Raw genomic sequence first — 140,351 nt, forward strand, 5'->3', positions numbered from 1 at the left:
CAGCCCCAGTGGGCCGTTTAAGTTGTAGTACCATTTGGGGCGCCTGGGTGGCTCAGTCGTTAAGTGTCTGCCTCTGGCTCAGGTCATGATCCCAGGGTCCTGGGATGGAGCCCCACTTCGGGCTCCCTGCTCAGCGGGAAGCCTGCTTCTCCCTCTCCCACTCCCCCTGCTTGTGTTCCCTCTCTTGCTGTGTCTCCCTCTGTCAGATAAATGAATAAAATCTTTAAAAAAAAAATAAGTTGTAGTATCATTGTAACACCAGAGTCAAAAGAAAAAAAGAATTTAACTATTTTAAATGTATACATTATGAGCTCTTAAAAAGCTAAAAATTATTTGTTATAGCTCTTCAAACTGGAAATGAAAAAAAGCCACAAGAAGCATCTCACAGAGTAAGTCATCCAATTGCATTAACTGAAAGATTAATAAAGCTTTGTCCAGTTGACGTTGCTGAATCCACCCACTGAATGAAAAGGTAGTAAAAGAAATAACACTGCCCCTTCCCAATTGTACAGCAGCTTGCCAAATGCAAGATTTACTGCAACATGAAGACTGAGTTGATCGCTCATTGGCAGAACTGTATTTCGCCTTACAATGCATGAATGTATAGATGTGGCTGGTATATTTTGCTCGTTAAGTTGTCCAGGATCAGCACTAACTAATCATTGAAGAAGATCTTTTATGTGAATGCTTGGCCACAAACACACGTGGTGCAGAAGTATTCAAAGTGTTGAAGAACTTTTTTGAACCTTATGGTTTACCCTGGAACAACTGTGTTGACATTTGCATTGATGATACAAAAGCAGCGGTGGGTAAAACCACCGAGGTCTTAGCACCCAGACAGGAGCAAACTGCACTCACAGCCATCATGAGCTTTGCTGCCACACACTGCCAATTAAAAGGAAAAATTAAATCGCCAGTTTCACTTTACGATGTGCTTGATGAAGCAGCACGTTATTAATTTAGTAAATCTTAATTCTTATGCATGGCTTTTTTTTTTTAGCATGACTTCTTAATACCCAAGCAATGAAATGAAAAGCACACATAAAGCATAAAAGCCTAAAGCACATCTAATGCACCAAAGAACATGGTTATCTAGAGAAAAAGCGCTTGTAGAGTTGAGTTGCAGACTAAACTAGCCACTTTTTTTCCTGAGAACATTATTTTTATGTGAAAGAACAATTGGCAAATGATAGTTATTCAAACCTGGGCGTTTGGCAAAAAGTTTCTTGAAAATGAACAAAGGGAGCCTGTCATTTCAAGGAAAACAATGGACAGTGTTTGTGGTCAATAATTAAATCGAAGCTTTCAAACAAAAATTAGGAATTTGGGGAAACGTGAACTTGGCAGTTTCCCAATAAAGACTTTCCGGTGGTGATATCGATAAATGTGATTTTTTTTATTTGATGTTATAGAACAAAATGTGTCAACATTTGGAAGATAGGCATACTCAGTGACCTACATTTTCCAAATGATCATGGGTGGGTAGAAGATCTAACCAAAGAGCAAGATATACCAATAGATTTTATTGTAACAGGGTATGAAAAGTCCATCGATCTCGTTTCAGATATCACATTGTACCTAAACTTTAAAAAAATTATCTCTTGGTGAGTTTTGATGTAGTAACAAAGAAAAATATCCCCAATTATCTGAAAGAGCTATTAAAATACTCATTTAAAAAAAATTTTTCCCCTAGCTTCATTGAGATAGGATTTCCAAATAAACATTATAAAACTTAGGTGGTATAACATATTTTGATATAGGTATACATTGTGAAGTGATTACCACAATCAAGCTAATTAACATACCCATCAACTCACATAGCTATTCTGTGTGTGTGGGTGTATGTGTGGTAAGAATGCTTGAGACCTACTCTCTTAACAGTTTTAGCTATATGGTACATAAATACTCTCTTTTACAACTAGATATTCCCACAGAACATTAAAAAATACTCATTTCTCATAAAAAATACATTATTTGTGCTAACATGTGCCGTGTCTACCGTTGTTATTTTTTAATAAATAAGTTAAAAATTTTTAATTGTCAGATTTAATTTCTGATATGGTAATAGGGATCAATATGACACATAAACAAAAGCTCCTTAGGGGGGGGGGGGCCTCAATTTTTAAACGTCCTGAAATGAAAAGTTTGAGAATAGATGGCTTAAATCCAATCAGGATGCACCCTTTGGGATTCAGGGGAGGGGGTGCAGCCTCTCCCCAAATCCACGGCTGTCTCCATGGGAAAGGGGCCTGAAAACCTTCAAGGTTCTGCAAAGAAGGAGGAACGCATTTGGGTAGGTGACCAAGCAGTCTGCTCCCGTGGCTGCTAAGTGAATCCTGACCTGGACCAGGGGCTCCTGGGACAACTCTGGCTAACAGCGGCTGCATAAGCCCGGTACGCGCTGTGGCAGACCGTTGGAGTGAGAGACAGGGAACCTTTCTCCTGAAGGACAAGGAGGCTTTGTGAGGCATGTGGATTCTGCTCTGCAGTGTGCCACGACCTCTTCTGCGAATGGGCAACCCACTGGATGTTGAGACCCTTCTCTGTGAAGCGCAACTATTTTGGCTCTCCTCACGACACCCTGCCATCCCATTTTCCACCATATTTGCAAAGTGAAAAGCCACAGCCAACAATTTCGCCCTCCTGCCTAAACATACAACTGTATCACTCACCTATTCAAAACTCTGAAAAATCCAGCATGTGCAGCATAAAGCCCACATTTTTAACACACGCTTAAAGATGTCCACACTGTGGCCCCAGCCTGTCTTTCCAGACTTCTGGAATAAGTTTGACTCGGTGGTTAAGAGCATGTACTCAGGAGCCAGGCCGTCAGTGTGCAAGACCCAGTCCTACCAGCCACTTAGCAACCGGGTGACCTGACAGTGGTATGCTAGTCGGTGTTCAACAACTCGCCCTCAGGGTGGACTTGACACCCTGACTTGTAGCATTTGTCAATTTCCATGGTATTAATACTTCCACTATGACCGACTTCAAGCTACCCATGTGACGTCACTAAATCTAGACCTGGCAAGAGATGCTCATAATTTGCTCTCAAGTGTGTCTAGCTATGGCATTGTTGTAAGAATCAAATTGTGTAGTATAATGATTCTAAAATGTTAGCATGCCTCAGCGTCATCTGGAGGGATCGTTGAAACACACATTGCTGGGCGCCACTCCCAGAGTTTTTGATTCAGCGAGTCTGGACAAGGCTCTCGGATTTGCATTTCTAGTAACTTCCCAGGGATGACATTTGGGGAACCCCTAGCATAGGGACTGTAACTCAGTGAGTCTCACAGAGATGCCCCACACATGTTAGCTCTCAGTTGTATGATACAGCCCCATGCGTCCCTTGACCCCATGCAATACCCTCCCGTCTCTGTACCTTTGTTTGCCCCTTCTCCCCGCACCTAAATGTCCTTCTCTCCATACCATCCATCCTTCCCACTGAAATCTTAATTCATCTCCAACACCACCTCTAAACTCAAGCCCTCCTTGAATCTTCTGCGGAAAAATAACTGTTCCTAGAGTATTCTCTCTCACTCTGCTCTTCAGTGTTTTCCTCCTATGGAAATGACTGCCTCAATGAGCCCAACTCACTCAATTGTAAGTCCCACTCAACTCTAAGTCCCTGGTGTGCAGACTATTGCCATATACGTCCCTGTCACCCTAGCCCCACACCTTATATGTGGGAGGAACTCCATCAGTGACGATTACTTTCGAACTTGTTTCCCGTGCACAAGCGTCTCCCCAGCAAAGGAAGGTGCTCTGTTCAGGGATGTACGACCCATCCCCAAGCTGCATGCTTCTTCATGTTTGGCGGGTTTGTACCAAGGGTGCTCCCAGGTACCTTCTGCTGTTGGAATTAATGATACATACGTAGAAAATATAGCAATCAAATAGAAATATTATTAAGTCTAGGGAAAACAAAAGGTTCTATAAGAAAATACATGACTGTACCACATGGCTCAGCTATGAAGCACATTTCCATATTCAGAGTCATGCTGTATACTGACTTGTCAAAATTTTGACGTAACTTTATTGGGAAGAGGAAGGGAACAAAAAGTGTGCACAGACTAGAAGGTGGTGGTGAAAAAAAATGAAATCCTCATTTCCAACACAATAAGAAGTCAATAGATGATGCTTAAAATTTTAAAGCCAAGAAGTATGTGCATATTATTTAAGTATATGAAGATGAATTCCAAATGAAAAGTATAAAAGACTTGAAGTGGTTGCCTCAGGGGAGCAAAAAAAAAAAAAAAAAAACGGAGAGGGAGAAGGGTCTGATTTGGGCAAAAGAATAATAAGCCTCATAGAATAATTGCCTCTTTAAATTGCATTTGCTAGGGGCACCTGGGTGGCTCAGTCGTTAAGCGTCTGCCTTCGGCTCAGGTCATGATCCCAGGGTCCTGGGATCGAGCCCCACATCGGGCTCCCTGCTCAGCAGGGAGTCTGCTTCTCCCTCTCCCACTCCCCCTACTTGTGTTCCCTCTCTTGCTATGTCTCTCTCTGTCAAATAAATAAATAAAATCTTTAAAATAAATACACAAATAAATAAATTGCATTTGCTGACAAACACATGCACACATCTGCAAACAAAAACAAAAACTAAATGTATTTTTAAAAGAACAAGGAGGAACTAATTGCAAAGCTACAGTAATCAGAACAGTGTAGTGCTGTCGTAAAGATAGACATATAGACAAATGGAATAGAATAAAGAGCCCAGACATAAACCCTTGAAGAGATGGTCAAATGATTTTCAACTAGGGTGTTAAGATCATTCAACGGAGAAAGGTTAGTCTCTTTAAAAAATGGTATTGGGAAAACTGGATATCCATGTGCAAAAGAATGAAGATGGACTCTATGCCATGTCAAAACACATCAGACACCTAGAACTATAAAACTTGTAGAAGAAAACATAGGGAAAAAAGTGTCATGACGCTGGGTTTGGCAAGGATTTCCTGGATATGATGCCAAAACCATGGGCGACAAAAGTGAAAATAAACAAATTAGACATCAAAATTTAGAATTTGTGTGCATCCAAGGACACAATAAACAGAGCAAAAGATGACCTAGGGAATAGGAGAAAATAGCTGTAAATCATGTACTGATCAGAGGTTGATAATCCTCTGATCAACCCAGAATATAGGGGTGCCTGGCTGTCTCAGTTGGTTAAGCATCTGCCTTCAGCTCAGATCATGATCCCAGGGTCCTGGAATCAAGCTCCACATCGGGCTCCCTGCTCAGGGGGAATCTGCTTCTCCCTCTGCCTCCCTCTACTTGTGCTCATGCTTTCTCTCTCTCTCTCAAATAAGTAAATAAAATCTTTTAAAAAAATAATCCAGCATATATAAAGAACTCTTCAAATTCAACTACCAAAACCAAATAACCCAACAGTTAAAAATGTGCAAAGAATTAAAGTAGACATTTCTTCCAAGAAGATATACCAATGGCAGACAAGAGTAAGAAAAGATGCTTAACATCACTGATCATTAGGAAAATGCAAATCAAAACCACAAGGAGCTGTCACCTCACACCCATTAGGACAATGACCATAAACAAAACAAAACCCAGAATGGATGTGAAGAAGGATGTGAAGAAATCGGGACACTGGTATACTCCTGTTGGGGTTATAAAATGGAGCAACTACTTTGGAAAATAGTACAGAATTTCCTCGAAAAATTGAAAATAGAACCACTCTATGATCCAGCAATTCTCCTTCTGGGTCTACATCTAAAAGAATTGAAAGCGAGATCTCAAAGAGATATATGCAACACCCATGTTCATAGCAGCATTATTCACAATAGTCAAGAGGTAGAAGCAACCCAAATGTCCTTCAGTGGATGAGTGGATCAACAAAATGGGGTATGTACATACAATGGAATATTATTCAGCCTTAAAAAGGAGAGAAATCCCATCACGTGCTACCACATGGCTGAAGCCTGGGGACATGATGTTCAGTAAAAATAAGCCAGTCACAAAAAGATAAATACTGTAGTATTTCACTTCTGTGAGATATCTAGAGACTCAAACTCATGGAACAGAAAGCAGAATGGTGGTTACCAGGGAATATGGGAGAGGGGGGTAGGGAACAGTTGTCTAATGAAGCACAGAGTTTCAATTTTGCAACATGAAAAATTTCTGGAAACTGGTTGCATGACAATGTAAATATAATTAATATTACTGAACTGTGTTCTTAGAAAATTTCAACCATTTAAGGTCAATTTTATTTTATACATTTTTTACCTCAATTATTCATTTATTTATTATTATTTTTTTAAAGATTTTATTTATTTATTTGAGAGAGAGAGACAGAGGGAGCACAGGCAGGGCAGAGGGAGAGGGAAAAGCAGACTCCCCACCAAGCGGGAAGCCTGGCATACAGCCCATTCCCAGGACCCTGGGATCATGACCTGAGCAGAAGGCAGACGCTTAACCGACTGAGCCGTCCAAGCGCCCCGCCATGTTTTTTTTGAAAGAAGGCAATGAACAGGCTCTCCTGAGCCGCTGTCAGCACCCCTGCCTGCCCCCACCAGTCATCCCCAACCCTAGAAATCACGGCAGCATGCTAATGGGCCAAAACACAGAGCCAAACAACTCCTGTGCCCTCTGCACCCTGAGGGAGTATATTTTGCACCCAAAAGATGATCTTAGAACGAAACAGTGAAAGAGTATCAGTCTAGGCTGGAGTAGAAATTTAAAGATAGGTAGTATCTCTAAAATTTTAATTACAAATGCAACAGAGGGTGGCATGTTTCATCCAGGGAGGCAAATCTATCAAAGGTAACAGTGTGCTGCAGGGACACTGGACAATTCTAGAGAACCAAAAACAGCCTCCCCTCTCCTCACCAGAATTGCAGAGGCTCTAGCCCAGGCCAGAAAGAAAATCAGGCAAAACTGAGCTTGGTGAATGCTTCTGGGGCCTGAGTAGCCTCCCTATTCAGCTGGGTTTGCACACTGCGAGCAGGAAGGCTGGATGTTCCCAGAAGCACTGATCAGGTGAAGGAGGGCAGGGTAGAAAGGCCAAATGGCTTCAGGTGTGGTGTGAAACTGGGCATGAGGGCCAGTGCATTCTACTAGGAGAACAACCCAGACGGCAAACAAACAGGGCAGGGTGGAGTGAGACCAAGTTAGGCGGACAGCTCAGCGGTCACAGAACTCCAACAGAGACAACAGAGCTGCCTCTTCTGTGCACCTCCTGAAACCAAAACTTTCCACTAGGGATAGCATTTGGAGACAGCATGACGTGGCTGTCCCAAAACAAAGCCAGAAAGTCCCCGTAAAGAACGTGACCTGCAGTCTTAACCCCAAGAAGGAGCTTCATGTTTGGATGCTAACCGGCATGGAGGTGTGGCCAGGCCTCAGGGTGTCCTTGTAGGACAAAGAGAGGGCCCCCCGCGTTCCCAAACTGTAGCATTCCCAGAGGTACCCAAGACCACCAGATTCACCCACTCATCTCACAAGGTTCTGTTGCCCTCCATCTGCATCCCACACGTGGGGCTGCACTGGTCTGAGCTCATTTCTTCCTTTACCAAACCTTGTTCGCTCAGAGCCTAGCAGAAGGGTCAGTAGTGATATGTCCAATGAACACATGAATGAAAAAGACAGGATGTACCCACTGTTCTTAGGCAAAGAATCAACAGCTCTCAGCTCTTAGTCAAGCTTTTTTCTGGGGGCCTTACTCCATACCTGCTAAGTCAGGCCCTTTAAAAGTGGAGCTCTGGCATTCATATTCCTAATTAGGAACCACTGCCCTACAAGAGAAGGGTCTCCTACTGTAGTGGGCATAAGAATCATCAGAGGTGCTCAGTAAAAATGCAGATTTGAGCCACAAACCATCTGGAAAAGGAAATCTAAAAAGTAATATCACCCAGTAGCATTTAAAAACATGATTCAACCACGGATGAATGGATAAACAAACTACATGTTGATTTCCAACATAGATGCCAAGGTAATTCAATGGGAAAACTAATCTTTTCAACAAATGGGACTAGAAAGCTGAATATCTGTAAGAAAAAAAAAATAACCTCGACTCTTATCTCATACCCCCCCACACACACACAAATAGCTAAAGATGTATCCCAGACCTAAAATAAAACATTAAGACTATAGAACTTCTAGAAGAAAAGATGAGAAACATTTTTGTGACCTTGATAGGCAAAGATTTGTTAGGTGGGACACAAAAGACAGTAAATATAAAGAGGGAACAATTAGAAAACTGGACTTTCTCAAAATTAAAGACTTCTGCTCTTTGAAATTCACTGTTAAAGAAATGGAAGGGAAAGCCACAGACTGGGAGAAAAATATTTGCAATATTTACATTAAACAAAGGACTCGTATCCAGAATATATAAAGAATTTTGTAAGCTCAGAAAAAAGTTGAACAATACCCCCTACACACACGGTGGGCAAAAGATTTGAACAGACTTTTTTCAAAAAGAAGATACACAGATGGCCAATAAACACACCAAAAAAATGCTCAGTGTTGTAGTCATTAATGCAAATTAAAGCCACAGTGAGGTACCTCTATATATTCACTTAAATAACTCATGTTTAGAAGACTGACAATGCACACATTCTAAAATCAGAATGGCAGATGGGGAGCCTGGGTGTGCAGTCAGTTGGGCGCCCGACTCTTGGTTTCGGCTCAGGTCATGATCTCAGGGTCATGAGATTGGGTCCCGTGGCAGGCTCTGTGGGGCTCTGTGCTCAGCACAGAGTCTTCTTGAGACTCTCTCTGCCCCTCCCTGCACCACCCACCCCAGCGCTCTCTCTCTCTCTCAAATAAATAAATAAAATCTTTAAAATAAAATTGGAATGACAGAGATCGGCAAATCTGCGTGCAAATCTGAGAAACAGTCCACATTTTTAAATGACAAGACAGGCTTGGTAGGAATTATGAAAGAACATTCGAAGGCTCAGTTTGGTTTTTAACACTTAAAAGTCAAGAAAATTAAGATGGAAGATTTCAGTAAGTCTACAACTTTACATTTGACTAAATACACTGCACACTAATTATCATATGGCTTGTATTTAGAAATTTCTAGAAATCAAACTACTCGTGTCTTCTGATCTTTCACTAATATTACAGTATCATCTTTGTGCATCAATTATCATGAACTTTTTAACTTTTCCTTTGGGGAAAAAAACATTTTTAAAATAACATTTCTTTCTTTCTTTTTTTTTTAAGATTTTTAAAATTTTTTTATTTGACAGAGAGAGACACAGCGAGAGAGGGAACGCAAGCAGGGGAGTGGGAGAGGGAGAAGCAACTTTCTGCTGAGCAGGGGAGCCCGACGCGGGGCTCGATCCCAGGACCCTGGGATCATGACCTGAGCCGAAGGCAGACGCTTAACCATCTGAGCCACCCAGGCGCCCCAGGAACATTTCTTTATATGTAAATGTCTTTTCAATTAAAGTGTGTGTGTACATATATATATGTTCAACACAGACTTGAACTATGTGGGTCTACTTATACACAGACTTTTTTCAATAAATACAGTCCAGTACTGTAAATCTATTTTCTCTTTCTTATAATTTTCTTAATAACATTTTCTTTCTCTAGCTTACTCTATTGTAAGAATATAGTATGTAATACTTAACCAAAATAAGTGTTAATCCACTGTTTATGTTATGGATAAGGCTTTCAGTCAACAGTGAGCTATTAGTAAAGTTTCTGGGGAGTCAAAAATTATATGCAAATTTTCAATGACATGGAGGGGGCATGGTCCGTGCCCCAATTCCAGCATTGTTCAAGGTCCACTGTCTATATAAATCTATTATATATCATATATTCCAATTAAAGTGGAAATATATATTTCTATTTATATATATATACATTATATATATTACATAATAAATAAAAGACTGACAAAATCAAGTGTTGGTGAGGATGTGAAGTAACTGGAACTCACATACATTGCTCTTGGGAAATCAAAATAGGACAACCACTTTGAAAAAGTATTTGAGAATTTCTTATCAAATTGAACATACACGTATTGTATAATTCAACAATTCCACTCCTTGATATTTATCCAAGAGAAATAAAACGTATTATATACACGTACAAAATTGTTCATAACAGCTTTACTCATGATAGCCTGAATCTAGGAAAAATTAAATTCTCATCAGTAGGTGCAATGGAGAAACAACTGTCATCTATCCGTACAATGAACTACTCCTCAGTAATATAAAAACATGAACTATGGATTCAAGCAACATGAAGGAAGATTAAAAGTAGGCTGAGCAAAAGAAATCGAGTGAAGACAATTACATACCACAGTAATCATTTCCTAGGAGTGCTGTAACAAATGATCACAACCTTGGTAAAAACAACAGAAATTTATTCTCTCAGAGTTCTGGACACGAGAAGTCCAAAATCAAGGTGTCCCCAGCAGGGCTGCCCTCTGCAGGCTCTGGGGGAGAATCCATTCCTTGCCTCTTCCAGCTTCTGGTAGCTGCTAGTATTCCTTGGCTTATGGCCACCTCACTCCAATCTCTGAGTCCATTTTACATCCCCTTTTCCCCTCTGTGTGTGTGGTGTTGGGTCTCCCTCTATTACTCTCTTATAAGGACACTCGTGATGGCATTTAGGGCCCACTTAGATAATCCAGAAATATCTCCTCATCTCAAAATCCTCAACGGAATCCCATCTGCAAAGGCACTTTTCCCAAATAAGGTAACATTTACAGGTTACAGGGATTAAGACATCATATCTTTGGGGCCACCATTCAAACCACCACATGGAATGATTCCATTTATATGAAATTCTAGAAGGAATAAAAATAATCTATAGTAACAAAAAGAAGTGGTTGTCTGGAGCCAAGGGGAGTGATGAATTGGACTGCAGAGGGGGCTGGAGGAACATTCTAGTGGAAGGAAATATTATATACCATGACTGAGATGGTGGTGACATGGCTGTGTAAATTTATCAAGACTCATCACACTTGACCCTTCAATGGTTACATTTCATTACACATAAATTTGCCTCAGCAAAATTAATTTTAAAAGAAAGCAGAAAAGCGTAGACTTGGGGGACCAATCTTGGCCAGTCAGATTTGGCAAGTCTGGGTGTGTTTGAAACAAACAGCCCAGATGCCTGGAAAGCAGGTGGCCCGGAACCCCAGTGGAGAAACAACACTCTGGAAGTCCCGGAAAGAAACTCCTCCCTCATCCTGCTGCCTTCCCTTTGGCTACTCAGATACCTGATAGCCAGGTGCTGAGCTGGGGGTGCCCTGCAGTGAAGTCCTCTCCACAGTGAGATCAAGGTGTTAGGACAGACACCCATAACTAAGTCCAGCACAGGGAGGTACGACAAAAATCGATAGCTACAGAATTACAGAAGAAGATGAATTTTGATCCCAGATTAAGATAAAACTCTGTGCACAGGGTAGCCTCTGAGCTGGGCCCCGACAATGGGGCAGGATTTTGACATGTAGAAACATTAATGCCAGTGTCTTCCTGCTCATGTCCCCTGCGTGCACTCTGGGTCCTCTGTGCCACCCTCTCCATGCATGTCAAGCTTGTTCATGATGGCATCTCCAGACATTCTGTTCTGCCTCCTGTCTTTTGCCCAAGCTGGGTCATGTACCAGTCATGCCAGTCCCTTCTCTGGATTCTTCATCAACAAATCCCCAGCAACAAGACGTGGCCTTCAAGAAGCATGCTGGGGAGGCCCCCCTGTAGAGAACCAACCTTGTCCCTTCTCTTGACTGTTCTACCCCCAGGTTCCAGGTTCAGGCCTTCATGTTCAAGGGTTCGACCTCTTTGACCTGACTCCTTGGCCTCTTCCTGCATCTGCTCTAACTCTGGTTTCTCATGAAGCCTTTATTTGATTTCCAGGTGGTCCCTGCCCTGCAGAACAGAGGGGCTCCATGGATGGGGAGCTCTTCTCCTATGACCTGGCTTCTGATCCCTACCTCCATCTCCCATCCCTGACTCTTCCTAAGCCTCCATCCTTCAGCTCCTAGACTCTCAGGAATGGACTTGGACCAAGGCCTCAGGGTCTCTCTGGAACCAAAATGAAGCAATTTGAAGCATCTCAGACCCTAGTCCCAGCACAATCCCTAGATTTGATCCTTTGTGCTTCCCTAAAGAAAACAGCTTGGAATCTCTCAGCCTGCATCGTCCCCAGCTCCCAATAAGCTGGGAAGTTTCTCCCCTAGTCCTCTCTGCTTTGCTAAGTGAGGAAGGGCAGGCTTCCCTGAGCCAGTCCAAGCCACAAGTGGAAAATCTGAACCCCGTGGGCTCCGGGTATGCCTCCCTGCGTCCTTGCTCTCGCCACATGAGATGCTCCATTCTCTGCTTGTACAATCTTTATGGAGTGAGCAGGGGACCCAAGATGGGAAATGTGTAGCCTGTGGGGCCACGGTCAGCTCCAGTGATGCCTCCGCAAGCTCTGTGGCCTTTAAGAGCAGGCCCCAGGAGATAAGGAGTGAAGTCATGGGGCCTTCTGAGGAGCTCACAAGAGGAGGCCTCACCCTGGCAAGCACCATGAACCCACCACCTTGGATCAGAGACTTGGACCCAGAACATGTCTTAAGTGGGAGCTTTGAGTCCTGAATGCCCTGGTGAGGAACAGCTGTAGGGAGGAGGCTGCCCTCCTCTCTTTCCAGAAGAGTAGACCTTGGGCAAACTGAACACCAAATGGGGCTCCAACAAATGTCCAAGACCTCCATCAAGGTTTGAGGGGTTGTTCTGGCAATGGGTACCCAGTCATGGGGCCATCAGGGTCCCCAGTGCATCATTACCATCCCCACCTACACTGGGAAGCATCCTGATCCCTAAGGTAAGGATCTTAGTGACTAAAATAGCCAGGTGGAACCCAAACCTTACTCTATCACTGAGAGACTGACTAGAGATAGTAATATTGGCTGTTCACAATATTCCAGCTTTTCATCCTCCTGGCACATAGGATTATACTTGCCCTCCCACTTCAGTTGAATGGGGTCACAGGGCTAGTTCTAGCCAGTGAGTTGTAACCAGAAGTGACTTGTGTCAACTCTGGGTTGGAGCACTCAGTTGCTACTACGTGATGCTCCAGAGCTCTCTCTCCCCTCTGCCATGGCAACTAGCTCCAGACGGTGGCTGCTCCACCTGCCTGCCCTGGAGTGATGACAGTGATGACCTGGTGCAAAGCTCCCAACCTACCCCTGGTGGATATGAGTAGGGGTGAGAATTGCAACTTAGTTATTTCAAGTCACTGAGATTTGGGGAGATGTTATCACTGCCGCAGAACCCAGCCTATGCTGACTGCCCATGATCGATATCACCCACTCCCAGTGACCCACACAGCCTTGATTCCTAAAAACCCACTTTGAACTTTGGGTCCAAGCCACCAGCTCAGTCCTAACAGAACACAAGGGTAAGGATGCCAGAGTCTTGTCCAGCCTGAAGATTCTGAGGCAATGATCTTTTCCTCTGAGACTGAGATGTTAGTGCTTCAGGATCTGGTGGATTCCAGTGCAGGGTTAGGGTGGGGTTGGGCGGCTGCAAGTGGCAAAGCTCAGGGCCTCAACGAAATGCCAGGAGTTGAACTGTGGCATGTGAACTGATGTCTGGTATCAGACTCCAGAGCTCCAACACTTGAATAAACAAATAGACTTTTCCTATTCCCTGACTTCTTTTCAGCCAAAGAGAACTCCCTTGACTTACCCTGTCACCCCTTTCTCTCTCATCATTTAAACAGCTCCAACCCCACCATCCCCGGGAAGGCCTCCTGCCTGAGAGAAGCTGCCTGGTCAGTACTGAGGCCTCACCCTACCCACCCCTGATTCTTATTCCTGATTATGCACCTGACTGCATCTTTACTGTCTTATAAAGATCCAATTTTACCCTTTCAATCAAGTGGGTGGCGTGGGGAATAAATGAATGTTTATGAACCTCTACAATGAGCTAGTTGTTCTTTACTCATGCCTTCATTCAAGCAGGATGGTGAGAGGTTAAAGGCACAAGCTCTGAAACTTCACTGTCTGGCATCCAGTCTGCTCTACCATTCACTAGCTGTGTGATTTAGGGCATGGTGCTTGACCTCTCTGGGCCTGTTTCTTCTCTTTCTCTTTTTCTTTTCTTTCCTTTTCTTTTCTTTTCCTTTCCTTTTTTTTTTTTTTTTTTTTTTTTTTGGTTTTGTTTCTTTCTTTCTTTTGTAAAACAGGAATAATTCTGACTACTAAATGAGTTGACAGAAAGGGCTTAGGGAACAATATCTAACACAGAGGGCTCCATGCGCGTGAGTGGCTGTGACTCACTTATAGGGTATCTCAATGTGCCAGACACAGCAGATACAGAGGAGAACAAAATAGACCTATTCGTTCATTCGACAAATATTGACTGAGAAGCTGCAAGCACCACACACTGTGGTGGGAGCCAGGGCTATGTGTCTCCACCCTCACGAGGCTCACAGTCCAGTAAGAGAGGCTATAGCAGACGCTGTACAAGTAAACAGATCAAAATATACACCAGCGAACTGTGGTTTGGGCTAATAAGGGAGGGCCCAAGGGAGGCAGAGAAGCTGGGGTGGTCAACAAAGGCCTCCCTGATATTGAAAGCACAATCCGGAGAGGAGATGGGGCCAGGATGTAAGGGAGCCCATGGGAGTGAGGAGGTGAGGTGGGAGAGGCAGGGCCGAGTCCTCAAGCTTTCCTGGCCATGGCGCCCTGAGTGCGACCAGAAGCCACTGGATGGTTGTGGGCAGAGAAGTAGCAGGATCCCATCCTTCCTGTTTATCTGGGGGATGCTGCAGTTCCTCTTGTACTGAGGAGGGGACTGAGACCAGTGAGCACATCGCTGGTAAATGACGGACCTAGAACTAGAGCAGGCCCCCTAAGCCCCAGCTCAGGGAACTGGCCAATTCACCTTGCGCTCCTCGCTCACCCCCATTGCATACGGCAGGGGCCAACCACACAAGCAATACCTTGTTACCTCCAAAAGCCCTTCACTTGCTCATGGGGTCACGGTGCCTGTCTTGATTTAAACTCCCACCGCACCCGGGGCTCCGCCATGTGCAAGTGGGTGTCTCGTGATGGTTTTCATGCCAATGGCTTCTGGAAATGAACTGCCTCCCCGCACTTCTTTCCCACCACGTTTTCCATCGCCCACAACCGTGCCAATAACCACGAGTAAACGTGTTTCTCCCTGGGACACACAGTTAAACACACAACCACAGAGATGTGTCTTGGGCCCAGAATGGAAGGGGCCAAGGTGCCAGGGATGACAAATCCCCCGAGAATCCAGCTTGAAGCTCCCCCGAGAGACACCCCTCCCCAAAATAGGCAGAGAGGGTCAGGAACACCCAGGCAAACAGTTGATCCACAAAACCCCCACTGTGCCCACGACTCTCCCCACCTCGGCCCTTTCTATTTTTATCAGGAGAGTGAGAGGGGGTTGCCAGGCGGGGCCATGCCGCTGTTTATGTCTGAAATTTGAAAAGATGCACAGTGTACTCGGGAGAAGGTGTTTGCAGTTAAAGGAATTTCGGAGGAGAATTTCAAACCCAGCAGGGTGAATAGGTGCCTTGTGTTCTGGCTTTTGACTCTGGAAAAGCCACGTTTCCAACCAAGGCACGCAGAGGGGCCAAGGGTGGGGAGAGAGACGCACGGGTGTGAGATTTGGGCAGGCAGTGGCACCCAGCTCACCTGGGCACAGGGAACAACTGGTTTTCAAGCTGGGGGGGCTTGGGGGAAGGCCTTCTGCCCCCTCCAGTGCAATTTCTGTTTATTTGCCCCCCTAATTAATTCATAGCGTTTCCTGGCCCTCCCACCCTTCCCTGGTTGACCCACTCAGGATCTGTCCTCAATCTCTTCTTGATCACAGTGAGTTTTACTCAGTATTGATTTTCTCACATATTCATATTTGTTTGTCAAGGCTCTAAATTGCTCTAACTTGTCAATTTCCTGTTTCCTGATTAAATTGTAAGTGTCCCTTTGGTAGCTGCATGGCTGCTATTTTTTTTTTTTTTTTTTTTTTTTTTTGACGCACACACCTCTTAGGACCTGATCGAATGCTTTACTCTGGAGGCACGACAGTGGGACTCAGTGGTCCTGATCCATCCACTGTGGGAAATGGGAGGCCAGCAATAACAATAAAATGATACCCCCCCCCACATACACAAGCTGAATGAAGTTCACCCTCTCTTCTCTTCTTCGTCCTTCAAAGATTAAACTGGCTCTGATACAGCTCTGCAGAGAACTTCCGGCCCAAACTAGACAGAGCCCTTATAAAGCCAGGGATCCTCAGAAAGGCTGGGGTGGCTTTTGGGGGACTGGACTTCTGACTTGATCTGAAACTAAAGGTGAGCTCAGTGCATAAGACCTGGCCAGTATACATAAGAGGATCAGAACTGTCTATCTCATTTTTATGTGTGTGCCTAGGAATAAGTGCCAAGAAGCACTAGCCTCATTTATGACCCAGCTGCAAAAAAAAAAAAAAAAAAAAAAAATGCAACAGTTTTGAAAATTCATTAGCCATAAAGTCTTAATAGGCACAAGATGAAACTGTCATCCAGCTAGACTCTAGCTTTGTCTACAGTTCATGAAAATTCATCGTTTGACTCTTGTCTATATTTCTGTTGCTCTAGAACCCCTTTATATGCATCAATTTCCCTTGAGTGTGTCCAGGCCTCTGGCATTCCCTCTGTACACGTCTGGGGCTGGGGCTGTTTCTCTCAGTACCCTTGCCTTTCTATCCAACAATCTTTCATCCTCCATCTTTTCTGTGCTTCTCTCTCCCTTAATTGGTTACAGTGTGCAATTAAAATCTATTTTAGTATTTATTGGGTAGAATTCAATGTTCCCTGCTTTTCCATGTGTGGACTCTCCCCAGGCTGAGCATTTTCCCAAGTCCCAGGCTCACATTTCTCTCAGCCTGCTGGCTACCTCCCCCGAACATCCCTCCAGCTCTGTCTGAACACACAACTGTCTACCACGGTACTTGCTGTCTTTCTCCCCAAGCCAGCTACTCTCCCTGACCTCCCCTGTTGCTGTCACAGGGACTCCCTGCCTCCCGGCAGACGGGTTCAAAAGTCGGAGGCTCTTCTTGCTTCTTGCTTCTCTCTCTCCCCCCAAGATCCAGTGTCTTTGATATTTCCTTTCAAACATCCCTCCTTGTGCATTCTCACTGCCCTCACCATAGCATGTTCCCACCACTCATAGATGCGTTTTGCGGATCCTTCAACGTTTTGACACACACCATATTTTAACGTTTAAGTTAGTCATCATCTAATCTTATGTAAAAATCCAGAAATTTGGCTTCTCAAGGAAAACAACAACAATAAGTACCAACACCATCACCACTATCAATACTAATAACAATACTAATATTAATACTATGTGATCCAGCAAAAATGAGCTGAATTCCTGAACGGTGACATTAAGCTGGAGCAGGGTAGTGGCTGTTCCCTTGGATGGAACATACACTCTCCAGGCTGCCTCGAGCTTGAGCCGAAGAAGCCAGACAAAACGGAGTATTCATAGTATAATAACATTTCTATCAAGTTTAAGAATAGACAAAACTGGTAAGGTTTTGTCAGTAAGGTCAGAATAGTGGTCTCCCTGGGTGGGATGTACCATCTAGAAGGGGCACCAGGGAACCTTCTAGGGAGCTGGAAATCTCTACATCTTGATTGCATTGTGATTACAATGGTGTTTGTATATGCTAAAAATTCCTCGAGGTGTACACTTAAGATGCACTTTATTCTATGTAAATTAAATAGCAAAAGAAAGGAAGGGAAGGAGGAAAAAAATGTAGGTACAATGCCTACACTAGTACCTGGCACACAGTAGGTGCTCAATAAATGGCCACTATTAAAAGTTTTTTGTTTTAACTACGAGGGCTCCAAAACCAGGTGTCCTGGGTGAGATGCCTGGTTCTATTCGGCAAGTACGTGAACTGTGGCGGCTTACCAAGCCTCCCTGCCCTCAGTTTCTTCATCAGTGAGATGGAGTTTATGAGACTTCACAGGGTCATTGTGAGGTTTAAGGAAGCACCCAGCACAGGGCCTGGCACATAGTAAGAGCTCAATACATGTTGCTCTAAAATAGAGAAGTGCTACCATGTGTACAAAGACATTATGCTAAGTGAATAAGCCAGTCAATACAGCACATAAATACTGTATGATCCCACTTACATGAACTATCTAGAGTAGTTACATTCATAGAGCCAGAAAGTCAAATGGTGGTTGCCAGAGGCTCAGGGGACATGGGGGAGTTAGTGTTTCATGGGTACGGAGTTTCAGTTTGGGGAGATGAGAAAGCTCTGGAGAGGGTGGTGATGGTTGTAGAACACTGTGAATGTGTTTAATGCCACTGAACTTTATGCTTCAAATGGTTAAAGTGATCAAGTTTGTGTTATGCATGTTTTACCACAATAACAAAGAAGGAGAAAGGAAGGAGGGAAGGAAGGAAGGAAGGAAGGAAGGAAGGAAGGAAGGAAGGAAGGAAAGAAGGGAGGGAGGGAGGGAGAGAGGAAGGAAAGAAGGAAGGAAGGGAGGGAGGGAGGAAGGAAGGAAGGAAGGGAGGGAGGGAGGAAGGAAGGAAGGAAGGAAGGAAGGGAGGGGGGAGGGAGGGAGGGAGGGAGGGGGGAGGGAAGAAGGAAAGAAGGAAGGAAGGGAGGGAGGGAGGAAGGAAGGAAGGAAGGAAGGGAGGGAGGGAGGAGGGAGGGAGGGAGGAAGGAACGAAGGACCGGAGGGATGGAGGGCGGGCGGGAGGGCGGAAGGAAGGAAGGAAGGAGGGCGGGAGGGAGGGAGGAAGGAAAGAAGGAAGGAAGGGGGGAGGGAGGGAGGGAGGGAGGGAGGGAGGAAGGGAGGGAGGAGGGAGGGAGGAAGGAAAGAAGGAAGGAAGGGAGGGAGGGAGGAAGGAAAGAAGGAAGGGAGGGAGGGAGGGAGGGGGAGGAAGGAGGGAGGGAGGAAGGAAAGAAGGGGGAGAGGGGAGGGAGGAAGGAAAGAAGGAAGGGAGGGGGAGGAAGGAAAGAAGGAAGGAAGGGAGGGAGGGAGGAAGGAAAGAAGGAAGGAAGGGGGAGGGAGGGAGGGAGGAAAGAAGGAAGGAAGGAAGGGAGGGAGGGAGGAAGGAAGGAGGAGGAAGGAAGGGAGGGAGGGAGGGAGGAAGGAGAGAAGGAAGGAAGGGAGGGAGGGAGGAAGGAACGAAGGAAGGGAGGGAGGGAGGGAGGGAGGAAGGGAGGAAGGAGGGGAGGGGGGGAGGCAGGGAGGACGGGGGGAAGGAAGGGAGGGAGGGAGGAAGGAAAGAAGGAAGGAAGGGAGGGGGGAGGAAGGAGGGAGGGAGGGAAGGAAAGAAGGAAGGAAGGGAGGGAGGGAGGAAGGAAAGAAGGAAGGAAGGGAGGGAGGGAGGAAGGAAAGAAGGAAGGAAGGGAGGGAGGGAGGAAGGAAAGGAGGAAGGAAGGGAGGGAGGGAGGAAGGAAGGGAGGAAGGAAGGGAGGGAGGAAGGAAGGAAGGGAGGAAGGAAGGGAGGGAGGGAGGAAGGAAAGAAGGAAGGAAGGGAGGGAGGGAGGAAGGAAAGAAGGAAGGAAGGGAGGGAGGGAGGAAGGAAAGAAGGAAGGAAGGGAGGGAGGGAGGAAGGAAAGAAGGAAGGAAGGGAGGGAGGGAGGAAGGAAAGAAGGAAGGAAGGGAGGGAGGGAGGAAGGAAAGAAGGAAGGAAGGAAGGGAGGGAGGGAGGAAGGAAAGAAGGAAGGAAGGGAGGGAGGGAGGGAGGGAGGAAAGAAGGAAGGGAGGGAGGGAGGGAGGAAGGAAAGAAGGAAGGGAGGGAGGGAGGGAGGAAGGGAGGAAGGAAGGGAGGGAGGGAGGGAGGAAGGAAAGAAGGAAGGGAGGGAGGGAGGGAGGGAGGAAAGAAGGAAGGAAGGAAGGGAGGGAGGGAGGAAGGAAGGAAGGAAGGAAGGAAGGAAGGGAGGAAGGAAGGAAGGGAGGGAGGGAGGGAGGAAGGAAAGAAGGAAGGAAGGGAGGGAGGGAGGAAGGAAAGAAGGGAGGAAGGGCGGGAGGGAGGAAGGGAGGGAGGGAGGGAGGAAGGAAGGAAGGGAGGAAGGGAGGGAGGGAGGGAGGGAGGAAGGAAGGAAGGAAGGAAGGGAGGGAGGGAGGAAGGAAAGAAGGAAGGAAGGGAGGGAGGGAGGGAGGACGGAAGGAAGGGAGGACGGGAGGGAGGGAGGGAGGAAGAAGGAAGGGAGGCAGGGAGGGGGGAAGGGAGGAGGGAGGGAGGGAGGAAGGAAAGAAGGAAGGAAGGGAGGGAGGGAGGGAGGCAGGGAGGAAGGAAGGAAGGGAGGAAGGAAGGGAGGGAGGGAGGGAGGAAGGAAAGAAGGAAGGAAGGGAGGGAGGGAGGAAGGAAAGAAGGAAGGGAGGGAGGGAGGGAGGGAGGGAGGAAGGAAGGGAGGGAGGGAGGAAGGAAAGAAGGAAGGAAGGGAGGGAGGGAGGGAGGAAGGAAAGAAGGAAGGAAGGGGGAGGGAGGAAGGAAAGAAGGAAGGAAGGGAGGGAGGGAGGGAGGAAAGAAGGAAGGAAGGAAGGGAGGGGGGAGGAAGGAAGGAAGGAAGGAAGGAAGGGAGGGAGGGAGGGAGGGGAAAGAAGGAAGGAAGGGAGGGAGGGAGGGAGGAAAGAAGGAAGGAAGGAAGGGAGGGAGGGAGGAAGGAAAGAAGGAAGGAAGGGAGGGAGGGAGGGAGGAAGGAAAGAAGGAAGGAAGGGAGGGAGGGAGGAAGGAAAGAAGGAAGGAAGGGAGGGAGGAAGGAAGGAAGGAATCTAGGAAGGCAGGAAGGAAGGAAAGAAGGAAGGAAGGGGGAGGGAGGGAGGAAAGAAGGAAGGAAGGAAGGGAGGGAGGGAGGAAGGAGGAAGGAGGAGGAAGGAAGGAAGGGAGGGAGGGAGGGAGGAAGGAAAGAAGGAAGGAAGGGAGGGAGGGAGGAAGGAAAGAAGGAAGGGAGGGAGGGAGGAAGGAAGGGAGGGAGGGAGGAAGGAAAGAAGGAAGGAAGGAAGGGAGGGAGGAAGGAAAGAAGGAAGGAAGGGAGGGAGGAGGAAGGAAGGAGGAAGGAAGGGAGGGAGGGAGGAGGAAAGAAGGAAGGAAGGAAGGGAGGGAGGAAGGAAAGAAGGAAGGAAGGGAGGGAGGGAGGAAGGAAAGAAGGAAGGAAGGGAGGGAGGGAGGGAGGGAGGAAAGAAGGAAGGAAGGAAGGGAGGGAGGGAGGAAAGAAGGAAGGGAGGGAGTGAGGGAGGAAGGAAAGAAGGAAGGGAGGGAGGGAGGGAGGAAGGGAGGAAGGAAGGGAGGGAGGGAGGGAGGAAGGAAAGAAGGAAGGGAGGGAGGGAGGAAGGAAAGAAGGAAGGAAGGGAGGGAGGGAGGGAGGAAAGAAGGAAGGAAGGAAGGGAGGGAGGGAGGAAGGAAGGAAGGAAGGAAGGAAGGGAGGGAGGGAGGGAGGAAGGAAAGAAGGAAGGAAGGGAGGGAGGGAGGAAGGAAAGAAGGAAGGGAGGGAGGGAGGAAGGAAAGAAGGAAGGAAGGGAGGGAGGGAGGGAGGGAGGGAGGAAGGGAGGAAGGAAGGGAGGGAGGGAGGAAGGAAAGAAGGAAGGAAGGGAGGGAGGGAGGAGGAAAGAAGGAAGGAAGGGAGGGAGGGAGGAAGGAAAGAAGGAAGGAAGGGAGGGAGGGAGGAAGGAAAGAAGAAGGAGGGTGGGAGGAAGGAAAGGAGGAAAGGAAGGTGGGAGGGAGGAAGGAAAGAAGGAAGGAAGGGAGGGAGGGAGGAAGGAAGAAGGAAGGACGGGAGGGAGGAAGGAAGGAAGGGAGGAAGGAAGGGAGGGAGGAAGGAAGAAGGAAGGAAGGAAGGAGGGAGGAGGAAGGAAAGAAGGACGGAAGGGAGGGAGGGAGAAGGAAAGAAGGAAGGAAGGGAGGGAGGGGATGGAGGGAGGAAAGAAGGAAGGAAGGAAGGGAGGGAGGGAGGAAAGAAGGAAGGGAGGGAAGTGAGGGAGGAAGGAAAGACAGGAAGGGAGGGAGGGAGGGTAGGAACCGGAGGAAAGGAAGGGAGGGAGGGAGGGAGGAAGGAAAGAAGGAAGGAAGGGAGGGAGGGAGGGAGGGAGGAAAGAAGGAAGGAAGGAAGGGAGGGAGGGAGGAAGGAAGGAAGGAAGGAAGGAAGGAAGGAAGGGAGGGAGGGAGGGAGGAAGGAAAGAAGGAAGGAAGGAGGGAGGGAGGACGGACAGAAGGAAGGAAGGGAGGGAGGGAGGGAGGGAGGGAGGGAGGGAGGATGGAAGGAAGGGAGGAAGGGAGGGAGGGAGGGAGGGAGGAAAGAAGGAAGGAAGGAAGGAAGGGAGGGAGGGAGGGAGGAAGGAAGGAAGGGAGGAAGGGAGGGAGGGAGGAAGGACAGACGGAAGGAAGGGAGGGAGGCAGGAAGCAAGCAAGGGAGGAAGGGAGGGAGGGAGGGAGGGAGGAAAGAAGGAAGGAAGGAAGGAAGGGAGGGAGGGAGGGAGGAAGGAAGGAAAGAAGGAAGGAAGGGAGGGAGGGAGGAAAGAAGGAAGGAAGGAAGGGAGGGAGGGAGGGAGGAAGGAAGGAAGGAAGGGAGGGAGGGAGGGAGGGAGGGAGGGAGGGAGGAAAGAAGGAAGGAAGGAAGGGAGGGAGGGAGGAAAGAAGGAAGGGAGGGAGGGAGGGAGGAAGGAAAGAAGGAAGGGAGGGAGGGAGGGAGGGAGGGAGGGAGGAAGGAAGGAAGGGAGGGAGGGAGGGAGGAAAGAAGGAAGGGAGGAAGGGAGGGAGGGAGGGAGGGAGGGAGGGAGGGAGGAAGGGAGGGAGGGTGGGAGGGAGGAAGACGAGGCTGTGCTAGCCCATGAGGGAACTGACATTGCATTTTTTTGAACTTAAGATTTTGAGACTAGACAGAGCACCCTCCAGCATTTTGACAATTCTTGTTTTTTAATGACCATTTCAAGATTGAATGCCAACAAGTAAATGTCTTAAGAATAAAAGATTACCTGATTAAATACTTCTTTTTCCCCCCTTACACATTGTGTGTTCTCCCTTAAAGGAATACACATTAAGAAACCAAAACAGATCAATAGCAACAGCTAAAATGTCAAGATAACTGTTCCCCGGGGCTTTAGTATCAAATAAGGCCAAGTATTTGTGGGGGAAAGCCAAGCCTGTGTTTTAACAGATGATCTTTGAACTACGGAGATGTTCTCTGTACCTCTCACATTTTATCTTTAGTGAGTGGGGGCTACCATATTTGCACATTTAGAAAGTATGTATTTTATGTCTCTGCTATAATGTGTGAAACATCTGGGGCAAAAAATTTTCAGACTGATCCAATGTTTATCAATGAAAGAAAATATGATTATCAAGCACAATGTGACAAGGGCTGGGCAGTCAGTCCCCCAAACACCCCGATGGCAGGAGTAAGGGAAAGAGCAGGAAAGAGCCAGGTCAGGTGGGTCCGGGGTATAGGAAGCAGCCCCTTAGGATTCAGGGTTGGGGACAGGTTCAGGGTGGGGACAGAGAAGGTGAGCAAGCTCCCAGGAGCTTCAGGGGCTGAAGCTGCCAGGGGAAGGATCCTTCTACCTCTCCTCTTACCCCAGACCTGCTTGGAAAATACTGTTTTAGATGATGATGGTGGTGATGATGGTGGTGGTGATGATGATGATGGTGGTGGTGATGGTGGTGATGATGGTGGTGGTGATGATGATGATGGTGGTGGTGATGGTGGTGGTGATGATGGTGGTGGTGGTGATGATGATGATGATGGTGCTGGTGATGATGATGACGATGGTGGTGGTGATGATGATGGTGATAATGATGATGGTGGTGATGGTGATGGTGGTGATGATGCTATATACCAACATGGTAACACCCCCCTCAGTGTCATTCCCTGCCCCTTCTCAATGATAAAAACACTAGTGAGTCATGAGTAAAATGCTTGCCATAATTTCCTGTTATAAATGGCACAGTTTTTACTGAAAATAGAATCTGCTATAAATTCAGGGAGGAAAAAATCAAACTGAATCTTCAAGAAATGAGTTTCCTTAAACGTGCTCTTCAATTTCTGTCTTAAGTGACACAGCACTTTCCAGTTACTGTACGTCATTATTCCACACAGACCTGTGGGGAATTGTAAGTGTTTCATTAACTTACCCAATGTTCTTTATTATTAGAACATTTCCCTCTGATTTTGTCACGTGCACGGTGTTAAAGCCATAAAACAGCACTTTTCAAATGTTCCACTAATTCTCAGAAGACCACTCTCCCGCCCTGTTCAGCAATAGGAACACTTTTCCATATCATACTTCTATGGCCTTTTGCTTCCAGAAAGGATTGCAACCTCTCCACACACATTACATGTAGTATTTATCATTGCCACACTCCGAAGAGGTGAGTATTTTACCTTCTTTTACAAACCCAGGAAGCAGCACACACCTTACTCGGGGACATCAAATTGTAGTAGAGAGGAAAGGGAGGAAAATTCACCATCTTGAGCCAGAACACTGGCTAGGCGTTGACTGACATCCCTTATTCTAATTCTAGGTTCCATACAATTCCATTTCACAGATGAGAAAACCAAGACCCAGAGAGGTTAAGAAACTTGCCCACATTCTCTGTGCCAGAACTGGGGTTCACCTCTAATGCTCCTGAACACACAGGGGAACCCCCTCCTCCACTCTGTTTTGCTGCTTGAGAAAGACAGGAAGCCCTTTCGAAGTGGCCAGCACAAAAATGGTCTGATGGTTTTAATTGTCCACAAATTTCAGTATCAACCAAAAATGTGACATAGCCCAGCAACACAACAATCTTTGGCTGTACCAGGAGGAGCAGGATGCTGATGGATGTCCTGCAGAAATTGGGACAGATGTGTTGTCCCAGAGAGCAGGCTAGGCTGCTTGCTTGGACAGGGGTATCCGAAGGATGGCTCAGAGGAATTTGGCAAACACCTTGCACTAGGACTTAGCAAGGTACATACATGGTGTCCCCATGTGAGGGACAGAAACAAGCACTTGTGGTGCCACAGTTAGGTGGACTGGGAGACTGGCCATCCTCTAAGAGCCAGTTTAATGGCATGTGGAAGCCAACCTCCAAGATGCTTCCCAGCAATCCCCATTCCCTGGTACTCACACCTTTATATGTCCCCTCCCACACTAATCCAGGGCGGGTCCCATGTGACCAAGAGAATATGGAGGACATGACAGTGTGTGACTTCCAAAGCGAGGATATCAGAGCACTGCAGCTCCCACTCAGCTCCCTGTATCACTTGCTGTGGCAGAAGCCAGCTTCCATGCCATGAGGCGGCTCCACTGGCAGGCTGGATGGACAGGAACTGAGGCCATTGGCCAGCAGCCAACACCGACATACCGGCCACCACAGACCTGGATCCTCATGCCCCAGTCAAGCCTTCAGCTAACATCTCACTGCAACCCCATGAGCTAACCCAAGGCAGAATGCCTGGCCATGCTTCTCCCAAATTTCTGACCCACAGAAACCATGAACGATATTAAACAACTCATTGCTTTAAGCCACTAAGGTTTGGGGTGACACATTACACAGCCATTTTAATTGCAATATGGAGCCATGGCATCCTGCCCTGCTCTAGAACTCAACCCCAGGATAAGTGAAGACACAAAAGGGGGACACTAGTCAGCTTTGCCGAAAGTCCACTGCTAAGAATAATAGCAAACACACAGAATGACAGAAACAGGATCCAAGATGGTTAGGGGTCATGAGCTTCATGTATTAGGGAGAGGAAAAGGTAAAGTCCCACACTTGGATCAGAACAACCCACTGTACCAGGACAAACCAGGGAAGACACTGGGCCCTTGCAGTACTTGTGGAAAGGAAATCTGTGTTGGCTACAGGCTCAAAATGAGCCGTGACGAGGCTGCCAGAAATGCACATAAATGAAGGCTGCGTTAACTGAAGCACAGTACCCCATCAAATGAGGTGAGCTCCCCCCTGGGCTGAGCACCCTAACAGGACTGTGTTTAGGTCTGAATCACTCTCTACATGGGGCAAGAGCAGTCCAGACGTGCTGGGGGAAGATTGGTGGGAGTGGGTAGCACCCATTGATGGAGAGAGATGAGGAAGGACGGAGCGAAGTGGGGATGCCCCGTCCTAAAGGAGAAGCGGGGGAGGGTGAGATGAGAGCAGTACAATCACTGACCTTAAATGCAAAAAGATCTTCCATGTGGAAGGAGGTCTGGGAGACAAGGCCAGGAGGTGGAAATGGGCCTGTTTTGTTCACTGCTGAACCCATAGTGATGGGAACCAGGAGGTGCTTCTGTGAAATCTGAGAGCTGTCTAAATATTAGAACCACGTGAAAATCGGACGCGGACTCAGAAGGGAGTCAAGTCCACGGGCATGTTCACACAGAGTCTATGTCCCAGTCAGTGAGGATATGGTCCTCAGTGTTCTCTAAGGGCCCTTCCCAGCTCTGAGACTCTCTTATTCTGTGGCTTTGTGATTGGATGAGTAGAACCTTCTGAATGATGCCAACACAGTGGTTCTTAAACTTCAGAAGGCATATAAAACACCTGGGGGATCTTATGAATATGCAGCTTCTGAGTCAGAAGGTCTGGAGTAGGCCTGAGATTCTGCAGTTTGAATGAGCGCCCAGCTGACGCCGCTAATCTGTAGACCACGCTTGGAGCGGCGAGAAGTTAAAGGTGGCCCATGATAGCAGATAGGGTCAGGCAACCTGGAAAAGGCATTAAGCATTTGAGCAGAGGAGGGATGACCAGCATCAGAAATACTACACAAGGAAGAACACTGAACAGGGGGAGCGTCCATATGTCACCAAGGGCTTTCTGACACTAATGTCCTTTGATTTTCTAAACGTGCTCTTTACATTGTCCACTTTCCAATCATCCTGGGTTTTCTGTAGCCTGAAGGGGCAGCAGAGTAGAGTCATGCTAACCTGTACTCATTCACTTCCTGGGTGGCCTGTGAGTCTCAGTTCTTAGTGTGTAAAATGGAAACAATGTCCACCTGTAAGGCTGCTGTATCAAACAGGGTCTGGCACGTAATAAGTGCCCATTATATGTTTCTTAGCCTCATTACAAAACTAGATGATCAATAAGCATTCGTTTCCTTCACTACAAAGATTAATTACCTAATTAATATTTGTCCTTGAATTGAATTGTCCTTCACTGACCCCACATGTCCTAGGATGGAAGTCAGATACGACCTCATTTTACAGATGAGGGTGTGGTGTGTTCTCACCTAGAGCATCAGGCAAATACTGGCGTGAGAACCCATGACTGCTCCTATTGGAATTTTAAGGATTTTTTTTTTCTCTAGAAGAGTCATTTCCCCTGGTCCAGGCATTGGGGTCAGTAACTAATAAGATTTCGTCCCACTTCTTTGTCTGAGAGACAAGATGCTGTTTCCCCCTGAGGGGCTCTGGTCACCACCATGTCAGTGCTGCCCAAGCTGCTCCGAAACTTGGAGACCTGACCCGGAGAAACCAACAGATTCAGGTAGAACAGGGGTGAAGCCAAGAACTGCCCACCAGTGGAACACCTTAGCCACAGCTCCTGGGCACCAGTGGGTGGAGTGGGGACCACGCCCTCCCCAGGCTTTACTGCCCTGTGCAGAGAACGGACAAGAGAATGTGCCGGGCCAGGGCCAGTCCTGACCCCTAGGAGATGGCCAGCAAAAATCCCACACAATTCCAGAGTCATCACCCCTGGGAAACTGAGCCACTTCCATACCTTTTAATCAAGAAAAAGCCTAGTCTATTATCTCTGTAATGGGCAGCCCACAAAGACCCCATTTCTTGCTCTTCTTCATTCAGTCCATGCCCAGTGAGGGAGTCAAGCGGCTTCTACCACACTGACCAAGGCCACTAAATCTTAGCGTCAAGCCCCACCGGCTTCCTTCCTTCCTTCCTGAAAGCCACCAACCAGCCTGGGTACCCCCAAAACAGCTGTGGCTAAACCAGCAGCTTGTGTAGCAGAGAGAGCATGACTTTGGGTTTGAATTCAGACCCCGCCTTGAGTAGGTTAACTCCATCACTCTGAGCCTCTGTTTTTCACATCTTTGGGGCGTGGGGGAATCCTAATTACCTCATTGGGCCTTTAGGGAAATTAAGAGAGAGATTAATGTATGTTAAGCAACCAGCTCACGGAAGGTGTTCAAACGCTGTTGGTTCTTATTCTTTTGACTGGAAAAAAATTATTAAGGAGGGTGGTCTCTGGAGCTACAGAAGCACTGGAGAATTCCTGCTTCGTTTTGAGATGTCCTTGGTCTCTCCGGGACTTTGAAGACCCTCAGCCTTTCTCCCTGAGACTGGCTCCCAGTCCCCAGCATGCCTCCCCGCTGCCCCCTAACCTCCTTCTCTCCCCGTCCTCCCTGCCATCCCGGGGCACCCCACCCCCAAAAACTTTCAGCCAGTTCCTCCTGAGGGTCCTTCCAAATTGTGGCCCGGGAGCAGGGGGCGCACCCTGCCCTCTCGCTTCCCGCCGGGCGTGCGCTGCACAGCCCGCGCCGGGCCCCGGTGAGCCCCGTCCGGCCATCGCAGGCGCGGGTGCGGGTGCGGGCGCGGGTGCCGACGCGGATGCGGGTGCGGGCACAGCCCTCCGGGGCCCCTCGGACTGCGGAGCCGCCGACCGCATTGCAGCCCTTCCCGCGCCGCTGCCTCCCGCGGGCCCCGGGGCTGCCGGCTCCTCTCGCGCCCTGCGCCCCGGGCGGCTTCCCCAGCGGCGCGCCGGTCCGGAGCCGGGGTCCAGCGCGCTCCAGACGCCCTCCGCCCTCCCCTCCCCTCCCCTCCCCTCCCCTCCCCCCCCCGCCGGCCGCCCCTCGGGTCCCCCGGGGGTGGGGTTTCCCTCCGCGCCCGCCCGCGTCCCCCCCGCCCCCCCGGCACTCCCCTCCCCCGCCCGCCCCTATGTATGTGTCACCACGCGCCATGCCCGCCCGCTCGCCCGCCCACCTACCTCCCAGCCGCTCCAGAGGGGGCTCGCAGAGCTGAGGACGCGCGCCGCGCCGCTCAAGGTCTCTCTCCCCGCGCGCTCGCCGGCCGGCATCTGACGCGGGTGCCAGGGTCTCCGGGCACCTTGCAGTGGCCCTTCCCTCGGCCAGCCGGGACTCCGCAACCCAGCCGCTGCCGCCGCGGCCACCGCCTGAGGGGACCTGCGGACAGCTCGCCGGCAGGAGGAGGGGAGCGTAGCGCGCGCGCAGAGCTTCTCCCCCGCTGCGCAGCGAGACCCGGGCCTCCCGGCCCCAGAAGCCCCCCGGCCGCCTCGCCAGGTGTGTGGCACTGAAGTTCTTGCGGAAGGGAGTCCAACTCTTCAAGGTAACTGTCTCCTTCCCTCCAGGGAGAGGCTCTCCCGGGGTCCCCGGGCCAGCCAGCAGCGGTGCGGCGCCTGTCCCGCTCCGTGCGGGGGGGGGCGGCTGCGCTGCCTCGGTCTCCCCTGTGCGGGGAGGCGTGTGCCGGGGCTTCCTGACCGCTGCGTCCGCCGCGGAGTTGAGCAAACTTTCAGGCTGTGCGGACGCCGCGTGAATGGGGCAAAGGGACACGTGACGAGGGGCTCTTGTCTGCTGGTCCCCCGAAATTAAGGAACAGCGAACAGGGAGCTTTTACTTCCGACTCCCGTGGGTTTTCAAATCCGAGGGTCTGGAACGAGCCATGGTGGACAGACCAGCAGCTTTAGAGTCGGGGAAATGTGGGTTCAGATCCCCTGTGTTACTTTTGAGCTGGAGGAGTTGCTTCATGGTTCTGAGCCTTGGCCTGGGCTGTCAGTGGGAAGGAGAAGGCTCTTTGGCAGGGTGGCTGGGCATGGGCAGTGTGTCAGGTACACGCAGGTGCCCAAGCAGAGGCTGAGAGAACCCATTGGTCCCACTTCCTTGGCCACTTGGCCTACTCCAGGAGCCACAGGGATGGGAAAAAGCTGGGGGGGGGGGGCGAGGATTGGCAGAACCCAGGACAGGGCCACTGAGCTGTCAGCAAGGGAGACAAACCCTGAACATGCCACTAAGCAAGGGCATCTCTCAAGGAGGAGGAAGGGAAATGAGGACACATGACCGGGACAGTTTTGCGGTCTCTGGGTTCCTCTGCAGTTGAAGCCAATGATGATGGTGGAACCTTTCAAACCCTGGGGTTGGGTGGATGGTTGTCCTGTTAACTGAACCTGCATTCTAAGCCAGAGCAAACTGGGCGGGGGCGGGGGGCTGTATCCTGTTGGAAGACTCCAACCCAAACTTTTCCATCATTCTACTACTTGCAGTCGTGAGCAAGGTTCTGATAGGACTCTTCTAGGGTCTCACCGCTAAGGAGCCCAGGTCCCAGCATTTCGCTTGGTGCGTAAATTCCAGCTCTGTCGGGGTGGGCTGCCAGGAGGAGAGGAAGAGGAAGATGCAAAGCTGAATGGGTTAGTGTGGTGTTTCAGGTCCGGGGCACTGCGGTGGGTGGGTATCTGACAGTTTGGGGGAACCCTGGACCTTGGAAATACATTCGAAAGAAAGTGAATCCAGAAAAGTGTGATGACTTTCTAAAGGTCACACATGACTTAGGGGAAGGGCAGAACTAGAATCCGGATGTTCTGAGGCCCCAGTCGGTTGCTCGTGCTGATTTAAAGAATCCAGAAGTCTGGGCTCCAATCCTTGTTCCTTCCTTGCCTTTGGGTTGCTAAGGGGAAGATCGGCTGTGCCCCTGGGCAGGGCAGCTTAGGAGGCGCTTTGAAGAGCAATGTAGGAGCGTTGGCCTGTCCAATCACTGAGCCTGGAAAGACTGCCCAGGAACGGAAGGGCAATCAGGGAGAAAACCCCAAGGCCATGGGGGAGAAAACCCAGAGGAGGGGGTGCCCCTAACCCAAAAGCAAAGATCCCTCCAATTTAAAAAGTTTCGGATGAAGGAATTATGAAAAGGGAGAAAATATCTCTCGGAGAAATGCTGGAATTTTTCAGGTTTCAAGTTGGGTTAAAATGTGCTGCGTCTATGTGCAGTTTCTAGCGCGTCCCCCAGTACGTTCATTCATTCATTGTCCAGGAACTACTGAGCGCCACCTAGTAACTCTGCTCCGTGCTGGCCCATCGCTGGTCCTCAATACACAGTAGCTGTGGTAACGCAAGCAAGTACTCCATAACTGATATCGTTTATTATTATTATGACTAATTTTCATACTAAGTAGGTATTTTTCTTTTGCTAGAATTTTCCATGAAAATCATACCGCAATTGGGATTCTTTCTTTATTATTTGAAAGCCCTCTGGTCCATATAGGAGTAAAGAATCCAGAGGGGAAAAGGGAGTCTCTGTGAGCTTGAGTGGTGAGACTCCATGCCCCTTCTCAAACCCACGCACACACTTTGCCTCTGCTCCCCATCTCCCACACACCCACATCCCAGGCAGCCTGCACCCCTGCATGCCGAGTGGGGCGCCCTCCATCCCCCCCATGCCCAGAACAGACTGAACGACTCCCCAGTCAGAGAGGGAGCTCCAAGAGAGCCCTGACTCCTGTGATGGTGGGGGCCTGCCTGGCAGGGTAGACCCGGGTTCGAATCCCAACTTGGCCACTTACTGGCTATATGATTTTGAAGAGGTCCTTGTCTGGCTGTCAGCAGGCACCAGAAACCTTAATTCCTCTCCTCTAGCAGCTTCTAGGCCCCCTTGGGGTCACAAACTGTAAGTTCAGGAGAGTACTAATTGAGAATATTCTGTAATAGTAAAAGACTGTGTGTCCCAACTCTTCATGTGGTTTTTTTTTCCATGATGCCTCCTAGAACCTTGTCCCTCCCAAGCCCCTTCTTGTTGGGCATGAGGAGGGCCTCAGCTGAGCCAGGGGAGGCCCACAGGCCCCTGCTTGGAGCCTCACTCTTAGTCTCTCTCTGATCCTGCGGGGACATCTAACACAGAACCTGTCCATCTGCGGGTTGTAAAACCAATTTAGGGGAGTGTAATGACATAGGAGAGAGTAATTTCTTAGTGCCTCCCATGCAGTAAAGGTAAGTATTGTTTTCGGAAACTTTTATTTCTGTTATATATTTAGCAATCCTAAATAAGTGTATATGTGGTTATAACATATAGGTATATACACGATGTATACAAATTTGATGTTTATAGGATGAATTTCTTACTGCCGGTTGTGGTCAGAAAAGTCTGAAAGACATTGATCCTGATAATGTTTCTGTCTCTGAGAAATTCCTGCTTCATGGCTCCAGCTGGCAGGTGCCGGGGCATCCTTGCTGCCCCTGTGCTAACACCTGGACTGGACCCGTAAGCATCTTGGGAGTGGGGGCAGCGAGGGCTGGAAACTGGGGGTGGGAGTGAAACACAGGTTCGAGGAAGAGCACCCAGACTGTGAGAGGAAGCAATGCATGGAGGACAGGCCCGCTTGTGCGCGGAGCAGGAGGGGCAACAGGGCCAATGGGATGCCCTGGGAAAGGGGGTCTGTGGGTGGGAACATCTTTTTTTTTTTTAAGATTTTATTTATTTTTAAAGAGAGAGTGTGCGAGTGAGCAGGGGAGGAGCAGAGGGAGAGGAACAAGCAGACTCTGTGCTGAGCACAGAGCCTGACTCGGGGCTTGATTCCACCACCCTGAGGTCATGACCTGAGCTGAAATCAAGAGTCAGACACCCACCCGACTGAGCCACCCAGGCGCCCCTTCACGGCTACCCTCCTTCTTTGAGAAAGCTCTGTTCTATCGAGTGAAAGGGGGCTGTGGCATCTCCCCTGGCTGCTCTCCTTCCCCCAGACCCGATAGGACACCCCATCCCTGAGAGGAGATCTGGGCCCCTGGGAGTGGTTGAAAAATGGAGTCAAAACGTTGCAGGGGAGGAGCCTCCGGGGGGTGCGGGGCAGGGGCAGGGTTAGAGAGGGAGAGCGGGAGTAAGGCAGAGGGAGGACCAGAGAGAGGGGGAATTTGTAGGGAAAACGGTTCCTTTTTTCAAAAGTTGAATCCAGGGCAAGAACGGAAACGGTGGAATTTACTTTTAAAAACTCAGAGCCTCCTTGTAAGCGGCTGAGTGTGTGTGTGTGTGTGTGTGTGTGTGTGTGTGTGTGTGTGTGTGTGTGCGCGCGCGCATGCGCGCGCACGCGTGTGCATGCACGCACGCTAAGAGGGCGGGCCCTGCAGGCTGGCCTGGGCTTGTGAGAGGCGACTTTTCTACCTCTCAATGGCCTTACAGTGTATCTTAAAGAAGCTTTTTGTTAAACTCATGAATAGGTGGATTTGGGATGTGGGACGCTGGCCATCACGATTTGGATATTTGGTTACCTTTGAGGTTACATGTTTTCCCTTTTAAGACACACACCCAGAAAAGGAGCCACCTCTCCTGCATCAGGTCGCTTTTGGGGTGGGAGGGCTTGCTCGTCTCTCTGTGATTGATTTGGCTTGAGGGGCAAGGGTCTGAAGGAGAAACTGAGGACCGGGCAGATGTGTAATGTCCAGCCTGGCCGACAGCCCCTCCTCGGCCCCCGGACTCTGGGACTCCGAGGTGGAACATGGCAGTTCCCGGACCATGGATGTCCAGGGAGCTTCGGGGCCTGTGGTGACCCTCATGGAAGAGATCACAAAGGGAATGGAGGCCCAGAAGGGGGAAAGTGCGTGCTCCAGGCCGGCCCAGAGCAGACCAGTGAGGATCTGGATGGGAACCTAGGCCTTTAGGCCCTCATCCCGAAACATACCATATCCATGGAAAGCATTCATTCATTCTTCCTGCAGCACCACTTGCTACATGCTACAGGCACTTCACTAGGTGTGTTTAACAATTCACTCTTCCTGCCCCCCAGCTACTCATGGTCTATTGAGGAAGACAGGCTATACTCAACTTGACCCTGACCCCGCATTCCTATAAACCAGCGGCTCTCAACTGGGGAGCTCTTTTGCTCCCCGGGGAACATTTGGCTTTATGTGGAGAGATTTTTTTGTTGTCACCATGGGGGAGGGGTGATAGCACTAGCGTCCGGTGGGTAGAGACCAGGGATGCTAGTAAACATCTGAAAATGCCCAGGACAGTACTTTCCTCCTACCAGTAGAGAATGATCCAGCCCAAAATGTCAGTAGTGCCAAGATCGAGAAGTCCTGCTCCAGACCTTCATTTAGTTATGGGGCCAGAGTATGCTGTGCGCACCAGCAAGAAGACTGGGGGTGGGGGGGCAAGAAGGGAGGGTTTGGCAGGCGGGTGAAGAGCAGACGAAAAAAAAGAAAACAAGAAGCCAGGCCCCCGTGGTAAAGCAGAAAGAACGGGGACTTTGGCAGCCGCGATGTAGGTTGAAATCCCAACTGTGTGCCCTTGGGCATGTCACTTATCTTCTCTGAGCCTCACTTTCCACATCTGTGAAATGAGGTTCGTCTGATGGTTGAGGGAGTTCAAGATAGAGCGAATAAGGGACTTGGCACAAAGTAGACCTACAATAAAATAGTAACTGCTATTATTGTCTTGGAGGCTTTTCGAGGTCCCACTCTGGAAAATCACAGCATCAGCAGGTGTGGACATGTGATCGCGAGACCAAAGAAGGTTGCTGTTCAGGGCACGATTGCCACCGCAATGCATTCTGGTTGGGGGCTGGCATGTGGGTCAGCACTTCTCCCCCCCCAACAGCTCCCAGCACGGGAGAGGGCGTGTGGTCCAGTGAGAACGCATCCTACACTATGGGCAGTGGGAGAAGTGCTGGGCTTGCAGTCACTTGAACCGGGCACTGCCTGGCTGCCTGACGTGGGCAAATTCCTTTGTCTCCCTGAGACTCGGTTTTCTTCTCTGTAAAATGGACATCCTAACGCCTGCCTTCACAGAGCAAGATCCAGGGAGAAATTATGTCGGGGAAGGTGCCTGGGGGGTGGGGGGAAAGCACCTATGAGGCCTAAGCAGGAATCTTTTGTATCTGGTGTGTGCTGCCGCCTGATCCAATGGCTGGCACACACACAGGCAGGCTGGTTGAATGAATGAATGAGCAACCCTTCCACTGTGAGTTCCTTTCAATGCTTGAGGAGAAGAGAACCAACAATTGTCAGATGGGCTGTCCTCTCTTGGCCACGCCTCCATCCCAAGCCAGCTGGAAGAAGCCGGGACCTCCATCTAGTTCCCTGTGGGCACCAGGCTCAGGTTACAGCCCTGATAGCAGCGCCCTCTAGAGGGTACTGCGGTCATGGCAGTTGAGTTGTGCGAACCCGGAGGGAGCCCGCCCTGTGCAGCAAGGCCTTTGCTAGACCACACGGAGTTAAACTTACTGTGTATTAAGGCCTCACTGAAAGTCCCGAGCCAAAGGAGTGGATTTGGGAATTGCCAAGCTTCCCTGAGCCTCTCTTTCTCAGAGTCATGAAGCATTAGATCCGAAGGGACCCAGGGGACTAAATCACCTGCCTCCTTCATTACGGAGATGAGGCACCTGAGTCCCAGAGAGGGGGTTCAGGCTGCTCTCAGCAGAGCTGCAGCTCCCATCAGGGCTGCTGAGGCTTCTCCCTCCACATCACATGTCACATTCAAACCAGTAAAAGGAGGCACCTGATCACAGAAACACCGTGCCATCCCATAAGAACCCAACTGCGGACAGACTTCATCCTGGGGCCACCCACTGTCTACCCTTGGGCCACCCTTCTGACTCTGTGCCTCCAGGGTCCTTGCTCGTTCCTGGGGTTGTTCAGGGGAAGAAAGCCCTTATAAGAGAAATGTCCAGGGCAAGGGGGAGCCCAGCCTCCCATCTCCCTCAGAACACCTGGGCTTTCTTATCCCAGCCTCCACCCTTGGTCATAGGGAGGGGGTTTTCCCCAACCAAACCTTGGCCTGACCTTCCCCTTCAGGTGTTCCTCCCCATCCCAACCAAACCGCCCTCACTTTGACCTCCTATCAAGCTGGCTCGGAGGAACACCTGGATTTTAGGATGACTCAGGAAAGTAGTGGATGTTTGTCAGCTTGGCAAGACACTGAAAAAGGGACCCGGATGCCATCATCAGAAGTAACCTCTGTCCCTAGAATCAAAAGCATTGGAGGAGCTTTGGAAAAACAAGTATGCCTAAATCCTAATGTACCCCCAGAGATTACGCTTGGGGGGCAGGGTAGGAATCTGTGCTTTGCAAATGCACCCAAGGTAATTCCACTGCAGCCCAGTTTCTGAACTCTTAGTGTAAAGCCCCAAACAGTTCTCTGGGTGCCTTTGGTTCTCAGCCACTTTCTTGTAGCCCTACCTCTTGGGGTCACCTGCCCTCCCCTCCCTGCAGGCAGAACTACAGCCTCTGCCCCCAGTTTGTCCTTTAAGAGAATGAGAAGGTCATAGCCTGCTTCTCTGTCTCCTCCCTCCTGCCTGAGACAGGGTCCCTGCTTCCTTACCATAGTTGTCCTTGACCCTGGATTAAGTACATATGTCCCTGGAGGATGAAGCTAGGCCGGGTTCCCAAAAGTGGGTTCCCCAGAACATCTGTCTCAGGGATGGTCAATGGACGTTACATGTAAAAAGGGCCTCATCCCCGAGGGTCAAACAGAACAAAATGCACCCCTATTCTGCAGGAATTCTCAAGATGCTGAGGGATATTGGAATTCTCCGAGTTTCTTAGACTGAATTTTCCAGGGAGCTCTTCTCTCCTAGAGCAGATTGAGGGTACGGACGCTGATCTAAGCAATCAGCCAGCTCCGATCCTGCAGGAATGAGGCAGCTGCACCAGAGCCCAAGGGGCAGCCCAGGGACGGGGCAGTGCTTCAAAACCTCAATCACAAACACGGTCACTGACCCAGCAAGGCCTCTCCACCCCCAGAGCAAGGCTGGACCCACCCTCTCCTTTCCCACCTGATACCTGCCACCTTCTCTTTCAAGGTTGGCCATGCAGGATGCTCATTTAAGTTCCATTGTTTCCCAGATTGAAAAACATGGGAGGGAGGTGGAGCACTGTGTGTGGTCTGCTGGGGGCTGGGGATGGGAGCTCCCCCTCCCCCTCCAGGACCAGAGGCCTAACCCTGTGTGCTCTACTGGCCGTGTGACGCCAGGGGGCGCCAGTCTCATGGCCATTTCTATGGCTAACCCCTGGCCCTGGGACTGAGCAAGGAAGAGCCGTGTCTGCATGTTGGCCTCTGTCCCCTGTCCTCGTTACTACAGCCGTGCATGTCATCCCCACCCCAGCCCCACACGGATCAGCCAGGGGAGCTTCTTTACCCTTCTCTGGGCCATTAATTCCCCTTAAAGTAGCGTCATTCTGTGATTCCCCCTTCCCAAGCCCAACCTGCAGTGGCTTCCGCTGATCTTGCTTTGTGAATGTTTTAGCAGAGTGGGTCCCCCTGGTGTGGGGGGACCTGATTGCGTAAATTGTCTCCACACCCCGTCCCGAGAGAGGAGAGTGCTGTAGGGCTGGGAAGACCTAGCACGAGCTTAGAGCCTCACCTCCCACTGCCTCCCCTGCCCACCTGGGCCCCCCCAATCCACTCTTCTCTCTAGGAGCCCCGGCTGCCATCTCAATGCCTTAGGGGCCCCAGGGGCTCCCACAGGAGTCAGCAAGACTCACATATGCCAAATAAGGCTCCCGCCACGTTCAGCGGCTGGAAAATTGTAACTAGTCCAGCCCCTTCCTTCGTAACTGCAAGTGTGGTGTGGGCGACTGACCCTTAGATGATTGCGGCCATCAGCCAGGTTATTTGCACATCCCTTTTCAGCCCACTGGGGATTGCAGAGGCTCTCAGAAGACCTTTACCCTTGGAATGCAGCCCAGTTCTCTTCCTTGGCCCCATAGGCCCTCAAGGGCCTGTTTCCCTTTCCCCCTTAACATCCCGATTCACCTTCCCCTCACCCACCACCCTCCAGCATCTTCCACTTCGTTCACACCTTAGGGCCTTTGCCCTCCTCGTCTCTTCTGCCTGAAGCTCTTTCCCACTTGGCTTTGCAAGGTTGGCCCATTCTGGTCATTTAGGTCCAAATGTCACCTCCTCCAGGAGGCCTTTCTTGACCACCCAATTTAAAGAAGTTAAGCACGCCCACCCCCATGTCCCAGCAGCCCTGTGTTGCACCTTTTTTATTGCTTGCCACTGTCTAAAAAGTACTGGTTGGTTGGTTTCCTTGGTGATTGTCTGCCCCCTGCTCCAGCCCCCCCCCCAAATCAAAAGCTGCGTGGGACAGGTGCCCATCATGCAGATGATCTGTCTTGATCTTCTTCTATCTCCAACACCTAGAAAATGCTCAGCACACAGTAGGTACTCAGAAAAAGTGTGCTGACCAGACAAATGACTTTTTAGCCCAGTACTTTTCAAACTGTGTTCCAGAGAGTCTGCGGGGGTTGTCTGTCACACCCCACGGGGGCCATAGAGGTGAGTAGAGAGGGGCAGTGATTTTAGGGATCCCCATGTCAGATGTGATCAGAACAACTCCACTTTTACGTCTTTCGAAAGCCACTGATACGGTGCTTTCTACTCTTGTCAGAGATCAGGAAACCGAAACCTAGAAAGGAATATGTCTGGTAGAATGCTAAGCGAAAGAAGTCAGTCAGAGAAAGACGAATGCCATATGATCTCACGCCTATGTGGAATTGAAGAAACAAATGAGCAAAAAAGAAAAAAAGGGGGAGCGGAAGCGCAAGAAAAAGAGACTCTTAACTGCAGAGAACAAACTGCTGGTTAGCAGGGAGGAGGCGGGAGGAGGGATGGGGAAATAGGGGATGGGGGTTAAGGAGATCATTTGTTGTGATGAGCACCAGGTGTTGTACGGAAGTTTTGAATCACTATATTGTGCACTGAAACTAATATAACACTGTATGTTAACTATCCTGGAATTAAAATAAAATTTAAAAAACAGTACGTCCGGCCTAGGGGTCTGGCACTGGATGGTGTCAGACCTGGAACTCGGACCCAACTCCCACTGAACTGGGCTAAGAACAGCCCCTACCTGTCCCAGTCCACCTCGGGCAGCCCCATCTCACCCTGGCCATGGCTCAGGGACCCTGTGGTGTCAGAACGGCCACCACCTGAGCCAGCTCGGGCTCTGACACCAATGGGACCCAGCTGAGAGACATGGCTGCTCTCCATAGGCCAATACCCTCTTCCCAGCTTCCCTTCATAGTTCATGATGACTCGAGCATCAAGGGGGAGCAGCTGTTTTTAGGAATAAATTTATATTTTTAGGTTCTACCACCTTTGGAGCCTCCAGTTCTATCACTGGGCTACCCAACGTGGACCGTGGGCCTTCTGTCATCTTGTTTCCTTTACTTTTTTTCAAGCTGTGGGGTCCCGGCACTCCCTAGGGCATGGAGGAAGCAGGCCAGACACCGGGGTTAGGACAGAGAACAAGACGTCGTTTCCCGGGCCTGGCAGAGCTCAGAGTCTTCATGACCCTGCAGACATCAGCGGGCAACCCTTCTCCGCCTTCACCGTCCATACTGAACAGCATCTCCCCTCCAGTTTGCCTGTGTGCCTGTCCTCTCAGATTCCCCCGCTGGGGACCTCCCTGGAGCCTCCGGCCCCACCCTGTCTTTCTTTTCTGATGGAGGGTCCAGCCCATGCTTGCCTGTGTTTTATTCCCTGCCCCCTTCCTGATGCCATTGTAGCGCTTGGACTCATAAAAGAATCCATCAGGCCACTGTCCTGTAGGAATGGGAGTCAGGTGGATGGGCTCCAATTCATCAGCCGTGTGACCTTGCTAGAGTTGATTAGTCTTGCATGCCTCAGTTTCCATATCTGTAAATCAGGTATAATGTCTCTGACCTCGTGAGTTTGTGGATATCCTCATGAATATCCCCGGGGCATTCCCGGTATCTGAGAACCTGACCTTTTGTAGAGATGGGTTGGGTGGTCACGTGACTACCTCTTCTCACCCAACCTGCCATTCCTCACTGCTTTCCTGAGCACTGAGGCTCTTGAGGCAGCCATGCAAGCTCGGAGCGCGGAGGGATATGGGGATCGCAAGAAGAGCCTTATGCTTTCTGCCACCTGGAGGCTAGCTGCGGAACAGGGCAGGTCCCCTGGCAGACCTGACAGCAGGTAGCTGCAGCAAGCCCTGTTGTACCAAGGGCCCCCTGCGGTGCAATTCCAGGGGGTGCCATTCCATTACCTTCCATGTGTAGACTGCCCCCTGGGTTGGTACAGGGCACAGCTTACTGCAGCTTTACCCATCAGCCCTGATCGTACCCCATTCCTTCAGCCACCCCTTGGGACTGCACCACACCCACAAAGGATGGACCAGCAAGAAATTCCTTTTCAGGTGTTCTACCTGCTCCCAGCTTGGCTGTGCTTTCAGGAGGCGGGCTGGGGAGGGGCGGGGGAGCTGGTGCAGGACTGGGAGCTGCCTCTGTTTCCACCCCCCTCCCCGGTCTCCTGCTCTGTGCCCCGGTCTCCTGCTCTTCCCTTCTGGGACTGGGGAGCCAGGAAGTCTAACTGTCCCAAAAGAAACTTCGATGGTTCTGAGCAAGTGAAGGCAGCTGAACAGCCTGAGTTGTGCCTCTGTTGAAACATCAGCGTTTCTTCGTCCTACGTGGACCCTAGGAGAAAAGATGCTCTGAGTCCAGACAGGCCAGAAACCTCAGAGAAACGTTCACTTCTGGGTTTTTGTTAATAAAAGACAGAATCCAGACAGGATCTGGGCTATGTTTCTCCCTTCTCCTGGCTCCCTAGAAATACAGAGAGCCACCATCGTCAATCAGTGAGTGCAGAAAGGGAGTTGGAAGTGCCTGATGTGGCATGAGCGTCAAGGGGCCAAACCAAGGGAGTCACAAAGATCGGGTTCAAAGGGCAGCAGAGAAAGATCTAGAAAAATCCAAGAACAATCCCGGGGCACCTGGCTGGCTCATTCGGTAGAGCCGGCGACTCTTAATCTCGGAGTTGTGAGTTTGAGCCCCACATTGGGTAGAGAGATTTTAAGATTAAAATCTTAAAAAAAAAAAAAAAGAACAATCCCAAGGCAGGACACGTCTCCACTAAGAAAAGAAAGGCAGGAGAGATTTAGATTAGACATGAGAAATAATTTTCTAAAGAAATTTAAATCATCCTGGGCACCTGGATGGCTCAGTCAGTTAAGCATCTGCTTTTGGCTCAGGTCATGATCTCAGGGTCCTGGAATCGAATCCCACACTGGGCTCCCTGCTCCTCCCTCTCCCCCTCCTCCCTGCTTGTGCTCTCTCTCTCTCTAACCTCAAATAAATAAATAAAATCTTTAAAAAAAAAATCAGTCAATCATCCTGAGGTTGACTACCAAGTAAGGTTGGGCAATCTCCTTTTTTAGAAGTGTTTTTGGTCTTAGCTGTAGTAAAACAGTTACCCATTGTATTCATTTCCTAGGGCTGCTGTAACAAAGCACCACAAACCGGGGGTTTAAAATGACAGAAATGTACCGCCTCACCATTCTGGAGGCTAGAAGTCCAAAATCAGAGTCTCTTCAGGGCCATGCTCCCTCTGAAACCTGTAGGAGAGAACCCTTCCTTGCCTCTTCCCAACTTCTGGTAACAGCCGTCAGTTTTTGGCGTTCCTGGGCCAGCAGCTGTCTGACTATGATCTCTGCCTCTGTGATCTCGTGACATTCTCCGTGCATGCCTGGGTCTTCACACCTGTTCACACTTCTTATGAAGACACCACTCATACTGGAATAAGGGCCCATCCTAATGACCTCACCTTGACTCGATTACATCTGCAAAGACCCTGTTTCCAGATAAGGTCACATTTGCAGGTCCTGGGGGTTAGGGCTTCAATATATCCTTTTTGGGGGGGTGAGGAACTCAATACAACCCATGACACCCTTCATTGACTTGCAACCATATTTTGGACCTATGCTTCGTCTCTGAGATGTACAGGAAGTTCTATCAAGTTAAATAAACGACGTGTTCTCTGATTGGTCAGTGGCTTTTATGCTTACCAGAGACTGGGCGTGTTTTGAGTAGAAAGGATACAAATGTTGTCTCATGACCCGAAGCAGCAAGAAGCTTAAAGTGAGTCTAATTAACCCCATTCTGTAGATGGTGAAACCGAGGCATGGCTAGTAAGTGATAGGGCCAGGACTCGAACTCATGACTGTCTGATTCTGAAGTTCATGGTTTCCTGGCTATTTCATGGCCAGAGAGAAGGCAAATTTCTCAGATTGGACCCAGACATCTAGCATAAGAAAGAGAAGCAAAGGGGCTTGTCTCCCAGTCTGGGGCCCATCCATCAGGGTGTGTGCATAAAGATCTGCTCATTCCAGCATTCCATGCCTTTGAACCTCATGGGGGTTCCTTGGCTCACAGTCAGGACCACCTTTGGGAGAGAGTCATGAGCTGGGAAGACCTTGGACCCAGAGTCTGTTGAGCACTTAACTGTGACAGAAGAAAATTCTGTCAGCACATTCCCAAGAGTTTTATAGTACATGGAGAACTTTCTCCTTTCCTCCACCCCCACTCCAGTCCCTTCCCCAACCCCATCCCACCCCTCCCCCACTGCCTACCACCTTGGTCACTGGGGAGATTATTGTCCTGAATGTAGATTTTTTTAAAGGATATAAAATTTCATTTTATTTTTGGCAACACTTTTCCTTTGAAACCCGGTGAAGGACATCACAGGAAGTTGAGGAACTGTGAACACTAGACATGGAAAAATAAAAATCTACTGTAAACCTAACACCCAAAGATAACCAGAGTTAAATTTACGTACATCCTTCGGGTCTTTTCCCCCATGAATAGATACACCCAAAAATGGAATGGTGTTGCATTGCACATAACATTTTGCAGTTTGCTTTTCGTGTGAACATGTTTCCAAGTCAGTAAGCAGTTTTCCATAATTAGAATATCCCACGTGCCAGGCTCTCTACGGGACACAGCAGGGAATACACAAGGAGGAGAGGAAGTCTGCCCCGCCCTCAAGGAGAGCCCGCAGTCCAGGTGGGAGAAAGCCATGTCTGCAATGAAAACCAAGTAGGAAGCAGAGAGCCCCAGGTCCTCAGCCTAGCACCACTGCTGTCCATGCAGCTGTGGGTGAATTTTTCCATCCGGGAAGATGGGCACAGCTGCTCCCACCAGGCTCAGATGGGTGTGAGGCTCAGCTATGGTGCAGGGGTAGTTACCGAGAGGGAGCACACTTCAGAAAGTCTGCAGACGCTCCTCCGCCTGATGCATCTGTGTCCCCCAGCAAGCCAGACACGACAGACCCGAATTTGCTGCTCCCAGAGTAGGCCTCGGGTCCTTATTCCTCTCATGGTGTGAGCCTCTTGAAGAGCCAAGCGTGCTTCTAGTTTTAATGATGAGTATGGCTCATAAAACATGGCCCTTCTAACAAGCCCACTAATTCATCTGCTGCTCAGATAAAGAAATAACCCAGAAATGGGTAAAAGGACAATTGTGTTTGATTCATTTAGGGGGAGTGTGAGGGGCCCCAACATGGCGCCTGCCTAAGAACTTTTCAAGGGAAATGTTGGTCATACCTGGTTTCCCCCTTATATGGTTTTAGAGCCCAACCCCGGGAAGATGCAGGCAGCCCAGGATGCCGAAGACAGTATGGTACCCGGCAGGGTCCTGAGGGTACAAAGGTCTCCTTGAATATAGAAAGCACTCCAAAAAAAACAAACAAGGAACCTGTCCAATCGGAATAGTGAATAAAGATCTCTAGATACTGGGTCAGATAGGGATATTGATTTTCCTCCTCCAAAGGAAAGGCAGTAGTCAAATTCATAGAGACAGAAAGTGGAATGGTGGTTGCCAGGAGCTGGGGGAGGGGGAAATGGGAGTTATCATCTAATGGGTACAAAGTTTCAGCTTGGCAGATGGTGGCGATGGCGGCACTGTGATGTGACATGTGAACGTACCTCATGTCACTGAACTGTAAAAAACATGAACTTAAAAATAGTTAAGAGGATGGTAAACTTTGTGGAGCGCCTGGGTGGCTCAGTCGGTTAAACATCTGACTCTTGATCTCAGCTCAGGTCTCCATCTCAGGGTCGTGAGTTCAAGCCCCCCATTGGGCTCCATGGTGGGGGCCAACTTAAAAAAATATGGTAAATTTTGTGTTCTGCGTATTTTACCACAGTTCTTTTAAAAAAAGAATTTAAAACAAAACAACAACAGAAAAGGAAAGGCAGCCTTCTTGTGAGGACCATGTCCTTGAAGAAACACCAGCAGGGAGGAGCTGGGAGGCCGCGGAAGGCAGGAGTCCCTAGAAGGCGTTTTCTGGAAGGCGGGTATGCTGGCATCCTGTTGGGAGGCTATTAGGCACTGTAATCCTAACAGCCGTGCAGGGCAGAGTTGCACATCCAGAAAAACCTGGCCAAGGACTGGGGACACGCTGGAGACAGCTGGAAGGCGAGAACACGGGGCGGGGTGCGGCATAATATCATGTCCATGCTCACAGCCCTTGGCCAACTATTCTGGAGCAAGCTGAGAGTCAGAGGGGGTCTGTGAGGGGCTCAGAGAGTGAGCTCTCTGGGATTTTCAGCCTTATTCTACAGCCCCGAGGTGGCTGGGTGCTCTGAGTCAAACTTTGAAGCTTAACCCCATCCATGGGAAGACTCCTTCTGTAGCAGGCATGCAGCGAATGTCTGTGAACAGAGTCCATGCTTTAAGGCTGGGTCTGTAGATGGTCAAAAGCCTTTGAATGATGAGAACAAACTCCTGACAGACTCCATCCTCTGCACCTGCCCCCATTGCTAGCATATATGTGGGAAGCAGAGAACAGGTTGGAGTCAGATGGACCTGGGTTTGAATCCTGGCCCTGACCACTCCCTGGCTGTGGGATTCAAGGTAAGTTATTGACCTGCTCTGAGCCACTGTCTCCTTTCTAAAATGGGACTAGCAACACCGCCCCCTCCCGGGACGATTGTGAGCATTGAATGAGACGATGCATTTGTTCAGACTGCTGTTGGGTACCAATCCGGCTTGGGGTCAGCTTTCAATACGTGGTCATTTTTAGAGGAAGTAGTTGTGGTGGGTGCTCAGGCATGCGGGAGACCCAAGGAAGAACAAGCCTAGTGCACACCCCCATGGGCGCCATCTCCTTGTAGAGGCAGACCGATGCCACAGACAATGTGTGATCCTGCTCTGAAGGAGGAGGGTGAGCTTGGTCACGATGGGGTACAGGGGAGACTTCCCAGAGGTGGGGCCAGCGACAGATAGAGTAGAAGCTTCAGTTTCCTTCCAAAACACACCTCAGATCAGGTCATTCCTGAACCCCCCCAAGAGCCTCCCCGTCACCTACAGAATGAAGCCAAACTCACTAGCCTATTTACAGAGGTTCTTCGGAATCTGGCCCAGCCTTGTTTCTAACTTTATTTAATCCTACACCAGTTGGATTTACTCCTTTCTTCATGCCTTTGCTCTTGTGACCCCTCCCCCCCTCCTAGAATGCCCTTTTTCTCTCCCATAGCATCCCTGTCTGTCAAGGCTCAGCTCAAATGTCACCTCTTCTTCAAAGCTCTCCCAGCCCCCCCCCCCCCCGCCGCCACAAGACAGGAGCGATTCTGCATCTTCTCAGCTCCCAGAATTCTCTCATTGAGAGAGGCTCTTCCTCTTGTATTGTAGGATTTATTCATACATCTTATCTCCCTTCCCACACAGTGAGCCCTGCGGGTGGATTCACATGGGTCCATCCCTAGATCCTCCTTAGCACCTACTACGGAGTTTACCATGTGGTGGGAGTTTGACGGAGGAAAGGAGGGAGGGAGGAAAGGCAGGAAATGGTTGGAACTTCTCCAGAGGAGAAGCAGTTATTCCTTCCACATGAGAGCTGCAAAAAAAAACCCTCTGCTTTTCAGAGCACACACTCCAAGAAGGGAAGGCAGTGTGGGTGAAGGATGGCCATGGCGTGAAGGTGTCTTGTCCACTGTCCCATCAGCCAACCCCGAACGGTGCTGGGCAGGAGAGGCTAACCCGAAGGACCTGGTATAGTGCCATTTCAGGAGGTCCCCCAGACCATCTTCTCATTCAGTAAATTCTTTGAAGGAGGCGCAGACCTCAGCAAAGCTGTGATACTCACAGTTATGGTGATACAGAGGAAAATCAACACAGCAAAGAGGCTGGTAGGAAAATGTCCCAAGGTGACCGGGTACACAGGTTCCAGCTGCGCTTGCCCAGTGGGATTGTGTAGACAGCACACAGTGTGTTATAACACGGAGTGTGGCCAACCAGGGAAGCTCACCTAAGCCTCTTGGTGTCCAGGGTTTTTCTTGGGGGGTTGGTCACGTGGGTGACTGCCCATATGGTTGACCTTAGTCTCCAGCACCCTCAGAGAGCCAATGGATACCACACGACCCAAGAGGCCCACCACAGATCACACTGTTAGCACAGGCCCCCAAGTAAACTGAACGGGGGCTTAAAGGTCACCTCCTAGAAGCTGGGTCCGCAGGTCCCCTGGCTCTCAAAGAGGAACATGACCCAAAAGGACTAAAAGGGATGTTCACCATGAAGTCTTGCCCAGACCTGGAACCGAGGCGGGCAAACTAGGGTCAAAAGAATGAGGTTTGGGGTGCCTCGCTGGCTCGGTCGATAGAGCATGCGACTCTTGATCTCAGGATTTTGAGTTCGAGCCCCGTGTTGGGTGCAGAGATTACTTAAAAATAAAAAATCTTTAAGAAAAAAATGAATGGGGTTTTTTTCTCCAGTAATCCATTTTCTTAACTTACCTTGACTAGACCCTGGGCCTAAACTCACAGAACCTGAGCATCTGCCCCAGGGAGACAGCAGCCCCCTGTTTCCCGTCAGCCACAAGCCAGGCACCTGGCCGTCTGCCTGCCCAGGGACTCGGCTGTCACCCCAAACACCTGATGGCCCTTTCTGACAAGCAGGCATTTTCACCAGGACTCTCAGCTTCCAGACACCTCTACCGAAGATCATTTTTCTAAACCTGGGCTCCATTCTCAGCCAGGGAGGCCACTGAGGCGTCACACTGGGTCCCTTAGCCCCTTCCCAAACCCCTGCAGGAAGGAGCTCTCTGTTCTGCCAGGTTGGCGGTCAGCACCAAATGGAGGGAACTCAGCTCTTGGCCCAGGATCCCTGCCCCAAAAACGGTGCTTGTGCCTGATGGAAAGTTTGGGCTGAAGGACACTCCCTTCCAAAATCCCAGGTTCGATATTTACACAACGTCTGAAATTAATGCAGAGAAAACCTCTAAGTGCCCAGCTGGAAGGGAAGGCTAAGAACGGGAAGGGGCGGGTCCCAGGTCCTACGGTTTTTTTTCCACGGAGAGAACAGGGCAAAGCTAAATGTCCCTCAGTGAGTGAATAGGAACCATTAATCATGCCATGTGCCCCTCCACTTTAAACTGGTTTAACTGGGAATTTGCAACGGAGAGTGGGGAGAGGTGGGCATAATGGGGAAAGGTTGGTGGTGTTGAGCTCATTCTTCCCTCAAGGGCCACCCCCCCCCACACTTTGGGGCCAGGATGACTGAGGCACCCAACCCTTAGGAAGCACCGCCCATGGCCAGCCTTTCTTCTCAGCTCCTGGACTCAGCCTCCCTCCCAGCCCCTTGGAAATGCAGCCTTGGTCAGGTGTCAGCATGGCTCCAAGTTCTGTTTTGTCCCTGGATCTTTGGAGTCCTTCCCCACTCCCTGCACGGCCCTCCTGCCCTACTCGCAGGCCTCTCCTAGCTGGAGAGGAACATGAATAAGTGTTTCCACGGGCCGTGTATGGATGTTTCCATGGGCTACCGGAATGCTCCCAGCTCCCCTAACAGCCCCTGCTCCCAGTTACCCTTTCTCTGCGGGCTTCTAATGGTCTGCAAGGCTGAGGAGGCAGGGATGCTTTGAAATCAGGTGACATTCAACAGTTATGATCAGTCTTACGCTTACCACTCCTTCCATTCCCAAATTTAATCCAGAAGGGACATTGTCCATTCATTAAGAGCCATCCGTTCATGTATTCGGCGAATACTTCTTGTTTACCTGCTATGTGCCAGGCATTGTTCTAGGCACTGGAAATAGAGCCGTGAGCAAAGTGGACGCAAGTCCTTGCCCTTGTGGAGTGTATATTCTAGTAGGGGGAACAGACACTCAACACACAGGAAAGGACAATAATTTCCCATAATAATAATATAAATAAACAATATCAGGGAGGCAGCGGGTGGGGGTGAAGGAACAGGGTGCTCAGGGAAGGGACATTTGGACGGAGCCTGGAATGTTGAAAAGTGGCCAGCTAGGGAAAGATCCACAAGTGTGTACCAGAAAGAAGACTAGATACAAAAAGCTTTTAGAAGGAAACAAGTTTTTGTGCTCAAGGACTAGCTAGAATATGGCCAGAAATAGAACTATGAGATGTGGTGTGAGCTGGAACAGGGGCAGATGTGTAAGGCCTTGCAGGCCATGGGAGAGCAGGGCTGGTTTTCACTCCAAGAACATTCATCCTCTTCTGCCGTCAAGTACCCAGGCCAGGCTTCCTTTGCTTTAGGAAGCTTTCAATGGGATACAAGCTCCCTTTCTCCCCACTCCTCCCGCCACCCCACCCCACAGGATCAGACTACCTGGGGGGACATAGAAAGTTCTGTTTTGGGATTTGGAAGGAACGAGAGGAAATTTAGAACATCGTTCCCTGCCTCTCCTCCTAACTGAAAAAAAGCCATTCCCGGAGGCCTCACCCATGGATTTTCTGGCCAGAGATGCCGAGAAACTTGCCCAGCTTCACCCAAATAGCAAGTTGTAGGTCCGAGGTATGAATTCAGGTTGTATTTTTAAGGTATTCATCTTCTCCCATACCATATGTTTCCCGGAAAACTTGAGAAGAGGCCACTTCGGGAAATTGCACAGAGCCTTTGTTCACAGGAGACCCCAGAGAGTAGATGAAGAACAGCATATCTCTTGTCACAACCGATCCAAGTCAAACAGTTATCAGCTAAATGTCCCCAGCAAGGACATTTATCAGTGGGTGAAGGAAATCAAGGCAGAAAGGCCGGAGAGGAAAGAAATGGATGTTCTCTATAGTATTGTATGTGCTCCATGCCCTGACCAGGGTCTGCTTCTTCCAGTTCCCTGCGGTGTTTACCACCTACCTCCACGGGCAGGGCCTTCACCTACAGCATCATGTGGGCCTTCAGCAAACCCAGGCCAGCTTTTTTTTTTTCCACTGTGGAACCAGTAAAATCTAGCGCCTGGCTGGGACCGTGAGGTTGGCCACAGATTGGCATTGGCAGAAAAAACTCCTTGGGCTAATTTCTGAAGCTGAAGTTCAGAAAGGGCTTCCTTCCCTTAGCTGCCCCCTCCCTGCGATCAGGAGCACGGGAAGCAGCAAGGAGCTGGGCGGCGCTTCCAACTGCCAAAGGTGAAGGTGGGACATTAGAAAGGTCCAGAAGACCCAGCTCAAGGGACGGCTCTACTGGCTTTTCTGCTGAGTTGGCTGATGGGAATCCAGACACTCCTGAGCAAGTGATATTCATGTTTTTGCGGGTACTGGCTGAGACATGACCCATTTAATCAGGAGGGGCTTGGCTAGAGCTTTTTAAAAACCCACCCTGAAAAGCCCTGGAAGGAAGTTAGCAAGGACTGCCTGTAGCCCTGCAGAGCAGAAGTGGATTTGTGTAGCGGCCATCTCTTTCCCTCAGGCACCTGCCCAGACAGACTTTGGGGAGTCTGTTGGGCTCCAGGAACCAGTCCTCCTTGGGCTTCTGGGGGCACCAGGAGAGCCAGGACTCCGGACACCCACAGGGTTCCTCCCTATTGATGGAAGGTACGGGAGTGGGTAAGGACTCTCCCTTGAACTCACACCCACCCCCAGACTGGACCCTGTATTAGTGATTGTCAAGAATTCCAGATGCTCCGGTGACAACAGAGGAAATAACAAAATAGGAATAAGGAAATCAAAGATATGGAAAAAGACACACAGAGAGAATAAGGAGTGGGAGGAAGAGGGAGAGAGGAGGAAGAAGAGAAAATACAAAAAGAATCTTCACATTCACAAAAATTACCTTCACAATTCTCATGGGGGCAAAGCTTGTGTGGTGATTCCAACTTACAGATGGGAAAACTGAGGGCTTCCATGAGTTCCCCAGTGAGTTAGGACAGAGCTAGGACTGGAATCAGCTGCCTGGCTCCCCTTTTCTACACCATCCCACCATGTCTGTTTAGAGTATGTAGCAAACCAGCAGCTGCACTTGGGGTCATTCTGGCTAGATATGATTTTGGTGTGGGATCCCTGCCCCTTTCTCTATGCTGGGCTTGAGATCCCAATCTTTTTTTTTTTTTTAAGATTTTATTTATTTATTTGACAGACAGAATGAGAGAGAGAGAGCATGAGGGGGGGAGGGTCAGAGGGAGAGGCAGACCCCCTGCTGAGCAGGGAGCCTGATGCGGGACTCGATCCCGGGACTCCAGGATCATGACCTGAGCCGAAGGCAGTCGCTTAACCAACTGAGCCACCTGGGTGCCCCTTGAGATCCCAATCTTAAGTGCCTATGCCAACACCATTACGCACAGATGTAGGACGGGTCTTGTCCATGAACGACAAGAAAAGAGGTGCTGTTGTGAGATTAGCCCGCAAATAAGTGATCTGCTGGAGGCCAGGGGCAGGGAGAATGGGTGGCCTCGGTCTTTTTAAATCCCTCCCCCAGGACCCAGAGCCACTTAGTTCCTGACTAATCCTACTGGTCAACCAGTCTACCAAATTCGAGTGTCCACTGGTTCATCAATAAGTAGGTATCAAATACCATTTTTTGTTGTTCCCGGTGCTGCATGAGTTAACATGGAGAGAATTCTTTTTTTTTAATATAAGCCTTGACTTTCAGCCTTAAAGAGGTCGCAGTCTGCATGGTGAGGCAGCGCTAGCCTACAAAGGAGGAAATGTAAGTGCTAACTTGGGTGTAGGAGCAGTCCCAGTCGGGAGAGGCGAACCAGCTTGGTTCTTTATTTAGCGTTAGTTGCTTCCACTAGTGTGCTGGTAAGCCCACTCCCAAAAAGGCAGAGAAAGACAAAAACCCTCATTTGTAATGTCCCCTCATTTTCCGTGCTGGAGATAGTACCATCAGGACCAATATCAAGCTCCCTATGTGACATCACTGAACACGGAGTTGGGAAGAGATATGGTAAGTTATCTCTGGCCAGCCAGGGCAGGCTGGCTCTGGTGCCCCACTGGTTCTCCCTGGGGCCCTGGGAAGGGAAGACCCTACTTGTCTCACCCCTGCGCTGCACATGGGCTGTGACCTTCCCAAAGTCACATGCCGTACCGGCATGCTGGCATGAAGTAACACAGCCATGTACATCACCAGCGATGTATCTCTCTAGCTGAGATGTATTGATTGCAAAATGGAAGTGGTCTACCCCAAAGAGCTATGCACCTCACAGGGGCTCAACAAATGTGAGCTTATAGCACGCCTTCTCCTCCTTCAGAGGCCTGGGGTACTTGGGCCACCATTTGTTCATTCATTCATTCAGCAGGTATTTTCTGATTGACCTCTCTCTGTGCTGGGCGCTCTGCAAAGGGCTGTGGAGACGGCGAGTCACAAGACAGATGCGTAGAGCTGACAACACGGGACAATGATGACCGGGCCCCTAGAACTGGGTTCTAGTCCTGACTCCATCTCCAACTTACTGTGTGGCCTTGAGCAAATCACTTAACCTCTCTGGGCCTTAGTTTCTTCACCTGTAAACTGAAGGAGTTGAACTTGCCATTCACTAATGTCTATTCAAGCTCTGACCTCCTGTGGCTCCAGGAAGGGAGGCGAAGTCTGGAAGGCACAGGAAGAAGAGTTGAAGGAACAGGCAGCTCTGTGAGAGAAGAGCAGATGGGACCCCTGGAGATCTGGCATGAGTCCCTTGAAAGAGGAGTGGACACGTTTAGTGTGGTTCTTGAGGGAGGAGCTCAGGGGTGGAAATTATAATGGGGGTGGGTCATCGGACCTCAGCTTGGAAGATGTTGAGCGCCATCCCAGCTGCCCAGCCATGGCATGAGCCGCCTTGTGAAGGAACGGGCCCCTCCTAGTCAGTTAGAGACTGAAGACCACCTGCCTCAGCCACGTGGACAGGATCCCTGGCAGGGAGGTCATGGCTTTAAAACCCCAGCTGCTGGGCCCTCTTCCGGTCCACATATCTCAAGAGGCTCACCCCGTCCTGCTGCCAGGGATGTGGGGGGAGGGTGGTGCTAATGACCACCTGCCGAGTGCCAGACCCTGTGCCAGTCTCCAAGCCAGAGACACAGTTCCCGCCCCGGACAGGGGAGCCAGACTGGCACATTATCTCGCTCAGTCTTGAAACAGCCGTGGGGGTGGGTCCTGGGGTTATTAAAGTAGTAGGTGGCCGAGCCAGGACCCGGACTGGGGGTCTCTGGTCTGGTGGGGGTGGGTGTCTCAGGTCTGGGGGTCTCCACTGCATGTTGCTGGAAGAGGGATTCAAGGCAAGGGGGTGAGCTGCCCATCCAGTCTCTTAGTTTGGTGGAGCAGAGGCTAAGGCCCTAGCCGGGTTGGCAACCATGAAACAGAGTCTAGCCGAGGAGAATGTGGAGGGTTTCCCTATCTCCAACTATGGGGCATGCACACATGCATACACACACACACACACACACACCCTCAGCTCAGTTCAAAAGCTCTACTAAGCTTACTTTGCCCTGTCAGGTCTCCTAGTACTTCTCTCCTGAGAAAGCCAGTTCCTTGATGACCAACCCAACCACACACGGAACCCCTCGTCTCCCAGCCTTCATCCAACATTCCCATCCTGCTCTGCTCAACTCCTCATCTCACTTCATTCTGGACACCCCAGTCCCATTCCTCTGCCCCAGCCCTGTCCCCTCACCACCACCGCGAAGTTCTTCCCATGGAGAAAGGCCTCCCTGTTGACGGGCTGGCAGAGTCCTTCTCTTCCCATAAAAGACTCAGTCAGTCCTGGAGACACTTGGAAGCTGGACAGAATGGTATTTCTCCCTATTTTCTTTACAACCGAGAAAACGCAAACACAAGAGCATATTTATTGCAACGTTTCTATTCCAAAGTTTGTCTTAAAAAAAGAAGAAATAAAATTAGTTTCTCTGCCCAGTCCACCCCTACCCCAAACCCCTGCCCTTTCCGTTCCCTGTGGAGGCCAGGGAGAAAAACAGAGCGGGCCCCAGCCCCACAGAGAGGCACTGCATCCCGGACAATGGCGGGCTTGTTCACAGGGTTCGGGAAGAAACACACCTCTGAAAACATACACAGAACTTCCCAGTGGAGGGTGTTCTCAGGGAAGAAGAACAGGCGGGCCCTGTGTCTGGCCACAGTATCTCTGAGGCTCTGGGAACAGAGGAGCCCACAAGTCTAGCCCCCTCCCCAGACAGGAGGGGACACCTTACCCTTCTAGCCTCCGGGGGACTATTTCCCCACAACTGGTCACGCTGGGCCTGAAGGAGAGTGCCACAAGTCAGCGGCCCCTTAGGGTGCCAGGACCTGGAACCCCAGAGATTGAAGGCAGCACTGAGGGAGAAAAATCTCTGTGGAGAAGCAAAGGACTGCTTGTTAGATCTTTGGGATTTTCCAGACGTCCTCCGGTGTGAGGGGAACATGCCTCACACGCTCATTTCTGTCCCCTGAACAGGGCCCATACCGACAGCCCTTCCATCCCTCAGGTGACCAACGTATGGGGCATGAATGACAGTGATGGAAAGAAAGGTCACTCAAAACAACAGGCCACGTCAACCCAAAAGGGTTCCCCAGAGTCCTGGGCCCCGCCTGTCCCTCCCCCATGCCCTCCTGGGAAGGGAGCCCAGGAGCCCCCTCCCCGCCATGGTGACTGAGCCAACAGCGACACCTGCTGGGCCATCAGACCAGGGGCGCTGTCCCAGCCTCCCAAAGCCCCATGCTTGTCTTTAGTTTCAGGTCCTCCATCCCCTTCACCTCCCTCCCCGCCAAGGAGCATCTGTGATGCAGACGCTTCTTAAACCAAGACAAAATGCTCCCAGACTTGAGAGGACGGTGCAGGTCCCACCAACAGAGCAACTCAGGAAACATCATCGGGCACCTGTCATGGGGTACCAACCACAGGTGTCTGCTTTGGGACTGCACACCCTCTAGCTGGTGGTGCTCCATCTTGGCCGCACACTAGAACCTTCTAGGGAGCTTTTAAAATGTCTGAAGACCAGGCTGAAGCCCAGGTGATTTCCACATACAACCAAGGTCGGCGACCACTGTTCTGGTTGATCTCTTGTAAATTTAATGGGGTCTTTCTAGGGTCTACCTGCACTGGCCCACTTGGAGTCAGGGGCCCAATTGTGCAGGGAAGGCCTTTATGTTGTGGTTGTCATGTATTTGTATACTTGGCGTGACAGTGTTACAGCAGATAACAATAAGGAAGGCTTTTCTGCTGCACATGAAGTCATTGTTTGGGCCAGTAAGAGGGCTCCGGGGGTCCTGGGTTCTCACTGCTCTCCTCCATGATTAATCTGTCCATCCCAGAGCCTCCTCAAGAGCTCTTTGGATGGGCATCCTTCCCCTGGCTTGAACCGGGCCCTTGTGAATTGTGTTCGAAAACTTGGAGCATTCTTCATCCTAAAAACACACAAGATTCCCGCATTAGAAGTTGGGGGCAGGCCTGGATTCCATCAGGGAGATTGGCTAACTCATTTCATTTCTCCGGGCCTGGGAGATTATAGTAGACTTCTCCAAAGAGACAGAATCAATTGAATGTGTGTATCTATAGAGAAAGAGATTCACTGTAAGGAATTGGCTCACATGATTCTGGAGGTATAAGAACCAGTGTTTCAGTTCAAATCTGAAGGCAGTTTAAAGGTCATCAGGCAGGAGGAATTATCTCTCTCCTGGGGGCGGTTCAGTCTTTTTGTTTTATGCATGCCTTCAACTGATTGGATGCGACCCACCCACATTATCAGGGCAATCTGCTTTACTTAGCCTACAACTTAAATGTTCACCCTCACAGACCCACCCAGAATAATGTTTGAACAAATATCTGAGCAGCCCAGGGTCCAGTCAAGTTGACATAATATCAACCATCACAGGGATCCTTCAGAACGAGCCTTTACAGGTTAGAAGGTGGGAAGTGCCCTAGAAGAGACTGGAGGAGGTTTCCAGCCTAACACGTGTAATTAAACTGAGAAATCTGTGAAGACTTTATGAAGAGAGGATTCTTGGAGGAGACACCGCTCGAACCACACGCAGCCGCCTTATCTTGATGTGATTTCAGATCTTTGCGCGTGGAATTGATCACCTTGTGTCGTGTGCCACGTGACCCTCAGTCTCCCCGTATCTGAATCTCCAACTAACCCCTCTCCCTCTCTTCTTCCAGGTGAACTATGACCACTTTACTCCTGGTGTTTGTGACTCTGAGGGTCATCACGGCAACCAGCTCACTAGAAGCTTCAGGTAAGGACACCCCCATGCGTGTCTCACGTATCCAGTAGCCACAGAAGACTGGATTCTGGGTACTGGGTCCCGAACTTAGTACTGCTGCTCCCAGGGACATAATGTCCCCTTTCCTGACCTTTTCCTGGCCCTGCCTGCCCCTTTTCTATCAAAGGCAAGCCTAGCCGCAAGGGGAGAGCGCCTGTGCGTCTGAACACACACACGCACACGCACGCATCCGGGAGCCCTTGCTCACGTAATCCTGCTCCCGGCCGCCCTCTCAGATGGACAGCTGAAGGGGAGAGCTCCTGGCAGGCGCCCGTCTTCCCATCTCCTCTCTATGGACCTTACCCAAAACCGCCACACACTGAGCTTGGGGTTGGGGCAGGATTATAGATAAGCCAAGAGGGAAAGCTGCCAAGCATTCCAGCCAACCAAGGATCAGCTGGAACATCAAAGAAGAGACCATTCCTTGAGAAACAGAAGTCCCCAACATCTCACACAGGTCTTTGTTTTTCTTGGCCAGCCGTCCTCGGGAAGACCCCTCGTGGTCTTTCACATACGGCAGGCACGAGGTGGGTTTCTGACCATCGAGCCCTCAATCAAACGGACAAACTATCCACTGGCTGCAGGAGGGGTTTTGCTCTGGGCCATGCACTTTAGAGGCTTCCCTCTGGCCCTCCTCCAGCCCCAGTGCTCCTTAAAGGTTAAGGGGTCTGTAGGGACATGTCCACACAGATCTATGCTCTCCCTTTAGACCACACTCTGGCTACCCAGGATGCCCCAAATTCCCTGCCCAAGTGGACCCAAGCCACTTCCAGGGCCCATCCTCCAGGCTCTTGGTGAGAGCCACCCCAGGCCTGAGGGAGAGGTCAAGGGGTGGCCGTGTGTGTGGGGTGTGGACAGAGCTGGGGTGTGAGGCCTGGGATAAGCACAGACCCCTCACAGTACAGAGAACTGGCAGAGAAGAGGCAGCTTTCCTGCTTGGCCACTAGAGCCCAATGCAAAACGCTAAGGAATCCAAGCATTCTAAATTTGAATCTGGCTTTTCATTTTGAAAGGTATCATTGTCAAATAGGAAGATAGAACATATTTTAGTTAACATTCTGTGGACTTGATTTATAACTTTTAAATGTTTATATGTAGGATAGATGGGTCTCCATCTGTAGTCTCGCTCGGACACCCACAAATATCCAGGCCCTGGCTGTAACCTGGGTGCTTTGCCCACACGGGCAAACCAGTTTGTAGGGTTGGTTGAGAGCTTTAAAAATTGCAGCACTGGGTACTACAGTCACTTTTAGCTCTCCCTGGAGAACCAGAGAACAGCCAGCTCTAAAACCATGCTGTGTTGTGGGGCAAGGGCAGCGCATTCAGAGGGAGATTTTTGTGGAAGGACCTAGTAGTGGCTGCCCAGGACATCAAAGGTTAGGGCTGGATCCCCCCCCCAAACATTCCTGGCTCCCCCTTCCTTGCCCTGTTATGTATCTACCACCTACAAATACCTGAAACATTTTTATTTTCAACCTGGGAGAAAAAAAAGGGTCCCATAAGTGCGTGACCTGCCGTGAAAGGTGCAATTTTTGCAAAAGCTGTTTCTTTCCCCTTCCGGGGGAAAGACAGTTATGTCTAACTGGATTTGGTAAACATGCTGCATCTTCCCTACCAATACTCTCCATGATTTTTCGTGGAGCTAATCATATCCCACGCCCAACTCCCACCCCTGTCTGACTTTTTGTGGACGTATGTGAATACGTCCTTCTGCTCTTCTCCAGCCAGCCCCCCGCCCCGAGTCCCCAACAGCAGGAGAGAATGCCTTGTCCCTCAGCAAAGATAGGATGGAGTCCAAAGCAGACTTCAAGTGGGACACGTCTGTGTCGTTTTGCATCTGAGCTTTCAGCATCATGTGGAATTTTTTTTCTTCCTCATCACAATTTTTCCTGCCCAAAAGTGATTTTTCCCAAAATCTTTGAGTCAAGCTGTCACTCCAGGAAGATGGGTCCTGTTTCTCTTATGGCTTGGTATCCCCTGGGGTACCCCAGTTTGAGAAACAGGGGGATCTCAGCTCTAAAGTTTTCCTTGCTCTCCTCTGCAACCCTTTTCCAGTCTTGAGGTGCAGAGACCAGGGGTCTTGAGGAATGCTGCTCTGAAAAAGGCGTTGCAAAGCTTCCTGGGAATTCCAGGTGGTACAGGAGCGCCCCCTCCCCCCAATAAATACTGACGCACTCACAGGATTTTGTCATTTCCAGAAGGACTGACAGGGAGGCTGGGTGGTGGTCCAGGCACTAACAGTTCTGTCCCTGCCCCACAGACCCTGACAACTCGCTGAGTGTCAGCATCCCCGAACCGTCCCCTCTGCGGGTCCTCCTGGGGGGCTCCCTCACCATCCCCTGCTACTTCATCGACCCCATGCACCCTGTGACCACCGCCCCTTCCACCGCCCCCCTCGCCCCGAGAATCAAGTGGAGCCGCATTTCCAAGGAGAAGGAGGTGGTGCTGCTCGTAGCCACGGAAGGGCAGGTGCGGGTCAACAGTGCCTACCAAGACAAGGTCTCGCTGCCCAACTACCCGGCCATCCCCAGTGATGCCACCTTGGAAATCCAGAACCTTCGCTCCAATGACTCTGGGATCTACCGCTGTGAGGTTATGCACGGCATTGAGGACAGTGAGGCTACCCTAGAGGTCGTGGTGAAAGGTGAGAACCCCCCACAGGGACACTGCTTCACCTGGGGAAAGAACCAGAAGGGTGTACTCACGGGAGTGGACACAGGCAGGCTGGTTTTCAAATTCCAGCTCCTCCCCCCCTGGCTTGCAGCCACCTGAGTCAAGTCACTTAGCCTCGATTGTGCCTCTGTAACATGGAGCTGGGACTGTCGTTCTCTCTGGACTTTGAGGGACTTAAAAACGTCCTGGCCATCGTCACATGCAAATGAAAGTCTGTGCTTTGCTGCAATCCCATGATTCCATGGGCCTTGTGATCATCCTCATTTTACAGATAAGCAAACTGAGGCTAGGTGCTCTGCCTGAAGTTTCCCTGGAAGCAAACCAGAGCGGTCTCCTGACCCTTCATCCAGATGTCATTTCCTGTCCCACCTCCCACCCCAGCCCCACTCTCAGCTCCAGGAGCCAGAGAAGGGGACGAAGTCTCCCTGGTTCCCTTTCTCTCGATGGCCCAAGGAGAATGGTTGTGTCCTTGGTTGGCTTGAGGACAGGGTTCCCACTAGGATGCCCCTGGGCTGAGGATACATGGAACTCTAAGTGTCTCTCTCCCCAAAGAAAATATGGGGCCTGGGAGTGCCAAGAAAAAAGTAAAAGGAGGCAGATTTTACTTCAAGTCAAAGAACTTTCTGATTATCAGAGAAATTCAAAACAGATACTCTGTGAGGTAGTGAGGTCCCCGTCACTGGAGGTATTTCAGCAAAGGCAGAAGGACCACATGCGAATGTGGGGAGGAGATCTGTGCATCAGCTGGAGGCCCACACCTGAGGTCCCTAAGGCAGCTTTGACCATAGCCATAATTCTTCGAGGACTTTGATGACGGGAGGCTGTGCCTGACCTGCTCTCCCGCCCGCGCGTGTCTTGCAGGCGTTGTGTTCCATTACAGAGCCATCTCCACGCGCTACACGCTGGACTTCGACAGGGCACAGCGGGCCTGCCTGCAGAACAGTGCCATCATCGCTAGCCCCGAACAGCTACAGGCCGCCTATGAGGACGGCTTCCACCAGTGTGACGCCGGCTGGCTGGCCGACCAGACTGTCAGGTGAGCCCCCGGGCCACTCTGAGTGGGGTGGGCCATGGGCTAGAATACCAGGCCAGCCTGGGCTGGGGCTGGAGCAATGCCTTGGCCGACTCTAACACTCCTTATGTCATTATTCAGAAGCAAACGTTTGATTTGGGACCGTCCAGTTGCGCTATGAGGAAAGATAGAATACTGTGTCAGGTATTCTGCGTGCAAAAAAATTCATCACGTGCTTTTCTAGAAAGCGCCAGTGCTCCAGGGGAAATACTTTCAGTAGCCACTAGGAATTTTAAAATAATACAGAACTTGCACAGAAGGCCTTTCTGTGCCTTACTTTGTAAAAAGGGGCTTATTGTATTCATTTGAAGGATGCAGCATGAGCAATAAAAGCAAATGTGCCCTTTGTCCCAGACCATGTCAGACAGGAGCTCCCGGGGCGGGGTTGGGGGGGGGAGGGCAGGACACATTCTGGAATGTCTGGTGGCTCCGCTGATAGAAGTCTCATGAACTGTCCAGATTCCTGTCATTCCGCCCTGTAGCAGAATGAGCAGCTGCTAGCAACTCTGCCCTACATGAGCAAATTACACATCATTACCTTTCCTACCCCTGTTCCCCTTTGCCATGATTTCTTCAGTTTCTTGAAGCCTTGGTGTTTTGTGTATTTTTGTAAACCGCTTGCCTTTTTTTGTTGTTGTTTTTAATAAGGCAAGTCATAAATTAAGCTTTTTGGCGCCTTTTTCCCTGAGTGCAGCTGCGGCGGGATGGGGAGCCCAGCGGGACAGACAGAGCTCTGCCCTCGAGGAATCTCAGTCCATGAGAGCAAGTCTGTCGAGGCAAAGATGAGATATTCATTCAGGGTGGATCAAAGCTCTGAACGGAAAAGCCAGAACCACAAAGCCTCCAGAAGAAAACAAAGGAAAATACCTTTGCGATCTTGGGGTAGATCTTTCAGATCTTAGGACACAAACGCCACCAACAGGAAATAACAAGACAGCAGCCTAGCACAGCGCAAGAGCCCGCACCACGGCCTCAGAAAGAGCTGGGCTCCCAAGATGTCCATCGACAGATGAATGGATAAAGAAGATGTGGTATATATACACAATGGAATATTATGCAGCCAGCAAAAGGAATGAGATCTTGCCATTTGCAACGACATGGTTGGAACTGGAGGGTGTTATGCTGAGTGAAATAAGTCAATCAGAAAAAGACATGTATCACATGACCTCACTGATATGAGGAATTCTTAATCTCATGAAACAAACGTAGGGTTGCTGGAGTGGTGGGGGGTGGGAGGGATGGGGTGGCTGGGTGATAGACATTGGGGTGGGTATGTGCTATGGTGAGCGCTGTGAATTGTGCAAGACTGTTGAATCACAGATCTGTACTTCTGAAACAAAAAATGCAACATATGTTAAAAGATAAAAGAAGAAGATAGCAGGAGGGGAAGAATGAAGGGGGGTAAGTCGGAGGGGGAGACGAACCATGAGAGACGATGGACTCTGAAAAACAAACTGAGGGTTCTAGAGGGGAGGAGGGTGGGGGGATGGGTTAGCCTGGTGATGGGTATTAAAGAGGGCACGTTCTGCGTGGAGCACTGGGTGTTATGCACAAACAATGAATCATGCAACACTACATCAAAAACTAATGATGTAATATATGGTGATTAACATAACAATAAAAAATTTAAAAAAAAAAGAGCTGGGCTCCCACCACAGCTCTGACACTTAGAAGCTGTGTGACCTTGGGCAAATTGTTTAACGTCTCTGGGCCCCAGTTTCTTCCAGGTTAAAATGGAGTGTTTCTAGCACTTGCCTCATTAGGTGGACGTGAGATTCAAATGATACAAAGCAGGGGTCAGCAAATGGTGGCCCACGGGCCAAATCCAACCCACCCTCGTTTCCATATATAAAGTCGTGTGTGGGAACTCTGTGGTTGTTTCACACTACAGTGGCAAAGTTGAGGGGTCAAGATGAGACCCTAGGGACCACAAGACCTAAAATACTTACTATCTGGCCTTTCTACAGAGAAGGTTTGCAGGCCCTGAATGTTCGGTTCCAATAAATATTCAGCAAAAGGGGCTGCCTGTAATCACCGGTAACTGTGAAAACATGGATCTCAATAAAACTTGGGGAAGAAAAGCCATAAAGACAAACCGTCCACGTATCCAGGGCAGATGCTGGTAAACACATCAGTGAGACCTCGTTTCCTCCCACATGGGAGGAGGATGCCAGGGCCCAGGCTCCCGGGCCCTTCTGTCCCCTGAGTGTCACACGACACCCACTCTGTGTTCCTGGCAGGTACCCCATCCACACTCCGAGAGAAGGCTGTTATGGGGACAAAGATGAGTTTCCGGGCGTCAGGACCTATGGCATCCGCGACACCAATGAGACCTATGATGTCTACTGCTTCGCTGAGGAGATGGAGGGTGAGGCCCCGCCGCCCCCTTCCCAAGACCCCTGTCTGTCCCCTTCTCCCCACTGACACCAGGGATCACATGGGCCTCCTCTGGGGCAGAGCACGAACCCAGGGCAGCACACACCAGACCCCTCTCTGCCATACCCAGGGAGGGTAAGGGAAAGGTGGGGGGAAGGAAGGGGCCCACAGATCGCCTCCCTCCCCACTTCGGAAAGAGCCTCAGTAGCCGCAGGCACCTGCCAACTGGCACCACTACTGGGCCTAAGAACGCTTGTCTCTGCCTCTCCGCTGGGACTGCCCCTCCCAGCCAGCATCCCCTGCTGCTCTGACCAGCCCATCACTGTCCCCAGGGTCACTGCACCAGTAAAGCCCAGCCCAGGCTTGTCACCCTCATGAAGGACAGCCCAGGCCACTCCAGCGTGGGCCCATCAGGAATGTCCTTCCCAGGAGAGCCGGCTGCCTTTCTACCCTCTCTAGCTTCCCTGCCACCAGCCCCCAGCGCCATCCAGGCTGTCCCAATGGGCCAGTTCTGGAGAGCCTTGGTGGTCGTGGGAAGGAACCCAGAGTCTTTCTTTGCTTTGCATGGGGTGCTAATTTTGATCGCAAGCAGAGCTTCCCAAATTCCCCGGGCATGTGGATGACACCCCTCCTCCCATCTGCACCCATCACCCCTCTTGACACTCCAGGCCCTGCCGCCTCTGCCCCCACCCCCACCCAAGTTCAAAGCTTCCCCCAAGCTGGAGATAAGACCTGACGACGTGCTCATTCTGAGGCTGGGAGAGTCCCCTGCTTTCTCACCCGCAGGCTCCCTTTCCTCATTCTCACCCCTGGGCCCAGGGCCTATTAAAGAGCAAGTATTTGTGTACCCATTCTTGGCTCACCAAAGACACGGCCAATCAGAGCTGCCACTGAGCGGGGACAGCCAGGGCCTCCCTGGAAACAGATGCCCACCACCCACACCTACCCCCCCCCCACACACACACAACAGGTTTGTGGAAATAGTAAAAAGGGCTCACAAGGCCCTTATGGACCCAGGTTTGGGAAGCACTGCTCTGAGGGTCAAAGTCTAATGCCTGCTCTTCCCATCACAACTTGAATTTTTGTAAAGGATTGCTTGCATGGGCAATGCTTAACTCCTAGGAAAGATGCCCTGGGGGGGGGGGGGGGGACGTTTCACAGCAGGGCACGAGCCAGGACGCTTTGGAGCAGGAGTTTGGAGCCTAGGAGCTGCGTGGATTCCCTGGGGTTGCACGACAGGAGCGGTGAGAGAGGTCCTCACCCTGCCGGCCCTGTCCTTCACAGGCGACGTCTTCTATGCGACATCTCCGGAGAAGTTCACCTTCCAGGAGGCGGCCGACGAGTGCCGGCGGCTGGGCGCACGGCTGGCCACCACGGGCCAGCTCTACCTGGCCTGGCAGGGCGGCATGGACGTGTGCAGTGCTGGCTGGCTGGCTGACCGCAGCGTGCGCTACCCCATCTCCAAGGCCCGGCCCAACTGCGGGGGCAACCTCCTGGGCGTGCGGACCGTCTACCTGCACGCCAACCAGACGGGCTACCCGGACCCCTCATCCCGCTACGACGCCATCTGCTACACAGGTGGGGCTGGGGAGGGGTCGTGCCATGGAAATGGGGTCCCAGAGGAGGGGAGCTGGGAATGGGCATTGGTTTCTGCCCCTTCAAGGGGCCACAGGGTACCCAAACCCCCTGTCTCAGCAGCCCCTGTTTTCACTAGCTCCTAGAACAGCTAAGGGAGAAGCACCGTAAACGGCAGGATCCAGGTTGGTGGGCACAAAACCATGCCCCCCGCCAGGCGGGCGCCATTACCCACGCTCTTGAATCCAGTGTCCTTAAAAGAAGGCCTACATGGTTATTAAAAAGAGTGGGGGGGGGGAACAGTTTTGACCCACAATTCATTTTGAAAACTTGGACTAAAACTTTTTTTTTTTTTTAAGATTTTATGTATTTATTTGACAGAGAGAGCACAAATAGGCAGAGCGGCAGGCAGAGGGAGAGGGAGAAGCAGGCTCTCCACTAAGCAGGGAGCCAGACATGGGACTTGATCCCAGGACCCCAGGATCATGACCTGAGCCGAAGGCAGCCGCTTAACCAACTGAGCCACCCAGGCGCCCCTAGACTAAAACTTTTCAAAATAAGATTTTTATCTCATATTTTACAGTCTGGGTTAGCATTACAATTACATGCTAGTTCTTAGAGGACAAAGAACATGGACAGTATGGAGCTGCATCCCTGTTATGACAAAACTGGGAACAGCACAGTGGCCTAGCTCCTTCCCGTTTGGCTTTCACGGCCTGACTTTACACGAAGAGGGGCATTTTTTTTTTGCAAAAGTAATGAGGATTTCCCCCAAAGCCTCCCTTAACCTTTCAATATCCTAATCAGCGTTTTTGAAGTGGTAGCACGCCTGTGGGTTTCCTCTTTCCTCAGTGATTGACTGGCTTGTTCCTGCCAGACTCTCGTTGGCTTGCGACGGAGGCAGGCAGTGGTCTTTGGTCACTTTCATCCATGGCATGGGCTCCCACATCTTTGGCAAGATTTCTCAGTTCCACTTTGTAACTGACTTACATTGTCCTGCTGGCTAGTTGGAACCTCAGGTAGCTGGAAGATGGGTGAGGAGGTAGCGGGCACTGCTCAGGAAGGGATGCTGGAGCCGGACCAGTTATACAAGGGATGAGCCACTCGGCCAATATCTCGTGGAATGATGCCTTGGCATTCTGGCAAAAGGAGACAGAAGCCTCCTAAAATGAGTATTCACAGAGTTGAGGCTGCCAGGCACACCGCAGGTGCTTTCCTTCCCTGGCAGGGGAAGGAGGAGGATCCGATGCTCGTCTCCCTCAAGCCAGCCCCAGGTTGAGCCACTAAAGCCCATCTTCCTCCCCGCCCCAGGTGAAGACTTTGTGGACATCCCAGAAAACTTCTTTGGGGTGGGCGGCGAGGAGGACATCACCATCCAGACAGTGACCTGGCCTGACATGGAGCTGCCCCTGCCCCGAAACGTCACCGAGGGTGAAGCCCGAGGCCACGTGATCCTCACTGTGAAACCCATCTTTGGCGTCTCCCCTACTGTCCCGGAGCCCGAGGAGCCCTTCACGTTTGCCCCGGAGCCCGAGGAGCCCTTCACGTTTGCCCCGGAGCCCGAGGAGCCCTTCACGTTTGCCCCCGATGGAGGGACCTCTGCCTTCCCTGAGGCTGAGAACAGGACTGGAGAGGCCACCGGGCCCTGGAGTGTTCCCGCCACGCCCGGCCCAGCCTTCACCGCCTTCACCAGTGAGGACCATGTCGTGCAGGTGACGGCAGTCCCAGGCGCAGCCGAAGTTTCGGGGCGACCACGATTGCCAGGGGGTAAGTGCCCGCCCCTCCGGGGGCTGCATGGGGGCTGGGGGACAGGTGGAAAGAACTTGGCCTAAGGATCTGTACCTTCAACTTAGCCTGAGACCTGGGCGAAGCCTTCCTTCTCTCAGACTCGGTTCCCATTGCTTGTAAAACAAGGGGGTAGGCCAGAGAGTGACCCCCACACTCTTTTGCCACAAAGCGTTTCCTTCAAATGAAGCCAGAGGCGGAAACCGGAGTATGTGTCAAGCAGGTAAAGGTACGACACGGGTCTAGGTGAAGCAGGACCAAGAACTGGGGTTCTTTGGTCCAGGGCCACCCCCTCCCCCACGGGAGGGGGGCCGTGGTGCCATGAGGCACCGCCACAGAACAGTCGCTTGAAAACCACTGTACGAGGTGACCCTGGGGCTCCTCCCAGAGCTGACCTTCTGGGACGGGGGTCAGCAGACCAAGCTCCAGCGGCCACATCAGCTTGCCACCTGTTTCTCTATGGCCCACACCCTAAGGATCGCTTTACAGTTTTAGATAGTTGGGGGACAAAGTCGGACTAAGAACAATCTTTTGTAACATATAATGAAAATGACATAAGATTCAAGGATTCAACGTCCACGAATAGAGTTGGACTAGAACAAAGCCACAGCTACTCGTCAGTGAGCTGTCCGTGGCCCGGATCCATGGCCCTTTCCGGGCTGCAGCCGCAGAGTTGAGTAGTTGTGACAGAAACCATGGAGCCCACGAAGACTAAACTGTGTCCTTTCGGTCCCTTTCCAGAAAATGCCTGCCAGCCCCTCTGCTAGGATGGGAGTGTTCCAGATGCTTTAATAAAAGTCTGGAGGCTGGGGATGTTATAGAGCTCAGCTGGTCCCCAAACTCCAGTGCAAGAACAGGAAGGACGTTCTGGGGTGGCTTTTGTAAAGGCCTCGCTGGTGCCCCCTCCTGGGGGAAGAGCAGATGGACACTGCCATCCACCATCACACCCAGGATGCCACCAAGTGGGATTTCAGCCTGAATTGCCCAGATGAATACAATCTGTTGGGAAGGAGAAATTGTTTCCAAGTTTTCGGGTAGCCCCCCTGACGGCTGGGTCCCAGGGTTAGCCCAGGACTGGAAAGAGTCCCGCCGGCTCTGTGTGGGAAGGCGCCAAGGGACAGATGAGCATCGGCCACAGGACAGGACAAGGGACGTGGGACGGTGTCAGACCAGGGATTTGCAGCTGTGACATAACCTGGCCAATGACCCCTGGAAGTGTCAGAAACAGAGACCAATGTGTACGCGGCAGACTACAACGGGAGAGGTGGAGTCAGTGAGCAGCTCAAGGGCAGGGCTCTGCCCCTTTGAGAACCTGGCAAAAGCCACGAGGCCACTCCCCAGAATGTGCCCGGTGCACACCCACAAAAACTCGGGCCAGCACTTTCAGGGCAGGCACCCACCCATTGGGCCCTGGGCCAGGTAGAAGAAATGCCAGTGATTGTTCGATATATTCCTTAGCCTTTTCTGTATTTTCCAAATGTTCTTTGATGAATGCTTATTCTTTTTATAATGAGGAAAACGCATTTGTTTTGAAGAGGAAAGGGACAAATGAGCAGCCTAGGAGTGAGGAGCCAAAGAGGAGGGTTGGGGACACCCAGGGCGAAAGAGTCCTCCAAGGCTCTCTCAGGGAGATGGATTTCAGGAGCAGCTTGAACAAGCAGAGGGAACCAACTCAGTTAAGAACAGGATCAGAAGTAGGAAAGGAAGGAGGGGATGAAGGGGAGTCATTCCTGAAGGAGCCAGGGCTCCCTCCCTGCCCTCAAAGCCGAAGAACCAGGCCCCATGGGCCCCGGCATTGAGGTATCCAGTCCATGCCCTGAGCCTACGTTGTCTCTCGCTCTCTTCCTCTCCTCCCCACGCAGGGGTTGTGTTCCACTACCGGCCTGGCTCCGCCCGCTACTCACTGACCTTTGAGGAGGCTCAGCAGGCCTGCCTGAACACTGGGGCTGTCATGGCCTCTCCGGAACAGCTCCAGGCCGCCTATGAAGCAGGCTATGAGCAATGTGATGCTGGTTGGCTGCAGGACCAGACCGTCAGGTGAAGGACAAGCCCCCCCAGCTCCCCCCCAGCCCAAAGCAGACCATGAGAAGTCGGGCTTGGGGAGCAGAACCTGTCACAGCACCCAGCAGAATGGGCACCTGCTACACTGTGCAGTAATTAATTAATTAATGACTCCATGGCTCCTCCCTTAATTTCTCCCCCAGAACCAAGGCATATTCTGAGCGGGTGGGGAAGGACCCCAGGTGATATTAAGTCCTTGGTCATTTACCCCCAAGGGACAGAGAGGGAGAATCTCCCCTCCAGCTTGATTCAGTGCCCTTCCATATAACGGGCTCTCTTCTGAAGCCAGGGATTCCCCCAGCGGCCTCCAGACCCTTCCCCCAGCCACACAGGGACATTGCTGCATGAGGAGCTCCCTCCTGGTTTGCATCCCACCAGACAACTGAAGACGCGCCCCTGCCCGAGTCCCCAAGAGACCAGCCAGCCCCTCCCTGGGCCCTGCATCCCCCAGCCTCTGGAACAGGCCTTCATGTGCCCCTCCTGCCCTCCCTTGCAGATACCCCATCGTGAGCCCACGGACCCCGTGTGTGGGTGACAAAGACAGCAGCCCAGGGGTCAGGACCTACGGTGTGCGGCCACCATCAGAAACCTATGATGTCTACTGCTACGTGGACAGGCTCGAGGGTACGGCCCACGTTCTCGCATTTTGGGCCCCAGCCAGGCAGGGGGCTAATGGGGAGACACAAAGTGGAGGGGGAATTATCATCCACCTGGTTCAGTTCCTGTTTAAGAAAGGCTGGCCCAGACCCTCTCTCAGATCAAGCTCCTTCTCTCCCTCCTGTGTGGTCCATGTGGGTTTCCCCAGCACTGCAGGCTAGCCCTAGTTCCTTAAAAAAGCAGTGATTTCTGCTGACAAATGAGTCTTTACTTATTACAAATAAATGTCATCTATGCCATCTGCCTCGTGGAGAGACCTGATGCCCAGGAACAAATCAAACACTCTGAGAAATCCTGCAGTAGAAAACCTCTTTAACTCTGCTTAACCAAGCAGCGCAAGCTTACTTAACCACAGACCTTTTCTTTTGTTTCATTTCAGTTCTTTTCATTTCAATTAGAATCACCAAATTACTGTTCCACTGAACCCAATTTTGGAAATGCTGATGTTCTGGAAAGATTTCGGCATACCCACTCACTTGTTTTGGGACGTGGGGCAAGTTACTTAAACTCTCTGGGCCTTAGTTTCCTCATCTATAAAATAGGGGCTGACTGTGCTCATATGAGAGCCTTTGGTGAGCGTTAAATGAGATATGTGTGACAAGTGCCTGGTACAAGTAGGTATTCAGTAGGGGCGCCTGGGTGGCTCAGTCATTAAGTGTCTGCCTTCGGCTCAGGTCATGGTCCCAGCGTCCTGGGATCGAGCCCCGCATCGGGCTCCCTGCTCCGCGGGAAGCCTGCTTCTCCCTCTCCCACTCCCCCTGCTTGTGTTCCCTCTCTCGCTGTCTCTCTGTCAAATAAAGAAATAAAATCTTAAAAAAAAAAAAAAGTAGGCATTCAGTAAATGTGAACTTCCTTCCCCCAGATCAGACAGGCACCTGGGTACCGTTCTGCGTATGGGGACCCGAACCCCAAGAGTGGCTCCAGGACCCGCCCCTCCCCCAATGAGTTCCCAGGGGTGGGGGTGGGGGTGGGGGGCTCGGCATCCAGGAGCTCCATGCTTGAGTGCTGTGGTGGAGCGGGGAGCACAGGGGGTCGGTGTGTGACCGGACAATCTAGAGAAGACGGAAGGAGGGAAGGTTGTTCCCACATAGAAGGACCGACTGGTCTCAGTTCAGTTGCCCTATCTCCCCCACCCCCTGTCCCGGGTGAGCAGAAGCTGCTCCGGCTGTGGGCATGAGGGTCACACGTGTCACCTGATTCTGCCGCAGGAGAGGTGTTCTTCGTCACACGTCTGGAGCAGTTCACCTTCCAGGAAGCCCTGGCATTCTGTGAATCTCACAACGCCACCCTGGCCTCCACGGGCCAGCTCTACGCCGCCTGGAGTCAAGGCCTGGACAAGTGCTATGCCGGCTGGCTGGCGGACGGCAGCCTCCGTTACCCCATCGTCACCCCAAGGCCCTCCTGCGGCGGAGACAAGCCAGGCGTGAGAACCATCTACCTCTATCCCAACCAGACTGGCCTCCCCGACCCGCTGTCCCGGCATCACGCCTTCTGCTTCCGAGGTACGCCTTCTCGCCTCTCCTCCAGCCTCCCTTCTGCCTGGCGCGTGACTCCTCTGGGTTCACCCCTTCTGGCCCCCGTCCTCTATACCCATCCATCACAGCAAGGAGGAAAAATTCAGCCCCTCTGGGGCTATCATGACCTTAGGCGTTGACCCCAAGGCAAGCACATCCTTCCAAAGTTCCCCCAGAGACCAGCAGAGAGGTGAGTGAGAGCTGGGGCTCTAAATCAGGCAGACCTGAATTTTAATTATAGCTCTGCTGCTTAGTGGCTGTGTAACCCGGGGCAAGTCACCTAACCTCTCTGTTCCTCTGCTTGTCTATAAAATAGTGATATAATCGTTCCTGCCTCAAAGAGTCGCTGTGCAGATAAACTGGGATAGTGCATACAAAACACTTGGCGATGTGCCTGGGACATAGTAAATTCTCAGTAAATGTCAGCCTTATTATTATAAATAACACACGCATACACATATATATACTATTTTAATTTGTACACCCTTGCCAAATTTTCTTCCGCTTATAAATATGTCTGTGACGTGTTGAGTCAAAGTATTCTTTTACTCTTCACTAAGCACCAGAAATTCATGGTTTGAATTGACCCACGCTGAGGACCCACTGCCGCATCAATCAGTCCTCATTACCTGCGGGAGTTCTGAGAGTGATGTCATCACACAGCCCAGGGGGTGTGGCTAGGGCGTGGCCAAGGCCATGCTGGGCTCTGCCCAGATGAGACCCCCCCCCCCCCCCGGGTCTCGATCTACTGCAATGTAGATTGTAGTCGCAGCTTGGGCCATGTTTTATATCTGATGCATCAAGACTGAGTGTCTTTGTAACTTCCCGTGAATGTATCATTATTTCAAAACAAAGTTAACAAAAAATAAAACCTGAGCTTTCGCCAGCTTCTCAGATTTCCGGGGTCACCTTTGAAAACCCAGTTCAAAGGAAGCTCAGCCCCACTGTGCAGCCTCAAGAAAGTCAAACTCCTCCCAGAGGATGTGTTGAGGCTCCTGTGTTGGTACCCCTCTCCCTGCTCTGGGCTGCAGAAGCCAAACCAGTTAGCCACCCGGTACGTTCTTAGTCTTGCATGCCCACTGGCCCCCACCCTCCATGAACTCGGTCTTTTCTGTAACTGCAAAGAGATTTGGCCTCCTTCCCGACCGAGCCCACTGCTGGTTTCCCCTAAACCAAAACAGTGACCCCCATCAATAAATCCCACCTTCGGCCTCCAGTGCCAGGACGATCGTGGATTTTAAACAGCAGCCTCCTATTTTTGACCCAGACATACTTGGAACCTAATCTGTCCCCAAGAGAGGCGGCGTCATGCCATCGTCGAGAGCAGAGTAGTCTGGCACCAGATACTTGCCTTCGAAGATGAGATCTGCCATTTATAAGCCAGTGGCCCTGGGCAAGTCATTTAACTCTGTGCCTTAGGTTTCCTACCTGTAAATGAGATCATAGTATCTATCTCATAAGGCTGTTGGGGGAAAAATGATCTTATATACATAACACCTTTAAACAAAGCCTGGCACGTATAATACATTCTGCAGAAGGGATGCCCCAGGCCCCCCTGAAACAATGGGGGTGCTGATGGTCTGTGCATATCAATATTGTGTAAGTGAGGCAATCAGCTCTCACAGAAGAAGACAAGAGCCATCCTCCTGGGCTTGGCGGGGGGTGCGGGCGGAGGTCGAGGTCCAGCAAGGTTTTTGCACCAGCCTGGCCCCCCTCAAAATCCCCTAGTCCCCCTGGAGAAGGGCCAGCCTGGGATGGGTGGCTGGCAGAAAGGAACGCTCACCACGCACCTCTCTTTAGGTGTCTCAGCAGCGCCCTCTCCAGGAGAAGAAGAGGGTGGCACACCCACCCCCTCTGTCGTGGAGGACTGGATCGCTACCCAGGTGGGGCCTGGTGTGGCTGCTGTCCCCGGGCGGGAGGAGACCACCACAATCCCAGACTTCACCATTGAGCCAGAAAACCAGACGGAATGGGAACCAGCCTACAGCCCAGCGGGCACTTCCCCACCGCCAGGTCTGTATGGCCAGGGCTCTGGGGTGTATCCTGAAGTCGCAGGTGTCTGTCTGCCTAGGCCCTGGCCCAGCGGTGGTTCGCTCCCCGGGACCTGTGCTCTGTTTCCCCGGCCCGGACACTAGCTGGATATGCTGCCGGGGGGCAACGTCAGCCACCTCAAGTGGCCTCTAGGACAACTGCCAAGGCAAAGAAGGGGCAGCCTTGATCATAAAATACACCTCTCTCTCCCTCTCTGTCTCTCCACCCCCCAACTCGCTGTTCCCTTCTTTTTATTTCTCCCACCTACACACTGCGCTGCCCATCACTGAGCCGATCAGAGGGCTCTCAGTCTGTCCTCCTGCATTTACACCTCTACCCTCTAACCTTTTACAAACTCTCTTGTAGGCAGATCTCCAATAGTGGGGAAAGGACCTAGAGGGGTCATTGGAAGTGTGACTGTGACCTGTCCCCTTGCCTTGCTTCTCCTTCTGTGTCCCTCTTCTGGGCCAGGCAGCCCCAGCCAGCAGCTCCTGAGCCCCATCTGTCCTGATCAAATCAGATGGAACTTGATGGGATAAAAGCTTCAGTCCCCTAACCGTGTTGGAAAAAGTGTTTTGTGGCCATAAGGTTTGGGATAGGCTGGCTTACAGAAAGATTAACAGCTTTCCTCACTGCAGACCTTCTCAGTGCCTTGGATATGCTAGTAAGTGCTATAATGCAAAGGGGTTGATGTATTCAAAGTGTCCCAAATGAATCTGACCAAAAAAAAAAAAAATTTTTTTTTTCCCCCATAGAGCATTCGTATATGGCCCAGTTTGGGTAAGGCTGAATTAAAGCAATGCCCAGTAATGTGTGTGTGCTTAGTAGTCAGCTTGCCGGGGGACAGGTTCATTTGAAGAAATGAGTATATCAGAGCTTCGCACTACTTCATGTAGTCACTCATTCAGTGCGCTGTTCCCAAGCAGTTTAGTCATGCCAGGCTGGGTGCTGGAAATGCCAAGTCTGGTCTCCCTCCATGCTGGAAGGTGAGGGTGTATCGGCAGAGCAGGTGGGATTCTGGCCCAGAGACCTCACCCAGCAGCCATACCTGCCTGTGACCCTTTCCTCACCCTTCACCAGGACAAGAATAATCAAGTCCTGTTTGGCCTGAGTGTGTGGCTTGGCACAGGATTCTGGCAGCAACCAGTGGGAGTTTCCATGGGAAGGGAGTCTAACGGGCCCCTAGAAATATTTTCCATACTTCAGTTCCCTACTACTTTGGCCATATCAGGAATCATCTGTACTGTTGTTAACTCTATGTCTTTTTCTTTAAATTGACTTGCTTTTAAAAAGAAACCTAAATTTATTTAAAAGAGAAACATTTTATCATGACTGTTAGTGGCCACCCCAGAGTGTTTCTGGTATATATATGTACACACACACACACACACACACACACACACACACACACACACACCCCTAACACCCTCTTGTAAGCCACCGCTACTATCCTGAACCCCCCACCCACCTCCACGATTCTCCTGTAAGCCAGAGTAGGCTGTGAGCCTGCCCAGTGGGACTAGCACCTGCTTGGCTCAGGTCCTCTATCTGAGAAATAAGCCCAAAAAAGAACATGCAAGGTCCAATCCCAGCTAGATGTTTTTTGTTTTGGTTTATTTTGTTTTTTAAGATTGATTTATTTATTTATTTCAGAGAGAGTGCGTGCGTGCACAGGCAAGTGGGGGTGAGGGGCAGAGGGAGAGAGAGAAGAATCTTTTTTTTTTTTAAAGATTTTATTTATTTAGGGCGCCTGGGTGGCTCAGTTGGTTGGGCGACTGCCTTCGGCTCAGGTCATGATCCTGGAGTCCCGGGATCGAGTCCCGCATCGGGCTCCCTGCTCCGCAGGGAGTCTGCCTCTCCCTCTGACCCTCTCCCCTCTCATGTGCTCTCTCTCTCTCCCATTCTCTCTCTCTCAAATAAATTAAAAAAAATCTTAAAAAAAATATTTTATTTATTTATTTGAGAGAGAGAGAATGAGAGATAGAGAGCACGAGAGGGAAGAGGGTCAGAGGGAGAAGCAGACTCCCTGCTGAGCAAGGAGCCCGATGTGGGACTCGATCCCGGGACTCCAGGATCATGACCTGAGCCGAAGGCAGTCGCTTAACCAACTAAGCCAGAGAGAAGAATCTTAAGCACACACTGTGCTGAGCACAGAGCCTGACGGGGGCTTGATCTCATGATCCTGGGATCATGACCTGAGCCAAAACCAAGAGCCGGACGCTCAACTGACTGAGCCACCAGGTGCCCCAGCCAGCTAGGTTATTTTTAAATGCCAAAGGAAACAAGATAGAAAGAAAATAATGCAACCATGATTATTTAGAATGATGAGAGTTTTTCACTCTGTTTTCCAAATCCTTTTCACTAGCACTCTCAGAATTTACAAAAATGATGTATTTTTGCGAACAGTACTACCTGGCCTCCCTGCCTCAAAGGGATGGCTTTGGATGAATGATTCTCAAACTCGAGGGGGGCATCAGCATTGTGAAGGTTCCAGGGTGGGGGGGTGGGGAAGGGGCTTATTTAAAGACAACATGCCTGGGTGGCTTAGTCGGTTAAGTGTCAGCTCTTGGTTTCTGCTCAGGTCATGATTTCAGGGTTCTGGGATTAAACCCCATGTTGGGCTCCCCACTCAGCAGGGAGTCTGCTTGTCTCCCTCTCTCTGCCCCTCCCCCCGCTCATGCTCTTGCTCTCCCTCTCTCTAAAATAAACAATAAATATTAAAAAATAAAATAAAAATTGAAAAAAAAAGACGACATGCTGCCCCCACTCTAGAGTCCCTAGAGGGACTGGGGTGGGGTCTGAGAATCTGCTTTTCTATCAGGCTCCCAGGTAATGCTGGTGTTGCCAGTCCAGGGACCACACTTTGCAAATCATGGGTTTAGATAAATGAGATGATTGTGTGGAGGTACTTGAGAGGTGACCTCCATTACTTTCCATGGTAGCCAGGCCCCTACTTACCTGGGTTGTGTGGATGGCGCCCCCTGGAGTCTCAAAGAGCACAGTTTCCTGGTCCCTTCCCTCCTTCCTTCCCCAGACACTGTGCAAGGTTCCATTAGAAATCGTGGGAGCACACCTCTGAAGAAAAGTTTTACTGTGGAAGGAATGGGTGAGCCTCAAATAGAGCAGAGTTACTAAAGTAAATCCACACTTCATCTTCTTCCTTTCCTCCAGGGATCCCTCCAACGTGGCCTCCCACCAGCGCAGCAACAGAGGAGAGCACAGAAGGCCCTTCTGGAACGGAAGTGCCCTCAGCCTCAGAGGGGCTGTCCCCCTCGGAAAAGCCATCCCCCTCAGAGGAACTGCTCCCCTGGGAGGAGCTGTCCACACTTTTACCTCCAGTGCCCAGTGGGACTGAGCTGCCAGGCTCTGGGGAGGCATCCGGTGTACCTGAAGTCAGTGGTGACTTCACAGGCAGTGGAGAAGTTTCAGGACATCTGGACTTCAGTGGGCAACCCTCAGGGGAAAGTGCAAGTGGACTGCCCTCTGAAGATCTTGACTCCAGTGGGCTCACGTCTGCTGTGGGCTCAGGCCTGCCTGTGGGAAGTGGATTGCCCTCAGGGGATGAAGATAAAATTACATGGTCTAGCATTCCTAAAGTTGGAGGTGAGGGCCTAGAGACCTCTGCCTCTGGAGTAGGGGACCTCAGCGGGCTGCCTTCTGGAGAAGGTCCAGAAGCCTCTGCCTCTGGAGTAGGGGACCTCAGCGGGCTACCTTCTGGAGAAGGTCCAGAAGCCTTTGCCTCTGGAGTGGAGGACCTCAGTGGATTACCTTCTGGAGAAGGTCCAGAAGTCTCTGCCTCTGGAGTAGAGGACCTCAGCAGGCTGCCTTCTGGAGAAGGTCCAGAAGTCTCTGCCTCTGGAGTGGAGGACCTCAGTAGATTACCTTCTGGAGAAGGTCCAGAAGTCTCTGCCTCTGGAGTAGAGGACCTCAGCAGGCTGCCTTCTGGAGAAGGTCCAGAAGTCTCTGTCTCTGGAATAGAAGACCTCAGTGGATTACCTTCTGGAGAAGGTCCAGAAGTCTCTGTCTCTGGAGTAGAGGACCTCAGCAGACTGCCTTCTGGAGAAGGTCCACAAGTCTCTGCCTCTGGAGTAGGGGACCTCAGCGGGCTGCCTTCTGGAGAAGGTCCAGAAGTCTCTGCCTCTGGAGTAGGGGACCTCAGTGGACTTCCTTCTGGGAGAGAAGGTCTAGAGACCTCTGTCTCTGGTGTAGGGGACCTGAGTGGGCTGCCTTCTGGAGAAGGTCCAGAAGCCTCTGCCTCTGGAGTAGGGGACCTCAGTGGACTTCCTTCTGGAAGAGAAGGTCTAGAGACTTCTGTCTCTGGTGTAGGGGACCTCAGCGGGCTGCCTTCTGGAGAATTTCCAGAAGTCTCTGCCTCTGGAATAGGGGACCTCAGTGGACTTCCTTCTGGAAGAGAAGGTCCAGAAGCCTCTGCCTCTGGAGTAGGGGACCTCAGCGGGCTGCCTTCTGGAGAATTTCCAGAAGTCTCTGCCTCTGGAATAGGGGACCTCAGTGGACTTCCTTCTGGAAGAGAAGGTCTAGAGACCTCTGTCTCTGGTGTAGGGGACCTCAGTGGGCTGCCTTCTGGAGAAGGCCCAGAAGCCTCTGCCTCTGGAATAGGGGACCTCAGTGGACTTCCTTCTGGAAGAGAAGGTCTAGAGACCTCTGCTTCTGGAGTAGAGGATCTCAGTGGGTTGCCTTCTGGAGTAGAGAGTCATCCAGAGACTTCTGCTTCTGGAGTAGAGGACCTCAGTGAACTTCCTTCTGGAGGAGAGGGTCTAGAGACCTCTGTTTATGGAGCTGAGGATCTCAGTGGGTTGCCCTCTGGGAAAGAAGACTCGATTGGGTCAGCCTCTGGAGCCTTGGACTTTGGCAGAGTACCTTCCGGAACTCTGGGAAGTGGGCAAGCTCCAGAAGCAAGTGGCCTTCCCTCTGGATTTAGTGGTGAGTATTCAGGGGTGGACCTTGGAAGTGGCCCATCCTCTGGCCTACCTGATTTTAGTGGCCTTCCCTCTGGATTCCCAACTGTGTCCCTAGTGGATACGACATTGGTGGAAGTGGTCACAGCCACCAGTGCAAGTGAACTGGAAGGGAGGGGAGCTGTTGGCATCAGTGGTGCTGGAGAAACATCTGGGCTGCCCTTCAGTGAGCTGGACATTAGTGGGGCAGTTAGTGGACTCCCTTCAGGAGCTGAACTCAGTGGCCAAGTGTCTGGGTCTGCTGACATCAGTGGGGAAACATCTGGATTCTTCGGTGTCAGTGGACAGCCGTCAGGGTTTCCTGACATCAGTGGGGGAACATCTGGGCTTTTTGAGGTCAGTGGGCAGCCATCAGGGTTTTCTGGGGAAACAATGGGAGTGACAGAGCCTAGTGGACTGCCCTCCGGACAACCAGATGTCAGTGGAGAAACCTCTGGAGTTCTTTCTGGCGCTGGTCAGCCCTTTGGCATAACCGACCTGAGTGGAGAAACATCTGGGGTCCCTGATATCAGTGGGCAGCCATCGGGGTTGCCGGAGTTCGGTGGGACAACTTCTGGAGTCCCTGACCTGGTTCCCGGGACCATGAGTAGTAGTGGTGAGTCTTCTGGCATTACGTTTGTGGACAGCAGTTTGGTTGAAGTGACCCCAACTACTTTTAAAGAAGAAGAAGAAGGTTTAGGGTCTGTGGAAGTCAGTGGCCTCCCTTCAGGGGAGGCAGATCTCTCGGGCACGTCTGGGGTCATGGATGTCAGTGGACAAACTTCTGGAGCAATTGACTCCAGCGGGTTGACATCCCAGCCTCCAGAATTCAGTGGCCTGCCAAGTGGAGTAGCTGAAGTCAGTGGAGAATCCTCTGGAGCAGAGACTGGGAGCAGCCTGCCCTCGGGAGCATATGACGGCAGTGGACTCCCATCCGGTCTCCCCACTGTGTCTCTTGTAGACAGAACTTTGGTGGAATCCGTCACCCAGGCTCCAACAGCCCAAGAAGCAGGAGAAGGGCCCTCGGGCATTTTGGAACTCAGCGGTGCCCATTCTGGAGCACCAGACGTGTCTGGAGACCATTTGGGAGTTTTGGACCTAAGTGGGCTGCAGTCCGGGCTGGTGGAGCCCAGTGGAGAGCCATCAAGTACTCCATATTTTAGTGGGGACTTTTCTGGCACCATGGATGTAAGTGGAGAATCCTCTGCAGCCACGAGCACCAGTGGGGAGGCCTCAAGACTTCCAGAAGTTACTTTAATCACTTCTGAGTTCGTGGAGGGTGTCACGGAACCAACTGTTTCCCAGGAACTTGCCCAAAGACCCCCCGTGACGTACACCCCCCAGCTCTTTGAGTCCAGTGGAGAAGCCTCTGCGTCTGGGGATATTAGTGGAGCTACACCAAGGTTTCCCGGGTCTGGGCTAGAAGTGTTGTCTGTCCCGGAATCCAGCAGCGAGACGTCTGACGTTCCTGAGGCTGGGGTAGGGGCATCTGCCGCCCCTGAGGCCAGCGGACGAGCTTCCGGGGTCCCTGATGTGGGTGAAGCCACCTCTGCCTTCCCTGAAGCTGATGTGGAGGGGGCCTCAGGCCTGGGAGTGAGCGGCAGCACCTCAGCCTTTCCTGAAGGCCCCAGGGAGGGCTCGGCCACCCCGAAAGTACGGGAGGAGCCAACCAGCACCTACGCTGTGGGCACAGAGGCGTCAGGCTGGCCTTCGGCCACTCCGATGGTGTCTGGAGACAGGACTGAAGTCAGCGGAGACCTGTCTGGTCACACGTCGGGGCAGGATGTTGTCGTCAGCACTAGCGTCCCAGAATCCGAGTGGATCCAGCAGAGCCAGCGCCCTGCAGAGGCGCCTCTAGAAATCGAGTCCTCAAGCCCCTTGCACTCAGGAGAAGAGACCCAAACGGCCGAAACTGCCACTTCCCCCACAGATGTTTCCATCCTCACTTCTCCAGCAGGGACACATGAATCAGCACCAACCGTTCCAGGTATTGTCGGGATTTTTTTTTTCCTTTAAATGGGTTCGGGGAGTTCAGACTCTGGTGTAGAGGGAGGCGGTGTTAACCCAAGTTGCACCGCAGACCAGCTGTGCAGCCTCAGGCAAGTTTCTTAACTTCTCTGAGCCTCATCTGGAAGATGGCAAGAGTACCAGGGACCATTAAACAGGACATAAATATATATCGAACGAGCACTTAGCATCATACTTCGCACACAGCACGCACTTAGAGATTGGTGGTTGCTATTGTTACAGTGGAGTTACATCACCAGGGCCGTTGTATGTGAATCCAACTCTCTGTACTTGGGTGACTATTTAGATAGTGCTAGAAATTCTACTCACGCCCTTTCTCTTGGAGTTAATGTGAGATGAGAGAGTGAATCTGATGACATCTATGCCCAAATATTAACTTCACGTAGGGTTAAGACCTGCACAACGTAAGGAACTCTGAAGTGTCATTTTGGCTGTCCTAACTTTAGTCGACACAACCCAGGCACCAGGCACAGGAAGCTGATGATTTTCCTTTGCTTTTTGCGTGGGGATCCCTTGCACCTCCCTCTGGGCCGAGAGACCTTTCCCAGTCAGAGAGAGCCCCCCCACCCAAGATGCTGGGGCCAGGTGCCCAAGAGGGACAGAGTCCCCAGAAACATGCTGACCCAGAGCCAGCCTCGTGGGCTTCAGGGGACTTGTGCCCCCCACCTCGAGGTCTTGGAGGCAAGGCTGCACCCCAGGCAGGCAGCTGTGGTCTTGACACCGAGCGTCTCCCTGGGAGCTGCAGCCCCGCCAGGGCCCGTGCCGAGGCGTCCTGTGGGACCTGCCAGGAGATGGAGGGACACATCTCCTGCCTGTGCCCCACTGGCCACACTGGTGAGCATTGCAATATAGGTAAGCCCCTCATCGGCGTGAGGGTACAGGCAGGGGACCCAGGGGGACCCCTTTATCCCCAGAAGGGACAGAAGGCCAGAGGAGGCGACCAAGGCCGGCTGAGGCTCAGGCTTCCTGGCCTGGGAAGGAGAGGTGAGCAGTGAGAGGTGACGCCTCAGGGTAGAGGCCACAGGATAAACATGTCGCGTCTCTCTAGAGAGTCTAGTCTACATGGCGCTTCAGGGAAAAAAAGTTCAAGTAATTAAACCGAGAAATGGTTCGTTGTTTGTTAAGCCAATGATTGTTTGAGTCAAATGCCCAATATGCTTGAATTTTGAAGATAAAATTTGTGGTTTCCAGGAAGTGTGGAGCTGGGACGAAAATGGGGGAGAGCCGGTCACGCCTCATGGGAGCTGGGAGGGAAGCTCCGAGGGGGCGGTCTTGCATCGTGCAGAGTCGCCCTCTGCAGGAAAGCCCCGGCAGACCCCTCCATGCTCAGACCTGGGTGGGATTTGGGTCCCCATTCTTGCCCTGAAGGAAATGACACCCCCAGCTGCAGGTGAGCTTGGCCTTGCCGCGCCCTGCGCCTTGGCACCCACCGCCCTGGGGCCTCTGTCCTTTGCCATGGATCAAGCAACTTGTAGGACAGGTGAGGAGCCAGGCGGGTCCTCTGATTGGAGGTGGCCCCCAGAACGAGATGATGAGGATCTGCCTGTTTTCCCCGAACACGTCGAGGCCTGTGGCCATGAGGACGTATCCTCTTGTCAAGGATCAGCACCCTTAAGGGAACAGATGCCCAGGTACCTCCAAGCCCATATTTTTGGGATAGGTCTCTGCACTGCCCCCACGCCCTTACCCCAGGCTCTGTCCCAGAGTCTTTCATAGAAGAGCTTCATTCCTCTGACATATGCAGAATCAGAGCCGTGAATCCTGGGGGAGAGCAGATCCCACGAGACCAACAGGGCCAGGCTGTTTGTATATATTAATATATATGCAAATTAATACCTCACAATATATGCTCCCATCATATAAATATGCTGTGTACTTGGCCCTTACACAGGAAATGTTCCGTGTAAGCAGGTCCTAGGGGGACTACGGATTCACTCTTTCCTCCCCTGGGGTCAGCCTTCAGCCATGTGGCGGGGCCATGACTAAGAGCACTGTGGCCCTCTGTGGCCAGAAGGTGGGCTCTCCTAGGGTGGTCCTGGCCTTACCGCCTAGGGGTTAGTATGTCACGGGGCCGCGGTGACCCCTGGGACTCCAGCCACACCCCTCCATTGTCCTCCCTCTGGCTGTGGCTGGTGGAGAGCGGCAGGGGCCCCAGTCCTATGTTCATGGACATAGCCTGAGCCAGAGAGGAACAGACTCAGGGCCCAGCAGGACTTCCAGGACAGCCACCAGGACCGGAATCCCCCTCCCGCCCTGGTGTTTGTATCTTCTGACACCTCTCTCCCTTCTTAGCAAGTCCTTCCCCAAGCAAAAATCACAGCAGGGCTCATGGCCTTGGAGTGAGAGGTTGGCAGCAATGGACCCTAACTGCTGGAAGGACAGCCTTTCTCTGATCGTGTGTACCCCCACAGGGCTTTCTGCCCCCACAATTTCTTCCCAGACAGCTCTGTGGGTAGCTTGGCCGTTATCCCCATCTGAAACTACCATACGGAGAGTTCAGGGTTTTGCCTAGCTCTTCCAAGGGAGTCAAATCCAGAACTGGGGTCTTCATTCACTTGTTTAACACACTCCGCTAAATAAGAAGCTCCCTCTCGAACATAAGAATCAGTTGCTAGTCTTCACTTGGGAGGTGAACTTCAGAGCCACCAGAATGGAGAGAGGTTATAGATGTGGGGCTTGGCCAAGCCCTCGGCACCTCATTTGTAATAGGGTCAAAGGAGTGATTCTCAGCTTTAGGAACCTCCTGATGCCTGGGGTCCCACTCCCCCAGATTCTGATTGAAACAGTCCTATGGCCTTGGCACTGGGGTTTTAAAGAGCACCCAGGTGACTCCAGGGTGCAGCCAGGGCTGAGAAACTGCTGTAAGGATTAAGAACTCCTGTGTACAGCGTCTGGCCCCAGGAGGCATCAATAAAGATTACTTCGCCTTCCCCATCTCTCACGCCACTGGTTAGGAAAAGCTTTATCATCTCTAAAGAACAGGTGGTGAGGATGCTTCCAAAAAAGCCTGCAGATAGCATCCCCTCTCCGCAGGTGACCCACCGTGATCTTGAGCTAGAACCCACAAGCACAGTCTGTTGAAAGACAGTGTGGGTCAGTGTTCTCCGGGTGCCAGAGGTAACAAAATATAGCATTATTTCTGTGGCAATATTTGAATACTCAGTGTGACCTTCCACCTAGTAAATGAGGTTGGAGGCTGTTATTTAGTCCTTAAGAGAAAATATTTGACAATTACCATCATCTTGCTAAGTCAGCATTGTGGTAAACAAGTGCTTGATAAATGACTCATCTCCACTCTTGACATCAAAATAAACATGTTTAATGAATGGAGATTTTTTTAGCGATTGAAAAAGCAGAGCTAGCTACCCCATTCCAATCCACTTAAGAAGCAACAGCTTCCTCCCCACCTCTTTTGCTGACATTCGCTGAGATTTCTGGCTCTGAGGTTTCAATCCTCCTTAGAATCACCTGTGTGCTTTTAATTTTTAAAAAAGCTCCACACCTGGGTCCCACCTGGAGCCACCCCGATGGAACTGGTCTGAAGAGGGACTCTGGCATTGGTATTTTTAAAAATCTTTTAAAAATTTTTGTTAACTACCATAGTGATTCTGATGCGCAGCTAAGGTTGAGACATTCTGTTCTAATCAGATCTCACATCCAGTTTTCCAGCGATCAGTGGTGCTGGGTGTATTTCTCTAAACTCCTGGGTTAGAAGGGCATGAACACAAAATTCAGTCAGCCCTCTTTACTGTCTTACTGCCGTTCTTCACTTTGTAGGCTTGAGGCTCTGATCTATGATCTGACGCTGTCTCTTCCCCTGGAGCAGGGAGGTTGGAATTCCAGTGAAATCTTAGCTCCAGGGGTCGGGGGAGAGGGGGATGCTGTCAAAGCAAGTGAAAATACAGGGTTACAGGGCGCCTGGGTGGCTCAGTTGGTTGGGCGACTGCCTTCGGCTCAGGTCATGGTCCTGGAGTCCCAGGATCGAGTCCTGCGTCGGGCTCCCTGCTCAGCGGGGAGTCTGCTTCTCCCTCTGACCCAACCCCCTCTCATGCTCTCTCTCTCTCTCTCTCTCATTCTCTCTCTCTCAAATAAATAAATAAAATCTTTAAAAAAAAATACAGGGTTACAAGTGCAAATACAAATCACACCTTCATGATTTGACATAACCAAAAAATCTATGGGCAGATTTGAACAGGGAACCACAGTCGACCCTTGAACAGCACTGGGGGTTAGGGGTGTCAGCCCGCCGCAAAATTGAAAATCTGCATATAAATTTTGACTCCCCAATATTTAACTATTCATAGCCTCCTGTTGACCAGAAGCCTTAGTAATAACAGAAAGTCAATTAATACTTATTTTGTATGTTATATGTATTATATACTGTATTCTTATAATAAAGTAAGCCAAAGGCAAGAAAATGTTATTCAGAAAATCATGAAGAGGGTACTCCTGGCTGGCTTAGTAGGTAGAGCTTGTGACTCTTGATCTCGGGGTCATGAGTTCAAGCCCCACGTTGGTCTTACTTAATTTTAAAAATATACAGAAAAAAATCATAAGAAAGAGAAAACACATTTACAGTACTGTATTGTAAAAAATCTGCATATAAGCAAACACACAAACCCATGTTAGTTCAAAGGTCAACTGTAATTGAATTTAAAAAGCATGCTATTAAAGTCACATTCAAGATCAAACTTTAAGACTTGATAGTATAATTATAGCATACTGGTTAATTTAATGATGTTTATTTTAAAAGCAAATTGAAACTGATAAATATGTTCTTATAACCCTTCTATCAATTATGATAGAAAGCAAGTGTATTTACTCAGGTCTGTCCATCTGATTGATCCTAGGTCTTTGCAGGGTGTAGGACATCCACTGAGTTAAGAAATTGTCTCTGTGCTTCTTGAAGGGATTTTTCTCCCATGTTTGTCCAGGAAAGTTATGTCCAGGGTCACCACATACAGCTGCACAGGTTGTGCACTGAACAACTTGAATACCATTCATATATTCTTTATGATTTGCAACCCCTTTAGTTGGGTGTCATTTGAGTAAAAGTACCTGCTGTCACTCTTCATTCAGCCTTTTCTATGAGCCAAATAAATTCTCTCACTTGGAGGTCCTAGGCTCTGACATAAGCAAAAGCTGGGCAAGACCTATTCCAGATACAGGCCTGAGTTCTCCAATTCAGATGCCAAAGTGATCATTTGGAAGTATCTTATTCCCCCTTGCCTTTACCAGGGGGCTGTCAGTTATTTTCTCCCCTAAGGTAGGGCCTGGTTCAGGAACAAATCATCCCTTTTGGTTATAGTAGTGGGAAGAAGACTCAGAGTTCTGACACTCCCCAGGGTCCCTGCTCTTGGCCTGACGCAGCAGAAATGATAATGAGATGCTGAGATCCAAAACTTCAGTGTCCCTCTTCCTCCACGGGGCACAAAGGCCCAACTTCCAGCCTCAGTGTCTGATTCTTCCCTCCATCTCTTCCGGTCTGTCTCCCTGGCTTACGCGCATGGGCAGGCCACTTCCCTTGTTTCCTTACCTGTACTCTAGGACACATGACATCTGTGCCCTGGGGCTATTGAGGGTAAAGTGTGTGGGAGCCATTGTGTCTGGGTCAGGGAAGATTCGTGAGAGAGACCGGTTCCTTCTCTTTGCTCTCTTCCTTCATGCAGTCTGCCCATGGCCCAAAGCCCTTCCCAGCCCCCCACCTGCTGGCAGCCTGTCTGGGGTCCCCCCAACTCTGTGCTCAGCCCAGCTCAACTCCTCTCGTGGTTCCAGAAAACGAGCAACATCCCAACTGCCCTTCACAGAAAGAGGTGTGGGCACTGCAAGGCTGGAGGGAGAGGCAATGAGGCCTGGCAGGCGTGCGCGGCTCCCGAGAAAGCCCCACGCAGGATGCTCAGCCCTCTTCCTACAGTGGAAGGCTTCTCTCACCTGCCCTGCTGGCACCCACAGTCTCTGTGCGCTTCAGCATTTTGGCCCTTCCTTCCCTTCTCATCTGTGAATCCCGGGCCCTGCCCAAAACAGCTTCGGAACCCGGGAACAGGTTCCCTGAGTTTCGGTCACCCCCCACCCCCACCCCCGGGGCCTTCTCAGATTGGGTGCCAAAGCCAGGAGGACAACAACACGGCCTCCCCTTGGGTCTCTGGCCACCTGGGGGCGAGTGATATGAAATAAGCATCTGGGATAAGGGAGGCCACCTGGCCTGACCTCCCTGGGGCCTCCGCCTCCCCGCCCCTCCCCCACGCGAGCCAGAGGCCCCAGGGTTGACTTCCGGCTCTTCTGCCCACAGGCCACTCCTGTCCCCTGCTCTCTACAACTGCTTTAGCGCCTCCATTTGCTTCAGCCCCCCTCGCCCGGTGCTTCCCATGTCCCATAATGATGCTAATGGACACAAGAGAACAGGGGCTCCTGTTGAGCAGCCCCCAGCTTCCGCCCGGCCCACCGGCCTGACCTATTGCTGCTACTGCTGCTGCTGGGAATCCTGGTGCATGCTGGGAATCCAAGTGCATGCTGGGACTCCTGTCAGTTCCTCCATGCATTTTGGTTTTGCTTGGAACAGTTCCGACCTTGGAACTGTTGGTGTCTAATCTGTGGTGCGAGCTCCCTGAGATGAAGTTACGAACTCCGCGGGAGCAGAGAGACGCCTGAGGACCTGAGATTTTCAGGCCACCCACTGCCCAAACCCAACTCTGGCCCAGCAGATGTCTACTATGTACCAGCTGGCGAAAAGGAACCATAAGAAAGTGCTTTTGCCTTCTTAAGAGGGGATGGACTTTAAGGTCTACTCTGCTATCCTGAGAGGCAAGAACTAACCCTGGAATGTATTTAGGACGCTGATGACGTGGACACCACCCACAGACATGTCGGGTCCTGAAGGTTGTATGAACACAGCTGCATATACCAAGGCTTAGCCATATGTCATGATGCCCCATGGGCCAGTGACACCCATTCATTGCAGAATCTTATTGATCTGGGAAGAAGAGCTTCACAATACCTTTTATCATGTTCCCAGGGGAAGGTACCCAGAGAAAACCAGCAGGAGCCTTTGTATAAAGACGAAGAGAGTAAGAGATCCCCAGGTTTCTGGCTTCTCAGAAAAAGGCAGAAAGACCGGATTAGGAGATTCACTTCTCACCTTGGCTGATGGATGAAGATTGAGGCCAATGATTTACCAATTCCAGTCCCACAAAGAAGATGGATCAGAAAGAACATCTTGGGCCAGAAGAACAGAAGGGAGGAAGAGTCTGCCCGGGAAGAAGAGGTTGATGGGGACTGGCCTGTACCCCAGGGTGGTGGCTAGCCACTTACTAAGTGACTCACCAGCTTCAGATATTAGTCCCAACTGGCTGGAATGGAACCTGTCCGGAAATTGTGACTCACTGGAGATGTCCACGTTCTAAGGCCCTAAGCTGGAAGGAACATGGGAAAATGCTGGGCTGGTTTCTCTTCCTCCCCCGAAGAGAATGATGCTGGCTTCATCTTTATAAGATATTCTAGAACCTGATGTACTGAAGACAAAGGTGTCTGTGACTCCCAAAGATCGAATGAGTCTCATGCGGATATCCCATGCTACCATTCGCTCATGGTTCTGTACTCTCCAGGCCACCTCTGGCTTGTTCATGCCTTGCTCTCTTGCCTCGGTTCATAACTACAGAGGAAGATAAGAAAAGAAAGAGCTCTAACAAACTTCAGGCACTTGACTTCCAGTGTCCTTGCTCACCAGCGTCATGTTCAGAGCCAGTTCAGACCCCAAGGCCTCTTGAAATATTCACAAGAGAAGGCATCTTGGAGGAGCTACACGCTCACTCTTCCAACGGGCGTTTGCCTTCAGAAGCACCAGATCTCTTCACCCGCAGGGAAACCTGGCTCCCGTGCTCCAAGCTTGCCAGTCAAGAATCACACACATCCAAGAAAACCCTTGTTGGATCTTTGGCTCAGCACTCCAATATGGCGGCGGCAGCAGCAGCAGCAACAGCTCTTAGGAAGTCCAGCCACCCCACCTCTTAGGAAGAGCAGCAGGGCTGGCCACCCATAAAGCACCTGCAGTGCTTGCCAAGCTGGAGTTCCTGGCAAGAGTCCTAATGGTGGCCCTTGGTTTCTTGCAGACATTGATGAGTGCCTCTCAAGTCCTTGTCTGAATGGAGCCACCTGCGTGGACGCCATCGACTCTTTCACATGCTTATGCCTTCCCAGCTACCGAGGGGACCTGTGTGAGATTGGTACGGCCGTCTCGGCTTCAGCTAATGTTACTAACTGCTGCACCCCCTCCTCCTCCATCACCCTTCCTTCTAACCACAGGCTCTTGGCGCTGGTTGGGGCCCGCACGGTCCAGCCAGCCAGCCACTTCAGGGGCCACCGGTGAGAAGTGTGCCTCACTCACTCCTACTCTTCTTGCCCGTCCTTGTGGAAGCCCTCCTCTGGGGCGTTGGCTGATCTGACCACAGGAGAGACATGCAGCCGGGCCAGCCTGCACTTTGGAAGGTGGGGCCCTAGGGGATCTTTAAAACACTAACCTTCGTCAGGGCTTCCAGACCCTCTGATGCCACCCCGAGGCTGGTGCATGCATCAGACTAAAGAGGACAGAGCTGATCCCGTGCATTTGTCTGGAAGGAAGCTATGGGTGGGAGTAATCGGTTCTCTCTCCGGAGGACACCACAGATCTTCCAGCCCGGTCATGAGCATGTGTCGGCCTGCTATATTACCCAGGGGACCTTTGTGGCCCCTCCATGGCCTGGGAAGCCACCAGGCCACACTGACCACGCTGCCTCTTTCTTCTCTGGCAAGAGCTCTGTTTTGTCTGCCTGAGAGCTCCCATGTCACCGGCATGACATGCGTGAGCAGGGACTGCTGCATGTCCACGTCTTCTCATCACCAGGGACAGCTGCCATGTCAGTGCCACTCTGGCCCGTGCTTCCTCTTCCCCGCCCTTGTGCAAGTCAAAAGCCGGGCCAGGGAGAACAGAGCCTCACTACAAGGGATGGGGGCTGAGTTTCCCATTTTGGGCCTTGCCAATCCCTTTGCTTCTGCACCCAGGCCAGGCTCAGCTGGGGGAGCTGTGTGCCAGGAACTTGTCAGGGTCAGCTGGAGCCCCCCAACTTTCTCACTCTGGTGCTTCTGGTCTCCCCCCTGCCATCCTTCTGGGCCTCAGGGCCATCCCAACTCAGAAGGAGGGAGATGGGGCTTGTATTTACTAGTAGCAATAACCCATGCAGACCTAGAAGCATGCAGGGGTTCAAAACCATTTTCTATGATCTCTCAAGTTGGATATCCCAGAAACTTCCAGAAAGCAGATGAAGCTCCTGGGAAGTCTCCCTTTGGTCCTAAGCAGGGTGGGGAGGTAGTTTGGGATTGCATGTTCCTTCGAGGCACCGCCAAGATCACAGACTGGTGGGTGAACTTAAGTCTTCTGGAAGAAAAGGCCTGGACCCTTTTCCTTCCCTGCAGCCTCTAACCCTCCACCTCCACCCCAAGACACCAAGAAATTAGGCATGGGGTCTTGGCTGGGGGGAGAATGGAGGGTTATAGGATTCTCTCCTCAGGATGCCAAAATATTTGCCACAGGGGAGAAGTGTCTGGCCTGTTGGCACAGACAACAGCTCTTGGATGCCAGACGAGGAAAGGAGGTGCTCTGCCCAGCGTGGAGGCAGGCGGAGATGGTGCTGGTGCCGGCCAGTTGGGCGCTGGGCCAGGTCGCCCAGCTAAGCAAAGCGAGTCTCCATCTCTTCCCCCCCATTTCAGTCCATTGGGTGCTTCACGGCTTGGCTCCGGGCCCGCTGCACCATCCCGCCTTGCTGGAGTTCTGTTCATTCTTCCCCAGAGCCTCCATCCTGCATGCCCTGGCCCCTCCCAGAGCTGTTACGCCCCCCACATTTGCCTGCTCAGCCCAGCTGTCAGCACTGTCAGCCCTGGAATGATGTGGCCTCCTCTGGCCTCCTGGGAGGCCTTGCCACCTTCTTTCCAGACCTTTGCCTTGCTCCTTGGAGGAGGCATCGGCTGCAGGGGACCAGCGGCCTCCCCCTCAGCCCTCCTGCTGCTCCGCCTCTTCTCAGGCTGCTGGCCTCCGCATGTCCTCTGTGTCTGCCTTCCCCGAGTGTCTCTCTTCCACGCCTTCAGGCTAAGCCTCCTGCCCCGTCAGGTACGGGTCCTCCCATCCTGGGTCAGCCAGACTCTGGGTAGCACCCAGTAAGGGAGGCTCCATACAGCCTGCAGGGTTCACGGCCCTGTACTCAGGCCCCCAGGCCCGAGGAGCAGCAGGGGAAGGAGGAAGAGAGGGTCTTGGAATCCCCTCTGTCCAGTGGTGTGCTGGCTGATGGTTAATAACCGGCTCCTAGAGAGGAAGGGGGAGCCCTGATGTGTGGAGTCTGCCGATCTCTGAGGAATTTACAGCTACCAACGTGATGTCCCTGAAGGCTGAGACGGGAAGATGCATTCATAATGGCTCTCCCAAGCCTGAAGGAGCCAGCTCTGGCCCCTGCCTCTGTCTGTCCCTCCGGGCTACTCCAAGAGCTCCAAACCAGTGCCCTCTCCTGAACTCAGAACCCATTGCCCATATAGGTTTGTGAGGAGAGAAGCTCCTCCCTCTTCTCATCTGCCCCCAAGAAATTAAATAAACAGCCGAGGCCCCTGGGTCATGGACCCCCGGTTGGCTACCTCGTCCTCCAAGTGGCAGGTATCTTGTGCCCAGCCAGAGCCAGCTCAGATCGACAGATATAGGGCTCTGAGTCTTCTGTAGACCCAGAGCAGCCTTATTTCTGCTCCTCTATGCCTACCCGAAGTGCCATTTCATGCCCCCAGCGCGGCCTGCTGTGGCCCCCTTCACACGCCCCGCTCAACTCCCTCCCTGCCTCCCCACCTTAACCTCCACACCTCCCACCTTCCACCCTGCAGAGCAGGAGAAAAGCTTGGGGGCGGGGAGGGGGGGGGGGCCGACATCAGGGAAAGAAAGGGTGGGAGCCTGCCCAGAGGCTCTGGGGCTCCAGGGCCAGGCCTTCCTGGCTCCCAACTTGAGCCCCATCTAGATGGGCCTCTCCCTTCAAGGATGGACATGGAAGGTGGGGTGAATGTAGGCGGCTGGCGTACGACTGGCCACACTGGACACCCCCAGGTGGCCTCGGGGCTTCTCTCTTCAAGCCCCTGACCTGTGTTGCAGACCAAGAGCTGTGTGAGGAGGGCTGGGCCAAGTTCCAGGGTCACTGTTACCGCTACTTTCCCGACCGCGAGAGCTGGGTGGATGCCGAGAGCCGGTGTCGGGCTGAACAGTCACACCTGAGCAGCATCGTCACCCCCGAGGAGCAGGAGTTTGTCAACAGTGAGTGCCGGGGTGGGGGAGCCCGCAGGGCCTGCAGGGGTGGAGGGCAGGGAGGGAAGGAAGGGGGTTGCCACCGGGGCTGTACCCCAAAGCCCCGGACTAACCCTGTGGCTATTGCCAGTCCATGCCAGCTTGGGTGGTGGTCTGCACGTGCGTGCGCTGAGACCGTTGTCAGGGCCGCAGAAGCAGGTGGCTTGCTCCTAGGAGCCCACCCACCTCCTGCCCCTCCCCCATCCCCTCTGGCTCTGCGAGCTCAAGTTCTCAGGGTGTCCAGCGCCCTGCCCATCATCCACGTCTCTCTCTAGACAACGCCCAAGACTACCAGTGGATCGGCCTGAATGACAGGACCATCGAAGGGGACTTCCGCTGGTCAGACGGACACTCCTTGGTGAGTTCTGCCGCCCAGAGTCGGGGAAGGCACACACCTACTGAGCAGCATCTGGGCTGGGAGCCCTAGGGCCTGGGACTGTGTCTCCGTCCTCTCTGCCAGGGCCGGGCGGGTCGAGTGAACACCGGCATGAACAGGGGGGTGAGGAAGACAATGATGGAATGCAGGCACATCATCAGAAGGGGTACGTGGAGGCTTTCAAGGGCTTCCTTGCCCACAGAGGACTCGGTCTACTCTAGGAGGCAGGCCGACAGAAAGTGGCATAGATGCCAAGGGACATAGTAAATGCTGCAGGTCAGTGGAGGAAGTCAGGGAGGGCTTCCTGGAAGAGGTGAATGGGAACAGGGTCGTGGGTTGGGGAAGGGGACTCCGTCCCAGGGCCAGGCCTGAGGGAGAGGCCTAGGGAGACAGTCTGGAGTTGGGAGCCATGTCTCTACTGCCCAGTCCTCCCCAAACGAGGCAGCCTGTGAGACTCTCCCCTGCTGGCCCGATGGAGGAGTGGCATGGGTACCTCATCAGGGACTGAGAAGAAGGGGGGGGTCAGGCCAAGCTCCTGCCTCAGCCTCACCCCTGCCTCCCCAACCCCCCCCCCCAGCAATTTGAGAACTGGCGCCCCAACCAGCCCGACAACTTCTTCGTCAACGGGGAGGACTGCGTGGTGATGATCTGGCACGAGAAGGGAGAGTGGAATGACGTGCCCTGCAATTACCACCTGCCCTTCACGTGTAAAAAGGGCACAGGTGAGCAGGCCCCCCCCCCCCCCCCCCGCCGGAGAGGCCCCGCCGGGGTGGAGTCAGGACCTGAGGCTCCTGCTGGGGGGCCTGGGGCAAGGCTCCTGGTCTCTGGGCTGCTGATGTCCCCTCCCCCACCCAGCAGGCAGACTGGCACTGGTGGGGGGGGCTCTCCCTGTGCCAGTGTCCCACAGCCAATGGCAAGAGCAGGCCCACTCCTAGGGAGAGTGAGGGTCCCAGGCTAGAGGACAGACCGGCCCCTATGCACACAGCCCCCAGGGCCCCCGCACAGAAGGTCCCTCACGAGGACTGTCCTGCGTGGGGAGCCCCGCTCTCTTTGGGGTCCCCATGCGTGTCAGTTGTCAGGTCCCGATCCTCCCCGTGGAGTCTGTGGACACGGAGGTGCTGGTCGAACACACCCCTCCTATTCCTGTGCCCTGCCCAGACCGCCTCTCTGTCCCGCTGTTTTCATAAAGAGGTCACAGACCATCTACCCGACGCTCGCCCCTTTCCCCACCCTTCTCCCTCCCTGTTGTCTTTCCCTCAGCCCCTCAAGACCCTCCTTTTTTTCCCCCCTGCCATGCTGCTCTAAATCACGGAGGAACCCAGATGTTAGAACCTATGGTTCCCAGATGCTTAGCACAGCATGAAAATGCCCCTCTACCAGCAGCCAGGCCTCACGGCCAGCTGTCCAAGCACGGTGCCCCTTGCTTGGGCTCTGGGCTGTCTCATCACGGCCAGAGGGGGCCACACCGGCTCATCACGGGAGACCCTCTGAGAGTCCTTTCTCAAGGGTGTTTGCCCCTCAGTGGCCTGCGGAGACCCCCCCGTGGTGGAACACGCCAGGACCTTCGGGCAGAAGAAGGACCGGTACGAGATCAATTCTCTGGTGCGGTACCAGTGCACAGAGGGCTTCGTCCAGCGCCACGTGCCCACCATCCGGTGCCAGCCCAGCGGGCACTGGGAGGAGCCTCGGATCACCTGCACAGACCGTGAGCACCGCCCCTCCCCCAACCCTGGCTGGGCACAGCATTAGATCCTGCCACCAGGTCCTCCTTCCTGCTCCCGGAGCCCGGCAGTGGCTGGCCCTCTCCTGGGGGGTCCTGAGCACCAGCTGTCTGCACTATCCAGGGGCTCCATCCCTCTCACTCCCCCCTGCCTTCAGGGAGGGCTCGCTCTCACTTTCCCTGAGAGGATGAAAGAAAAAGCAGGTGGCCGGCTTCTTCAAGACCAGCTCACAGCCCCTCGGCCCAAGTTGGGGCCAAGAAAAATCAAAATCAGAAAGCGGGTAAAGCCTCAGGTTGCCCTTCTTGAGCCCATGGTTTCTGCAGGGAAGGGGAGCCAGCTGAGGAGGGGCAAGTGGGGAGAGGCTAGGCTGCCCCAGCTTCCTTTGGAGCAAGCGGTCAAGATTTCCGGTCTCCCTTTCACCCCAGCCTCCACGTACAAGCGCAGACTACAGAAGCGGAGCCCACGGGCCCCACGGAGGAGCCGACCCAGCACAGCCCACTGAGAGCAGCTTCCAGGATGCGCCCAGGATCCTGAGCCCAGGAGCCTCGCCAGGCTGACGTCCACACGGACGGTGTCTTCTTCTTGTCGCTTTCTGTCATATAAGGAATTCCATTAAAGAAGGAAAAAACCAAATCCCACATTGTGTATGCACCTGCCCCCCGCCCCCCCAAATCGCCAACACTGCATCTGAATTTCCCCCCCAATGCCAAAGCCAAGCAAACGTATTGTAACCCGTGGACTGAGTCTAGAGACATTTCTTCAATCTCCCGTTGTGCCTTTCCAGGGACCAGTGCAGGGACAGGGGGAGAAGGGGAGGGGTTAAGTTAAATAAAGAAGATTATTTTTTGTTTCCTGACTTTATCCAAGAGCAGTGCAATGGTTGGTTCTTTCCCCTCCGGGGAGAGCTAGGGAGGAGGGAGGAAGGGGCCCGAAGAGCTGGGACCAGACCGGACTGCAGCTGAATGTATTGGATGAGGGGCCAGGAGGGCCGCACGGTCTGTGTGGGGGGAGAAGCCTGGGGGAGAGGGGGCGGGCTCCGCCGAGGATGAGGGGGCAGGAGAGAACCGCTGAGGGATCTTCTGCTGCGTGGGGGGTCGGGTTCCCTCCCAAGGTCCCTCTTCCAGCGTCCTCTCACCCAGGCTGCCACCCGAGCAGCTGTCCATCTCAGCAGGGCTGGGTGGGGGGGGGGCACTTCCTTCCCAGCGGGAGTGCCGCCCCACCCCCTCCCCCCTCCCCCCACACCTCCGGGACGGTGCAGGCACCAGAGTTCCGTGCACCTATTTATATTTTTGAAAACTGAAGATTATGATAATTATAATAATAAAGACATTGGAAGAGATCTCTTTCTTTTCTTTTCCCTTTCTTTAATAAAAAAGAGAAGGCAACCAGCATCTGAGGTCTGCCAAAGGGGCTCTTAGGAATGGAGGGCAGTTGGGACATGTTTCCATCAAATGACCCCAAATTGGGTGACTCTTGTCTCTTCGCAAAGCCTGGAACAGTCACACCTGTTGTACTTTATTTTTGTGAGGGTACCTGTGCGTTTGATGGACTGTGTGTGTGTGTGTGTGTGTGTGTGTGTGTGTGTGTGTCGGCCGATGGGTGTGGCGTGTGCATTTATTGTCAAAGGACAACTCAAACGAGGCATCTGGTTACTTTGCATAGTTTGGTTCTTTGATAGCACACTGCTCCCATAGGAGGTGCCTGGTAGAGTCAAGAGCAGAGGCAAAATCAGGATTTATAAGAGGCAAGAGAAACAGTTGCTGACAGCCTGGGAACAGTGACTCTTGCTTACACATAACTGTGGTTAGCTAGTTTGCTGGCCACTAGCCAAAAGGTCTGGGCATCCTGCCCTCAAGGGGGCTAGAGGGTATCGATGAAAACAATTTGGATTTCTTATGGATTCCCCCTAAGAGACCTTGAGTGGGGGCCAGGCGTGCATGGCAGGCACTGTCCCCTCACGAGCCTGCTCCTCAGGCCAGGTGGGTGCCGCCCTGCTCATCACAGTTGCTCAGTGGGCCCTCGCGTCTGTGTTGTGGGTGTGTCTGGGTGCTGGTTAGTGCGTGCAGCTGTGAGTTTGCTGGTATCTTTTTGGGTGTGTATATGTGTGGTCCAGTATTTGTTGGTGAATATAGACATGTGTCCAGATTACCTATGCGTCTGGAAACAAGTGGACGAAAGTAGAGAGGGTACAGTGATGTCACATAGCTCAAGAATTATGTAATTAATTAACGGATTAGTTGGGAGTACAATGATGTCTGTGGTTTTCAAACTGGAGCCTGCATCAGAATCAAGAGGGTTTGTGATAACACAGAGTTTCTCCCATGGCCAGTCTGGGGTGGGGCCCAGAAATGGGCAGTTCTAATAATCTCCCAGCGATGCTACCCGGCCACACTTTGAGAAGCACGGGCCCACGTGAAGAACGGACTCCATAACTGAGTGTGAGTGGCAGAGGTGTGCCTGAGCAGAGGCAGGCCTGCTTTCCTGAAGCTGGGGACGGGGCAGGGGGCAGAGGGTGGGACACTGAGGGGGCGGGTCTCCGAGATCTTCAGGGGACGGTGGGGAAGGGTGCCTCCTCCTCTTCTGGGCCCATGCTGACACACAGCCTGGGAGCAGAGATGGTGCGAGAGCAGGTCGGAGCCCCCAGCTACCAGGCCAACCCCGAGGCAGGGTGGGCCACACGACAGGCAAGCCAGGACCACGGGGCCTGAAGGTGCAGCCCCCGGAACTCCCTAAAATAGAACTGCTCCCCGCTCTCCCTGGAAAGGGAGCTGGGCCCCGGGACTGAACGAGGCAGAGAGCCAGACACAGGGATGGGGGGGTCACAGCACCATTTATTGTCCAAAGAAAGTACACACACCTGAGGGCCACTCCCTGAGCAGGGAAAAAGGAGGACAAAATACAGACTCTTTGGAGAGAGAAGGGAAAAACCGGGAGAGAAATTTCTCCCTTTCCTGGGACTTCACGCAGAAGCCTAGGGACCCGCTTCCAGCCCTAGCCCTCAGCTGCCCTGATCTGGGCCAGCAGCTTCGCAGAGGAGGAGGCAGGAGACCACAATGCCCAGCTCCAGGGCCCCCTGGACACCGCCCCCCACCCCGGGCTGAGGTGGAGGGGCAGGGACAGCCACCATGTGTCACGGGGAGACAGGGAGAGGGGCTGCGTTCAGTGACAGTAGAGAGCCCTTGTGAGCCCACGAACCTCCACTGGCCTCGAGGAGAGGGGCAGAGGGATTCCTGGAACAGGGGAGCCTTGGGGTGTCCACCCAAACAAAGGGAGGATTTGGAATATTGGATTTACCAAAAAAAAAAGTAATTTAAGAAAATTTAACTTCGGAAGTATAAAAACAATACAAAAATTGCCCCAACCTGCAAGGGAAAATGAACCACTCAATAAATACAGCGCGAGAGGGGAGGCCCGGGACCCCTAGCGGGGACGGTAGCAGTATACTCCGTACTCCCGGCTCTGTGGGTCCGGGAAGCCGAAGCTTCGGACACCGGGCTCCGGGGGCCCGCAGTTGGGGCGCGGGTGAACCACAGGGTAGCGGGCACTGCCATCTGCCAGCCAGCCGGCATCACAGCGGTCCAAGCCACGGAACTTCCAGGCAGCAAAGAGCTGGCCCACCTTGGCAATGTGGGCACCGTCTTCCCGGCAGGCCTCCTTTGCCTCTGCCAGGGTCAGCTTCTCAGGGTGCTCCCGGTAGTACACCTGCCCTGTGGGAAAGTGGGGCGTGAGGGCTGGCCAGCAGAGGGGGCAGCCAGGGAGGACAGTGGGGCCCGCAGAAACGCCCACCCATCAGACCTCCCCAAACAGAGCGGGCAAGGACGAGCCCAGGGAGCCACCAGGCTGCGGGCACTTGCCATGCGTCCTTTGGGAACGTACCTTCCCAGTTCCGACCCCCTCTCTGAGGCTTCCATCCCACCTGCCAGAGGGCTGGGGTCCCTCCGGGCATGTCTGTACTCCACCTCAGCGTTCCCTAACTGCACCCTGGGTGGGCACCCCGCCTAGTCTGCACCAATCAGAGTCTCTCGCCCACCCAATCATTTACTGAATCCCGGGGCGCCTGGCTGGCTCAGTCGGTGGAGCGTGCGACTCTAGATCTTGGGGTTGTGAGTTCGAGCCCCACGTTGGGTGTAGAGCTTACTTTTAAGAAAAAAAAAATCTTTAAAAAAAAATCATTTACTGAGTACCTACTATGTGCCAGGACACTTTTCTGAATGCTTGGGATGAGACAATGAACGAATTTCTGTTTTTATTTGTTTCTCTTCCCACGAAGGATCCTTTTCGTGAGGACAGACGGGGCTTGCTCTGTCTGTGATGCCCAGAACCTAGTGTCGGCCCCAGCCCGCAGTGGGCTCTCAACGAATGTCTGATGACCCAGTAAACCAGGGATCGCGGTGAAGCAGCAGTAAAGCACTCAGAACTCAGCCCAACGTGGCTTCCAGCCCTGCAGGTGCTCCAAACCTCCAGGTGAAGGTGCCGGCGGGACGAGCAGAGGGGTCCCGAAACCCCGCAGATGCTGCCCCCCACCCAGGCCCGCGCGTGGCCGGCGCACTCACCCCTGAGGGCGGGAGCGAAGCAGAAGGCATCATAGCGGCGAAGGCGGCGGTGACGGGGACCGTAGCTGCGCACCCCGGGAGCCAGGCCCAGGCCGCCGCAGGGCTGCCGGGCGCGCGCGATGGGGTACCGCACCGAGGCGTCCTGCAGCCAGCCTGCGTTGCACCAGTCCAGGCCCTCCTCCCAGGCCCGGAACAGCTGCTCGAAGGAGGCCACCACCGCGTCCTGCTCTGCACACGCCCGCTGGGCCTCGAGGAAGTTGAGCTGGTAGCGCCCCCAGGGGTGCTGGTAGGGAAAGACCACACCTGGAGAGGGAGGAAAGGGGGCCAGACGGGGTGGGCAGGGGCCCAGCAGGCTGGAGACCCCAGTCCCTGCCCCCTGCCCCACTGGAAAGGATGCTCCCCCCAACACTCTCTCTCTCTCTCTCCCCCTCAGAGAAGAAAACCCGTCATCTCCCATCCGGGTCCAAAACGGAGTCTACGTCTTTGAATTCGCAGCGGGCTGGAGACCCCAGTCCCTGCCCCCTGCCCCAGCGCGCGCGCGCGCGCACACACACACACACACACTCCCTCAGAGAAGCAAACCCGTCATCTCCCGTCCGGGTCACACACACACACACACACACACACACACACACACACACACACACACACTCCCTCAGAGAAACAAACCCGTCATCTCCCGTCCGGGTCTCACACACACACACACACACACACACACACACACACACACACACTCCCTTAGAGAAGCAAACCCGTCATCTCCCGTCCGGGTCTCACACACACACACACACACACACACACACACTCCCTCAGAGAAGCAAACCCGTCATCTCCCGTCCGGGTCACACACACACACACACACACACACACACACACACACACACTCCCTCAGAGAAGCAAACCCGTCATCTCCCGTCCGGGTCACACACACACACACACACACACTCCCTCAGAGAAGCAAACCCGTCATCTCCCGTCCGGGTCACACACACACACACACACACACACACTCCCTCAGAGAAGCAAACCCGTCATCTCCCGTCCGGGTCACACACACACACACACACACACACTCCCTCAGAGAAGCAAACCCGTCATCTCCCGTCCGGGTCCAAAACGGAGTCTACGTCTTTGAATTCACAGGGCTGTTGTAAGAACCCCAGTGCCATGGTCTCAATGTGTCCCCCTAGTTTGTGTTGAAACCCCAAAGGCCTCATGTGCTGGTTTCAGGAGGTGGGGCCTTTGGGAGGTACTTAGGTCACGAGGGCGGCACTCTTGTGGAAGACATCAGTGTCCCTCTCTAAGAGACCCCACAGAGGTCGCTCACCCCTTCCATCACAGGAGGACACAGTCTTCTCACCTGACTACGTGGGCACCCTCCCATCCCCGTCATACCCGACATCAGGGAGGAGGAGTGTGACCCCTCTGGCTGCCGTCTGGGCCAGACAGGTGGATGCTGATGGTAGAGGTCCCTGACTTGCCTTTCATCCTCCTCTCCTCACAGGGAGGTGGAGGAGGCCCTCATCTCACACTGGAGGGGACGGGAGCTCCAAGGGGGGGAGGCGGCCACCCAGGGCGCCAAGCAGGGACGGGGTGGCTGTGGAGCCAGACCATGGTTCTCTGTGCGTGCCCGCTGCCTCCCTCGCAGGTGTGACAGGTATGAGAACACACAGCCCATCCTAGGGACAGAGAAGGTAACAGCCCCCAGAGATTGCCCACGGGAGCCCACACAAGGTGTGGCGTGTGCACTCTGGCTGGTTTGGACAACACCGAGTTGTGAGTGTCGCTTTTTTTTTTTTCATTAGAAGATTTTTACAGAAAAGTCCAGAGATGTCACATAAAAGTATATGCTTCTCTTGTCAAATCAGAAAACCTGCCTGTGTGGGGTCTGCTTCTGGGCCTGAGCAGGGCACTCCTTTGGGACGGGACAAGGGCTCAGCCGCGTGCCCCATGCCCACCCCTCCTGCCACTCACACCAGGCGGCCTCCTTGGTCTGTGCTGTCTACGACCTGCCGGAGTCTCAGCTCCTGTTTTCCTCTAAGGTGTGAGCCAGAGGCAGTAGTGGGTTCTGGAGCCAGACTGCCTGGGGGTCAAACTTCTACTCTGCCATTTATGGGCAGTGTGACCTTAGGGAAGTTACTTGACCTCCCTGTGCCTCTGTTTCCTCATCTGTAAAATGGGGGCAATGATAGCAGTAGCTTCCCTGTGGGGTGGTTTCAAGGTCCGCATGCCTGCCTAAAGCACAGAGTTCTAGATGGTTTCTCGGGGCCCTCTCCCTGTGGCCCGGGCCCTCACGTCGCCCCCCCCCCCCCCCCCCGCCCACTGGGGCCTCACCCCGCAGCTCCAGCTCCACCAGGCCACTCTCATCCTCCAGCCCGTCAATGACCTCACAGCGGTAACGCCCGGAGTCCTCCAGCCGCAGCTCCCGGATCTGCAGCGACACTTCGCGCTCCCCGTCCTGCCGCAGGCGCACCCGGCCTCGGTAGTCTCCGAAGGAGCGGTGCCTCAGCCCGATGGCCACCAGCACGTCCTGCTCCGGGGCCCCATTCTCCGACAGCTTCCACCATTTGACGCGCACGGGCCTCAGGGACAGCAGGGCCGGCTCGTAGTGGTAGTGGCAGGGCAGGGTCACGTTGGCCCCCCGGTGGGAAAACAGGGTCTCCTCGGGTGTCTCTACCACCAGCTTCACCCCACTGAAGACGCCTGGGAGAGATGTGGGTGCCAATGGGGACTTGCTCCAGCGCATCCGTGCCCCTGCAAGGGCCACCCCCAGCCTCGGGAGTTACACCTTGCAAGGATGGCCATAATGCGGGCACCCCTCCCCGTACCCACACGCTCTGCACTGTGACTTTGCATCTCCTATCAGGAAGGGACGCTATTCCCCTCCGCCTTGAATCCATGTTGGCCCTGCCACTTCTCTGACCAAATGAACATGACAGAAGTGACGATTCTTCTGTGCCTGCTCGGAGTCCGGGTCCACTCTTTCTTTGCCAGCCCCCGCGACAACAAGCCTGGGCACACCTGCTAGGGAAGGAGAGCCCACGGGGAGCAGAGACAAGCCCTCACAGCTGGGGCCAACCGAGGCCAACCAGCCCCAGGCGACCTGTCCTGCCGACTGCAGGCACAGTCAACTTAGACTCCTGGAGGTACACAGGGTGGGGGGGGAGGGTGAGCAGGACATAGGAGGCCCCCTGCAGGGGCTCTCATGCTGAAAAAACCAGTGGTTCTGGTGCAGTGGTTCTCAAAGGGGGATCCCTGAGCCAGCAGCAGCAGCATCACTGGGAACTTGGCGGAAATGCAAACTCCCAGGCCCCACCCCAGACCTCCTCTGGGGGTAAGGCCCTGAGATCAGTGTTTTAACAGCTCTGCAGGTGACCTTGCGAGGCACTGAAGTTGGAGAAGGCTGCTCTAGGACCGGCAGTAGGCACAAAGTTTGGGGACCACAGACCTGGGGTCAGATAAGCTGGAATCTCGGCTCCAACCTTCCACAAGTCTAGTCTAGTCTAGAGAAATCAGCTGACTCTCCAAACCACTTTCCTTATTTGTAGAATGGGATCACACCAGTAGCTACAATGGGCTGTGCTGAGGCTCAAATCAGGGAAGGTGGGACATCTGGAAAAAGCTCAACAGACGTGAGGCAAGCCTGTCAAGCAGGGACTACTACGTCCTTTGCTTTCCCCCGATGCTTTAGTAAAGCTGTGCTTGAAGCTTTCACCTGAAGACACTGAGAATATTGGGCTAAATCATAATGCCTCCATGTGACAAAACACTACACGGCCGAGTAAAATAACCTGGCAGCTAGATATCTACTCATTGAACTTGGAAAAAAATTGTGTTCTATGAAGTGACAGGGAGATTCCCAAACCACGTGTAGAGCAGGAGGTGAAAGACAATTTTCCCAATCCTCTCAAAGGCTGGAGGGACCCACCTGACAGGTTAGCAATGGTTCCCCAGGTGGGGGGGGTTATTTGTGATTTTGCTTGCACATATGCAGGGACTAAAGGGAAACTGGTGAAGTCATGGGCAGAAAGTTCAAGTTTTTAAGTTTCCTTGAATCTCATTAAAGTCGTGATTGTCTAGAGGCGCCTGGGTGGCTCAGTCGTTAAACGTCTGCCTTCAGCTCAGGGCATGATCCCAGGGTCCTGGGATCGAGCCCCGCATCTGGCTCCCTGCTCCGCGGGAACCCTGCTTCTCCCTCTCCCGCTCCCCCTGCTTGTGTTCCCTCTCTCACTCTGTCTCTCTCTGTCAAATGAATAAATAAAAACTTTAAAAAATAAATAAAAAATAAAGTCGTGATTGTCTAACAAAATAAATTCTGGGGGACAAGGAAGGTGGAGAGCCAAATAATGGCGCCCCGAGAGAACCAGGTCCTAATTCCTGACACCTGTGAAAGTTGGCTTCTACGGCAGAGGAGACTGTATTAAGGATTGCAGTCACATGTATCTTCTTAGAAGGGGGCCGAGGGAGATGTGACCCTGGAGGCAGAGATTGGAGCAACACGGCCTCAAGCTCAGGTCCGTCAGCAGCCATCGGACACGGGGAGAGGCAAGGAACGCATTCTCCCCGAGAGCCTCAGGGAGGCTCATGTCATGATGAGGGGGAAGGCTGGGTCCTCAGTCCTGCCGCAGACAAATTTCAGCGTGGGTTCTTAGGATCTGTGTGCCCTGGGAGGTTGGCTCAACTCTGTGAGCCTCGGTTTCCTCATCTATGAAATGAAATAATCCTCAGTATCTGCTTTCAGGGCTGCAAGGCACCCGGCATCAGCGTGGCCCGCTGGGTGCCCTCGTTGGGCTGGCTGTCAACCTTGCCTGTATGTATGCCGGGGTTTTGGTGAGGGTTGTGTGAGACCACGTACGGAAGGCACCGAGAAGCGTACCTGACGCACAGTAGGTGGGCAACTGCTAACTAAAAAGTCACCCGCCCAGAGGTGCTGGGCGGCTGTCGGTTAAGCATCCGACTCCTGATTTCGGCTCAGGTCGTGATCTCAGCATCGTGAGATCAAGCCCTGTGTCGGGCTCTATGCTGAGCAAGGAGCCTGCTTAAGAGTCTCTCTCTCCCTCTGCCCTTCCCCCCCGCCCAAAAAAAGTCCCCTGCCCAAAGCCATGTAGCTACTAAATGGCAAAATTAAGATTCAGATAACTCATATCTGTCTAATCTCAAACCCCCTTTCCACTGGGGACACTGGGGGAGGTCACACTTAAGATCTTGGAAAACTGGCAGGACTTTGGGAGCCTCCTTAAGTGCACAGGTGATCCGGCTCCAACGCACTCCAAGCCCGAGAGACTAGCAAACACAGAGTAACTGAGCCGTCCCTTGCACTCCTCTTAGGAATGAGCCTGGCCCGCTGCAAGGGCCCAGAGAGGGAAGGGGCTTCTGGCTCCACGCCCTGTCCCCTGTCGTGGCCTGGAGACTGCATATCACAGCAGGAGCCAGGAGAGGTCCTGGGCACCCAGCGGAGCATAGAGCCAGAGCCAGGAGGCCGCCCACCTTCGCCGTGGCCATTGCCCGGGTTCCAGCCGTTGGGATTGTTGGAGTAGTAGAAGCCACTGTAGAAAGGCAGGCCTGAGACGCAGCGCAGCAGGTACAGCAGGACCAGGAGCAGCGGGCCCATGGCGCTAGGCACGGCTGCAGTCCCGGGCAGGCTGGGAAGAGAAGAAAAGCCAATGAGAGAAGCCTGCTGCATGGGGGGCCGGGGGCCCCTGGGTTCCAGCACCCACTCGCTCAGCAGGTAATTATGGAGCATCTTCTTTCTGCCCGGCGGTTCCTGTTCTCAGAGCCGAGAAGACCGAGAGCAGAGGGGAGCGAGTCCAGGTCCCTGCCCTCAGGGGACTGCACCCCACAGGCAAGCTGGGCCAGAAGCAAGCCAACAAACAGGGGACTGCACCCCACAGGCAAGCCAACAAAGCCTAGGGAGGAGTCAGGAGGAGGCATGAAGTCCGAGGAGAAAATTACTCAGGGAGATAGGACAGTATCGACAGTTTTCAGACGGCACGTTTGAATCTGAAAGATTGTAAGCAGCATTTTTTTAATGACGCCGAAGGGCCTAGACTAGACTAGAAAATCTCAGGGTGTATTCATGGTTAGTGAGAGGAATCCTGCATTGTCAAGCTTTTGTTTCAGTCCCGAGAGGTCTGCCGGGGCGGGGGAATGGGAGGTCACAGATTTCTTATCCTGAGTCAAGGTCAAAATAGGCAGCTGGCCCTTGGGCTGTAGTTTTGTTTGTTGTTGTTTTTTTAATATTGCATTTAAATACATCTTGATGATCGAGGTTTTTTTGGTGCACACACACCCTCCTCCCCTGCTGTATTTTGCACCCAAGGCTAATGACTCATTCACCCCCCCCCCCCCCCGCTCCACCCCCCGCATCTTCCCCAGCCCCCTGCTCATTGCCATTTGCTGAGCACTTAATGATTTAAAAGGCCGGCAGCCTTAGAGGAACTCAGTGCAGAGTCACGATGCCCTGTGGGGTGTACAGAGGTGGGGTAGAGAAAAGGGGCAGGTAAACGAGACTGAAGACACAGGAGTTAGCCAGGTGGAAAGAACACTGGGGTGTGCCCAGCAGGGGCCCGGCAAACGCAAAGGCCCAGAAGCCAAAGAGCACGTGGGGGGCTGGGAATGTGCTGGAAGTTCTCCATTTGTGCCTTTCTCTGCCCTGATCCCTCTTGGCTTCTCCCAGTGCCCTGGCCTCTGGCTTCCAGCGGGATTCGGCCACCGGGAGGCACCCACAGGAGATGGGAGGAAGGAGAAGCAGTGTCTCTGCAGCACTGTGTCCCCTTGTGACTACAACCCTGCTGCTGGCTCCTCTCCCCAGCACCTGCTCTCCTGGGCTGTGTGACACTGTTTCCTCCCTTTCCTGCCCACCCCCCAGGCCTGGGGGGAGCGACTGCCATTGCTTGTCTCTCTGTCTTCTCCCCTGTGCATTGCCCCCCATCCCCACTCTAGAAGCCAGCCACTCCTTCCTTAGTAGAGTCTCTTTGCTGGAACCACCGAGGGTGAAGTCTTCCTGCCAAAACCCTGGCTGATCCAGGGGGAGGCGGTGAGAGGGGTCAGCAGGCCCAGTGTCTAGATGCCCTTGGGTCTCCAGCCCAGGCTTTTCCCTCTCTCCTTTGTCCCAAAGGCCCTGGGGTGCCAGTGGAGCCACAGGGTCAGAAGAGCCAGTGAGAAACACCCCTCCAGGGGCTGCATTGAAGGGGGACGGTGGGGCAGCAAGGCCAGGGCACAGCGGGCACCTAGATGGAAATGTGACTGTGATCATCATGCAGCAACGTGGAAACACGCTTAGGGTGTAATTTAAAATGGACAAAGCAGAACATGAGAACTGCCCCTTTGTTTATGACTGTAAGGCTGTGGCCCGGTGAATGCCTGCTGTATGGAAACCAGAATGGGAGAGAACAGCCAAAAGGGACTGGGAGGGAGGAGGGAGGGGAGGGGAAGAGAAAAGAAGGGGGCGCCTGGGTGGCTCAGGTCATGATCTTGGGGTCCTGGGATCGAGCCCTGCATCCGGCTCTGGCTAGGCAGGGGGGTCTGCTTGTCCCTCTCCCTCTACCCACCCCCCCCACCCCGGCTCATGCTATCAATGAACAAAATCTTTAAAAAGAAAAAGGAGAAGAAAGCATGGACTCTATAAGGAAGGGTGGTGGGATTGAGCAGGGAACCTTCTTATTTCCAGAGCAGGTAGGAGCCCTTGCTGGGGAGGAAGGAGCAGATGTAGAGGAAGCTGACAGGTAGAGTCCACTGATCTCCTAGACGCCTTTGCAGAGACCCTGAGGCCCAGAGCCGCCCTCTGTGCTGAGCACTGCAGTAGGACACTGTCCTGAGGTGTCGCTTCTTGTCCAAGAGGAGTCCCCAGGAGATACCCGTAAAGCCCACGGGGACTTGGATCTGGGCAGCCCCACCAGGCAGCACAATCTGCAACCTAATACAGAAGTTCGGGGGTAGGAGGATCTGGGTTCAAACCCCAGCTCCACTCCTTACAAGCTGTGTGATGCCAGGCAGGTTTCCTCAGGTGTGAAATGAACTTCATTAAACTCCCCATGACCTCTGTTTCACCCATGTGTTCTACTTCTCTCCTACAGTAACATAGTTCTAGAGAGGTGCGTGGCCAGTCAGCAGAAAGCTATAATTCCAGCCTCCCTCTGCAGGGAGGAGGGGTCCTGGAGCTCCGTGCTGCACAATGGCAGTGAGCGAGATAAGACGCTCCCCATGCAGCTCTTGGGTTAAAACAGTTAGGGATGCCGTTTCCTGGTATTCTTTCCCTCCACCTGCTGGCGACCAGAGGTGCCACCATAGTCTCAGAGATGTACATCATGGGTTGAATGACAGAGCCAGGTCCACCAGCCCTGGACCTCCCCCATCTGCCCCGTGTCATGAGAGAAACAAAGTCCTAACGTATTTAGGCCACCCCATTTTGAGTCTCTTTGTGAACCCAGCTGAGCCTCACTTGGACTGCTCTCACTGGCATAAAAATATGAACAGCTGAGTTTAACGAGCCCTTACTATCTCATTTACTCCCGATCACAGCCCCTAGAGGTGGAACCTCTTAGTATCCTCATTTACAGCTGGGAAGACCAAGGCACAGAGAGATTAAATCATCAGTCCAAGGTCATCCAGCGAGGACATGGCAAAGTTGGGATCTGGACTCCAGCTCCAAAGCCATGTCAAACTCAGGGAGGTGACGTGTGCAGAGCACACAGCTCAGAGCCTGGCACACAGCAGGCCCTCCTAGGAGAGTTTCCTTTCCCTTCCTTGAGGGTCCGGAACCAGGAAGGAAGTGGAATGAGAACCGAGAGGCTGTTGATACTGAGCTGGATGTCACAGGCCCCACCGTGTCGCTGGGCACCTGCAGCCTCTGCCAGCGTAGGGCTCGCCAGCCCCCGTCTGCCATGTGCCCTGCCCCCTCACAGCAGCTCCTCAGGCCCAGATGCCCTCTAGTGAGAAAGGGCTTCCCTGGGATGAGCAAATGGAGGTGTTTCTGTCACAAGGTGATACTTGAGTGCCTGAAAAAGATGCAAAATTTTGCATCGGAGACTAACAAGTGAGGGGAAAAATAAGGCTGGGGCAGATTCCTCAAAACATATGCAGCTTTGTAACCAGACTGTTAACAAAACCAGGAAGAGTCCTAATAAAAAAACACCAGCACCATGAACTCTCCACTGACCTTGGCACCCAACACCCTGTCAATCTACCCTTTGCAGCCTTCACCATCAGGGCAAGGGCTTCCTCCTTTGAGATGTAGGTTTTCGGCGGCCTTGGATTCCAGGAGAAACCAGATTTGCCAAAATTAAGAACCTGACCCAGGGTGGAGCCACCTTCTTCTTTTTTTTTTTTTTTAACTCAAGGGAAATGGCTTTGCAACTTCACCATATGATTCCTACGCTTAGCAGAAAACTTTGTGTGAAGCTGCCGTTTAGGCTCCCCCATCTCCCCAAATCCATTGCATCCTTGAGATGGTACAAGTTTGGATCTTGAGAGGCGGGGCAATTTGGTAGGAAGGGATGCTGCATTGTCCAAATCTATTTGGTTCCTGAGTCTTGAACACTGAACAGCAAAGAGCCTGGACAGTGAGAGATATTCGTATGCATACTTTTCTGCAGGACTGTCAGCATTTATCTTAAGGAATCCCTAGCTTGCTAAAGCTTGCTCTTTGATTGGGAGAAATCCTGTTATAGTCGCTCCAATATGTCAGCATGTTGAGAAAAATCACCACTGGACCAATGTCATTCCATGACACACTGACTTCAGTCCCCCACTGTTCTCCTGTTCTCACCAGTCGTGGGTGAGGTCATTCATCATTCAGAAACATGCACTGAGGCAGAAAAGACTGTAGCACCTTCTGGGTCCTCTAGCAAGCTCCTAGGCACCCCTTCCCAGCCTCTGAGACCCCAGCACACATTCACTCACTCGGTTTTAAAGGGCTGCCACGTCCAGCGGCTCCCCCGACCCTTCCAAAAACTCCCCAACCCAGTCAGAAAGAATTTTACTCTCCCCAATTAATCCACAGGTAAACAGAGGCACAAAAACATGAAGCAACTGTCCGAAGGTCATGTGGCCGAGACAGCAGAGGCAGGACTCGACTCTACAGATCCCATAAGGATCTGTCACATGGAAGGACGGCCTTCCACTCATCAGTGCACTTGCACGGATGTCATTGTGGGTTTCACAATGTCAATTTTTATCCCCCTTGTACAGAGAAGGAAACGGAAGTTCAGAAATGCTAAGTTGCAGGGCGCCTGGGTGGCTCAGTCAGTTGGGCGTCCGACCCTCAGTTTCGGCTCAGGTTGTGACCTTGGAGTCATGGTCGAGCCCCAGTCTGGCTCCATGCTCACAGGGGAGTCTGCTTGAGGTTCCCACCCTCTGCCCCTCCCCCCACTCACGCACATGCACAGGCACGCCCCCCTCCCTAAAAAATAAGAAGAAAAAGAATGCTCAGTTGCACCGCTAAGGTGAAGGTCTTCATCAGGAAATAGATGGAGCTGGAATGTGGCCTCATTCACTCAGCAGGTATTTTATCCTGCATCCTGTGCCATGTGCCAGGCACAGTTCTCAGCATGCGAGATACAAATCGGAAGTTGCCGGAGCTCACGTTCCAGGGAGGGAAACAGACAGCAAATAGGATATGGGACATCCGTGTTGTCAAAGGGTTGCAATGTGCTAGAGGACAGAGAAACAGAAGTTTCCTGGTCTCCAGAGCGGACTTAACAGGGAAGCTCGGGGGTTGAAGACAAATGACCACCCTGAATGTTAGGCGAAAGCCAACCACTACCACTCAGGGAAGCAATGGACAGGCAGCCTGCGCTCCCTGACCCTGGCTACCCTGGGGGCCGTGGGAGACTCCCCAAATCAGCTGGAGCTTTGCCTGGGCAAAGACAAACCTGCACCCTGCTGAGTGACCTTGAGCAAGTTACTCAACCTCTCTGTGCCTCCATGTCCTCATCTGGAAAAAAAAAGGCTAAATACTAGAACCTCACTCTAGGACTGTGCTGAGGATTATATAAGATGAATTATGTCCAGCATCAACACATAGCAGGTGCTCCACAAACAGTTGCTAATACTTATTGGTAGAAGAACATAGCAGCAGATTTCAGGTTCTAGAATCGGACCGGCCACCGGGATTCGGTTCTGGTTCCCCCCAATTACTAACAGGGTATCAGTGGGCAAGTCACTGAGCTTCGCTTTGCTCATCTGTAAGATGGAGGTCACAACAATCCTAACTAGAAAACATTTCTGTAAAAATTAAGGGAGAGAATGTCTGCAGAGCACTTAGAACGCTGCCTGGCAGGAGGGCAGGCACTCACAAAATATAGCGGTTATTACTACTGTTAAAAGTGCAGTCTCCCCTTATTTCGGTGAATCTTTCTCCCCTCTCACTGCCTAGGAGAGAAAGCAGCCACCATTGCCTTCTCTTTACAGTTCGGGGAAGCTGAGGCCAAGGGTATGGAGGTGAGTGAAGCATCCAAGGCTTTATCTTTGGTAAACAGGCAGAGGTTAGAGAAAATTCTCAAGTCTCCTGGCAGCCCATCCTTTGCTTTTCCGAGCACCACTTGCCTCGGGACCCTTCCCCGTAGCAGAATAAGGGGAACCCCAACTCGGAAGGAAGATGGGGCTCCCCAGGCTCTCCTCACTTGTCGGGCGGAGAGTAGCGTTCCCCCATCCACCAGCAGGGGGCAGCATTGCCCTCCAGGTTTCCACAAGCCCCAGCTCCCGGGGAGGAATTTGACTTCGCGGGGGCTCCCTCGTTTAGACAAGGCTTACACGCGCCTTTGAAAACTGCGGCCCCCGGAAAGTGAAAGCCGGAGGTGTTTCCTACCAGCATTCCCAGTCCGCTGGGCCACGTAGGTCCGCGGGGCAGAGGCCAGGGCTCTTCTCATTCCTCCCCCTGCTGCAGAGAGCAGAGGCATTCCCGGGGGTCAGGCTGGGCACCACGGTCCAGGCCGGGTCACACAGGCTGCTGGGGCCACCCAGCGAGTTGGTGACAGAGCTGGGTCCAAGAGCCCGCGCTGTTTCCTTCCTGGCCGCCCACCGGCCCTAAATGCCTCCCTGAGCGACCCCATCTCCTACCCAGGGCGCTACTCGCCGCCCTCCCTAAGGCAGAAACCCCCGCGAACCGAGGCCTGAAACCGACGGGCATCCTTTGCGCTTTCCCTGGGACAGCCGAGGGGGCGGCAGAGGCCAAGAGGCGCAGGTCTGCCTGGCCGCCGCCCCGCGGGTTGTCCCCAACCCCCGGGCTCCCGCGGACCCCGGAGCACCCGACACATGCCGCGGGGCAGAGCCCGGCGCGCCGCGCACGGTGCCGGAGGCTGCAGGACCCGGGCTGCACGAGACGGGCAGGGATTCTGCGGGCCCCGGTGGCAAAGAGGCTGGACCGGGCGGTGGTCTCAGAGGCATCGGGTTTCTCTGGGGATGTGCCTCCCCCTGACGCGCCCCGGGGTCCCGCGCAAGTCGGCCCGCACCCCCGCGCTGCTCCCCTCCCCCCGCCCCGGACTCGCGCCCGGGGCGCGCCCCAGGAGCGATCACAACCCAGCTCCGCCCCGGCCCCGCGGTGCCCAGCGCACTCCTCCTGCTCGCTTCCCCGACCCTGCCCCGGGAGACGTGGGACCCCGCAGGAGACCCAAAGCGGGGAGGAGCGGGGGAGCACGGACCGCAGGGGGCTCCGGAAGCCCGGCCACCCCCGAGCTACGTACCGTCCCCAGGCGGCTCTTGGACGGCTGGAGCGCTCCCAGCCCAGGGCTGTCCGGGTCCCAGGAAGCGGGAGGATTTGGGGGATCTTGAACGGCCCGAGAGGAAACGGCTGCGGACAAACCCCCGCGTTCCCGCCGGGCCAGCCCCTTAAAGGAACACACGCCCCTTTCCCTCCCAAGAGCTGGGCCCAAAGGGAGGAGTTGCTGCCGACTTGGCTCCAACTCCGAGATACTAGCCGGGTGTAAAGGGAATGTCCAGGAGTTACTATCACATCTTGGAGAGGGGTAAGTGGGAGATGGAAGAGGTGCGTTATTGAGGGGGGTCCCATTAGAGCACTCTGGTTTATCCAAAACAGTGGGACTAAACAGGGGGAGCCCCTCTCCAGCACTCTGCAGGTGGGCTAGGGCTGCCCCCCCACTTTCAGGAGCAGGAAGGGTAAACGTTCTGTATGCTTACCCCCCCCATATAAGGCAAGGGGGCACTCACCTCCCTCCTGCCCATGAGTTTAGCCATCATGAAATCCCCAGGCCGACTGTTAACTCAACGTCAGGCACAAGGACGCCGACCCTCGTAGGAGGGGCTTGAAACAGTGGTCTTGGGGGAAGGGAAGGCAAAATTAGGGGTGCCCCCGGCAGCCAGCAGGGGCAACCAGGCTTCTGACTGGCGCTCCAACAGGGGCAGGGCCCTCCCTTAGAATCCTGACATCTGTCTGTCCAGCCATCCGGCAGGCACCACCTCCCAGGACTTCTGTTTGGACAGGGTGTTTTGTTTCCATCCTGGTCAACAGGGGTCCTGGGCTGGACAGTTTCCCTCAGCAGAAAAGCCTAGGGGTCCTTCAACCCTAGTCGGGAGAAGGGTCACAGGTCATGGGGTCACTGAGTCCAGAGTCCATTCTTAAACATGCTTCAAATGCCTGTGTGCATGTGTGTGTGTGTGTATGTGTGTGTGTGTGTGTGTGTGTGTGTGTGTGTGTGTGTGTTACACAAGAGCCAGGAGCACATCAGAGCACAAAGACCTACAGTGAACTAGAAGGTACACTGTGGCCGAAGCAAATGCCAGGCAGGCATCAGGGAGCCAGTGAAGGTTCCTCCACGAGGAGGCGAGACCTGTCTGACCTCTGCCTGGAGATGGATTGGAGGAGAAATAAGACTCAAGTACCAATTAGGAAACTCTTGCAAGCTTCTCTGATGAGGAGGTGGCCCGTATTTGAGGCCTCCACAGAGCCAGGCTTGGCATCCGGGTATCTTCTCGGTCAGCCTCCACAAGGCCATGGAGCCAGTCTTGTTATTTCCATTTTACAGATGAAGGACTTGAGGCCCAGAGAGATTTAAGTAAATTGCCTAAGGCCGCTTGGAGCCAAGATATAATGACTCCACCCTATTTAAACCAGGAACAGAAAGTAGAGCAGACTCCTAGGAGAGGTGGGTCAAGGGGTCCGAGTGCTGAGAGCCACCGGTGAAGGGGGAGGGACCACAGCCAAGAAGGTCCGTTTTGCTCCAGCCGCTCAAGTTTCACGCGCCAGCCAGGGCCAGGGCTGGCCAGCAGGTGGATCTCAGTACTGGCTCCCCAGACCGCGGTCAGGAACGAAAAAGCAAATTTGGGGAGGAGACAGTGAACGCGTGTGGAAGTGCAGGAGGCCGCCCAGGGGGTCAGGAGTGAGGGCCTCAGGCTCTCCGCAGGGGGACAAGGCTATGGCCGACTCATCCAAGGTTACAGAGAGGAGCAGAAGGGCCTGCGTGGCTTAGGCCATTCCAGAGTGGCCTCAGGGCTCCTGGGCCCGGTGGGGGCCTTGTGACTACAGCTGATGAGACTGGCCCGCAGCAAACATTCAATGCCACAACAGGGGTTGTGGACAGATAGGAGTGAAGCCCTCAGTTTCCCCTTATGCAAGTGGGACTCCTTGGGTTCCAGCAAGTCCCGGCGCAGTTCATTCCTGGGGCGGGGGTGGGGGGGGGGGGCGTTGGAACCATCCCAGAGCACAGGGGCGGAGGAAAGAAGCTTCTCCCACTCTTAGTCCCACGAGAGGCCAGAACAGGGTTGTGGCTAGGAAACGCTCCCAAGACGGAGGCCAGAGGCCAGCAAACCTCCCCACCCCCTCTAGACTGACTCCAGACACAATCCATACAGCTCCACGGAAGCGATCTCTGAAACAGGAAGGAGTGGGCTGAAAGATCCCCATGGGTAGGGAGCCCCCATCCTCAGTTCACTCAGAGACCGCAGCCTGGGCCTTTTATTCTGTCCCTGCCCGGCTTAGAATCCCTGGCAAGGACAGCTCGCAGGAAGGAGCCACTTCCAGACTAATTTTCCCCACGAAGTTCCAGCAAAGCCACGCCCTCCCTTTGGCAGCCCTGTGGCCTGGATCTGCTGCTAAGAGGAGCCTATGTGTACCACAGCATGGGTCCCAAAGTTTGCTCCGGAAAATTCACCCTGTGTCCCAAAGCCTGGGGTACTAGGGTGGTTTCCTATACCCCTTTCCCAGCTAGTCAGTCCCTCCTCTCCCTGCCGGTCTCCTTCGCAGATCACCAGGGCACTGGCCTGCACTGCCCCTCGCTGGCTACTTCCCGATGTCATCAGCTTGGAGGGCAGGGTGGTGAGGGCGGAGGGGCACCCCTGGAGCTTGCCAGCAGCCTCCCAGGAACCAGGGTGCTCAGCCAGGAGGCCTCGTGACCACTCGGCAGAGCCCTGGCCGCTTCCTTCCCACCCTGCCTCCCACCCCGGAGCCTCCCACAGCTCTGAAAGCAGCCCGGGTTCATGGAGTTCCTAGTCGTTTCTGCAGCCCGCCACCCCGAAGGCAGAGAAAATGCCGAAGGGGAAAACCGACAGCCTCAGCCATGTGCTCCTGGTCTGGGAGGAGAGCAAAGGCATTCGTGGAGACAGCCTCTGTGCCAGGCACCCCCTTGCCCCTCACTGGGCAGCAGCTCTGGGCCCGGGGCTGCATGGGTCTGGGGTGGGGGTTGGGGGGAGAACAGAGGGGAAGGGGCCAGGCATCGGGACTCAGAAGTGGGACCCCTCAGGAGTCCCCTCCCTTCTCCCGCTGTTCAGCTCTCCATAGTTGGCAGGTGACAGGAGTATGCTGGCCTCTGGGAGGGCTGAGGGGCGGGAGCACCAGCCCAGCCCAAAGCCCATGTGGACGGAGCAATGATGAACCCCAGCGAGAGTTCTAGGGGGTGACATAAATATATTTTGGAAGCTGCCTGTGTACTCTGGGGGAAAGAACCAGCACACCTCCACCCCTTTTCTCCATAAGCCCGCCCACCTCACCCCATTCTGTGTCTTTTTAGGCCAAGGGTCAAGAGGGGTCTCCAGGAAGATAAGGGGGACGTGTCGGGAACTAGGTGGCAGCTCTGCGCGGCAGCATCGTGCTGAGGGACAGGAGACTGTTATCCTCCAGCCTGGCGCCTCCGGGCTTCCTCTGGGGGCCCGTGGGAACGTGGGGTGCGGGAGTGAGGGCCGGGAAAACAACAGGCTAGAACCAGGGATCCGGGGAGGTGCAGGTAACCCCCACTCCCTACTTCACCCTTCCCTGTCTGTCCCACACCTACTCAACCCCCACGGTGCCTAAGAGAATGGGAGGACAGGAGGGGTGGGTGCCAGGGCCACAAGGGAGGGGGAGGGCGAGGGGCGGGGCAGGGGAGAAGGCGAGGTGGCTGAGACCCCCACCACCAGTCGCCGACAGTCAGGAGGTGGGGTGGGTGGAGGAGGCAGCGGGCCAACAGCAGGCCAGGAGGACCAGGTGAGGGGCGGGTGCCCCAGGGCCCTTGCGGTCACCCCGGCCAGGCTGACCACTAACAGCCCAACAGCTCCACGCGCAGGGTGATGCGGTTGTGCCAGGCGACGGGCAGGATGCGCACAAAGCGAGCCAGGAAGGGCATCTCAAACATGTTCTTCTTGTGGGAATTATTGTCCAAGTTGCCAGGGAAGATCTGCAGGCAGAGGGGTTGTCAGGAGGGCCCCAGAGCCAGCCCCCCCACCTCCCCTCAGAGCCCCCGGCCAGACTCCGAAGGGCACCCCTGGAGGGGTGACAGGAGGTCAGCCGGCCAGACACTCACCTTGCTGTCGATGGCCCCCTGGTCTCTGTACTCAGCCCAGTTGATGCTGTCGTTACTGTAGGCCACCTTGTAGGCTGCCACGTACTGGATGTGGCCAAAGTCTCGGGCCCCCTGGGTAATGATGCCGGTCACTTGCTTCTGGGAGCCCAGGTCAACCTACAGGGGAAAAACAACCACATTTTCTTTGTGTAGACCATTCTCTCCAGTAAAGTGGGAAAAGGCAGACAGGGCTGGGGCCCGACTTCTAGTTTGGGGGAAGCTACTTCATTTGGCACAACCTCCTCGTCCATACAATGGACATAAATCCTGTCACCTACTTTGTCACACTCTGTTAGACACTTCACTGCAGTGGAGCTAGAGTTCACAGCCTGGGCCTTGGCCAACCCGCAGCCAATCCGCACCCCACCCCACCCCCGGTACAAAGAGAACCAGGGCAGGGGAGCCACTGGAGCGGTTCCCGAGGCGTCCTGCAGGGCTGTCCACAGCCTGGCCGGCACCTCGAGGGAGTCCAAATGCAAGCAGCGCCTCACAGAACCCGGCTCCACAGGCTAATGGCAACTGGGAGCCGGGAGACAAGCCTCCTGCCCCCAGTCCCTGACCATCCTGGGGAGGCTGCCAGAGGCCTCTGGACCGGCAGTCCCGAGACCCGGCTTGCACACCTGGCTTGCTGCCAACCAGCAGGTGGGGCCCAGGCAAATCCTCACCCTGCCGGGACAGTTCCCTCATCTCTCAGATCAGCGGACATTCCAGTTTTCTGTGACTCTCCTGGTTCCCAATTTCATGAAATACAAGGGCTTGCCCCAGTGGCATATTCTCAGACGCCAAGTCAGGCAGAGAAATCCTGAGGTGTGCCTGCCTGAGTCAGGTGTCCCTCTGTCGTGCCCTACTGTCTGTGGGCTCAGCCTTGTCACCCTGTGGCAGCTGATGGGGATGGCCCTACCGCCACACACACACAACCCGCCCCTTCTGCCTGGGGCTTGGGGCCTTGTCTCGGTGGAAGCAGCCCTGAGTTTCCCCCCCTCCCCGTCCCCCTCCGGAATTGCAGAGTCAGGAGAAGATGGCGCACGTGGGAGGGGGAAAAAAACAAATCTGAAGAAAAACAAGGCTTTTCAGACGCTTCCTCTCGGGGAGCACACGCCTGGGCTGGGCGGAGGTCAAAGATCAGCAACCGTGTGGATCCCACCCAACCCCAGCCTTGCAGCCCTGCACCCCGACCCACCTGCAGCCACTCAGAGGCATCATTGGTCTGAGCGGTCCAGGCATTGAACTTGCCCTGCTTGTCCAACCGCGCATAGAAGGGATACCAGCTGAAGGCATTCAGGCCCCAGGTCCTGTAGATGCTGGAGGCCGTGATCTGCTTGTCAGGGATGGAGTTGTCCTTCATGCCCAGGGGCTCAGCACATCCTGCCAGCAAGGGGGTTTGTCACGGAGGTCAGGACCCGCAGCCTCCCAGAAGCAACAGCATGAGGCGACCACGGGGAGGAGCTGTGGATCCTGACCAGCCCCGGGCAGCCTCTTGGTTTTATTTTTTATTTTATTTTATTTTTTTTAAGACTTTCCAACCGTTGTGCTTTCTCTCTGCCCACCGCACCGACTCCTCACCTGGGCCAGCCACTCTCCGTTCCCACCCCGACCTTGATTCGCCCTTCCCAGATCCCCACCACCTGTCCCCTCTGCACGAGGGCAGGCCCTGCCACCACCTCCCCCATGTCTTCGAGGCCTGACTCATGAGACACCTCCTCCAAGAAGCCTGCCCTAACCACCTCACTTGGGCGGACCTGGGGCCTCCACGCGACTCAGCCCTTCTCTCTCACTCCTATGGTCCAGCTGCTGTGTAACAAGGCTGAGGCCTATGATTTTTGTCAAGAACATCAGCAACAAGCATCCCATTGATCCAGGGCTCACTTCTGCCATTTCATCTACCACAAGGAACCTGAAAGCCGTATCAGGAACCCCATTCTACAGGGGAGGAAGCAGGCTGAGAGACAGTAAGCAACGTGCCCAAATCTCTCTCTCTCTCTCTCACACACACACACTCCTAATCGCCACACCAGGCTGTGACATCATTGCCACCAGCCACGCCCCCTCCCAGAGCCATGAAGGCCTACCTGCTGGTAACGGGGGAATGAAGGGGACGCAGCTGTCCTCCAGCAGGTGGAAATGAAAGCAGTAAGAACCCCCGGGGCTCAGGGCAGATCCCGCCCCCTTGCCCAGCAGCCCCTCCCTCCGAGTCCCCCAGAGGGCCTTCACACTCAACACTGACCACTCCGGGTGCTGTCACTCGGGGCCTGGGCACAGGCCTGCCCCACTCAGCAATGTGCCCAGCTGTTCGGCATAGTCACCCCCACCTGCAGGTGGCCGGAGCAGTTAGGGGTGGACAGGAGGAGACCAAAGTCCCGAGTGAACAATGGGTGTATCTCACACCTGGCCGAATCCTCATTCTGTGTCCTTCGGGGGCCTCTGGGGGTGGGGGACGCAGGCATGGACACCCACGCCTCCAGCTGGGAGCAGGCTGGAGTATATGGTGCTTACACCACCGTCTCCCCAGACGCCTGCACTCTGGCCACTAAAGGCTTTGCCTCCAGCTGTGCGGATATCTACCGGCTGCCTGCTAATCGCACCACCTCCTTGTGATGGGTGTTCACCAGGTCATCCCCACGCTCCTCTCACAGGGAGAGGCTACTGCGCTGGGAGGCGGGGTGTTCCCAGGCAGCCTCAGGCCTGGGGCAGCTTTGCAGAGGAGGCCATGATCCCAGGCTCAAGGGGGACCCCTCTACAGATCCACTGCTTCCCTGAAGTTGGTGCCCCCTCACTCCTGGGCCTCCTGACGAAGTCAGCCTTCCAGGGGAAATGCCATCGGGAGGGGCACTGAGCCAAAGGCCAGGACTCTCTGCTCCATCCCTCACTATGTGACCCTGGGAAGGACCCCAGGGAGGAGTCCTTCTCATAGACCAACCAAGGATCTTGTTAAAATGAAGATTCTGTTTCCACACATCTAGGGTGGGGCTGGAGCCCGTGTTTCTACAAGCTCCCAGGTGATGCTCATACTACTGGGTCCTCGGAGCTCACTTTGAGTAGAGGGCTGTAATCCACCCAACCCAGCCCGTCTCCCACCCTGACCCAAGCCACCTTATCGTCCCACAGGACTCCCCTCACCCGTGATGGCCCTCTGCCCCCATTCCCCCCACACAGCCTAAGGGACCCCTTCTAGACACACCCCAATCCCGTCCTATTAGCACTCCCCCTACCCCCACATGGCTGCCCCTTATTCTGAGGATAAAGATCTGAATCCTTAATATGATCCATACAGCCCAACTCGTCTGGCTCCATCCACCTCTCCAGCCTCACCACCCAGCAAGCTGCCCCTCACTCTCTAGGCTCCAGCCCCACTGGCCAGCCTTCTATCCTTCAGCATGCCCCAGGGCCTTTGCACTTGCCAGCTCCTCACATGCCTGGAATGCTCTTTCCAAGTTCTTCGTGTGGCTTGCTCTGTCATTCAAGCCTCCACTCAAAAGCCATCCCAACAGGGGAGTCCTCATGCCCAGACCTCAGCACCACACATGTGCACACACCCACACACACGTGTGTATACATGCACACACCAACACTTTCACCAGCCCGCTGGAATGCCGATTAGGGAAAGGAGAAGATCCAGATCTTGAGGAAAGCAGACAGGACAGCTGCACAGCTTGCCAGGCTCGCCGTCTCTTGGCCCAGGAGGGAGCCAGCTGGGATAGGACCATGAACCATGCAGGCAAGTTTAATAGCCAAAGGCTGCAGAGCCCCCAGACCTGCCCTGTACCAGTAGCTTAAATCTCCTTTTAGCAGAAGGCAGTCTGTAACTCCCCATTTAAACAATAAGGCTCAAAAAGGCAATGACCCTGGGAGAGGAAATGCGATGACTTAAATTCACACTTTAAAAGGACGGGTCTTGAGTAAGACAAGAAAGGCAGAGAGCCACCTTTTGGCTCTGCAGCTCTGCCTAGCGAGCCCTACAGTTCCGCCAGCGGCCAGCAGGTGGCGCCGTGGCTGCCAAGAGATGGAAATAAGCCCGGGAGAGCCGCGGGCTGAGACAAAGTTGCTCAGCCCAGCCCCTGCAGCCTGACATGGCCAGTGATGACTTTTTCCTGGCTCATCAGAAAACCGGTCTCTTTCTGGTGCCCCCCCACCATCCCTCCATCTGGGACTCTGTCTGGAAAGGGCAGCAGAAAGGCATCAGCTCCAGCCCTAGGACTCTAGAAGTCCCCACGTTTCTCTTGAATGATGAGTCACAGGAGGTCTGGAGGGGGGGGGGGGCGGGGGGAGAGAAGCACTAAGTGGGTGGGTGTCAAAAGCCCAGGGATTTAGACCAAGTTTTAATACCTACCAGCTTGTGTGCACTTGATAAATAATTTATCGGGGCCTCCCTTTCTGTGTTCATTCACTCGTTCATTAAATGTTTATTGAACATCTACAATCCAGGCACTCTTCTAGGCACCGGGACTACAGCCGTGAAGAAAACAAACTCCCTGACCTCATGGAGCTGACATCCGTAAAACAGAACTCATGCTACATGTTCTAGAAGCTCAAGGAACCAATCAGAATAACAGAAAATACTTTGACAACTCAAAGGGTGTCTTTTTTTTTCCTCCCACCAACCTAAATGCCAAGGGTTGGCAGATCACAAACACGGAGGCAAGCGCTCTGAGAGCCAGGTGCCCCCTCCCGTGGGCATCTCCTGTGGAAGCCCAGGTCCCCCACCTTGCTGCCGTCCTACCCAGCTCAGCCTGGCTGAGAAGGAAGCGGGCAAAGAAGCCCATTTCTTAGCATTCACCACAGCCCCCCTCTACTCACCATTCAGCTCACAGCCAAGGAGCTCAAAGCGGAGGGTGCAGCCCCGGTGGCAGATGATGGGCACCAACCTCACGTACTGCACCTCCAGAGGGAAGTCAAACAGGTTGACTTTCAGGCCACTGTTGTCCATGTTACCCACAAATATCTAGGAGGAAAGCAGATTGGAGGAACGGGTCAGGGCAGGCAGTCCAGCTTCCTAGGGTTGCCTCACCTCCCTCGTCAGGCCTGGGAGGCAGAGATGGGGCTTAGCAGAGCCAGCAGGGGGTCAGTTCTTCCTCTGGCCACCCACAGCCCTCAACACAGATTCCCCTTTCACACCCTTCTTGGTCATCATGGGGCGTGGGCACAAACCCGTCTTTCACACAGGGCCACCCATCGTCTATAGGGTGCCTCTGCGAATTAGGGAAAGGCACTCCTTTCTCAAGACACTTTATTATACTAATGATCCCACAGGCAGAAGTACACAAACCTGTGACATCCACATCATGCATGGTGCTCACTTAGTAATGACATCCTTGAGCAGTCTACAACCTGCACAACGTACATGGTAGCCCTGAATGCTCAGAAGGCATCCAACCTCCACCACTACAGCCACCCTCAACAGGTCATTGAACCTTTCTGAGTTTCATTATTCTCACCTATAAAGTAGGAGCTATATCACTTGTAACCACAGAACATGGGCATGACGTGGGTTTCCCAAATTCTGGGAACCAAGAGGCAACTGATGACCCACCACATGGCTAATCATCCAGCGTACCCTCACTCCATTGGGAGCCCTCAAATAGCTCTGGAGCCCCAGAGGGTGCAGACCACAGCCGTTCTTTAGAGCCCTCACCTTGTCTCCTGTCCCCTCTGCACTCTGGATAAACTGGAACTTGCGTCCGTTGACGCTGTAGGCCACCTTGAAGGTCTTCAGGTACTCGGCACTGCCTGCGCGGCTGGCGCCCTGTGTCACCACGCCCGTCACCCGCATCTCCCGCATCAGGTTCACCTGGACCCCAGGAAGGAGGTCAGTACCCTTATCGCCTGGGTTCTTTAGACTCCCTCCACCCTCCCTACCTAGAAAGAAGGGGGGGCTTTCTCATCGGGACCTCTCAGAGCTTTGGGCCCAGTGCTCAGGGAAGCACACAAAGAGGGACGAGGCCCCCAAAGGCTTCATCCAGTGCAAACAGCCCCTCCACAGCCTGGCGTCTGCTCCTCCTCATCCGGCCCCACCACTCCAGGAACACCCCCGCCCGCCCGCCGCAAGACTGCCCTCCACTTACAGATACTTCACCTATGGGAACCCACGACCTTGCTACCTGGACCTCGGTTATGACCCCCCAAATGCAGGCATACTCCCCTCACCTTGTCCCCTCCCACCACTCTGCCCACCCCAGAGCCATTCTTTCCATACCTGGATCCAGGGGTTCTTATCATAGTTGCTGGCCGTCCAAGCATTGACAATGCCCGTGCGGTGCAGACGGGCCAGCTCTGGGGCCCAGCGCTGTAAACCCATGAAGCCCAAGTGCACAGATGAAGCAGCGATCTGTGCGTCGGAAATGGCGCCCGTCTCCATGCCCAGCGGCATGGCGCAGGCTGCAGGGGTAGGGGGAGAGGGGGGAGGTGGCAGTCAGGCGGCCACCCAAGCACGCGGACCCCAGAGGACCAAAAAATAACATAGTGTGGCCTCTGCCGAGACCCAGAGCAGAGACCAGGAAAGGACTCTCAGGGCCCAAGAAAAGGTGCATGGTGAGGAGGGGGGTGGGGGGGCCAGACAGCCATGGGGGGTTGGGACCCAGGGCTGCCCGAAGGTTCCAGGCCAGGCCGGCACCCATGGCACTGCTGGGACTGGCAGCCAGAATCTCCTGTGAGGCTGTGGTAGATGGTCTCGTTTTCACAGGGCGTCAAGCAGCACCAGTGGGGTGGGCGTGGGGGGGCAGGGACGGACTGGTGGGAGGGAATTCCAGTGTGACCTGCTCTTCAGTGTCCTCAGCCCACCAGGAGGACCACCATATCCAGCCCAACCCCTGGCTTCCCCAGGACGGCTTTGGGAGAAGGGGCACCCCAGTTGGCAGTGACCAGTACTTGTACTGGACATAAAGCAATAAGCAAATCATGGGGCGCCTGGGTGGCTCAGTCAGTTAAGCATCTGCCTTTAGCTCAGGTCATGATCTCAGGGTGCTGGGATGGAGCCCTGCATTGGGCTCCCTGCTCAGCAGGGAGTCTGCTTCTCCCTCTGCCCCTCCCCCCACTTGAGGTCTCTCTCTGTCAAATAAATAAATAAATAAAATCTTTTAAAAAAAAAAGGCAATAAGCAAATCTGCCCAGACTTTTCTACAACCCCACTGGCAGGACTTTTCTGGGTGTGGCGTGAATACCATTCCATTTTCTCTCCTACTTTTTGCTCCTTCCAACTATTGGTCTTAAACCAGCCATCTGCCAAGTTGCCCCTGGCCAAGGGGCCATCACCTTCACCATTACCCCAGGGATGTGGTCCTAGGGGACCGAGCCCCTCTCATCCCCCAGAGATGCCCCATGCAGAGAAGCCAGGGATAGATCTATTCTTGCTACAACAGCCCAGGTTCATGCTGAGCTCGGTGCTAGGCCACTCTTGCTGGGAAAGTGTAGCCATGCAGCCAAGATCAGAACTGGCCAGGGCCTGAGCCAGGATTGGCAACCAGGTCCTCACACCTCACATGTTCACACTCTAAGGGACCCCACTGTGCATTCTCTGGGGTCCTTGTGGGCTCCAAGGCAACACACCACCTAACAAGGCGGGGCTGCAATGGTCCCTCTGGGGGCTCTCCCCCCTTTTTGGCTGCCTCCTGCCTTCTGCCTCAGGAGCTGCCTCATCCAACCTGGGGCAGACCCCAGGCAGCAAAGCTGAAGGCTAGGCGGGTGATTCCAACTCGGGCACACCCATGGTTACCTTGGCTCCCCACACAGTAATTAGTGGGCACACCTGGCCCCACCCAGGGCTGTCTGCCTTAGTGACCCCCCAACTACAGACACGCGCACACACACACACACACATGCACACATTCCTCCACCCAGGATCTCAAAAGACATTGGCCTCCGCCCCGAGCCCAAGGGACAGGCCCTCCGTGCCGCCGCCTCTGAGGTGCTCTCCCCCAGGCCCCAGCGCCCACCCAGCTGGCCCAGCACCCCCTCCTCCTTCTGCAGATCCGCAAACCTCAGAGAGCATCCCCACATCTGCCTGAAGGGGGACCGTCTGCCCCTGCCCAAGATGCTTAGTGGCAGACCCACTGGACCAAAGAAGCTGGACGCCCTGAAGATGCGGACTCAGGCGCCCGCCCATAGCAGGCAAGGACTAATCCCAGCTTGGTGGGAGGGACTCCAGCTGGGCCAGGAGGGAGGACAGCGTGGACAGCCACCGCCAGCACTGGAGGCTGGGCACCCACCCAGGGCCATTCTGTGGCTGAGTGGATCACCAGGCAGACCAGGCAGGTCAGCCCCTCTGCACATGCCGGGCCTCTGACCGCCTGACCATGAGGGAACGGCCCAGCCTGCCCAGGCCTCTCCCTCCTCCCTGAGCTCTGTGATGAGGCCGCAGTCAAACTTGGGCCAGGAACTGTCAGACTCCAAGGCCCCAGCCCTACTTACTGACCTCCTGGGCCCTAAGATTAAGAATGTGTTTGTTTTCCCCTCTTGGTAGAAACTCTCAGGACTTAACCCTCATGCTGTGTGTCTGGTTCGTGGTGACCCAGGCAGCAGAACTCTCTGACCTCTGGGGCCACCACCACCCTTCACTCCCCTGCAGCGACATCAGGCCTGGCCAGCAGTCTGAGGACAGAAGGCCAAGCAGGGACTAGTCCAGGACAACAGAACCGCTAACTAACGCTTTGTCCTACCCTCAACCTACCAAAGGACGTCCTGAGGCAGGGAATGAGGCCGGCACATGGCCTGGGCTGCTCAGGACCTCCCCCATCAGAGCAGGCACCCCCAGATACTCACTGGTCTCACAGTGGACACCTGTATAACCGTGAGGACACTTGCAGACATACTGGGTGAAAACATCCCCTCTGTACAAGTCGCCAATCACCTGGCATTCGGCATCATTGTAGCAGGGGTTTGGAAAACAAGGACCTAGGGATGGAGAGGCAGGTAAGCTGGGCAAAGTAGCAGGAAGGAGCTGGGGACAGAGACAGGCAGCAGCGGATGCCCCAAAAGGACCCTCTGCGCAAACTCAGCCCCCTGCCCGCCTCCCCCTGCCATCCCCTCCCTGCCTCCTCTGCCAAACGGGAGCCTGGGCCAGCTTGGCGCCAAAAAGGGTCAGGTGCAGGCGAATCAGTCCCAGTGAGGAAAGCACCGGGTTTTCCAAGTGCACAGGGAGTTTCCAGAGAAATTCTGGCTGACCACCACGGGAGAGGTGCCGGGGACCACCACCCACTCAGGGATGAACTGGGCCCAGCAGCCAGGGCTGCAGCTGGGAGCTGGGTGTGGAGAGGGACGCAGGGCCCAGGGCAGATACCTTTCTCTGTCTCATTGCAGATCAGTCCCGTGAAGCCTTCGGGGCAGAGGCAGTAGAAGGGGGTGTTGTCCTGGCCCAATAAGCAGGTGCCACCATTCAGGCACTGGCTAGAGTCACAGAAGTCACCTGCAATGTCACCAGCTCAGACTCAAGAATAGCAAGTCATTCATTCAGTAAATACTGGGGGCGGTGGGGGGGGGGGGGGCTACCATGTGCAGGCTGGGTCGCTGAGACAGGGGAACCAGGTGTGGTCCAGGCCTCAAGAAACCACTGGAAAGAGGGGGACAGTCACTGGGTGATGAAGAGGCATCATCAGCTCTGACGGAAGCCTGCATGAAGGGCCACTGGAAGTATGGTTTCTGCCAGAGTTGGAAGTTTTGCGGCGGGGACAGGTGAGCTGGGTCTAAGAGATGGAGTGGAGTGTGCCCGGGGAGTGAGGGAAGAACGTTCTAAAGAAGGGCAGGAGCACAGGGCCATGGCAAGCTGGAGAACAGGACGACAGAGCAGAAAGGGTAGGTAGGGGCCAGACCCGCAGGGACCTTAGGAATGACAAGCTCAGACTTTCCATCCTGCAGACCCTCAACCTTCCTTCAGCTGCCCACCACTGTCCACCAGGGGAAAAAAGAAAAAAAAAATCAGAGATTCTCAAGGGTGAGGTGGGAGTGGGGAAGCCATTTCCCATTCTGGGAAGGAGAATATGGAGAAAAGGCCCTCTGCAGAGCTGTGGATGGGCTCCCCTGGGGCAGGGAGGTGTCCTGGGGCTACACAAAGATCCCTAGGGCTCCCGGGTAGGAATCTGACAGGAGTGACTCAGGTAAGTGGCTGCACGGGCCTCCTGGTGAGGAGGAATTCAGGTGAAGAGGAAGGCAGATTTGAGAACCCCCGCAGACAGGAGGAGGGCTGCAGAGGACCACACCGCTTTGGGCTGGGGGGAGCTGGGGGGGCAGATGTGAGCTATTAGTGCACCCCACCAGGCCAGCAGGCGGGTAGGGGATCTCCTAGCTGACCTTCGCATCCCAGAAGGGCCTAGCCCATCATGTGGGGTAAGACATGAGAAATCGCTTTTCCTCCCCATAGAGTCATGCCATCCCAGGCTGGGGGAGGTGGGGGGGCGGCTCCTGAAATCCCAAAGCTCCAGAGAGCTGGGCCAGCTCCGGAGAAGGGAGCAGAGGGAACAGCGAACACCGTTAATGAGCACTAGAGTTCTCTGAGCACCGCCTGGGCCGCGCCTGGGAGCTTAAGGCAGGCGGCTCCCAATGAGCTATTAGTCACTGGCTTTAAATAGCAGGTTAATCCCCTCCCCTGACCTGGCAGGCTGCGGGCACTGCCACAGACAGAGCCTTGGGAATGGCCAGAGTCCTGGGCTCCTGTCCCAACAAAACCCAACTCCCCTTCTCCCCAACCAACCGCACCCTCTCTCCATTCTGCTCCAGGGCAGAGAGCGGTCCACTTTCAGGACAGGGAAAGGTGGCCTCTACCCCCCCTCCCCCAGCACAGGTCTGAGGCTGACTCACCTGCACACAACAGTCCTGGTACTTTTCCCTTTTCAGGAAAAGCCAGATCACCCTCTACAAAACCACCTTGGCAATTTCAGAGTCCTGCCTTTGTGGGTGATTTTCCCAGGAACATTTAGCCGGGGCTCAAGTTGTGGGGACAGAGAGGAGTGGAAAGGGACTTCAAAGACCCAGCTGGGTCTCGGGGTCGCTGGACAGCCACCAGCTGCGTGTCCCCAAGTGTGCGCGAGCTTGAGGTTCTGGCTCCAGGCCTGGGGGTCGGACTGTGGCAGGAAGACAGCGCCAGGGCTCAGCTTTGACCCCCTCACCCCTGCTTTCTTTGAGAAAATGAGGGAGGGGGTGCCCGAAGCGCGCCGACCACGGGTACCTCTTCAAAGCCCTGGAGGCGACAGGCTGTGTGGGCCCCACGGTGAAGAAATGGGGCATCCCCAGGACCAGCCCGCCGGAGGCCCAGCTGTGCGCGGGAGGCCTCCTCCGCGGGGGAGGAGGAGCGAGGAAGATACAGCGGCACGCCAAGGCCGCGGGAGGGAGTCGAAGCCACCAGCCCAGGGGCGGCCCTCTCCAAGTCCCTCCCCAGGCTCTTGCCCCCCTCCCCCACCCCGTCCTGGGCCCCACCCAGAGCCCCATCCCCTTCCTCCGCCTTCCTCCGCATTCCCGGCCCTCGCTCATCCCACCAGACACCTACAAGCCGGGATGCAAAACTCCAATGACCAGAGCTTGCGAGGGAGCAGCCAGGGAAAGTTGGCTGGACAAGGCTTGTCAGTACAAGAGTCCTATTAACTTCCAGGTGGAAGACGCGCCAGAGTCGGGCACAGTTCAATGGCCTCATTTTACAGATGGGAAAAGAGAGGCCCGACACAGCAGATTCCTTTGTTATGTGTAAGCCCCATCCCTGGGGGCCGTGGGGCTGTCACCCGGTGTCCCGAGTCCCCGCCCCACTCTCAAGCCTCTATCACCATCCAGAACGCCCGAGCGCGGAGACCGCAGGAGAGGCCGAGCGCATCCCCATGTCCGGCCGGGGCGCAGCCGGAGAAGTCGCCCCTCCGCACGGCCCCGGCTTTTGGGCCAAGTTTGTAAACAGTGGAGGTGGAGGGAGGGCGCCGCGGCGAACTTCCGAGCGGCGCGGAGAGGAGGGGCGAGGGCCAGAGGGCGGTGCGATCGACTCACCGGAGGCGGCGAAGAGTCCCGAGGCGCAGAGGAGCGCGCCGCAGAGCGCGGCCAGCAGGCGGGGGCCCGGCATGCCGTGGGGACGCGGGAGCGGGTGCTCGGGCCGTGCACACCGCGGGGCTCTCACTCCGGCTCCTGGACGGGAATAAATCAGGCAGCACAGCACCGCCCCCGGCCTGCGAGCTCCGCCCAGGCCCTCGGGAGGCGGACCCGAGGCGGGGCTCCGCGGCCAGCCTGGGAAGGGGGGGGCAGCGAGGGGTCCGCGCCCCCACCTCCCGCCTCCCGCCGCCACGCCCCGCGTCCCGCGGGGAGCCGGTGACCAGGCCCCCGAGTCCTGAGTCGATTGGACCGGGAAGGCCTCGGGAAGAGTTGTTCGGTGTTTCGGTTTTTTAAAATTTTAGACTTAAGATGCTTAGCCCTTATCCATAATGAGAAAAATGCAAATTAAAAGGACAGTCAGGCCAGGTTTCACTTATCAGATTGGCAAGTGTCGAATTATTAGCGCACTGTTAATGCGAGGCTGTGGGAAGCAGGCCCAAGCATGCATTGTCGGAGGGAGTCTAAATTGCTTCAACTTCTCCGGAGAGCTACTTGGTAATACCTACCAGAGTGACCGAGACGGAGACCCTAAGACCTAGCCATTGCACTTAAGAGCATTCCTTCCATCCAAATTCACTGTGTAAAATGACGCATATACAAAGATGTCCTAGCGTACCATAGCAGCATCCTTTGAAAGGATAAAGGACTAAAAAGGGAATCAACAAACCTTTTCTGTAAAGGGTCAGATAGAAAATATTTTAGGATTAGCAGGCTATACCGTCTCCAGAGCAACTATTCACCTCTGCCCTTCTGGTGGGCAAGCAGCTGTAGACAGCCTCCCAGGAAATGAGCATAGTGGTTGCCTAAGGGGAAGGAAACCAGGGGACCAGGGTGGGGAGAGACTTGCTGGTCACATTGACTTTTATCTAAATGACTCTTTTTATCATCTCTCTCTCTCAAATACATAAATAAAATCTTTAAAGAAAAAGAATAATTTCATTTATAATAGCATCAAAAGGAATAAAATACTTAGGAATAAATTTAAAGTGCAAGACTTGTACACTGAACACTACAAAACATCACTGAAAGAAATTAAAGACCTAAATAAATGGAAAGTCATCCTTGTTCATGGATGACTTGTTCTTGGAAGACTTATCTTGTTAAGGTGGCAATAATCCCCAAATTGGCATAAGATCAACACAATCCCTATCAAGATTTCAGCTGTCCTTTTTCAGAAGTTAACAAGCTGATCCTAGACTTAATATGGAAATGGATAGAACCGAGAATCTCTAAAGCAATCTTGTAGGGAAAAAAAAGTTTGGAAGACTTCTATTTTCCAATTTCAAGACGTACTACAGAGCTACATTAAGCAAGACCATGTGGTACTGGCATAAGGATAGACATATGGATCAATGAATAGAATTAAGAATCCAAAAGTAAATCCATACATCCACGGCCAGTTGATTTTCAACAAAAGTGCCAAGACAATTCAGTGGGGTAAGAGCAATTTTTTCAACAAATTATGCTAGAATGACTGGATAATCACAAAAGAATAAAGTTGGACTTCCACACTTTATATAAAAATTAACCCCAAATAGATCAAAGATGTAAATATAAGAGCTAAAACTATAAAACTCTTGGAAAAGAACAGGTACAAATCGTTGTGACCTTAGATTAGGCGTGGTCTCTTAGACCTGACACCAAACACACACACAACCAAAGGAAAGAGTAGATTGATTGAAGAGTAGATTAACTGAACTGTATCAAAATTTAAAATTTTTATACTTCCAAGGACACTATCAAAAAGGCAAGAAGACAACGCACAAAATGAGAGGCGATATTTGCAGATCACATGTCCGATAAGGCCCTAAAATTCAGAATACTGGAATATTACTAACTCGTAACTCAACAACAAAGGACAACCCGGTTTTAAAATGGGCGAAGACTCTGGATAGATCTTCCTCCAAAGAAGATATACAAATAGCCAATAAGCACATGAAAAGATGCTTAACATTATTAGTCATCAGGAAAATGGAAATCAAAATCAAAACCACATGAGATACCACTTCACACACCCACTAGGATGGCTATAATCAAAAAAAACATCATAACAAGTGTTAGTGAGGATGTAGAGAAATTGGAACCTTCACACATTACTCACGGGATTGTAAAATGGTGCAGACACTGAAAACTAGCGTGGCGGCTTCTCAAAAGGTTAAGCAGAGCGTTATCATATGACCCAGCAATGCTACTCCTAGATGTATACCCAAGAAAACTGAAAGCATATGTTCATACCAAAGCTTACACATGAACGTTCATAACAGCATTAATAGCCAGCAACTGGAAACCACCCAAATGTCCAGCAGCTGATGGATGGATAAACCAAGTAGTGTATCCATCCAATGGACTATTATTCAGCCATAAAAATAAATGAAGATCCAATACTCGCTGCAACATGGCTGAACCTTGGAAACATGATGCTAAGTGAAAGAAGCCAGACGCACAAGGCCATGATTCCATTTATATGAAATTCCAGAACAGGCAAATCTATAAAGATAGGAAGTCGATGAGTGGCTGTCAGGGGCTGGGGTGAGGGCAGAATGAGAAGTCATGGTTCATGGGTGCGGGATTTCTTCTGGGGGTGATGAAGACGTCCTGAAATTTAATAGTGATGATGGTTCCATAACTTGGTGAGTATGCTAAAAACCACGGAACTTCTCATTCTAAAAGGATGGATTTTATGTTGTGTGAATTATATCTCAATAAAAAAGAATACAACTCTTCAGAAATCTGTCTCAAATCAGTAAGTCACTCAACAAGCATTTATTAAGCAGTAACTGTTGTGAGCATTGGCTGGAAACCCTCACTGCACATTAGTGTCACTTGGGAAGATTTTTATAAAAATACAGATGACCAGGATACATTCCAAGGCAAGTAAGTCTCAATCCCTGTGGAGCCTAGGAATGAGTATTTTTTTAAAGCTCCCCAGATGAGGCTAATGTGAAACTAATAAGAGAACCACTGGCTAGACTCACTGAGGAAAAAGACAAAAGACCTAAGCCTTGGGACCACAAGGGGACAGGGGGTTTTAACAGGTAAAGAAAGGATAGAGAAGGAGGGGATTTTCTTATATGATCTGACCCTTCTAGAGTTCAGTGGGCTAGTAGCTCCTTGGCCTGAACACTTCTTACCCAGTACTAGAGCATCCCAGGATTACAAGATGGTCGTACCATGATCATCTGAAACAGCTGTCCACTTAAAAGCTTCAGATTTTGTTCGTGTATATGATAGGAAACCAGGTATGCTTTTATTTTTTAATTACTCATACCCCTACCCAATCAGAGATCATACTCTGTCTTCCAGAAACTTAACAAAAATTCCATTAAATTGACAAAACTCGAAGTTGATGGGGCTGTGAGGAGGGAAATAAACATTTACACCTAATTGGTGGAACTACAAGTTGATTCAGCATCTGAATCACTGACTGTAGCAAGACCTACAAAACTTGACCTTGTATTCTGCTTTGGGCAAATTCACTGGAAGGAAATTACCCAAATAAAAAGCAATGTACAAAGATGCACATGGTACCACTATTTATGGTTCTGAAAAATTGATAACAGTCCAAAATGCCCAGAGGTGAAGAGCTAAACAAACATGCTAAGACACAGCACAGTGTTGTTTTAACAAATGAAAAGGATGTGTAAGTTTGCAGGTGAAAGAATGTGCATTGGCCAAGCAGAGTGCCTGTCCACAGCATCCGTCCCTCTGAACTCACCAACAGCACACCTAGGTAAAAATCGCCTCACACGGAGACGCGCAGAAACAACAGTCGAGAGAGAATTGAGTCGCAAACAGACAAAAAGTGTATAATCCCATGATTCCGCTTATATGAAGTATCTAAAGTAGCCAAATTCATAGAGGGGCACCTGGCTGGCTCCGAGCGAGGAGCATGTGACTCTTGATCTTGGGGTTGTAGGTTCGAGCCCCATGTTGGATGTAGAGATAGTTAAAAATAAAACCTTGAAAAAAATACAGTCAAATTTATAGAAAGAAAAAGTGGAATGGTGGTTGCCAGGTGCTGGGGTGTGGGGGCAAAGGGCAGCTCCTCTTGAAGCGGGGCAGAGTTTCAGTTCTGCAAGATGAAGAAGTTCTGGAGATTCTGCTCCACCATGGCACAAACATAACTGACCCTCTTGAACTGTATACTTAAAGATGATTTAGATGGTAAATTGCATTTGCATTTTTTACCACGATAAAAAAATTTATTTTTTTAAGATTTTATTTATTTATTTGAGCGAGAATGAGAGAGAGAACACGAGACAGGGGAGGGTCAGAGGGAGAAGCAGACTCCCTGCTGAGCAGGGAGCCCTATGGAGGACTTGATCTTGTGACTCCAGGATCATGACCTGAGCGCCCCAAAAAATTAATTTTAAAAGAGTGAGGGCGCCTGGGTGGCTCAGTTGGTTAAGCGACTGCCTTCGGCTCAGGTCAATGATCCTGGAGTCCCGGGATCGAGTCCCGCATCGGGCTCCCTGCTCAGCAGGGAGTCTGCTTCTCCCTCTGACCCTCCCCCCTCTCGTGCTCTCTCATTCTCTCTCTCTCAAATAAATAAATAAAATCTTTAATAAAAAAAATAAATAAAAAAATAAAAGAGTGAGAGAGTGGGGCACCTGACTGGCTCAGTCAGTGTGCGAGCATGTGACTCTTGATCTTGGGGTCATGAGTTCGAGCCCTATGTTGGGGGTAGAGTTTACTAAATAAATAAGTAACTATATAAATAATAAAATTTAAAAAGAGAATTGAATCATTATTTTATTCCACCAGCCCTGAGCCAGGCACCATTCCAGGCACTAAGGGAACAGCTGTCCACAGGGGCCTTACATAGGTAAGGAAAGATCATTAATATGATGTTACATGTCAAGTATACCTCAATTTATGTTTTTAAGTTTACTTATTTAAGTAATTGCTACACCCAATGTGGGGCTCAAACTCACAACCCAGAGATCAAGAGTCACGTGCTCTCCTGACTGAGCCAGCCAGGTGCCCCAAGTATACCTCAATTTAAAAAAAGAGAAAAAGGATCTATTTCAGGTGCTAGCAAGTTCTCCAGAGATGACAGGACATGATTGTGTGACATAACATGGAGGAGAGAAAGGGGACCAGTTTAGATGGGTGATTAGCAAAGCCTCATCTGAAAAGGTAACATTCCCACTGAGACCCTGAACCGTAAGAAGCCAGCCTTACAAGGATCTGAGGAGGCAAAAGTTCTGCAAAAGGAACAGAACCGAGAGCTCAGAAACAGAAACGGACCAATACCAACAAAGTCCACTGAGTTTTGACAAAGGAGCTGTGCAATTTAGTGGAGAAAGAATCTTCTCAACAGATAGTGTTGAAACAATTGGATGTCCGTGCACCACAAAATCAAGTTGAAAACAAGCTTCATACCTTGTACAAAACTTAACCCAAAATGGATCATAGGCCTAACTGTAAGACCCAAAACTATAAAACTTCTGGAAGAAAACAGAAGAAAATCTGCATGATCTTTGGTTTGGGGATGAGTTTTACATACATACAATACCAAAAGCAGGATCCACGAGAGAAAAATCGATATAATTGGACTTTATCAAAAGTAGACCCTTTGCTCTGTGAAAGACACCAGTAAAAGAATTAACAGACAAGCCGCAAACTGATAGAAAATATTTGCAAATCACATATCTAATAAAGAACATGTATCCAGAATAAATAAAGAAATCTTAAAACTCAAAACTCAAAATAAGAAAACACGCATTTTTTAAATTTAAAATTTACACTTAAAATTTTTTAAATGGACGAAAGGGCTAAACAGGCAAAAAAAAAAAAGACCTATGGATGGCAAATAAGCCTATGAAGACATGCTCAACATAATTTTCCATTAAAGAAATAAAAATGCAAAGAACTATTAAATATCACTGCCTACCTATTGGAATGGCTAAAATCCAGAAAACCTGACCATGCCAAATGCTCGTTCATTGCTGGTGAGGAATGCACAGTGGTGCAACCACTCTGGAAGACAGGTTGGCAGCTTCTTACAAAGTTAAACATAGAATTGCCATCTGACCCCAAAGCAATCGCACTCCTAGGTAATTTACCTAAGAGAATTAAAACTTCAGGTAACACCAAAACCTATTTGCTGAAAAACCAATGTATACCACAGCTTTGTTCATCATCATCAAAAACTGGATGCAACCACGTTGTCTTTCGGTAGGTGAATGGATAAACTGTGGAACACCCATACAATGGGATCCTGTTCTGTGATAAAAGGACAGAGCTATTGATTCACACATCAACATGAAGAAAACTTAAATGCATTTTGCTAGGTGAAAGAACACAGATCAAAACAGCTACATGTTGTGTGATTGTATTTACATGACATTCTGGGAAAAGCAAAACTGTGGGGGCGAGAAAAACAGATGAGCGGTTGACAAGGGTTTGGGGAAGGGGTAGGTGGTTAATTGCAGAGGGGAGGCCTGGGGGAATTTTAGATGATGGGATTATCCTGCAGGATCCTGAAGTGGTAGATACAGAATGCTAAGCAACTGCCAAATGGGTAGAAATTGACAGCCCAAAGATTGAGCTTTAACATATGCACATTTAAAAAAATCATCAAGAGGGGCGCCTGGGTGGCTCAGTCAGCTAAGCATCTGCCTTCCGCTCAGTCGTGATCCCAGGGTCCTGGGATGGAGCCTGCATCCCTCAGCGGAGAGCCTGCTTCTCCCTCTCGCTCTGCCTGCCGCTCCCCCAGCTTGTGCTCTCATTCTCTCTCTGTCAAATAAATAAACTCTTTTTTTAAAAAATCATCCAGAATGTTGGAAGACTCCAGACTGTGACAAAAGAATCTAAATGTATAAATAACTTCACTGTAAGCAATGGGGTTTGGGGTGGGGGGGGGCTGGGGTGCGGCAGGGAGGGGTGTGGAGAGGAATTGACCTAAATAACTTTGGGAAACAGTGTTTGGACCAGAAACCATAAGGCTAAAGGCAAAAGGAACTGTATATAACTGCTGAACCCCAGAGGCAGCCCAGTTGTGCCTCACGGGGATATGGGTTCACAATTCTGAAACTGCGTGTGCCTGCACCCTGACCTGAGACAAGGAAGTGACTGATGGATGGGAGGCATCGGGATTCTCACTGCTGGAGAGGGAAGTTAGAGGGAAGCAAGGAGGGAGGCTGGACCAAAGCACACAATCCTGGGTTTGTCAGAGACGTCAGTGTGCATTCCTGCTCATCTTCATTTAGATACAGATGACAGGTGCAGAAATAACTACGGATAAGTGTATATATATGCGGAGGTGTGTGGATATGTGTGTACACAGAGGTTAGAGTGCGTGTGCTGTTTCCTAGCTCTGTCTGCTAACGGGAACTAGAAGCAGCGACAGCCCAGTGCTCAGAACTTGGTCTGTATTACATGTTTCCAATAAAAGGAATCAGGGCTCCTTGGAGAAATGGCCAATTCTAGGGCTAGGGCAGAGAGAACACAAGATGAACCTGGGGCATCCAGAAAATGCTTTAAAAAACAAAAGGATGAGGGCATGTGAAACAGATAAAAAAGCTAAGCTAAAAGAGTTCCCAGTCACCGAAATGGGAAAAGGTAAGCAACAAAAGAAATAATGTGCTATTGGACTATAACCCAAAGTATAAAATAAATATCCATGAGTCCATAGTAGTACAAATAACTGAATGAATGAATGAATGAATGAATGAATGAATGAACGAATACAGAAGAATTGCAAATAATCTTGTAGCTACTCTCTCCTCTAGCAGTTAGAGCTTACTGGCCCTCCCCTCATTTGAACAGGGACTGTGCTCAGTGACTTGTTTCCAAAGTACCGGAAGGACAGAAAGAATAGTAACTTTTCAGTGGAACCATGTTTCAGAAAAGGTACCTTCTCCTTTCCCCAGGTGGTCAAGGAGAACAGCATCAGTGATAAGTCCTGTGGATTGCATTGCCCCCAATGATAGGATGAGAAGTCGGCTTTACCTCTGTAGTCTTCCTTCTAGGAACCCATCACCCTTTAGAAAAATTAGAAAAACCACAGACAAACCCAAGTTTCAGGACATTCTACAAAACCCTAGACCAATACTCCACAAAACTATCAAGGCAAGTCTGAGAAATTGTCCCAGGCCAGAGGAGACGAGAAGACATGATGCTAAGTGTATGCGGCATTCTGCATGCCAGCCTGGAACAGAAGACAATAATGGAAAAGCTAGCAAAATCCCAATAAAATAAAATATGGAGGTTCGGCTATAATAATGTGCCAATGTTGGCTTCTTAGTTGTGACAAATGTGCCATGGTGAGGTAGGGTTTTGATAATAGGGAAAACTGGGTAAGAGATCGATAGGGACTTTTGAACCGTCTTTGCAAATTTTCTATAAATATGAAACTATTCTAAAATTTTAAAAATGTTGAAAGGGGAGCAGGGCTTGAGAAAGGCACAAGCCTAGCTGATTGGTCAGGAGCATGAGGGCCCACATATCAGGACTGACGAAGGGTAAGGGGAGAAGAACCCAGAGAGGCTGTAGAGACAGACCAGAGCCCTGGTGGGGCCTTGTCTGCGTTTGAATCCTCACTCTGCATTATGCCAAGTGGGTGATCTTGGGCAAATTCTTTGCTCTCCATTCATATGTTGAAACCTAATGCCCAATGTGATGGTGATAGAAGGTGGGACTTGGGGAGGTGCTTTGGTCATGAGGGTGGAGCCCTCACCAATGGGATTAGCTCTCCCATAAAAGAGGCCAGAGAGCTCCTTTGCCCCTTCCAGCACATTACGGACACGGCGAGAAGTCACCGGTCATGAACCTGAAAGCAGGCCCTTGCTAGACACCGAGTCTGCTGGTGCCTTACTCTTGGACTTCCCGGCCTCAAGAACTGTGCGAAGGAAACTTCCCTTGTTTATAAGCTACCCAGTCTCTGGTATTTTGTTATAGCAGCAAGAATGGGCTTAGACGTTCTTCAATCTCTCTGAGCCTCCATTTTCTCATCTGTAAAATGGAGCAATAATAATGCTCTCCTCATGGTTACCAGTTTGAGGCTGATATTAACATCTTTGTACGTCTTGTGAACAAATGCCCACATAACTGTTGGATATTTACCTAGGAGTTGCTAGATCACAAGGCATGCACATACTCGGCTATGGTAGATCCTCCAAATAGTCTTCCGATGTGGCTATACCCCTCCGAGAGATTTCATGTATTTACTTTTGCACGTAGACTAAAATCCACACTCTTTACCACGCAGAAAATGAAATGTTGAGAACAAGAAACCAAATGTAAGAGAGTACATGTTCTGTAATTGTGTATATAGAAAGACAAACTAACCAACGGCTTAGAAGTCGAAAGAGCGGTTACTCTGGCTGGGGGGCTAGGGACAGATCGAGGCACAGGAGGGCCTCCTGGGGGCTGGATCTTGTTCCGGTAGCTAGCTACACAGGTGTGTTCACTGTGTGACAACGCCTCAAGGTGTGTGTTTTGAATACACTTTGCACTTGGGGAAAAACTTACATTAAAGAAAATTCCATTGAAGGACTTTGGGAAGAAGAGTGCCATTGTTTTTAAAGGTTGATTCTGGCTGCTCTGTGGAGAATGGGTTATAGAGAAACAAGAGAGAGACGCAGAGACCAGCTAGGAGGCTAAGGCAGTGGTCCAGGGGAGGGAAGGTGGTTGCTAGGAGCTGGGTGATGGTGAGGGGTGGGGGGAGTTGTAAAGGAAAGGATAAATATTGGAAGGATTTTGGAAGTGGAGCTGACAAGACTTTCCAGTAGACAGGATGTATGGGCTTGGGCAAGAGAGGGCTCAAGGATGACATGCAGGTTCTGGCCTGAGCAGCTAAGGGGATGTCGGTGACTTTTTTATTGAAACAAATTGCCTGTCACTCATTTATCTCATCCACACCCGCGGGGCTCCTTATCTGCAAGGCCTGGGCACAGTGGCCCGCAATAGGAAAGGAAGCACCCCTAAAATATTTATGGAATGAATGACTTGACTATCCCCCTTGGGCAGAACCAGATCCAGGGTGTGGGAGGTGACGGCAAAGCAGATTATAGATGAGACGAGGAGTGCTTAAGTCACAGGAATGACAGGGACCGAATAGAGAATATGGTCAACAATACTGTAATGATGTTGTGGTGGTGACAGGTGGGGACTGCACTTGTGGGGAGCCCAGCATAATGTAGTGAGAAGCGGACTTACTATGTTGTACCCCTGAAACTGATGTAACATTGGGTGTCAATGTTACATTTAAAAGTATTTTTTAAAGAGAGAGAGAGGGGCGCCTGGGTGGCTCAGTCGGTTAAGCGTCTGCCTTCGGCTGGGGTCATGATCCCAGGGTCCTGGGTTCGAGCCCCACGGCGGGGTCCCTGCTCGGCAGGAGCCTGCTTCTCCCTCTCCCTCTGCCTGCTCCCCACCTCCCCCGCCTTGCTTGTGCTCTCTCTCACTCACTCTCTCAAATAAATAATTAAAATCTTTTCAAAATAGAGAGACAGGGGGACGCCTGGGTGGCTGTCAGTAAGCGTCTGCCTTCGGCTCAGGTCATGGTCCCAGGGTCCTGGGATCGAGTCCCGCATCGGGCTCCCTGCTCTGCGGGAAGCCTGCTTCTCCCTCTCCACCTTCCCCTGCTTGTGTTCCTTCTCTCGTTGTGTCTCTCTCTGTCAAATAAATAAATAATCTTAAAAGAGAGAGAGAGAGAGAGAGAGAGAGAAGTGCTCCCCAGTGATGGCAGCTATGTATGCAACAGGGGACCGACTCGCCTCATGGGCGGTGGGCTCTCTGTGTGGGAAGGGACTGAAGCGAAGGGCATGTGTCAGGAGGACAGTGTAGGAGAGGAACAGTGAGGACAGGCGACCTCTGAGGTCTACACCACCTCCAGGGTGCTGGTTTGCGATGACCCTCCAAGTGCACGGGAGGCCGGGGGGGCCCGGCCCCCCGCTGCTTTCCAGCACTGGTGAATGCAGGCATCACGTGGGCTTGAGCAGAGGCTCGAGGCGGCCCCACACTCACACCCTCCAAGTGCACACCCCCTTTCCCAAACCAGATGCTCTGAACACACATCATGATCTGCGAGTAAACATCCCGGCCCAGGGACCAAACAACCCCCTTTTGTTTCCAAGCCAGAGACCAAGGGCCAGGGGCCAGTGCTGGCGAATAAATATGCTTTCAGTTGAAAAACGTAAAAGTGTTTTCTCACTGAAACCAAAGGGGTGGGCCAAATTCTGAGGTTCCTTTATGTGATTTTCCATACTTCGGCTGGGGCTTCAGTTGACCACTGTCCTCACGGATTTCTCTGGAGACTCCCTCCGCCCTGCCGAATTTCCCCTCCTCTGAACACCTGAAGCTCCGACATTCAGAACCAGCCAAGCTCTATTCATAGTGGAGCGGCGCCCTGAGATGTCTCCTCACCGGGATTGTCTGCTCCTCTGGGACAGGCCGCCGGGGGTTGTGCAGAAAGATTTAGACCTGGCACCTGGATTCAAGCCCCAGCTTCACATCTTACCTACCTGGTGATCTTTATCAAGCTGCTACTCAGGCATATTTATTTTCTTCATGTAAAGTTCGCCGCCTCCTCTCCTTTCCAGGAGGTCAGTGACATACGGTACAGTTTCCTCCCAGGCCCAGAGAGGTCCTAGGCGTTTTCATCTGCTGGGGAACATGCCCACATCTGGGTTGGGTTTTGGTCTGCAAAGTCAAAAGGATGTGGAAGAAATGCTTTAGAAAAATCTATTTTTAAAGGGCTCTGCTCAAAGCCTTTCTACGTGGGCCAGCTGGACATCTGGACAACCCATCTCATGAAAGAGACCAGAGTGAGGCCATTTCCGGAAGAACATCAAGTTCTTCCCTGGAAATTGTTAAAAAAAAAAAAAAAAAAAATCCAGGGGCACCTGGGTGGCTCAGTCGTTAAGCGGTTGCCTTCGGCTCTGGTCATGATCCTGGGGTCCTGGGATTGAGCCCTTTACTGGGCTCCTTGCTCAGCAGGGAGCCTGCTTCTCCCCCTGCCTGCCATTCTCCCTGCTTGTGCTTGCTCTCTGTCTCTCTCTCTTGCCCTCTGTTTCAAATAAATAAGTTAAATTAAATAAAAAAAAATTAACCGGAGTAAATTTGAAGATCTAATGGGTTTATTAAATGATTCGTGAATTGGGCAGCATCACATCTAGCAAGTAGAAAGGAGCTCTGTCAAGTTATAGAGAAGGACAGATTTTTTAAAGGCAGAGAGGGAACAGGAAAAAAGGAAACTATTAGCAAGGAATGCATTGTTTTAGGCAAGGCTGTCCTCCTTGGAAAGGGTCTATCAGTAAATTTCCTAGAGCTGACCAGGAAATTCCATGTTGGCTGGTTAAAGGTTACATTCCGGGGAGGGTTGAAAGTGCAGTTAGGTTAGGTATTAAGTCTTGATTTACTGATGTGAGGCCTTAACATAAGTGACTCCAATTTGGACTGTGGTTTTCTTTTGAACAAAATCAAACCCAAGGAGGCCTAGAGGCAGAGCCCCAAATTGGGCAGGACTTGAGGGGCTGATCAGCAAACCACAGGCCCAGGAGTGTTTATCACTGGCTAATCGCCCCCCACCCACACCCAGTCTCCCCCAATCTCATCCCCCAGCTGGAAGGGCCTGTCTTTAAGGATCTGGTAACCTTGTCTAAACACAGATCCCTGACCTGTTTAGGAACTGGTTGTCTTCCTTCTACTATTACCCGCCTTTTGAGCCAGCAGCCATGCTTGTCAGATACTCTTTCTGCCATTTCTCCCAAGAAAAAGTCAACCCTCTCAATGAACTGAGTAGCAGACTTTAAATTTCTGACTTCTTGTTCCAAACCTACTGCTCTGTGGCTCTGGCCTCAAAGCCTCCTGAGTCCCAACAGATGTCAGATGAACGTCCACAAAGCTACCAGGTGACCAAGTTGGTTGGTCCAGCCTTTGATAAATTTCAGATATGCCACTGAGACTGGAGGGAGCACAGCTTGGCTGGATGGGGCAACCTCTTCACCAGAAGGGGGAATTTGGACTTTATTTCCTGCCCTAATCCCTGTGCCACGTACTTAGCCATCAAGCAATAGCCTCCCTACCTAACCCTTCCTGTGTTCATTCATTCATTCAAAAATATTGAGCAAATACCAAGTTGTGTGGTATGAGGACCCACTCAGAACCCCAGAGTTGATGTAAAGAATGTTTTTTAATTTTAATTTTAATTTATCTTTCTTAAGTAAACTCTACGCCCAGTGTGGTGCTCTAATTCACAACCCTGAGATTAAGAGTCACGTGTTTCACTGACAGAGCCAACCAGCTGCCCCAAGAATATTTTAAGCTGAAGATATTTGAGATTCAACAGATGAAGGAAAAAGCTTTATGGGAGCTTCCATATTTGACTAAAAGCAGAAACTTCTAAGAAATGAGGATTGCCATAAGTTCCTTCTTTGGGACAGATCTACTCCCAGGAAAGAGTAAACTTACCATGAATTCCCTCTCTGGAGGAGCTTTATGGCCCTGAAGAAGAAGAAAGACCACTCATACCTTTATAGACAAACATCATCACAGACATTCTTATGTCCCCTTTGTTCTCCTAAAGAAACTTCTTCCCATAGGGGCCTTTTCTCCCCCTTTCCTTTCCCTTACTAAATTAGATATAGGAGCCCCTAAATCTAACCCTCCCTTTTGAGTTACTCATTATTAAGCACTCCAGTATATAAATAATTTTCATTTGTTAACCAGTCTTTTGTCAGTTTAATTCACAGGGCCCCAAGAAGCGAACTTAAGAGGGTAGAAGCAAAGAGTTGGTTTTTTTTTCCTTCCCAGCAGTGGTTTGTACTGACTCTTCTTTTACCCTTCAGATCTCAGTAGGGCCTGGAGCCCCTAAACCCCTCATTTAGGACTGCCAACCTCTTGATCCTAAGACATTAAACCCTTCTCATTGGGCCCTTGGGGGTGTCCCTGTCCCCAGCCTTACTCCCTGGCTGTCCTAACTCTCCAAGTGTCTACTAACCTCAGCAGAGGAAGTCCCTGTTATGTTGGTCTTGAGCTCAAAATCCACTCCTTTCCCAGCACAACCACAGGCCTAGCCTATTTGTCTTTCTAGAAATTAGATTCTAGATTCTATTTGTCTTTCTGGAATCTAGAATGTTGATTGATGCCCTGGAAGCTCTTGCCAGACAATATGGTGACCTTTGGCCAAAGGAGCTTTGGCACAGAGTCCAGACCCTTTCAAAGTCTCACCAGCAAGGTGACTTGTAAAAAAGCCTCTGTTTCCCCAATAATCCAATTCATCATTGCTGAATCAGATATCCCCACATTTCTAAAGGGCAAACATTTGTCCTTAGAGATAGGACCACCTAATCTTTACGGAGGACAGGGCAGCGTCCCGAAGGGCCCTGTGATTAGCCAGACTGCCCCTCTGATACTGAGTACTTTACACCACTCTACCCCAGCCCCTTGGTCCCGCCAGAAACAAGAAAAGTTCCCAGTGAGCCCAGAATCCTTACCGGGGACTCTCAGCTACACACACAAAGACCTGGCCTTAGCTTTGAAATGAGCACTTGTAAAGAAAGGCCCGATTGCATTCTCAGCAAGGGTAGCCCTCCCCCGCTGCCACTGTCTGAGGGTGGGGGTTGAGGGGAAGTCATTTTTCCGGTGATCTCTGTGTTTGGGAATGTAAAGTTGAAACGTCTCCGGAGGCATGCAGGCAGTTGGAAATAAAGCTCCTGGGGGCTAGTTGATCCAAACAGATAGATGTGAAAATCATCAGCTCTAAGGTGGTAAGCCCACCCATGAAAATGGGGGCGCCCCCTTGGGGGCACATGTAGGGGCAAGGCAGAGTCTATGTGTTTTCACCTGCCTGGCTCTTCGAAGATGACCTCCTTCATCTCTGGCCAACTCCCCCGGGGAACTTGAAACAGAAGAAGGGGCAGGAGGGAACTAAGAAGTTCTGAGTGCCTACTAGCCATAAGGCAACATTAGGAGAGGAGTAGGCCATGGAGTTCCAAGTCCTCCAAACTGGGATTGAGACTGGCTCTGCCACTTTTGTAGTGGGACGACTGGAACCGGCTAATAATGTGTGGGGTGCAGTGCAAAATGAAAATACCAGGCCCTTTGTTCAAAAATTATGAAGAATTTCAAGATGACAACACGAGGAGTCCTGTGAGACAGGTCGCAAGCCCAGGAAGCCCCCCTGGGGCAATTTGGGGCAAGTTCTTTTCTTTCCCTCTGATTCTCATGCTTCTCAAAAGTAGTTGTGACCTGCACAGGACCAGGTACCTAGATGGAGCTAAAATTTGGGTTGTTCCCATATCCTTTCTTTTTCCACAAGACTGTTAACTTCCTTGAGGGACATGGCGAACTTTTCCAACTTTTGTGATCACAGTGACTGGCATACAGTAGGTGCTCAATATATGTTACAGAAGCATGATGTTCCCAAGTTCTTGCTGATCCTAGAACCTGCCTCCCTTTCAAAGACAGTCGACTGGTCTACCAGCTGCTTATGTCAATGTCCTATTTCCTTGCTTGGGTCACGGGGACTTCGGGCCTTGACCCCCGAATCCCCACCGCTACGCCAGGGATTAGGTCGTCCACTCCTCTAGTTTTCTTCCACGAATGAACTCTCAGCCATCTGTTTGGCCCTGTACCCTCCAGTAACAATGCTCAAGAAGGTTATTACAGATACTGCCCCTTACCTGGAAAAAAATCTTATTGGTCGATCATGAATTTCAGAGGATGGTACAAAACATCACTTTTCCTGTGAGGGCAAGGCTGGCTAGAGACCCAGGCACCCCTTTACCTCTCTGGTAACCCTTCTGTCC

At 52.3% G+C, this 140,351-nt stretch overlaps 3 protein-coding genes across 6 annotated transcripts; 1 reads left to right on the forward strand and 2 right to left on the reverse strand.

Annotated features, from left to right (window-relative positions):
• Nucleotides 1-28,877: 28,877 nt before the first annotated feature.
• Nucleotides 28,878-92,540, forward strand: ACAN (aggrecan). Its single transcript, XM_027568787.2, has 17 exons — nt 28,878-29,220; nt 54,964-55,040; nt 57,328-57,711; nt 58,602-58,776; nt 61,053-61,180; nt 62,473-62,766; nt 64,075-64,530; nt 66,411-66,585; nt 67,106-67,233; nt 68,475-68,768; nt 70,581-70,793; nt 73,983-77,753; nt 88,944-89,102; nt 89,408-89,490; nt 90,086-90,230; nt 91,031-91,213; nt 91,655-92,540. The coding sequence occupies exons 2-17, from the start codon at nt 54,971-54,973 to the stop codon at nt 91,729-91,731; spliced, it is 6,735 nt and encodes a 2,244-aa protein (XP_027424588.1). The 5' UTR covers nt 28,878-29,220; nt 54,964-54,970; the 3' UTR covers nt 91,732-92,540.
• Nucleotides 92,541-94,047: 1,507 nt separating this feature from the next.
• HAPLN3 (hyaluronan and proteoglycan link protein 3) lies at nt 94,048-109,339 on the reverse strand. 3 transcript variants are annotated; one of them, XM_027572788.2, is made up of 5 exons: nt 108,463-109,339; nt 101,270-101,424; nt 98,174-98,485; nt 95,783-96,085; nt 94,048-94,936 (listed from the first exon to the last, which is right to left on the reverse strand). In XM_027572788.2, exons 1-5 carry the CDS (start codon nt 108,786-108,788, stop codon nt 94,650-94,652), a joined length of 1,383 nt encoding a protein of 460 aa, XP_027428589.2. In that variant the 5' UTR covers nt 108,789-109,339; the 3' UTR covers nt 94,048-94,649. The 3 variants fall into 3 exon arrangements, with proteins under 3 accessions (XP_027428589.2, XP_027428588.2, XP_027428590.2); XM_027572787.2 differs by having other exon boundaries at nt 98,117-98,485; nt 108,463-109,337; XM_027572789.2 differs by having other exon boundaries at nt 94,772-94,931; nt 98,117-98,485; nt 108,463-109,337.
• A 2,267-nt stretch (nt 109,340-111,606) lies between these two features.
• MFGE8 (milk fat globule EGF and factor V/VIII domain containing) lies at nt 111,607-136,242 on the reverse strand. Of its 2 annotated transcripts, none has more exons than XM_027572398.2 (10): nt 136,065-136,242; nt 124,498-124,632; nt 121,817-121,942; nt 121,300-121,431; nt 118,739-118,920; nt 118,178-118,333; nt 117,343-117,487; nt 113,729-113,913; nt 112,510-112,665; nt 111,607-112,383 (listed from the first exon to the last, which is right to left on the reverse strand). In XM_027572398.2, exons 2-10 carry the CDS (start codon nt 124,568-124,570, stop codon nt 112,246-112,248), a joined length of 1,293 nt encoding a protein of 430 aa, XP_027428199.1. In that variant the 5' UTR covers nt 124,571-124,632; nt 136,065-136,242; the 3' UTR covers nt 111,607-112,245. The 2 variants fall into 2 exon arrangements, with proteins under 2 accessions (XP_027428199.1, XP_027428198.1); XM_027572397.2 differs by having other exon boundaries at nt 136,061-136,242.
• Between the last annotated feature and the right edge of the window lie 4,109 nt (nt 136,243-140,351).

This window comes from Zalophus californianus, chromosome 6 (assembly GCF_009762305.2).
Source record: "Zalophus californianus isolate mZalCal1 chromosome 6, mZalCal1.pri.v2, whole genome shotgun sequence".
In the NCBI taxonomy this organism is placed as follows: Eukaryota; Metazoa; Chordata; class Mammalia; order Carnivora; family Otariidae; genus Zalophus; species Zalophus californianus.

Excerpts from the sequence above, each read along its gene's own strand:
- ACAN (XM_027568787.2), top strand. The coding sequence starts at position 54,971 with ATGACCACTTTACTCCTGGTGTTTGTGACTCTGAGGGTCATCACGGCA. Across the intron at positions 77,754-88,943 it reads ATCAGCACCAACCGTTCCAG|ACCAAGAGCTGTGTGAGGAG; the intron begins GTATTGTCGGGA and ends CCTGTGTTGCAG. Across the intron at positions 90,231-91,030 it reads CACGTGTAAAAAGGGCACAG|TGGCCTGCGGAGACCCCCCC; the intron begins GTGAGCAGGCCC and ends TTTGCCCCTCAG.
- HAPLN3 (XM_027572787.2), bottom strand. The coding sequence starts at position 108,788 with ATGGGACCCCCCTCAATAACGCACCTCTTCCATCTCCCACTTACCCCT. Across the intron at positions 101,425-108,462 it reads CCAAGAGCCGCCTGGGGACG|CCTGCCCGGGACTGCAGCCG; the intron begins GTACGTAGCTCG and ends TTCTCTTCCCAG. Across the intron at positions 96,086-98,116 it reads GGTGGAGCTGGAGCTGCGGG|GTGTGGTCTTTCCCTACCAG; the intron begins GTGAGGCCCCAG and ends CTCCCTCTCCAG.
- MFGE8 (XM_027572398.2), bottom strand. The coding sequence starts at position 124,570 with ATGCCGGGCCCCCGCCTGCTGGCCGCGCTCTGCGGCGCGCTCCTCTGC. Across the intron at positions 117,488-118,177 it reads CAGAGGGGACAGGAGACAAG|ATATTTGTGGGTAACATGGA; the intron begins GTGAGGGCTCTA and ends CTTTCCTCCTAG. Across the intron at positions 113,914-117,342 it reads CCTTGGCTGTGAGCTGAATG|GATGTGCTGAGCCCCTGGGC; the intron begins GTGAGTAGAGGG and ends CCTTGCTGGCAG.